Source organism: Leishmania major, chromosome 33 (genome assembly GCF_000002725.2).
Source record: "Leishmania major strain Friedlin complete genome, chromosome 33".
Classification (NCBI taxonomy): Eukaryota; Euglenozoa; class Kinetoplastea; order Trypanosomatida; family Trypanosomatidae; genus Leishmania; species Leishmania major.
This window is the reverse complement of record NC_007285.2, coordinates 959032-1073714: the sequence shown is the minus strand read 5'-3', so window position 1 is coordinate 1073714 and position 114683 is coordinate 959032. Positions and strand designations below refer to the sequence as shown.

Below are 114683 nucleotides of genomic sequence, written 5' to 3'. Positions count from 1 at the left end.
AGGTGAAAAAGGCGTACGACAAACGACTCGCGCCCTCGCCTGCACCGCCAGGTGGAAGTGAAGTCGCCGGGTTGACGTCGCTCATGGGTACGTCAACGCAAAGCTGCAGGAGTGACGGAAGCGCGGGATGCAGGCGGCGATGGAGCGGTTTTGCTGCGGGTTCACAGCGCTCGCGCACGTCGATGACAGCGAGAGACACGACTGTGTGGAGAGCAGCGAGAGAGAGAGAGAGAGAGCAGGTTCAAACACGTAGACGGAGCAAAGTGGATCATTGGGATGGCCCGCAGGATGCAGAAGAGGAGTGGCCTGAAATGAGGGGGGCCCAGTAAAGGAAAGCGAGGCGGAGCCACGCCTGACAGCACAGCCACAGCTTTTCGTTTGCCCGGCAATGCAGGGCATGGGAGCTGCAAGGACGGGAAGGGGCGCAACGCAGGAAACAAGCGCGCCCCCGTCGCGACGTGAGCCGCACACATCGTCGGTGGGTGGCGAAGAAAAAAAGAGAGACTAGAAGAGATGTCGTTACCCGTCAGTGGACCATCATTCTACTCTCTCGACCAACTCCACAGGTAGGGGAGGGTACGGTGAAGCATGTGTGGTGCCGCCGCTACCGCAGCAGCAGCAGCAGCACGCTCGCACCTGCGGTACACATCGGCCCTGGTCCTGCAGCTGGTCAGAGATATGCTTAGTCACGAACACCCAACGTCCTACACGCGCGCACATGCGCACACGCACACACATACATAGGTGCGTTTAACTCTCTTCCGCAGCCTTGGGCGTCCTTTATCGACAAGACCCGGCGTGGCTAGATCGGCTTCCCAGTGAAAGGATTGATGTTCACGTGCGCAGGAGGCACGCACACGTCCACCGACTCGCCCATCTCGGAGATGCCGCTGATTTTGCCGAAGGGCCGGAATTTTTGTACGTCGTTCTTGGCGTAGAACTTGAGGAGGCGGAAGCCGCTCTTCTCCGCCAACTTGCGCTCTTTGATCTGGCTCATGATGGCATTGATGCGCTCCAGCTCCTTGTTCGCCGCTGTGTCGCGTACGGCGACAATGCGCTGCAGCTCCGCTGCAATCTTGGCGTAGTACTGGTCGTGGAGGCTTTGAAACAGGTCTGACTTGCTCGCGAGCTCGTTCAGCTGTCGCTCACGGAACCCCTGCAGCGCCGACGTCAGCGCCTCGTCAAAAACGGGGCAGTCGTTGATCCACGTGTCGATCGCCTTGACGTCGGCGTTTTGCTTGGCGAAGAGTCGATTGAGCAGCAGCCGGCGCGCGGTAGTTGCGACATCGTCCTTGCGGTCGTTCTGCATAACCAGCTTGATCTTCCTGGTGCCATCCAGCGGGAAGTCCTCGCGCACGATGCGGCTGCCAGAGCGGATCTCCTTGGTCAGGTCTGTCAGCCGCCTACGCGTCCACAGAGCGAAAAGGACCTCTGATGTCTTGAGGGGCTGCACCTTGACTTCTCCAGACTCCTCCGCGACTGGTGCCACGGTCGAGAAGCCCGGTAGTGGAGGCTTGGTAGCGGCGCCGGCGGGAGTCTGCGTCGCAGGTGAGAATCCGAAGTCAACGCTGCCTGGGGAGGGTGGCTGCGCCGCCTGCTTTCCGAAGCTAAAGCTGAAAGAGATGCCGTTGGAGGAACCAGACGCGACGCTTGCAGGAGTCTCTCCCACCGACTGCGGCGCAGCGCCAAAGCCAAACCCGAACCCCGGCGTCGCCGGGGTAGTGGTGGTGGCCGCGGTCAATTGCGCAGAGCCTGCTGCGGAGAGCGTGTTTCCAAAGCCGAAGCCAGGAATACTTGTGGTTGTGGGGGCACCTGCTGCTACCGCAGCCGTGCTGCTGGATGAGGCGCCGAAGGCGAAGACGGGTGAGGCAAGCGCGGCGGCAGCGGCAGTCCCACTTCCGTCCGCGCTGGCGGTCTTTCCGCGCTTCTGCAAAAGAAACACGTTCATGTCGCTGCCGTCAGCCGCCACGACGCGCCGCCAACACATGTCCTGACCCTCCAGCGGTAGAATACGCTCTGGGGCGTTGTCCTCGGCGTCGCTGTAGGGCCAGTGGACCTTTACAATGTACTCTCCCGGCGCTACCGTCGGCTGCATGGCCTCCGCAATGATGTAGCAGTCCACCGTGACACCCTCCATACCATCGTCGCCAGCGAGCAGGTCCTCTTCGCGCAGCTGCATGAACCAGCGCGGGCTGCTGGCGGTGCGGCTCTCGAGCACCTTGCGGAACTCGCTCCAGTCGTACGGCTGCTCCCCGGTGCCAGGATGAAAAAAAGTGCGGTGCACCAGCTTTGTTGAAAAGAGCTCCTCCATCCGAATTGGGTTCTCAGCGGTCTTATCGAGCAACGGGTCGTTGGAGTCGATCCACTGCGCAAGCGCTTCCTGTTCTGCCTTCTCCTTCAACGCCCGCTTCTGCTGCGCATCCTGCCCACGCTTGGCAGTGCTGGTCGCCGTCGAGGCCTTTTTCACCGCCACCGAAGACTTCTTCGATGCCATTGGAATGTGGCTGCGTTAATGGATATGCTGCCGACTGCCGTCTCTGGTGAATACCTCTTCGCTACAGAGACGCGAGGTTGTGTTGGTGAGTACACCAGCAGTAGAACCGCAAAGAAAAAGGTCGATCCACGAAAGAGAGGAGAAGGGTGTAGAAGGCGGCGAGGGAGACAAAACACATGCACCACCACGTTCTTGCCATTGCGGTTGTCTGTCTTTGGATAGTGTGGTTGGTATTGTTGCAGCGCACCCCCTCCCCCCACCCCCACCCTCTATTTCTGCGGCGGGGACGGCCACTTCCATGAGCGCAGGGGGCGCGCGATCTAGTACAGGGTCAGCGTGGCAAGGAAAGAGCCGACGGGCAGAAGAAGAGGGGGGCGACGACAGCAAAAAATCGATTAACTCAACCAGAAAAGGAGCGCCTCACTGTGCGTGCTTGGCCGACATGGCACAAGAGGGGATGACAGGCGAGGAGAGAGCAGCGAAAGAAGAAAAAGGCGCGGCCCACCTCCCCCAGCGTGGGTGCTCCTCTCTCGCCCCCCCCCTCCTCATTGGTGAGCTTACCCATCCGCCAGATCCGTTGTGCCCCCGCAGCCCTCCGACAAGAGAGCAGAAAAAAAAATAATAATAGAAGAGGGTTGGTTCGTTGGTTTCTCGATAGCGAGAAATAAAGAGGACAGACTCACCTCGCTTCGACTTCCCTGCACAGTATACACACACTCCATCACGATACAGGGGTCACTTCAGCGCAGCTCACCCTCAAAACAGAACGCAACAGCCGACAAGACTAGACAGAAAACGGGAGCTCTTTCCACCCACTCAACCGACCCTCAGCGACATACACCGGCGCATGTGAGGCGCTCAGAAAAAGTACGTGTGGGTGGCCCGCATGCGCGTCAGGGTCGCCAGTCGCTGACGTCGTGTGCTCTGCACGCTCTCCAAGTCGTTGAAGTCCTCCATCAGCTCGTGAAAGAAGGCATACGAGCGGAGGTATTCCGCTGCGATGGAGCGCATCACATGCGACAAGAGCAGCACCATGCCTTGTTCGTAGTTGTTGAGTTCGCGGGCCGTCACAGCACTGCCAGAGGCGCTTCGCGACTCGTCGGACGAGCTCTCCGAATCTCTACCTGACTCGCTAAAGGCAGCTGTGTCAATAGCGTCCATGTCTCCACTGCCACCCCGCTCCGTGTTACGCGACGGCAGCGAAGAGCCCAGTGTGGCGCCTACCGCAGCTCTATGTGAATGCACATGGCGCCGAGCTTTCGTGCTACGCCGCCGACCCGCCACCCTGGCGAGATTTGTCTGCACGCGTGGGAAGTCGACGACGAGTGCAGTGGCCTCGGCATGGGGACGGATGCCCTGCTGCTGCGCGCTGATGCGCAAAAATGGCAGGACAAGCCCCTGACCGTTGCCAGCGAAGCTGATAACGCGGAACAGAGAGCGCCAGAGGAGCTTCATGCGGAGACGCACAGGCTTGTACTTGAAGCGGTAGCGAAAGAGGCCCCACGTAGCCAGCAGCCCACCGGCCAGGAAGACCGGCATCATCGCCATGATCTTGAAGTTGATGTCATTGCCCTCCAGCACCTCGTCAATGCCGTTGGCCACGCGGCTCACCTCCAGCGCCTGGTACGAGAGCTGGATGAGCATGATTCGCGGCAGGTGGCCAAACAGGACACTGCGAATCGGGTGTCGCACAGAGTGGCGGTACTGCTCGTCGATCAGGCCCAGGCCCTCCGGGTCCGCGACGCCAGCTCGCAACCGCTTGAACGTGCGATCGCGCAGCTCTTCCAGCCGTTTCTGCGACATGTCCGGGTACATGTCTTCATGAAAGTCGCGAATGATATTAGCAAGCGACACGGCATCCCGCTCGACTGCACCGCGACGGTCCTCGACACCGGGGCGAACGTAAAAGAGGGACTCGCGCAGTTGCATGACGGGGTCAACCACGTAAGACCAGAGCACCTGCCGCCCCACTGTCACCGTCTTCCGGGCAATCGCCGCCAGCTCCGTCGGCGACTTCGTGTATACCCACATGAACGGCGGCACGATCGTGACGGCCGCGACAAGGATGCGCCGCCAGTGCCGCGCCGTCGGTGGGCTGTGAGCACGCTGCACCAGCACCGTCAGGCGCCGCAGTAGCGCCTGGGAGCACTGCACGCACTGCAGCAGCACCCGCGCCCCTTCGCGAACGCTCGCCGGATGACCTCCATCCAGCCCGCTGCCGTCGTGAGCGGAAGGTGTGCCGGCCTCGGCAAAGTGAACCTGGTGACCGCTTGACTGAGCTGCTGGCGCCGCCTCGTCAAGTGCAGGCATGCCTAAGAGCGCGTTTTCGTCTGACGGGTGCAGTCCGGCTTCTGAATCAGGTCTCGCGATGGAGGCAGTAGCCGGCCCAGCAGCAGAAAGGCCGCCACCGCCACCACCCCAAGGAAAGCGAGCCTGCTGCTCATTCACCTCCAACGCATCTAGCGGCCGCCCGTCAGGGCAAAACATCGTCTTCAGCTCTTGCAGCGTCGACCACACGCCACGACGCAGCTCGTCCATGGCGTGCAACGAAGCCGCCTCCACCTCCTCTTCAAAGAAGCTGATGTCACTCTCGCGCTCGGCCTCATCGTGCAGTCCGCGGCGCGCGTGTGGCGTCGCCGGCGCTGCGTCGCTTGCAAAAGCGCTCTGGTCTCCTCTCTGCGGAGAGCCGGCGCGGTCGCGAGACCCCTGCGTGCGCGAGGAAGCTCTTCCGCGCCCCACGCCCGCCGCGATCGGGCTCCAGAACATGCTGTTCTGGTTTGCGTTGAAGTCACAGCCCCAAACGCCCCCGCCACGGTGAGTGTTGGCGTAGTTCGCTGGCAACGGCGACGCCGTGCAACTACTACCAGCCGTCGCCACAGGTGCTCGTGCGACCGCCACTGCTGCAGCCGCTGCCACGGGCGACATCATTACCTCGAAGCTGCGCTGCACCTGCATCAGGAGCGTGTTCAGCTGCTCCAGTGCCGTATAGACCGCCCCGATATAGCTAACAATGAGCTGAAAGACGCTCTGCAGCGTGAACATGTGCCTGCTGACCTCATACTGGACCTGGTTCAGCTGCGCGTGCAAGCCATGCAACCACACACCTCGCCAAAAAGACGCGGAGAGTGCTTGGTGAAAGGCGGCTTGGCGCGAATGCTCCTGAGCCCACGACCAGTACCACGCACTCCACGCCACAAAGCCCTGCACGCCTGAGAGGTCACGGAGGAAGTGAATCACCTGCCACCGCACCCACACCAGCAAGTGAAGCCACCCGACCAGCTCTGTTGCGTAGGCGCGCCTGTCCCAGCAGCTCGCCGCACTTGTCCTTCTTCGCGGTATACACGTCGTCGCTGGGGAGGTCAGCGGTGCCTGTGCGTCGCCAGTGTGCCATGTATGGCTGAAGGATAATGATGGCCCCGCACTGCGGAGGTCTGTGGAGGCGCCGGCCGCCATTCCACTAGCGCCGCCGCTGCCGCCGTGTCGAGAGCGCGACAGGAGTCGATCTTCACTAAGCTGCTCCCCGCTGACACCGGTGCCATTTTGCCGTGTGTGGTGGTTACCAGCTAGTTGTGTAGTTGTAGGTGAGGAAGCAGCAGGAACGTTGATCCCGTCCCCCGCTGTCTCGCTCGCTGCTGTGGCAGCCATGGACACCACCTTGCTCGGTGAAACCACCGCATGTGTCCGTCTCGCATCCGCCGTCGATGCACCCCTTTTCTCGTGAGCGTTTGTGTGGGATGCGGTGGATGTGAACGGCCCCGAGGTCACCTGGATACTCAACGACATACTCGTCGGATCCTGTTCCGCGGGGGAGGGGCCATGCGTATACCGGCGCGGCGTCTGCGTGAGATGTGAAGAAGTGTCACCGTCATCCCTTTGGCGAGCGCGGCCACCCCCAACATCATTGTCGTCGTACATGTCTGCGGTATTCCGCGGCTGAGAGGACTGGGTGATAACGACCTCGCCGGACGAGGTCGTGTGGTGAGTCTCGGCTCTCTGCGAGGCAGCGGCTGACTCGCTCGGAGAGACGGAGAGGACGGGTACCGGAGAACGCAGCCAGCCCATCACCGGCGCGGCACTGACGCTTGTCGACACAGGGGCAGCAGAGAGTGCCGGCGTGGGTGCGAAGGGGGTACGCACCCACTGCGGGACGCGAGTTCGCCGCGCCCTCGCAGCATTCGAGTTAGCCGCAGCAGCACTAAGGGAGATATTCGAGGTGGAGCGAGGGAGAGGAGCAGCGGCGATGGTGTCAGTGCGCCGTGCCCACCCACGCAACCGCTCCCAGAGGTGCGAGGCGGCTCCATGGACAGAAGCCCCGGCCGCCACTGAGGCCTTTTGCTTATCGGAATTCGCTTCTTCGAATGAGGGCGCCACCAAGGGAGGGTCCGCAGGGAGAGAGACTGGCAACGGCAGCCTGCTCGGTGAAGTGCACGCCTCCTGCTCGACAGCGAACTCGCCACATCCACGTGGATGCGCTGGCTGAACTCGTCGCGCATCAGCATCTACGCCACGTGGTCTGGAACCAGCTTTAGCGGCTTCCTCTCCACCCGTGCCATCCTCCGCTCGTGCAGCGCTTCCTTGCAGCAGGACGCTTGACGGAGAGAGGATGGTAGCGTTGAGTTCGTCACTCCCGCCTTCGCGCACCGAGGTGGGAGGGTGGTGTAGACTGGCGTGAGCGCCGAAAGTATCGTCCAGTACGGCGCACAGAAGTTTCTCCAAGTCGACGAGGGTGTGAAGGTGGGTGGCAGCATACTGTTCAATGAGCGCGCCACTCACCGCCCCATGCCGCAGGTGCTCGGCGATAAGAGGGGTGTGGGTAAAGCGAGCGTAGACCTTGCCTGACTGCGCCTCTAGCACGTTGGCAAAGCTGTGACGGTAGAAGATGGGCGTGCGCACGTCGACACCGTGCGTGGTCATGGTGCTCTACAAAGACGTGGGCGTTGGCGGTTCACCAAGACTCCCCTCTTCCGCTGGCACTCTTTCTTTTTCGGCTAAAGCACCCCTTCACGCACATGGTGGGCCCAACACTGCACCGCGTCTCCGTCCTCGTGCACGCGGCAGACGCGCACCTCGTCGAAGGCACTGAGGCGGGAGAGAGGCAAGGCAGAGGGCGAAGAGCGAGAGAGAAAGAGAGCCAACAAGCATGCAAAAACACGGGGCGCCAAGTTAAACGAGGGCAGCTACCTCTGTGGACGCGCTTCAGTGTGCTCGTGCGTGTGTGTGTGTGTGTGTGTGTGTGTGTGTGTGTGTGTTCGTGCAGAGCGAGGAAGACAGAAGCACATGTGAAATATATATATATATAGATATATGGCATTAGCGGTGCGTACGGATATGTTGGCTAAGCACGCGCTCAGTCTCACCACGGCTGATGGAGGATGATCACTGGAGAGGGAGGTGAAGTGAGAGGTGGACCGCAACGAGCTTTGGGTGGCCCGTAGGAGGGGGGTAGACGGATTAGAGAGAACAGTGTGTCTGTATAAGATTTTGCGAGCGAGACGCTCCCCTCAGATTCTTGCAGCGCAGTGACTTAAAGATGGGGGCGACGGGTGGACAGCTTGTTGCCCCCCCCCTCTGTGTATACGCGGAGAGAGAGAGAGACAAAGAGCGCTGGAATAGCAGGAAACAACACAATAGGCTGCGTCGCAATGCCTTGCATGTGTGTGTGTGTGTGTATGTGTGTGTGTGTCTGTGTGTGGACGTGTGCGTGGTGATACAGATAAAAATGAGAACTGGGTGCCGCACACACGCTGACTTGCCCACAAAAATGAGAACAAAAAAGTGCAAGCAGAAACGTATGTGGGCAGACAGAGAGAGAGCGAGCGGCGCACGCGCAGCCAAAACACGAACAGGAAGCGTGGTGCCTGCCGTAGTGCTTTCCGGGTGCAAGCCCGACCCGCCTTGCCAGCGGGAAACCAGAAACGTGTCAACGATAGAAGAAGCGAGAAGGGGGGGGGGCGGAAGTGCTGACAGAGAACGAGGAGGGAAAAAAAAAGCAGCGTTACGGTTTCGTTTTGAAGTGGCAGGGAGAGCGAAACATGCCGATGGGGCGCACAACGAGAGAGAGGGCAACACTAATGCAGTGAAACCCCCATCAAGGGCATCCAGACGACTGAATGCCCTGAATGCCGCCCGAGCACGCACAAAAAAAAAACGCAGCGGCGTACGAGGAGGTACCTCCGGTGTGCCGCTGCTCCCCTCTTCTGTTAACGGTAGCTCAACAAAGCAGGGAAACAAAGGAGTGGCTTCCCCACCCTGCGTGTGTGTTGGGGTGCGGGGGTGATGCGCGACAGAGACGTCAGAGGGGGTATCCTCGATGAGCTACGCTACTCCTGGTTTCCACATTACGGCGTGAATGTCTGCTCGTAACATCAACTTCGCTGCGGATGCTGCTCACTGACCAACCGACACCCACATCCGTTGACTCACCACTGTGGGACAAGTACAACGCATTTCGCCTTTGGCGCCTACCCTCTTCAACGCATCAGCGTGTGCGCATAAAAGTTTCCAGTGCTGTTTTCGATTTCTCTTCTTCTCCACAGCACATGCACAGCGAGGTTTCATCGACTGCTTGCCACTGGATCGGTGAATCTACGTGAGCTCTCCGCCACTCCCCTATCTGGTTTACAACTCCAGCTGTCCAATCACGTCAACCATTGCTGCAGTGCTTCCTCCACTCCCACCCCGCCCCTCCCCGAGACACACACCAACTAGCACGCCACCACACAGAGAGTGGGAGCAAGAGATGGAGCAAGCCGTTGAAGGGCGTGGGCGCAAAGAGCGTCATAATGGCTCGACAAGACAATCACAGCCATGAAAAAAAAAGAACAACACAGTCAACGGAGCGAGCGCCTGTGTCGATTTGCTAACCGTGTATACGCACTCTCACACATGCATGTGTATACAGAAAGAGGGCAAGCAGAGAGCACGTCAGGTTGGTCGAAAGGTCGCTGCACCATCCACGTAAAGCCTGACAGCGCAAAGTCTATAGCATTTCTTGGGAACGTTGAGGGTAGTGCACGGGAGCGAGGTGAGCCGGAGGCGCTCGAAAACAGGAAAGAGGAGGCGCTCGGGCGGGTTTCTAGGGTATACGTGCGCGTGCGTGCGCCAATACCTGCGCATGCGCTCTCGTGAGGATCCACTTCAAAGGCCGAAACGAAGAAAACACAGTATGCTGCAACATTTTCTGGTCCCCAGCCTCAACTGCAATAACGGCGCACGCTTCTGCGGGGTACTCTCTCGCAAGCGGGGCAAAAGACACGAGCCTGCTGGAACGCCCACCTACCAAGACAACATGCCCACGACACTCACAGACGCTCGCCCACTGGCCGGACCCTACACGGGGAGGGCGATGGAAAACAAACCTTTCACAGCATTCGCACGAAGATTACAAAGAAGGCAGCCCCGACAACGAAGAGAGCGCCTTGTTGTCACCACGTGCATTCCACCGCACAACCTTCGTGAAAATACACTCTATACAGCTCGTGGCAGGCCGTATAGAGTGGTGCTTTACGCCCTGACGCATGGCAGAGAATGGGCTCGCTGAAGCGAACACAACAGAATCCCCGATACACGTGCGCACCCCACAAACATACATCAGCAACAAGGCAGCCAAGCCACACCACTGATGCAGCGCATCAAGGATCACCGAGGGCATGCTGGTCAAGGGAAGCCGTCGGCTTCGGCGGCGGAGAGGCCCGCCACACGCGATGCTGCCGCAGGCGTCACGGTCAAATCACCGAAGAGCTCATCGAACTCGGCGTCGAGGTCCGCAGCGATTTGCGGTGCAGATGCTCCGCGCGCCGCCGTGGCTGCCGCTGGAGCAGCCGAGGACGTCGGGGGTGACACTGGCTCCAGTGACACCGCCGCCGCCGCCACGGCGGGTGACGATGCCGGTGCAGTCAAGTGCCGCCGTTCGGAAGCGGAGACAACGGCTGCCGAGGACGGCGCTGCAGGGGCTGAAGGCGCCACCTCGGCTGCCACGGGTGGCGACTCCAGCACCACCGTGCCGCGCAGCGGCCTAGCCGGGATGGACGTGATGAGGTCCAGATCCTCTTCGGCGCAGTCCTCGCCAAGCGAGAAAACCTGCTGCGGCTGCCGCGATGGTCGCACGGCGGTAGGATGAGCTATGGCGGTGGGAATGGCCGCTTGGCCACCCGTGGAACTTTTCGACGCAGCGGAGGGAGCGGTGGCAGAGGAGGGGGCTGAACCGCTGATGGCGGTCGTCGTCATCTGAGCTGCCGCGAGCTTGCCACTCACGGAGGACAGCGCTGTCAGGGCCTGCTCGCTGGTCTCACTGAGGCTCTCGCGGACACGCTTCATCATCCCCCAGCCCCACGAGCCGGCCGCCGCCACGCCCTCCTTCGCCTTCGTGCCCAGCTCCTGGGCCTTCTGCCGCACCTCAGCCCCTTCCACCTGCGCGAGGTAGCCTGACACCTCGTTGAGAGCGGCAGAGATTTTGTGCGCCGTTTTCGACGCCTGCTGGCCCCAGTCGATGCTGGAGACACCCCGCTTGCCCGTCGCGTTTTCGAGCGCCGCGGCAGCAGCGGGGCTCATGATAGCGTCAATGATGTGATTGCGGATCAGCGGAATCGTCGTCTTGAAGCCGCCTGGCACGATGCACACGAACGGGAACGCCTGTCGGTTGACGAGGTAAAGCGCCAAGACCTTGAGCAGGTTCACCTCCTCCACGATCGGCCGCCCGGTGCCAAAGAGGGCAAGGGGGTGCCCGCGGCAGGACTCGAGCCGCCGCAGCGCCTCCGCGAGGTCCTCGTGGTGGTAGCTCAGCACATCCCCTACGTGGACGGCCGTGGGCAGCCGCGCGTACTCGAAGCTCTCCCGTGAACGGCAGTCGGCAATTACGTACTCGTGTGAGGGGAGCGCGTCTCCGCCGCCCTGTGCCGCTGCGCCGCGCTTCGCAAACGCAGAGGCGATGTCGGACCGCTCCAGCGGTAGGCTTGGTGTCTTGGCGTAGTACTCCTGCAGCTCCTTCGACGTCTTGTTCAGCGCACCGGCATCCGGGTAGAGGCAGAAGGCCAGCATGCGCTGTGTTGACAGCGGTGTGACACGGTAGAGCAGATCGGCATTCTGCAGCAGGGACTTGCCGCCCCACACAGGTGTCGGGGCGGTTGCGCGGCCGTCCACCAGCTCAGGGTTGATCGCGTCTGCCTTGCACGCTGGTAGCGTGAACTTCATCTTGTCGAGGTGCTGCGTCAGCGCCTGCTTTGTGCTCAATAGCATGAGCGACCGACGGTGGGTGATGAGGTAGGCGTGTGCCACGTAGGGGACCATGGCGGGGTCGCCCAGGATGAACACCCAGTCCAGCACCTTCAGCGCTGTGTCGTAGTCCGACTGTAGAACCAGCAGACGCCGCGACCAGTCGAACAAGTACGTGCCTATATTCACCTGCTGCTGGTCCATGTGGGTGACGAGTTGAGGGTCGTAGAACTGCAGCATCAGGCGCAGCAAAGACGTCGTCGCAGGCTCGTAGAGGTGAGAGGCCGCTGCCACAATGAAATCCTTCTGCAGCACACAAAGCATTCGATAGAGAGTGCGCAGCAGCATATTCTTGTCCGTAGAGCGGCTACCGGCCACCACGTACGTTACGCACAGGATGACCTCCATCATTGCCGGATTGAAGTAAAAGGTCGCATCGGCGCCCAGGCGGTAGAAGAGGCCGGCGAGTTCGTCGGTGGTGATGTGGAGGGTGGTGGGGAAGAGGGCGGCGGCCTGCTTGGCCATGTGCACGTGTGTCTCCAGTGCCTGTTTTGTGTACGTCGTCCAGTCCTCCTGCCCAGCTGCCCCGCCCGGCACCGCCGGGTCATCACCGTCCTCGAGAAGAAGCAGGCAGTACAGCTGGAACCGCTGCGGGCGAGTAAGCTCGGTGGAGAGCTGCGGAACGCGCATGCACATCTTCTGCAGGGAGCGCAGAGAGGTGCCGCCGCGCCTCGCAGCCTCATCGTTGTCGAGCACGCTCATCAGTGCCGCCAGAGCATTCTGCGTTTTGGCCTCTCCTGTTGAGTGAGGAGAGGGCGGCGACTCCGTCGCTGTCGCCTCGCTGGGTTCGGCAGCGGCCATCTTCGGATGCGATGCGCCCTCCGTGACAACTGCGCCTTCCGCCAGACCGGTCAGTGGCGGTGTGGCTGCAGCGATGGGGGCGGCCTCCACCCCTGGCGCGTGTGACGGCAGGTCCGTCGTGTGGTTGTTGCTCTCCATCGTCGCCCGCGCTGCGCCGGCGACACGGAAAACGAGAGAAAGAGAGAGACACGGTAAAATACAAAATCCCGAGAAGGGGGGCCAAAGGGAGCGGTCCTGGGCTACAGCGGCGGTCTTGCTGTGCGCGTGTGCTTGTGCTGGCACCTGCCAAAAGAGCAGCGTGCACGACAGGGGGAGGGGAGGGGAGGGGCAGAGAGGAGAGGAGAGGAGAGGAGAGGAGAGGACGGTGGAAAGGCGCGCAGCAGCGCATCGAGTGCGAACTGCAGGGAAGGTGAGAGCCGTCGGCGAGAAGTGGGGGGAGGTGGGGCAGCGGGAGGGAGGCCGGCAACGCGCCACGTGTCCCTCTTGCCCGCCTCCTGCAGCAGCATTCGCCTGGCCTTCTGTGAGCGGCGACGCACAGCAGAGAGGAAAACGCTTGCCTGCAATACGCGTCCGGCCCATGGAGCGGTGCTGCGCGCCAGCACACAACCACCAGCAGTCCCTCTCGCAGGCGAGTCGGCACCCAGCAGCCCCACACCGCAACCAACACACACCACTTCCCTTCCTGGTTTCGAGTTCTGCTTTTTCCACCGTCGGTGGTGTTGATGAACGCCCTGCGCTTCAACACAGCCAAACGCGAAACTAAAAGACTGAGAGAAACACGGAGAGGGAAAGAGGCTTGAGAAAGGGAGGGGGGAAGAGACTTTCCGAGGTCTTCACACCACCCTTTAAGCATTAGTTACACATCGCTCTGCACACGCGTGGTCATGCCACAGGCCGCCCCCCCCATCGCGTGGTGCCAAGCAGCCGCACGCACGCACGGTACAGCAATGCGCCGACGCAGTCATCGGAGCACGCCCCCTGCCTCACACACTACACCCACACACACGCGCTCTGCAGGTCGCCTCACAGCCGCGCCCCCTATGCCGCTCGCCATTCGGTGCATCCCCCTCGGGATGGCACTCGGGCTCCCCCCTCTCTCCACCTCTGTAGGCAGCGTGAGGGCCGGGTGGCATGAGCTCGAGTCACGCTGGCACGCTGCCATGCTATATGCGCAATACAGACGTGTTCGCTGCCGCAGGTCGCTCCAACGCAACGCCGATCCGCGACCTGACCGCCGGCATGCCCGTAGCGGTGCACTGCTCTGACCTCCTCACACCGTAGGCGCTTGACCGCGTCACCACCGGCAGCGGGGTGCTCGGCAGTTGGCAGGGATAGTGGGGGCAGGGGCTGCATGGCTTCCCCACCGAAAGTGAGGGTGCACTGGCGCTTGTGGTGCCACGCACTGAGGGGTGTCTTCCCCGTCATCCAGGGAGGAGAAAGCGACGAAAAAAAAGAAGGAACAAAATGCAGATAGGGGTGCTGCGAGCAATGTGCTCATCTGCGACGAAGCGTCGAAGGAAAAGTGCGAACGTTGGCGCAGACTACAACAAGCGAAGGGAGGCTACAACGTTCGCGAGCGTATACATATATATATATATATATATATAGATATACATATATATATTTATCTTTAGGGCACAAAAAAATTGAAAAGGGGGGCCGTGCTCTTCTGCAGCTCTCACAGTGAAGAATTGTGTATATATATGCGCCCACCAGCCAGCATATACCGGTCACCAGCGCCTTCACCAGACCTTCGCAACGCTCGCAGAAGAGGCTTCAAGGTATGCTCCGTGGCGTCGGAGAATATATAGAATGCTTGAATAGGCATCGATAGCAGTCAGAGGCGCCTCGCAGCTTCGAGTGAAAGGGACCTCCTGCTCTAGGGTCATCGATGACGCGATCGGCACTCTCAGACTGCGAGATACACATGACCCACTCGTTCAGCCGGATATGGGGGCTGCGTACGCTATCGGTTTTACCTTGTCCACTTCAAAGTGAGCAGCAGTGCACTTCTTGATGTCGTCTACTGTCAGGCCCTCTGCGACCTCCTTCAGAACGAGATGTTTGTCGATCACATCAAATACGGCTTTTTCCGTGATGATGCGGGTCACGCAATGCAGGCCCGTCACAGGCAGCGAGCACCTCTCCACAAGCTTCGAGTCGCCTCTCTTGTTGCAGTGCGACATCGTCACCACCACGCGAGAGCCGCTCGCGACGAGGTCCATCGCACCACCAGGGCCGTTGACGAGCTTGCCGGGGATACCCCAGTTCGCGAGGTCGCCGTTCGACGAAACCTCAAGCGCACCCAGCATCGTCAGGTTCATGTGGCCGCCGCGAATCATCGCGAACGACGTCGCGCTGTCGAAGCACGCTGCTCCCGGCAGGAACGAGATCGTCTGCTTTCCGGCGTTGATCCAGTCAGCGCTCACCTTGTCCGCTGTCGGGAACGGGCCCATGCCCAGCAGCCCGTTCTCAGAATGCAGTGTCACCGTCACGCCGGCGGGCATATAGTTCGCCGCCTCCGTGGGGATGCCGATGCCGAGGTTCGCGTACACGCCGTCTGTAAACTCCAGCGCCGCTCGCCGCGCGATCTTCTGGCGGTCGTCGTTTGGGTTCACGCTGCTCGGCTCTGCGCCGCTACCGGACACCGTTCGCTTCTCGATGGGCACCTCGTACGACGCTTGCACAACGCGGTGCACGTACACGCCAGGCAAGTGCACGTCGTCCGGGTGGATTTCGCCGTTCTCTACCACCTGCTCCACTTCTGCAATCACGCGCCGCCCACACTGCGCAGCGGGGATGTTAAAGTTGCGGGCAGTCCCGCGGAACACAAGGTTGCCGCTCTTGTCCGCCTTCAGCGCCTTCACAATCGCGTAATCCGGTCGGATCGTCTCCTCCAGAACGTACCACCGATTCCCGAACTGCCGCGTCTCCTTCGGCGCCGAGATGACACACGGCACGCCGTTCTTGTCGTACCGGATAATTTGCCCTCCTGTCTGACGCTGCGTGCCATACGCCGTCGCCGTGTAGAAGGCAGGGATGCCCGCGCCGCCAGCACGCATGCGTTCCGCCAGTGTTCCTTGCGGCACAAACTCGAGCTCAACGTCGCCCTCGAGGTAGCGCCTCTTGAAGATCTTGTTCATACCCACAAAAGAACAGCATATGCGGCGCACCTGCTTCGTCTCGATGAGACGAGCGAGACCGAAGCCGTCGATACCCGCCGAGTCCGTGTAGAGAATCATGTCCTTTGGACCCTTTTTGCACATGGCGCTGATGACAGCGTCCGGCACACCACTGCAGCCAAATCCGCCGACCGCCACAGAGATTCCATCCGTCATGTCCGCGACGGCCTCCTCCAAGGACTGTACCTTGTCGAGGCCGACAAGGCGCCAGAAGTTACGGCGAAGCATAATGGCGATGCGAGATGGTAGTCTGACACGTTGTCGTTCTGAGCGATGATGGTTTTTTGTTGTTGGTTGGTGCTTTCGGTTGTGTTCACTTTCCACGTGGATATGTCGGCGGAGGCGCGCACAACGGATGACAGCAACGTGAAAAAAAAAGAGAAGAAATCAAAAATAACGGAGGAAATTAAAAGAAAAGGCACGAGAAGGGCGACAAGTAACAGCAGGCGAAGCTGTTAGACGTACACTTTTGATGGAGGACACACCAGCACGCTTATCTCGGAGGAGAATAGCACGTGAGGGGGTGGGGGGGGAAAGGGGGGAAGGGTGAAGCGACGGAAGACGAGGGTTCGCCTGCGTTAGGCGTAGGGCAAAGCAAAGGGAAGGAGGCTGCGGTAAAAAGCACCGCGACCAGGAAGGTCGTGTCATCGTAGGTAGCGACCACACAAGGAGGACGGGAAGCGCGGCAGGTGTAAGGGTGCCCAAGTGATGGTGGTGGGGGGGGGGGGAGTGGTGCGTGAGAAAAACGGAGCCACACCCATGCGTGCGCGTGGGTTCGGGAAGGGGAAGGGATGGGAAGAGGGAAGGCGTGAGTGCCCCGGTGCGCGTCCGTGTTTCGTGTGTGTGGGCGTGTGGGTGTGGGGAAGGGTGGTGGTTGTTTTGTGGGAGAAAGAGATGAACCAAATGGAAGAAGGCGAGTGAGCGAGGATGTGCGGTGGCGCGCGAAGGATTTGTGCGAGCGAAGGGGTCCGGTCGGCTCGCGTCTGCATCGACCGGGCCACGATGCTAAAGGGGAAGCGAAGTCAGACGGCCTTCATGCCCCCTCGTGCATCGACGGGGGGGGGGCACCGGAGAGGTGCAAACGGTGTTGTTGGTCTTCTCGGAGAAAGGAGAAGGCGCAAAGAGATGGGCTGCGCACAACACGCGAAGGGGCCCGAGAACAGAGAGACGGGAGCCGTTCACTGACACGCTGCAACGGGCGAAGCCGAAAAGAGGGGCGGGCGAAGGCGGGAGTATGCCCGCTCAGCGAAAAAAAAAAACGCGGCGAAGATTGCACTTGGAGAGCTGCGCGTGCACGACAAGGATGGGAGAACGCCGTGAGCGGAGCGCTGATGCGGGAGGAGGAAGGGGGCTCTCGCTGAGCAGAGGTGGCGCACAAGCAAAGATGCAAAAGACAGCTGCCGTTGCGGCTGCTCCTCGTTTTTTTTTTCTTTGAACTTCGCCACTCGAGAAAAGTGCGCGTCTGGCCTCACAGGCACACGCGCGCAAACATGCTCAAGCGGAGAGAAGAGTGTCGCCGTCCGCCTTTAAGCGCATCGTTCCGGACAGCACCTCGGAGAGACGCGATGGCCCGCGGTGTGGCACGACTGGGTTCATCCCATGACTGACTGATAGCTGCGCGTTTTGTCCCTGCCGTGCTCGCTCTGGTTCGTCGCCTGCGGGATCAGCGCAGATATCCGCAGACGCGGCCTTCAGTGTGGACGCAACGTGGGTTTCTTTCGCACGCCTCATCGCATCGCACGGAAGAACCTCCGCTCCCGCCCCGGGACACCGCAGAAGTGTCAAGGCGTCTTCGATTCGCTCCTTCACGCCGTCCACCGCCTCCACGATGGCGTCCTGCCAACCCTGCAGACACTGCTGCCGCCTTGCCTCGCGCGTCTCCTCTGCGTCTCGGATATTGTCCAGCACCCGCTCCACATTGCGCAGTTCCTGCGTCGCGTCTGCCAAGTGTGCAAAGCCTAGCCGCGCATCCGAAGAGAGGGTCACCGACTTTGCTGCGGAGTCGAGTGGCATGCAAGATGAAGCTGCTCGGCGGAGCTCGGCGGGCTCGGTGACATAGGCAGCGACGTAGGGAGACAGCTGAGAAGTAGGAGAGGCGTTCATGCCTGATGGGCGAGCCTGCGGTGGTCGAGCCCCCGACAGCCAATGAGACCCATCAGGTGAGTGATGCGAGGGTGACACTGTGGACACTGTCATGCCGTCGTGGGAAGGCGCTGATCGCTGGAGAAGATCACACATCTCCGCGTACACTCTCTGCTGTTGTGCGGTTCGTTTTCTGGTGGCCCCGGAAAAAGCAATCGATGACGACGGTGAGGGCGAATCACCGCCAAAAGAAGTGCCGCCTCTCTCAGCATGCCGCTGCGACGGTGCCTCCCGGCAAGCCCCATGAGCTCTGCTCAATGAGTTGTGCACAGCGTCCCTCGCGGAGCATGACATCTGTTGGGAACGAGGAGAGGCGCTGGTCTTGTAGGCTGTATCTTCGTCCTGTTTGTGGGTGCCCAACAAGGCGTGTGTGTTGGAGAAAACTCGCTGGTAGTCTCTCAGGAGTGTGGCGCTGACCTGCTGAACGTGAGCCTCCGCGCGCAAGATGGACTTGTGAACAGCGCGCACAAAAGCAAAATCGAGCAGAGGGGAGGAAAAAGGCAGTGCAGTCGCCGCGCAGTGCACATTGTCCGTCTCGCGAGCAGGCAAACTGTTGTTCAGGTGATGCCTACAATCCTCATGCATGGCACGCCATCGTCCGCGAAGGGCCTGCCCTGCGTCATCTCGCCATACCATCTCGCTCGCGCAGCCACGAATGTTGGTCGCTGGTGCCTGGAGCCGCTGCGGCTCCTGCTCGATGATCCGCTGCACGTCGGCGACGGCATCCCGTACCAGCCGGCACACAGCCACACGCATGTTCTGCACTGTATTTGTGAGGCCCTCGAGTACGGTCGTCGTGTAGCTGGAGCTGCGCAAGGACTGAACCTCCTTTTGTAGCCGGCAAATATAGCTGCGCTCGTGGCGGAGTTGCCGTTGTGCCTCAGCGAGAGCCTCGTCGTACGCGGCCTTCTCCACTGCTCCCCGATGCTGCAATGCCGCAGCGGCGGCAGCTTTGGGTGCCTTGACGCTGAACGCGTCTACCGCATCCGTGACTACGCCGACAGAAGAGCGGCGCTGCAGGATGGATTGTGTCGTCTGGCATCCTGCAACGGCCCTTCCATGAGTGTGTGAGTCTTCGTCTTGTCGGCCGCGCTCGTGCGACAGCAGCAGCTGCTGAGATTGCTCGAGTCTTGCGCGCAGCTCCTTGACTTCATTGGAAAGAGCGTGCTCCGCCTTGGCTGCACGCGCAGCTGCGGTGGCTTCTCGTGCGACTCGCTGGTACCCATCCGACACGCGTGCCAGCACGACCTGCAGCAGCTGTCGATGCTGCTGGCAGCGCAAGAGCCCGGCATTCGATAGACCAGCCCGTATGGGAGCGCCGCACGCGTCAGCAGATGGCGGCAAAACCGGTGCAGTGAGCTGTTGCTGTGAAACGAAAGTTTCGATCTTCATCGAAGTGCCATTGGAGCCTGAGCGCGACAGCTCAGCCACGCCTTCTCCACCCGTCGGCGAGGACGCCCGCTGCGAGGAGGAGAAAGCAGCGCTCACACCGTTGTCCTGCATTGCTGAGAGCACTGCAGTCAGCACCGCAGCCTCGTCGAAAAGGACCGGTGCCGCCGTCGCCTGGGTGTCGTTGCTGAACAATTCTGAAGTAGGCGAGCAGTGCACCAGCTTTGCGTCTGCAGTCACATCTCTGTCAAGCGTGTGTCCTACCTGTACGTCAGCGCCTGCAACCGCTAGCGTAGTCTCCGCGGCGGCAGTTAGCTGAGAGCAGAGTGCTTGGAGCGCAAGCTCGGCGGCGGCGGCACGCTCCTCGGTGATCCACAGCTTCCTTTGCAGCTCCGCTACCTGAGCAGTCACTTCGGCTGCACGCTCAGGTTTCACGTCAGCTGCTGCTGCTCGCAAAGTCGCGCACTCTGCCTGCATTCTTGCCTGCGCGGCCATCGCCTCATCGGACTGGCGCCGGCACCCCAGCTGCTGCTCCAATGATTTCCGCCGCTCGTCTTGGACCTCCGACAGTTCCCTCCGCAGAGTGACCACCTCCGCAGCCAAGGTATCAGCATTCGACTGTGCCAATACCTCGGCATTCCGCAGCATCTGCAGCTGTTCTTCGTACGCTCGGCTGAGCTGCGCGAGAGCCTGCTCCTTCTCCAGTGCAAGTACCTTTTTCTCCGATGCATGGCGCTGCTCAACACGTGCAACCGCTGCCTCACGCTGCTGGTAGCGGCGCTCCAGCTCCTCTTGGATTCGCAGAAGCACACCCAGCTGGCGCCGCAGCTCCTCGTTTTCCACCCAAACCTCCTCGCGTAGGGCAAGGTGTGAAGCGGTCGCCTCCTCTGCCTGCTGCGGCTGCAGCTGCGCGAGCTCCACCGGGACATTCAGTGTCGCTGTTGACCGGATCGCCTGATCGACGTTGCTGGTGGATTTCGTCGCCGGTGATGCGCTACCCGAGGACGGGCTCGACGCAGCCTTTGCCGTGTAAGGCGGTGCCTTGGCCACGGATCTCGGCAGCAAATCAGACGGCTGCGGCCCGGCCTCTCTCGAAGGGGGCACCGCACACGCCGGAAACGACTGCGACAGCTGCGATGATACTGCCTTTTCTCTCTCACGCGTCATGGGCGCAGCTGCGGGAGTGTGCAACAAGGCATCGTGGGCAGCCTCACTGGTAGTCAGTGGTGCACCCGGGCTGCCCTTCCTGCCATCGGAGGCGGCCAGTGTAGAGGACAATGCAGCATCGATAGAATCATCCGCTAGAGCTGGCGAGGCTAGCACTGCAGCTTGACGATGTCGAGAGTGGCCTTGGACATCCCAAGAGCCAAGCGGCGGTCGCCCTTCAGCTTCGAGCATCCTCGGATCGCTAGCGTGCTCCCCCCACTCAGCCTCGCTCGTGTTCTCCGACAGCATCCACCGCTGAGACAGTGGTGTTACGGATCGCGCGGAACGGAAGAGCGCTTGTGCTTCATGGGAACAGAAGGGTGGCGGTGGCGGAGATGGCAGCGTGTCGTCCGTCGAGTGATACGGCCGCTTAACCGACGAAAATACACCGCTGGTGGTGGTGAGCGCGGGTATCAGAGGTGTCGAGGGAGCCTCCTCCATGCCCCTCTGCAGCGGCGCGGCGGCGTGCGTTGGAAGCGATGCTGACGCCCGTAGCGCGCACTCGACAAGAATGAAAATGGTGATGGTGAGTGCGGAACGTGTACGACACCAGCGCCACACCGCTGCCGGATAGATATGCAACCGCAGTGAGAAAGAAAGGGAAGCGAGTTCGTCGGTGTGCAGAAGCCTGACGTCGTAGCAGGCACAAAATGAAGCGGCAGATGCCGGAAAGACTACGACGTAGGAAAGTGTGCGCACACACGCGCAAGCGCTGCTTTCGAAACAAGCGGGCGCTCAGTGATGGGGAAGCTTTGAGGAAAAAAAAGCAAGAAATGTATCAGTTCTATGTTCTCGTCTATGCATAAAGATGTGCTTATATCTCTTCTCTGGCGTGTGGATGTGGGCGAGCGTGTAAGTGAGAGACGCATCACCGATGCGCTGAGGCGAGCGGTCTGCCTGATGTCTATTGCGGGTGTACGACCAAGCAACAGAGGAGGTGGTTCAGCGACAAGCAGAGGGGCAACCGAAACAAATTTGTTCAGCGCACAGAGGCGAGAGTGCCACGCGCACCTATACACGCACAACAGTCCCCCGACACCGCACAGTGCGACAGAGGAGCCGACGTCAAAAGCGAGTTGCGCTGGCGTCCATAAGACAAGTGAGGTGATGGCAGCCTTGTTTCACATGCGCGTATTTTCTGCTTCGGTAGACACACACGCGATGTCAAAAAAGAGGAAGAGAGGGATCTCACGTCACCTTTATCTCTGTGTGTGTGTGTGTGTGTGTGCGTATTTTGCTTTCCCGTAGGGAGACGCATGCAATGCGGTGGGGATGAACAGAGAGAAAGAGGCCGAATGGTGAGATATGCAGCCGGCGACGGCACCCTGAGACAAGAGAAGCACGACCAGTGGAGTGGGCCTGTGGCACACGACACGATTCACGCACGTGCACCACACACAGCATCCGTCAATGGTAAGAAAAAAACGCGTCTCTCTTTGCAAACTTCCCACCCACCCCACTTGTAGATGACGGGGATCTCAGTAATCCCGACAACGGACCTCCTTCGACGCATCGTTTGGAGGCGAGGACGACGACGACGACGACGACAACAAAAAAAAAAAACGAAGCGGAAGACGAGTCCGCAGTTCGCCTCCCGCAGTTAGCGCTTTCCGTGCCCACTGTTTCACTGCCACCCTTCCCCCGTACTGGCGGGGTCGCCCAGATGCACTCGCCTGCGCCTGCACACCGAAACTGCGTCGCGAGGAAGGGGGAAGAGGGGCTCTATGGCATTATCGACTGCTCAAGATGGAGAGAACAAGAGACAGACACCGCACGTCACAGCAGCATAGCAGCGAGGTAACAGAAGACGGTGCAGAAACGCAGGCACAAAAAGAAAAAAGGGGATACCACCATCCACCAAAGAAATCGTGGCGGGGCGAGACCCTGCTGCGGTTGCCCTTCTTCGCTTTCCTCGCTGTCGCTGCTATCGCCGTTTATTGGTTTGCTTGCGTTTGTACAGCGCTGCTTCGTGATGCAGCGTGTTTGGACCATTCACGTGCATACGGGTGCACACAAACACCCGTCGGCTGATGATCACCCACACACATGCGCGCGCACACACATGCGTAGAAGCGTGGAAAAGCCAGCGATGCAACGCTGCGCCAGAACAACAAAGCAAATCACTGTGAAGGAAGGGATAAAGAGAGGGGAGCATCTATGCGATGAAATGAAAACGAGCACCGCCTATACATCGAACACACGCCAAGTGAAAGGAAAAACACGCACGACCGCCGGTGAATAGAATCATCTACACGAAATCGCGCTGTGCACACTCGAGTTCGTCGATGCGGGGGGTGTGAGGAGGAGGGCAGGGGGGCGGGAGGCGAACCAGCAGCACGGCTTATTTTTTTCGCTGGCTTGATCAAAGCCTTTTTCAGCGGCAAGGAAAGCAAACACACGAAACCGCGCCCAGTCCGGTGTCGCGCATGCTCCTCTTCGACTAGTCCACCACCTCCACGACTTCCGTCCCTCCATCATCGTCATCGTACTCATCCACCGCGGGCGCGCGTCTCTTGCGGAACTCGTGCCGCGGTACTGTAGTCTTCACCGACAGGAGCAGCATGCGCTCTGCAAGGTAGGTCGTGTTCTCACGACCGCGCACCTGCACCGCATTCCGCTCCACAAAGAGCCGACGCGGCGGCGTGTGGAAGTGCTCGTCTTGCATGCATTGCGCAAAGCGGTACACGGGAAGCAGCGGCATCATGCCAGCCCCCGTGTTACCGGCGTGGGTAAGCACGACGACGTACTCAGCCGTGTCCTCCACCTGTGCACCACCGCCCATAAAAACGCCACCAGCGGCAGTGGCGGCAGACGCTGAAGGCACACCCCCACTGGCCCTACTCCAGTGCACCGCAGGCACCAACGCATCTGTGCCGGGTCCACATGGTAAACCGCTTCCGCTGCCGCTGCTCGCCGTGGGCGGGGCCGCTAGGCGTGCTTGCGGCAAGACGCAGGAGAGAATGAGAGGCCGCAGCGCTGTCAACGCGCGCCGATCACGCCGGCGGCTCATGGAAAGCGTGAAGAAGAGTCGCTCCGCGAGAACGGAGAGTCGCCGCATAGTGCAGAAGCTCTCCAGCGTCGGTGAGGTCTTGGACGGGTCCGATGGCAGCGCGTAGTGAATCCCCGTGCTGCTCTGCACGTTGCCGGGCTGCATCATGGAGCCCGTCGCGTCAGCCACAGCCTGCTGCAGCGACAGCGCCCCCGCCAGCGCTTCGTGAAACAGCTTCTCGTTCGGGTCTATGTCCAGCACAGCGCTTGCGCGCCAGAACTGGCCCCGCTGAAACTCGACAAGCTTGCGCTGCGCCAACGCCGCCACCTCCTCGGGTGACAGGCTAGCGTTCGCTGGGGACCGCTCGATGACGTACACCGACGCTGGCGGCACCGCTGCCATCTCAGCGGTGAAGAGCTTGCACACGTCGAACGTGGACACCTCGGTGCTGTAGCCCACCTTGCGAGAGATGCACCGTATGCGGTTCCTGTACGCAATAAAGTTGCCCTGAGCATTCACCCAGTTCTGTAGTTCTACTTGCACGCGGCGTAGCGCTTCGCTGCCCACATCGGTTGGCACCTCGCACCAGGGTCGCTGTGCCATTGCGATAGACACACCACAGCGACTCGCCAGCAGCTGGCTCAGTCGTGGGCGGCCGTCCTCTACGTGATGCAGGTCGAGCGCGCTCGCTACTTGCGAATCGTACCAGATGGCGTCCCAGAGAGTGGAGTGCCGCAGCAGGTAGAGCTGCTCCTCCTCGCGATTGCTCAGCTGCATGCTATTTGTGGAAGCTCGGTGATAGCTGTTGACGGCCTCGTCGGTGCGGTCGCGCAGAATGCCGCGTCGCACACTCTGCTGAAGCGAGACAGCCTCCTCCAGTGGTCCCATCTCCACCAGGTACGTGGCGTAGTCCACGAGACGACGCAGATACAAATCGCAGACGCCGACGGCGGCGTGCCAGAGAATCGTGTCGTTAAAGCGGTGCAAAATGACCGACAGGTCGTACACCTCCACCGCACTGCTGCGACCGGCGCAAGAGCATGCGTAGTAGAGCGCCTCCAAGTACGCCGGTACCTCGCCAGGTGCGCTGCGCCAGTCCACGCGATCCTGGCTCTGCGACGGGGTCGCGTCATCGTCTTCGCCATCAAAGAGATCGGCAGCCTCGTCACCGTCAGAGTCCGCGCTCTCTTCCTCCTCGCTGCTGGTGCTGATGCTGCTCTCATCGCTGTAGACGTCGTCGTCCTGCGCCCCACCGCCCTCGGTGCGCTGGCGTCGCGCGTGGCCCTCATGGCGCTTCATGTCCAGGCGGCGGCGATGCCGCCGCCGCCGCTGCGCCTCCTCGGCGCGCTGCTTTCGAAAGAAGTCATCCACCTCAACCTGTATGCGGTCGCTGCCCCAGATGATGCAGCGGTCGCCGTCCTCGCGGCAAAGATTGCCAAGGTGAAAAGGGCGGTAGGCGTCCAAGACGATGACGATGTGCCGCGTGAAGTCGAAGTAGTCCTCTAGCAGAACAGGTGCACCGAGGCCCACGAGGATGAAGAGGTCGTCGATGCGCAGGCTGATGTCATCCTCGCGCTCGCTGTCCTGTGCAAAGTTGGCTTGCTCAATAAACCACTTCAGCTCGTCATACGAGCTAGTGGGGTGCAACTGGAAGGGGAACAAAAACACCTTCATGAGGTAAGTCAGGCTGAGGGAGGCGGCAGCCGCGTCGGCCGTAGGAGCAACAAGGACGTTGATGCTCTTGCGCGTAGACGCGTAATAGGTGGAGATGCGCTCCCAAGGCTCCAGCGCCCCGGAAGCTGTCGCCATGCTTTCTTTGGTGTTTTTCTGTCCCTCTGCGAAGGCTCCTATGAGTGGCCTCTTTTGCTGGGCTGGGCTGCCAAGGTTGACCAGGGCAAGGAAGCAACGGTGTGCACAGCCGACCACCCGTGTCGCGGCAGGGGGTGGGTTGGCGTGGGTAGATGTGTCGCCGTGAAGTGGCCCCTCGCGCAGTCACTGAACGGCAGCCCCCTCACTCGTTGTCTGATCTATCAGTCTCTATTGTGCCCCCAAAACGTGTGTGGATAACGTGGGATGCGAATCTCAGATAGCGTTTCAGCCTGTGAGCACGCAAGCGTCATAGTCAAGTTGGCCCGGAAAGTGCTTGCCTCTGCAAGCCACTCCCACGGACGGAGAAAGTAGGGAGGGCGGCAGAGAACAGTGTATTGGTGTGTACGGGGGTGTGCGGGGTATGCCTACGCGGCAGCGGCGGTGATCGAGAGGTTGACCGGCACACAAGAGTCATGCACGTGTGTCATGATCGCAGACACAAGGGAAGATGAGCAGTCGGGATGTGGGCATTCAAAGCAGCGGATGTGCAGAGCACAACATACAGCAACAGCACGCATGTCACCCCAGCCCCTCCCAGGGACGCCATCTCCCGCGAGGACGAGGCAGCGTATCGCACCGAAAGGTGCACCAAACGAGGAAGGAGCAGTGCTCCGGTGTAGTATGGCTCGCATCGCTGGTACAGGATCGGCCTTTTCTCTCCGCCCTCCTCCCCTTCAAGCAGAGAGAAGCAGGGACAGAGCAGAGCCACCATACACGCACAAAGTGAAGCACGCACACATGCAGCCTGCCCGGTACTCTCGCGAGCCCCGGAGTAGCACAGCGCGCGGCTTTACGTCCTCGCTCCCACCGAGCGCTGGACGAGGCGTAGCAAACGAGAGACAATATCCTGTTTTTTTTTGCTGTTCGTTGGTGTTGTTATTATATGTAACGCCTTCCGTTGCGTTCCTCATGCAGCAGACATACCAAACACATGCGGCGCGCAGCCAAAAGACACCCAGACACCCACCTGCTATAGCAGCGCCGACACTCCGCCGCCCCGTCCCTACTCCGACGGTGGTGCAAACCACGTATGCGTACAACAGCTACATCCAAAAAGAGATGAACGCCCGCTTTAAAGCGAAGCCTTGACACCTGCGGCAACCAGAACGATGCTGAGTGCGTCGAGCCGCACAGAGGTGAACCGGGCTTCGAACGATAGCCGCAGCAGGGCACCACATAGCCCCTCAGTGACCGTATGGAAAACAGAGAAGAATGGTTTCGTGAATGAGGTTGCGGTCCAGCTGCTGTACCGCCTCTGCCAGCCGCTCGCGGTTCTGCTCCACGGTCATCTGTACTCCATCAGCTGGAAGACGGCTATCCGCCTCCGTCGCGAGCGCTCCCTCGGCCTGCACTCGCAGCTTCCAAGCTTTACTCAGCACATCGTGTCGGCGAATGTGCCACTGGCGCATGAGCCGAAACAAACGAGGCGGCCGTACCACGTTCAGCAGTGTCTCACCCGTCACGCAAGCCATGCGAAATGTGTCGCACATCGTGTCGTCCATTGCCGACCATGCCGATGACGCCGGCCAGTCGCCGGCGTCAACAGAGATGGGCGGCTGCTCCATAAGTGTCAGAAAACGTATGATATCCTCCGTGCCCCAATGCAGGGGATCGGTGAGGGGAAGGCGGGAGTCACCATGCGGGTTACCGAGAGCCCCCAGCACCTGCCGCACAACGGAGGCAGGGATGCCACCTGCAACTGCGGACGTAGAAGGCGAAGCCGATTTTGAGGGAGAGCCGCTCGTCGAGCACGGTTTCACTGCAGACATGTTTGTCGCCGTCTTTGACCTCCTGATCTCCGTTGCCGTCGACGCTGAGCTGGTGGTCGGGGTCAGGTTCGACGATGAGAGTGCCGGTGCCGCAGCCACGTCACGGGTGTCCGGCTCGAACATGAAAGGTGGCAGCGGCACCCGTTCTGCTACCTCGGCTGCCTCTAGTGTCTCTCGTGCCTCTCGCTCTACGTTGCGCTGAGCCATACGGTCGAGCCCGTCAAGACCTTCCACAGACGAGAACGCACTCTCCATCGATGCGGCCGAGTACAGCTCCACCTGGGCATCTCCTCGGTGCCCCCCTGCCTCTGACGCGAAGGCGAGGCCCTCCTCCGCCTCTGCAAATTCTTCACCGCGACCGACCTCGTGCTCCAGAAAGGTCTCGTAGCTGCTGTAGTTGCGCTCCAGCAGCCGACGCCGCTGCCTCAAGTCTGCCTCGTGCAGCTCCTCTGCTGTGGGGTAGCGCTGTGTCAAAGAACCGGACGCCGCCGCCGCTACCCCAGCGTCCTGTGACTCACTGTCAGCCGCTCCTGACGGTGGTGCGTGCTGCAGTGTCTGCTCTTCTCGCATCTTCTTGACGGACATGCGGCCCACCGTGCTGAAGCGGGCCCACTCCGGACCGAAGTGTGCTTGGCGCACCTCCTGGCTCTCCGTGGCATTCACAAAGGCCTCCTGGTCGACGTCCTTCCAGGCAGCGTAGATGCCGTCGCTCGGGTCCTCCCAGGTGCTGCGCTCACCGAAGGGATCATCTGGAGACAATGAGCGAGACTTGATGAAGGCGCGGCTACATCGAAGCGCCTGAAAACGTGAGCCTGCACCCTCACCGCAGCTGTGCAGACCGAGCGCACGATGATGCCGTTGAAGAAACAATGAGTAATGCGTCCCCCGCGGCACAGGTGGAATAGCAACGGCGTTTAACGTAGCCTGCGCCCATGCACGCGTTGCTTCCGCCGCTCCCCCTGGCGCTACCCGCATCGAAACAGTCTTGCGCATGGTTGTCTCTAGCGTGATGCGCGGCGAGAGAGGGAAGCAAAGACCGCCTACACACCTACGCAAACACGCGCACTTCGACCATGCGTAGCTCTATGCGGGGCGTGTGGTTGAGGATGTTGCAGTGCTTTCACTCACTTGTGGCAACGATATCGGAGTACAATCCCCCCCAAAAAAAAAACGGAAAGAGAAGCGTGATTGCGTGAAGGAGCCCGTGCGCATCGCACGCGTTCGCGTTGTTCCCCAAAACTGCAGATGTGGTTTTCTGCCCTCCGCGCGCTGGAGAAATGCACGGAGACGGAGAGGCCAGCGTGCAGGCTGGCAATCTCGGAACGGGCACCATCGGCGGTATGCAACGTTGTGTCACCTCCTCCTGCTTGCTTCTGTGCCTGAAGACGCAAACAAAACACAGAGTGTGAATGGCGCCAGACAGCGGTGTGTGAGAGAAAAGAGTGGGGCGCAGTGCCGACGCGCGATCAGACTCGGAGAACCGGATAGATGAAATCCAAAGACGCAAACAGCAAAGCAAAGAAACGGAAGGGGTCTCACGTGAGCGACCAAAGACGGCGTCTTCGAAACTCACCGTCGCGATGCGCGCAAACTCGGCTCCATCAGCACAAGCGCGACTCGCGCCGTCTTCCCCTCCCCATACTCTTGCGTTTGCCCCGTTTCTTTTCCACCAGCCCTCCCCCTCCGCAGCAACACGCGGGCCCATCTTCGTCGTCTCCTCTTACCCATACGCACGAAACAAAACACTTTGCACAAGAAACGGTGCCAGTCGTACGCCTGAAAGGACGCACAAAAATTTTAATGCCTTCTCCTTCTTGTAGTACGTGCTCGTGCATGTGCGTGTGTGCGTGTGTGTGTGTGTGTAAGAAAAGGGGGAAGAAGATGGGCACAGAATGAGGCAAGGAAGAGGGAGGATGATAGGCGTCACCACCACCACCACCACCCCACTCCCGCTCCTTTCCAGAGTGCCCCCTCCCACGCAAGCCGAGGAAGAGGGCCAAGAGCGCATTAGCAACAAATACGAAACCGCACGACGAAGAAAAACGGACGCACAACGCACGACGTGTGTCATTACCCATAGCCCAGGAGTAGAAAGAAAGGAGAACCAGAGAGAAGCCGAGAGCACTCCGCACATGTGTGCCCAACACCCACGAGACAGACAAGCATATTCGCGCAGGTACACGGAAACTCTCAACAAGGAAAAAAACAGCGCACGGCGAACAGTAAAAGACGAGTCTATGCAACATCTGCCAGGGCTTTACACGGAGGCGGCATGGAACATGGGGAAGAGAAAGACAAGAGTAAACAGAAAATCAAGGACAACGTCGTGAGAGAGAGAGAGGTGCGTACAGATGGTTATGTACGATGGGTCAAGCTTGCGCGGCGTGCCGTGGAAGTACACGGCCACACCATTTCGCCAAGCAATCCTCCTTATCCGTCCCTTTGCCTCTTCCACAACCTCCTCTGACAGTATCAATGAGAAGTAAAAAAAAAAGAGCACATCACGAAAACACCGGCGCACCGCCGTCTGGCTTCGATTCGCTGAGTTGCGTGCGCGACACGCGTGTGGGGCCGAGCAGCTTCGTGTCCTCTTTCAGCTCCATTACCCTGGTTTTCTCCTCCCTGGATGACGGGGAAGACACCCCTCAGTGCGTGGCACCACAAGCGCCAGTGCACCCTCACTCTCGGTGGGGAAGCCATGCAGCCCCTGCCCCCACTATCCCTGCCAACTGCCGAGCACCCCGCTGCCGGTGGTGACGCGGTCAAGCGCCTACGGTGTGAGGAGGTCAGAGCAGTGCACCGCTACGGGCATGCCGGCGGTCAGGTCGCGGATCGGCGTTGCGTTGGAGCGACCTGCGGCAGCGAACACGTCTGTATTGCGCATATAGCATGGCAGCGTGCCAGCGTGACTCGAGCTCATGCCACCCGGCCCTCACGCTGCCTACAGAGGTGGAGAGAGGGGGGAGCCCGAGTGCCATCCCGAGGGAGATGCACCGAATGGCGAGCGGCATAGGGGGCGCGGCTGTGAGGCGACCTGCAGAGCGCGTGTGTGTGGGTGTAGTGTGTGAGGCAGGGGGCGTGCTCCGATGACTGCGTCGGCGCATTGCTGTACCGTGCGTGCGTGCGGCTGCTTGGTACCACGCGATGGGGGGCGACCTGTGGCATGGCCGGATAGAGTGGAGTTTAACGGATGTTCTACGGTAGCGCGGACACTTTGAAAGAAAAAACAATTCTACTATCGACACCTCTGCAAACTGAACAGCGGATGCGCATTCATGGACACGCAACGCCGATGCGTGCACATGCGGGGAAGAGCAAATGCGAAGAGACAGCTCATGAGAGGGCACCCATCGAGGCAGAATACAGACACACATCCGAGAGAGGGAAAGACACTTCCCCAAAATATTCAGGGTAACGTATCTTCGAAAGGGTGGGCCAAGACAGCATCAACTCCGACGAGGCGGAGCGAAGCCGTGGGTTGGTGCGCGTGAACGTTGGTACACACGTGGTAGCCATCCCTGTTGCATTAGCATGGCTTTGGAGCCCAGCAGGCGTGTGCGCAGCGTTTCCTGCAACTTAGTGGAGCTCGTAGCCGACAGGGTGCTTACTGTGAAACTTCCACGCGGATTCGATAATCTTGTCGATCGATTCGTACTCCAGAGTCCACCCAAGTGCTGCCGCCGCCTCCTCACCGGACGCCACGAGCACCGGGGGGTCGCCGTCGCGGCGCTTCTCCTCCCTTTCTGGAATCGGGTGTCCCGTTACGCGCCGCGCCGCCTCGATGACCTCGCGCACTGAGTAACCCTTCGACGTGCCAAGGTTGAACGTGGAAAAGAACCTGTCCTTGTCGTCGGGGGTCAGCTTAGCCAGGTAGTCCAGCGCCCGAACGTGAGCCGAGGACAGATCCTTCACGTGCACGTAATCCCGAATGCACGTGCCGTCCGGAGTTGGGTAGTCGGTGCCGAAGATGGAAACGTAGCCGTTCACCTTTTGGCGCTCCGGATGGTGCACAGCGTTGTAAGCGTTTATCTTGTCCGCCAGCGGCACGCGCAGGATGAGCGGGATAAGATGCGACTCGGGCTCGTGGGTCTCGCCAATGTCGCCCTCGGCGTCGGCGCCGCATGCATTGAAGTAGCGCAGACACACGCTTTTGATGCCGTAGGCGGCAGCGCAGTCCTTCAGCATGTACTCGCCCACCAGCTTGGTCGTGCCATACGGACTCTCCGGCATGCACTTGGCGTTGGACCGGATAGGCTTCATCGGGTCCGGCTCATCGGTCGAGCCAGCCCTCATGCGAGCGTAAGGGTTACCGAAGAGAGCGGCCGTACTGGAGAGAATGAGCTTGTCGCACTTGTACTTGAGCATGATCTGCAAAATGCGCAGCATACCAACGACGTTGTTGTCGTAGTACCGAAGCGGGTCGCGCACACTCTCCGGCACCACAATGTGCGCACACATGTGCACCACGGCATCGATCGGGGCGTGCGTGGTGAAAACGTGCTCGAGAAAGTCGACATCACGCACGTCGCCCACCTCCAGCTTTGCGAAACGGTAGCCGCTCCTCTTCACCTCTTCTAAGTTTGCGCCAGGGTTGCGTGCAGCATAGTTTTTCTCCGTGTCCACGTGCACATCAGAACCGTGAGTGGCCTCGAGGCTGTCGGCAATGATCACATCATGGGGGCTGTAACGCAGTAGCTCGCGCACAAAGTGCGTGCCAATATACCCCACACCACCACAGACAAGTACCCTCATTGGCTGCTGCTGTGCGTGTGTGTGTGTGTGTGTGTGTGTGTGTGTGTGTGTGTAATCCTTGAAATTCCGTGATGCCTTTCGTTTTCAATACCTTGCTTGATTGCACTCTCTTCTCTCCAATCTCTGGGAAGAAGCCAAAGAGAGTCGGGCGGCACATACGCGCACACCAACAAGTACAAACCCCGCGAAGAACAGCAAGAAACAGAGTACAAGGACGACAGTTTTCTCTTTTCCTTCGCCTCATTCGTCCTGACACGAATACTCCAACAGGTGCAGCAGAGTCTGCTCAGAGACCGCCGAGCACACACACCCGATACTTGACCACCACAGCGGTTGCACGCATCGGCATTGTTTTCTTTATGTTTTTGCCTTCAAAGTGTCCGCGCTACCGTAGAACATCCGTTAAACTCCACTCTATCCGGCCATGCCACAGGTCGCCCCCCATCGCGTGGTACCAAGCAGCCGCACGCACGCACGGTACAGCAATGCGCCGACGCAGTCATCGGAGCACGCCCCCTGCCTCACACACTACACCCACACACACGCGCTCTGCAGGTCGCCTCACAGCCGCGCCCCCTATGCCGCTCGCCATTCGGTGCATCTCCCTCGGGATGGCACTCGGGCTCCCCCCTCTCTCCACCTCTGTAGGCAGCGTGAGGGCCGGGTGGCATGAGCTCGAGTCACGCTGGCACGCTGCCATGCTATATGCGCAATACAGACGTGTTCGCTGCCGCAGGTCGCTCCAACGCAACGCCGATCCGCGACCTGACCGCCGGCATGCCCGTAGCGGTGCACTGCTCTGACCTCCTCACACCGTAGGCGCTTGACCGCGTCACCACCGGCAGCGGGGTGCTCGGCAGTTGGCAGGGATAGTGGGGGCAGGGGCTGCATGGCTTCCCCACCGAGAGTGAGGGTGCACTGGCGCTTGTGGTGCCACGCACTGAGGGGTGTCTTCCCCGTCATCAGTAGACAGCACCGCTTGAGCGCATTTTGGTGCCTTTAGCATATCCATTCTACAGCGAACAAGCCAACAAAACGTACGCATTACACAGCTACAGCGCACCTGCGCCTGCTGCCCTGCGGGCTGCATCCCTCGTTGTCTGGGACGAGCCGTCCGCCGTCGAATCGAAGCCGTGCGCCTAGCGGGGCCTCCCTCTCCTTCCTCGTCCCCTCCCTGCATACGTGCGGCGCGATCAGCACCACACGGAAACTCGTGTGGGCTGCATGCTCCGATCCAAAGCGAGCGACGTCCAGGGTCGTCATCTAGAGCCGAGGCGGTGGCGTCTGCCGTGCGGGCAACGGGGGGTGGCCCAGGTGTATGCCGGATGAGCGCAGAGACCAAGTCCACCAGCCTCAGGGTCAGGGCTCCCGCCCCCCCACGAGGCCCTGCGCCCCCCTGCCTGTGTGCCATGCTTCGCCCTCTCAGTCGCTTCAAGCGGCGGTATCCCATAATATGGTGTGGAGGCTCTGCACGTGGGAGTCGGGAGGACCCGGTGGTGGAACTCGAGGGTGCTTTCGCCATGCCTCGGCCATCTACGCCCCATCAGCCCGCACCGGCCAGATGCAGGAGATGCTGCATGCTTCGCGCGCATGCACTATGGAGCTGACTCGTGTGCATCGACACACGCCTTGTCCGTGGAGCAATCCTGCTCTGCGCCCCTCTTGATGTCTTGGCCGGATGCGATGCACCATGCCAGCTCTGCCTGACAGCGCGTGCGCACAGTGCTCGCATTTTTGCATGACGGGATCTGCTTGAGCACGGTGTCGCTGTCGGGGAGTCTTGCCCGCACGTGCAGCGACAGGTGGAGCGATGCCATGAGTCTGTGGCGGCAGGGGCACTCCGCCCTCTCCTCAGCCCGCACGCCCCTGGGCAGGAGTGGGTGTGTCAAGCGGAAGGGGCCGCGCGGAGAAGCATGTGCCGGCGCACAAAGAGCCCACAGCTTGTCCTCGTGAGGCGGCACGAGGGGCAGGGATGAGCAGCCGACGGGGAAAGGCCATGTCGCGCAAGGGAGACGTGTGTAATCAGGTAGCTGCGTGCTCAATCACAGAGGTAGACGGGATGTAATGCGAGTATCGAGCGATCCGCACATCGCGCGTAGCATACCACGCATAACGCCGGGTCGGACACCCTTACAGCACAAGCGAGCAGGAGTGGAGGCTCTTGCAGGGGCGGGTTACCGCAACGCTCGCGGAGAAGTTGGCATTAAACCATCTGCACCCCATGGTATCGCTGCCAGTCACCCGCCGTTGCAGGAATCCCAAGTGCGGACAGGAGCCCGTGTGGAACCGGGTGAGGAGAGTCCCCCTGTCGTCTTGTCAGCTCAGCATCCTTGCTCTTCTGGTGTCGGACTGCCGCTGTCATGCACCTCTTGTCTCAGCGTGTCACATCGCGTATCGCGGTTTCGGGGGATTTCGCCCTGGCGTCCGAGAGCAGTACCCGGGACCGTGACCTATGCAGTTGGCGTCGGCGCCCCTGGCATTGCCTGTTGCTTGGCAAGCTTGCCAGCCGTGCTGCTGTGTTCTGAGATACAAGGACGAAAAAGCTGTGTACAACGAAAACGAAACTAAGAAATACGAAAGCTCAAAAAAAAAGTGATGGATATACGAAGGGGAACTGGACAACGAGAGAACTGTTTGGAGCACCTGAGCCTGTCTTGAGCGGCACAGGTAAGTGGGAAGGGAAAGGGGGGCGCCACCTTCACCACACACACACACACACACACTCACATGTACACATCTATATATGTATATATATATATATATATGTATGTATATATATATATATATAAGTGGATGCACAAACCCATGTAACGTATCGATCGGAGAAGGAAACGAAGTTCAAAAAAAAAAAATAATACAAAAAAGGAAACGCGTCCTTTGCTGTGAGCGGGGCATCCAATGAAGTCACCCAGTAACGGAAGACGCCGCCAGCGAAAAGATCGCTCGTCAGGGAAACGAAACAGCAGAAAAAGGAAAAACGAGGGAACGCGCGCATGCAGGCATGCAGGCATGTGCGGGAGGATGTCGACATGGCCTCCAGGCGGTTAGCCAAGCGCTCCTTGGAGGGTGAGTGGTGCAAAAGGGGGAGAGAGAGATCACGGCAAAGCGACGTTGCCACAAAATGCAGGCGAGTCGTGCCGGCACACACCGCCTGCGTACATCTTGCCTCCCCAGCTTGCCCTAGCCTCAACCCTCCTGTCCTCCCTCGTGCTCTTTACATCAACCATGGGTGAAGCATCAGCTCCGACATGGAGGCACGCTCTGCCGGGTCAGGTTTCAGACACAGCTCCAGGAAGTTTATCACGTCCTCATCCAGCGTATCGGGGATCCGCGGCACGACCAGCCCACGTCCAATGTACACAACAAGCTCGGTGGAACTTCGAAGCACCTGTTCGATGGGTCGGCGGTGTAGCGACACGGCGAAACGCGGGTTCTGGTAAAACGAAGAGAAGATCGCACTGGAAGGGCGCCGCGAGGTAGAGGAAGGGATGTAAGCGATACTGTGATGTTGCTGCCTACTCTGATTGATCTCCAGGGAAGGCTTTAGGGAACCACCGAGAGGCATGCCGGTGCCGTCCTCATCGCATGCTTCGGCTGCCGCGTTCTTCCCTGCGGCGACCTTCACGAGAGACGCGGTGGTGGCTCTCAGGGAAGCAACAGTCGCAGAGGCCCTCTCTTCCAGTGTGCTTGCCAGTGCGTGTTGACACAGGCCAGCGTTCCCTTCGGCGATCTCTGCGCCGCTGCCGCTAAACTCCAACCGTCTGAAGCTGTGCTCCGCCTCACCGCTCTGATTTTTCGAAGAGAGCAGGCCGCTGCCAAAGCCGCACACGGTCTCGCCCATAGACGTGGCCGGGCCTGCGTAGCTTGAGTTCGACAGCATCGTCGCGGCATCGAGGCGGCTATCTGTCATGGGCCCGCCCGAGGGCCCCCGGGTGGCAGCGATCCCCGCGTTCCACGTCTTTTTCGACAGATCCGCGCCCACCTGTGCAACAGAGCCGTCCGCTACCCTTGTGCCTCGCGCTCCTGCCGCGGGGCACGTTTGCAGCTGCGACGCGCGCTGCTCGGAGGCGCTCTTGGGTTGCGTCAGCTTCCCTGACAGCTTCGGGGCGAACGCATCAGCGTAGTCCCAAGGCAGCCTCCCAGTGAGAAGCTCTAAAATGGTGATTCCCAGCGAGTACACGTCGCTCTTCATGGTCGGCACTTCACCGCGCGCCACCTCAGGCGCCATATAGCCCGGCGTGCCGCGCATCTCAAGGACGCTGTCAATGCTGCATATGGACGAGGTCGCCCGGGCGATGGCGGAGCCGAAGTCGCTCAGCTTGCACTGTCCATCCATGGCGAGGAGGACGTTGTGTGGCTTGATGTCGCAGTGCACTATGTTTGCCGTGTGCAGATAGCTCAAACCACGCGCGATATCTCGCATGTAGCGCCGCACGGACTCTGGCCGAAGGGAGCCAAAGCTCTTCAGCAGTGTATCGAGGGAGCCACCCGGCACAAACTCCATAATCTCGATCACGTGCGACCCCGAAACGTACAAGCTGAGGTACTGCACAACGTTTTCGTGGTGCAGGTTTGCAAACAGCCGCACTTCATCGACGATTGCGTGCACTTCGATGTTTCGCGCGCCGAGTTGGAAGCACTTGAGCGCGACAAGGTTGCCAGACATGGACAGGCCGCGGTACACGGTAGAGAAGGCGCCAGTCCCCAGTATGTCGTAGGAGCGGCGCCACGTGTTGCCCTCGTAGTCGTTGAAGACGAAGGGCAACTCACTTTTGCGAGGATGCCGCACCGCCTCGCGTGTGCTCATAGCTGCTGCAGTGCAATGCTCCACCGGCCTCTCTCCGCCACCGCCACCGCCGCCGCCGCCGAAGCCGGCGCTGTTTGCTGCTTGGTTGCGAGCGCTGTAATACGGGCTGCTGCCAGCCCTGCTGCCCCTCCCGCGCGCCTCGGCTTCTCCGTCATCCACATCGTCATCGTCGTCGGGCTGATTCTCCACGAACATCTCGAAGAGCGCTGTCTCGCCCTCATCCGCCACGGCACGTCTCGCAGCCGCTCTTTCCAGTTCATCCTGTTCAGCCTCCTCCCCAGCGGCGCCGGTGCTCCTGCGCATGGTCAGAGAGCCGTCGTTGGCGCGGGTGGCGACCGACGAAGCGCTCGCCGTCACGCTGGCCTCACTTATCTGCTTGGGGCCTTCCTTTCTAGATAAGGGAGGGTTCAAGGAAGCCCCGACAACCAAACACAGCGTCGCCGGGTCGAGCTCAGTGCTGAAGGGCGAAAACGCGAAGGAGGAGGCGCTGCCGCCGATGCCACCGCCGGCGGCTAGCGGATTCGCGGTCTCCACGGAGCCTTCAGAAACACTCTTGTGCCCGTGAGCGCCGAAAGAGGTGCCGCTCTCGTGCGACTCGCCCCACTCCGTGGAGCAGCCCTCGTTGTAGCCTGTGAAGTGTGCCTCAGAAAAGGTAAGGCGTGTGACGGACCGCACAAAAGGGCGGTTAATGTTGCGTGAGATAAAGACCCTGCACATGAAACCGAGGCGGGCCGCCTGCAACTCCATTGTCTCGTACGGCTCCAGTATCTCCAGTGCCCTGCCATAGTCGCCCCTGAGCATGTGAGTGAAACCCATGCGCACGGCACGGATGACCTGGCGCACCATCACCACAGACACCTGCGATGGCAGCATGCGGATGTGGCCCCGCAGCTCATACAGGATGATCTCCTTCAAGCCGATCGGGTTCAGTATCATGCAATCCACCGGCATGACGAGCATCGAGCTTTCCAGGGTGGAGGCGAGTCGCTGCGTGAGAACAATCTGCGTCTGCACAGACTTGAGCACGCGAATGAGGTCAACCTTTGGGACTAGACTGCTGCTGAAGGTGACGAGCGCGTTACGGTCCGCCGCGCCGCAGGTGCCGACATAGTACTCGCTTGCGTCGATCATGCACCCCACGCGTGGGCCGATAGGGGTGGTGGTGTTCAGCACCTTCATCACTTCCAGCGCGCACATGGCGGCGCGGTTCTGGTGCAGCGCGACCTTGTTGTGTGCGCCGAAGCTGACGACGATGTAGTCCGGCCGCTGCAACTCGATCACGCCACCGTAACGCAGCACGCACGGCAGCACACCCTCGGTGAAGTAGACGCAGTTCTTGTTCAATAACTTTACGCTGATCTCAGACTCCATCAAGTGCATGCAGAAAACGATGGTGCTGCAGTAGCGCCGACGAAAGCGGTTCACCTCCTCGAGGAGCACGCGATCATTCAGACGGAGGTGTGCCATCTCCACCACTGGCTGGCGGCAGCCCCGACGCTGCTGCTGACCCGTCTCACTCACGTCGAGTATACTTCCCAGATCAGCGCCGCTGTCTTTGCCGCCGCGTTGGGCTGCGCAGACGTCGCCGCTGCCGTCGCCGCCAAGCATGTCACCCGGTCCACCGTACCCATCGTCGCCGTAAGCATTCTCCCACACGCCGCCTCCTCCCCGCCCATGTAACGCCGAGCTGGGGAAGACAGTCAAGTCGGCATCGCTGGCGCCTTGAATGTCGGAGTACATGGTGTGGGCCCCGAGCATACCCTGCGGGAGAAACGTCCTCATCTGCATCAGCTTTGTATTCATAATATGGAAGTCACGCTGCATCTCCGCCACCTCCTTGATTACGGACGTTGCGTAGTCGACGCACTCTTTGCCGTCGCGCAGCTCCGCCGCTGCGCGCAGACCGGCTGCCACCCCGCGCACCGGCTGCACAAGCAGGTACAGAAGGGAGATCTCGATCAGCACAATAATCACCAGAACCAGCACGACCGCGATAAGGGCAATGATTTGTACATGATTGATGAAGGCGGTGAAGTCGTTCTTGCACATGGCGTAGATGACGACGAGGTTCATGTCGGAGTAGTCAGAGGAGATAGGAATGCGGCTGATGACCATCAGGTTTTCGGTGTCGTTAAAAGCGAATTGACCGATCCACCGATCCACCTCTAACGGCGTGTCGGCGATGCCTTCCCGGCCACCAACGTTCTGCACGGCAGCGATCATGAGTGGGTCTGTGATGTCTTCCAGGTATACGGCTCGCTGGTTGTTTCCGCCAGGAGCGCAGTTGCACGACGTGTTCCAGTTGTCCAACCGCACTGTCGTATCCTGTCCCCAGGAGGTGATGAAGACAAGACCGCTTGACGTGTCGACAACCATGGCACGGGCACTGCTGGCGGCGGCAATGAGGGTGTCGGAGTGCAGGGCGTTGAAACCGTCCGCACGCAGGGCACCCATGATAGAGGCTGGGTTGCCGGCGTAGTCGACGAACGGGAACGTGTACGTGATGACGCTGACGTTGGTGCTGAAGATGCGCCAGTACCCGTTCAGGTAGTTCAAAGGTTTAGCGACCGAGTGCTCGGGCCCCGTGGAGGAGCGCCTATCACGGTCAGGAGCAGCCTCGTGAGCCGAGACGGCGCCTGCAGCCGCCCTTGAGAGCCGGCCCTGTTGGTATTGTGCGTACCACGGCATGACAACACTATTCCACGGGTTCTTTGGCCCTCCAAAATCAACCGTGTACTCCCACGGCGTCATTGCTTGCACAGCTGGGTAGATGATGGGGGGCTCAGCGTAGTTGTAGGTCGTTCCGTTCACGACGTAGCGGGGCTGAGACGAGTTGTCCGTGATGTAGTTGCCGATCAGGTAGTCATCGCTGTCCTGCTGTGAGCAGTACGCGCTGTACCCCGTGTACGGGCTGCTCAAGGACATGTAGAGCAAAAAGGAGGTGGGGTTACGATTGGTGCCGGCGACTGTGTGACACATCTGCCGCAGCGCTTGCGGCATGTCAGCAGCATTCCAGTTCCATGCCTGCGTGTCCGATGAGTTCATGTAAGCAAACGCGTAGGCGTTGATCGCGTTCGGCAAAAACAGCATCCTTGCCTCCACCGACCGCGTGTAGGAAGAGGCAAGCCAGAGACTGAGCGTCGACATCACATAGTCGGTCGACTGGGTTGAGACAGCGTTGAGAGGCACAATGGTGAGGGCGGCAACAAGGATGACAGTGATGACTGTATTCATCACGACCGCCATAGAGACGGACACCCGGCAAGCGCGCCGCTCGGACCGCGTCGCGGTAGCACCTAGTCTGTACGACGACGCCCACGTGCTCGCTAATGACGGATCGGTGGTGTAGTGATGCTGGTCCAGAGAGCGGGTGCCAGAGCGCATCTTGGACGACAGGCAGGTCAGCAGCCGTGCCGCGCCGCTGCTAAACTTCGGTGACGACGAGCTGTTAGCGTGTTCAGCACTCCGCGCAGTGGAAAAAGGGGTCTGCTCGCCGCCGAGGGCACTGGCCACCGTCTCTGTGCCGTCAAAACGATTCTCCTTGTTCGCGCTGCTGCTCGCGTGGTAGCTTGAGCAAGCAGACGCCTGGCTGGTCAGCCCACCTCTCGTTCCCTCGGCAGGGAGTAAGCTGCCGCCGGCACCCGAGAAGAACGCCATAGATCCCGCACCGTTCACCTTCCCAAAGCGAGAGCTTGGGGTGCGCAGGTGGCCCCCACCACTCGAAACGCTGTGGTTCGAACCAGGTGTGACAACAGGAAGGGCAGCTCCAGCTCCCGGCGCCTTCAGCGTTGCTTGCGCGAACGATACCTCCGACTTGCCTAGCTTGCGCCTTGAACGGCCAGCTTCGAAGCTGTGCTCACCAACACTCACGGATGGCAACGGTGGGATCGCCGCGGCGGCATCGCCGCTGTTGCTGATGATTGAAACTTGAGTTGGGGTTGTGTCAGTGACCGGCTTGAGGATCTGCATCTCTTCCTCTGCATCTGGTTGATCAGAGACTTCCGGATAAGCAGCTGTCTTCGCCTCGGCGTCGCGTGGCGGTAGCACAGAGTCGAACAAGGGCGGCGTGGCGATGAAGACGGAGGGTAATGACTGCTGCTGATCGGCTGGCACGCCTGTTGCGTTCACCGTCACGGGATGCGCCATGATCGGTGTCGTTCCTCGTGTAGAAGATGCCGCCTTCGTTGTTGGTCTGACATTCTGACCGCCGTTCCCTGTTCTCGCCCCAAGGGGCGTGGGTTCGACGGTGAGGGGGACTTCATCGCTATCAAACGAGGACCACAAATGAAGGCGAGCGTTGCTGCTGCTTGGGGAGTCACCGCGCGCATCCGGCGGCGTAGCAAGGCGCTTGTCTTCATCCATGGCGGTCGTTCTCATCTCGACTTCTATCACAACGAGACGAGCTCGTCAAGAGAATGAATGTCGCCCCACCACCCCCTTCGCCGACTGCGTGGAGGGCGACGCGATGGATAAAGAGCGTAAGCGGAGCCGACACCAAGAAGGAGTCACACGCCAGGCGACAAGAGTCCGGAAAGCACGACAAATACGCTGGCCTGCTGAGCCCTCTTGTGATGGCGCCTGGACGATGTGACGGGCGAGAGGCAGAGAAGCGGAAAGGTCAAGCAGCACGTAGACGAGTGCCAACGGCGGCAGCGGAGAAAGACGCATCGACATACACGATCCCAGCGTACCCGTGCAGCACAGAAGTGAAAAGAGCGAGGAAAACCAAAGAAACAAGATACAATCATACCAAACCAACGAAAACAGAGGCAGTACTGGACAACGCACAGCAAGAAGGCGATGTGGGGAGAGGAGGGGCGACAAAGATAAGAAAAAGAGACGCTGTGCACCACACGCCACAAAGAACGCGAAACCCGTACACACACACACACACACACAAACACAAACACACAAACACAAAAATTGTACTAGATATAACTATGTAGAGAAAGAGAGAGAGATGTCTGCGTATGCGTGTGCGTATGTGTATCAATACATATATGCGTGTGTATCCGTGTATAAAGTGTGTGCGTGTGTATACAAAAACAAAAACCGCAGCAAGAATTAAGAAACAGCTACGTTCCCGTAGAGCGAGGGAAGGGCTCGGGAGAGGGGGGGAGGCGATGCGAGTATAACGGAACAGCGGAAGTCAAGGTGACAAGAGCGCCACGAAAACTCAGAAAGGGCAAAAATATATATATATACAAAAAAGGTACGGACTACAACACGATAGACACAAATGGGCGAACGAAGAAGAATGTGTACGCTACTGAAATAGCCTACAGTGGCAACTCGGGTGGGTGCCCTCCGTGGTGACGGCGGTGTGCCAAAGTGAGAAGGTGGCCAGTGAAAACAGAAGAGCACAGAGAGAGAGAGAGAGAGGGTAGACGCGTGGAAAAAGGGGATAAGTGCAGGTGGAAGGTGGCCGGAAGAGCGATCATGTGTACTTTCATTTCACGCGGTCGGTCAGCAGGCGTACAACACGCGGAAGACTGCGTGTGCGTCTGTGCACCATAGATGCCTCATTTTTTTTTTTGGGGGGGGGGGGGGGGGCATTTTTCCTTGGAGGCTATTCATCATCTCCTTTCGTTCGCCATCGCAGTCCACTGGCACACTTGCCGGACGCTGAAATAGGCGCCTGCCACCTCAAGGCTACACAATTTCGATGTGTTCGAAGGGGGGGGGGCAGCACCTCGATTTCACCACGTCATCGATGCAGTCCCGCTCGCTCACATAATCTTCTTGTTTCGTGTTATTTGGGTTGCTCCTTGACAGAAACGTGACGAGGATCAAAATGGTCTCATCAGGTGCGCCATCCACGTCTGCCCACGGAACACGTGAAGAGCCGAAGCATGAACAGGGAGCCGCGAAAGGCGTGCCACAACCTCGAGTGCAGAAAACACAAGAGAGGCACCGGTGTGCAGTGAATACGCTCTTTCCTTCGCCAGCGTGAGAGAGAAGAGGGTAGAAAAGCAGGGAATAGGCTTTGCCACCAGTAATGTACATGCAGTCCTATAATCCGAGACGGAGGGTGTGTGCGATCGTGCCATCTACACCGGAACCTCTCCCCCGAGGTTGTATGCAAGTGCTGTGCTTATACTACTTGTTGTGTACTCGAGAGCGTGCCGAGCCAGCCGTCCTGCTGGCTTCCCCGTCCCACCTGGTGACCATGCAAAGGCGGGGTTGAATGGGGTGGGGCCGACTCTCAAGCACCAGTACCCATGGAACGAAGGCCCTGGCAGGAATTCCAGTGACCAGATAAAGAAAGCCGCCGCCGATAACCATCGAGAGCAAAGGGCGTGGCGAAGTGTGCGGCAACGACAAAAACAAGCACGTACGCGCGACACCAGTGCCTCAGGTTAGTTCTCAGCGTCTGGGAAAACCGAGGCAACGGAAGATGAACGCCAATGAAACCCTTGAAGACGGCGAGGAGGACAGATGCGTCTCTCTGTTGAGGCGGCAACACAGAGGCAGACAGACTGGCTGTGGAGGAGGAAAGAGATCGTCGGGGCAGGGCACGATTGGTGGAGATGTGCATACGGTGTCCAAGGCTCGCCATCACCAAATTACAGGATTCCACCGCCCTCGCCCGCGTCGGCAAGCCACGACACAGATGCGCGCGTCCGCGGGCTTCGGCACACAGGCGCGATCTCCGCTGCCATCACAACGCACAAAACCAAAAGCGAACAAATACTCGGGAAAGCCGAGATGAATGGCCAGTCCACACGCCATGGCACTCAGCCGCAGTCGGAGGGGAACACATCCCACAGGAAGCAGTTTAGATACGGCGTCACGACGGAAGCCGAGGCCGGGTCTGCAGTCGTGGACCCTGCAGTGGTGCGCGAATCCTCGGCAGCGGCCAGGGCCGCTGCACCCTTCTTGTTGAAGTGTATAAAGAATGCCCCGCGTGTGGGATTCGGCGAGCCATCAGCGTCGCTCGAAGCTTCGGCCAACTCTGCCTGCTTGGCCTTGGCCACGAGCGCTGCGACGCGGCTCTTGGTGGCTGTGGGGCACGCGTTACTGCTAGCAACACGTGCAGCCACTGCGTCTCGTGTACGGGCAGCGCCGACGTACGAGCTGTCCACCAGTCGCAGCGGCACAAAGCCGACATCGTGGTCGGCAAACACCTCAAGGGCACCGGTGAGGTAAGTGCACCCCTCACCACTTGCGGGCCCAAAGGATAGCACAGCCCGCGGGCACCCCTCCCTGCTTGCGTTGTGGTGCCTCTCTATGGTGTGGTATTTGATGCCGGACAGTCGAATCAGGGCCATCGCAGATGTCGGTTGCATCGCTGCTGCATTACACCCCTCGCAGTGCCACGCGTCGCCCAGGACACCTGTAGCAGGCGTCAGCCACAGCGAGTCGGTCGCGGCACGACGAATGGCCCACACGGCGTTGCGCTGGGCATCTGTGAAGGTATCGGAACAGATCAGCACGCGGTACTGCCGCACACCGCTGGTAGCACTGAAGCTGAGGGACGTCAACGCCTCCCGCAATTCAATGTCACCTGCCAGGGCTCGCACAAATTCACCCACGCACCCGGTGTCCAGCCCCACAGCGTGGATATACTGCACTTTGTTGTCCGGCAATGGCGACTTCAGCTGAGCGTTTCGAGCAGACACATCGATGTCGCTCAAAAACTGGATCAATGTGGCAGCGCAAGACCAGCCCCGACTCTTCGTAAAGAAGCCCGGTTGCCCGTCAGCTGTCACGGCCCTCCACATTGGCGAGGACTCTTTCATCCACGGTGCGACAACGCGCTCCTGCAGCTCGCGAGCGCGACGCCACAGCTTACACTCCAGCCTGTGGGACCCCTCCTTCCAGTCTAGTGCCTGATGCCGCTTGCAGCAGTACGAGACAGCCTTACACCCGCCACAGCGCAGTAGAACTTCGCGCCGGCGGCCACACCAGCCGCACTTCTTGTGGGAAATAGCGCTGAAACACACAGACGGCACGTGCAGCGTGTACCCCGGTGCTGGCGCGCTCGTCGCGGCGCCGGTGTTAGCAGACAAATCGGTCATTGGTTCCGATACCTCAACCAGCTGCGAGGATACGTAGAGAAGGGCTGCGGCAGCAGCTTTCACCATCGCCGGCGTCGGCGACGTCACCTCCAACTCGGTAAGCGCGTGTGCGATGGGGTTGGCCTTCTGTATCCTGCCGGTTGGCCGGCGATACACGACGCGCGGTACTACCGCAGGGCAGCACGAGCCCGAGTGCTGAGCTACAGCCCCCGAATTCAGCGCCGTCGACGTAGCGGGAACGGTTCTGAAGTACCCCTCGAGGTCGCAAAATGGCACCCCTTCGACCGGCGTTAGCTGTACCAGCACCTCACCATCGTCGTGCACCGTATCCTCAAAAGCAAAGTGCAGGTTGGCGCGGTTTTCCAGCTGCTCCAGGGCGTAGCTGATATCCCCGCGATCGCGCACGAGGTGCAGCTCGGCGCCGATCGGCTGTGGCGAGAGGGGTCCAGCATCGCGGTTGTCGACACCGATCGGCTTCTTGGTGACAATAGGCCGCTGCAGAAGTAGAACGTGCCGATATTGACTCTCCGCTGACGCCGCGGTGCTGGCGGCCAAGGGTGGTACTGCAGGAAGTGCCAAGTCGGCCGTGGCGTGGGTACCTTCAGCGACAGGGGCGGCAGCTGCAACGTCAGCGGCGATGGCGTTATAATCCTTCTCCGGAACTGTGAAACTCGTGTAACTGCCGATCTGCTTCTTCCACTGCGCGATGCCGGCGTCTCGCTGAGCACGGAGCCTTGCCAAGCCCGTCAGCGATTCGACATCCGCATCGGACAATGTATCCTGCGATCCGCCGACGTTGGCGGCCTCTTCGAAGAGAGAGGTGTACATGCACGGCCGCAGCGACGCCATGAGGGGATAGAGAGTACGCCAGCCGGCCTCGGTGATAGACGGCGCGGAGGCATCCGCCACCAGATTTGCCATCTTACTCTCCGCGCACATGTGCTGAACGGCCTCGTGAACTGTTGCCGCGACAAACTGCAGATTGGGGTTCGGAGAAGGAAACGGCGGAGAGAAGGAGACACCGTCGCTCACAGGCGCGGCATCGTCCTTGTTCCGCCTGCGTGCAGCAAACGCCGAGGACAACCCGTCGCCGATGGTGATGAAGTCAACCACCTCCACAGCCTTTCCATCCAATATGTAATACCCCGCACTGGGCCGTGGTGCAGGCAGTGCACCAGGTGTGTTACTCAAGCCTGTCTCTTTGCCGTCGCGCGCCATCGGCTTCCAGTGCTTGCTGAGCACCTCACTGACGGCAGGCGCCAGTTTCGCGAGAAACACGGACGCCGTCAAGAGGCCCATCCGCTCGTACGCAATGCCATGTGCTACGCTGTACCACTCCAGCGACCCACTAGGCATCAGGGTTGCGGGGACAGTAAGGAGGAGGACGAGCAAGGCGCCGACGCCGCCTCCACCGCTTCTGGAAAGAGCCGCTGCCGAGCTCGCATCTGGGCCGCCACTGCCTCTATCCGCCTCCAACGCTGCCTTGCGGTCGCCAGCAAGCGTCTCCACAGGAACCGCGCCTTCAGTCAGAACAGTGTAGTAGAGAAGATGCCATGTCTCCTCGGGCGCCGTCACAGCCTCGCCCCTCGGTGCCGTCGCACTATCAGTGCCGCCATTTTCGCGCCACTCCTGGCGGCCAAACAGCAGAAAGAAAACTGGGGCAGTGATTCTGTTGTCCACGGCATCGTGGTGCCAGCGTCGTGGGTAGTAGGCAACACACCTCCAATGTGCGTAGGGTGGGTTTGCGCTGCTCAGCACCTCGGTCAGCATTGACGGTGACGTGCAGGGAGTACCGCCGCGGAGAAACGTCTTTACAAGCGACATGACAAGCAAGCCTACGGAAACGCACGATACAATGGTGGTGAAACTCGTGTGAAGCCCCGCTTCACGTTAGCCTTGCCGCTAAGGTCTAGTGAACTCTTTCCTGATGAAGCTCGTCAGTTGGCAGTATGTTGTAGGGAGGAGGCGTGTGTGTGTGTGTGTGTGTGTGTACCCGGGGAAGCCAAGCAACGATATCGCTGAAAACAGAGTCTACAACGAAGCAGAAAGAGCTGCGATGAACAAGAGAGTTGGAAAACGGCACAAGCACCATGCACCCGTCTGTAAAAAGGCAGTAGGGGTATACGAACCGCCGTGGCAGCGCAGATCGATGCGATTCCTCGTTAAGCCTAAACAAGCATCGCTCCACATGCATCGTTTACGCACGCTGTTCATCGCCGTCGCCCACGGCCGCCGTCCCAGAGTGTCTCCCTCTCTGTTCTCATGATAAGGTTTGCTTTCACACACAAAAAAAAATAGTAGAGAAGAGTCCGCCCATGAAGATGTCACGCCATTGCGGCACGTGAGCCTGCGAGCACCGCGCCTGAGGCGGCGAGGCGCGACGCTTCCTGTTCACGTCTGCTCAGCTTGCCTCTTCGTTGTTATTTTCATTGTTCTTTTTCTGATCAACTCTTTTTCGATGTGACAGCTGTAAGGGCATCTATCTGCTGCGCCCATCCGCACATACGAGCACACGACAACGAGAGCACAAGAAGCAAGTTGTCGTACACCACGTGATTGAAGGAGGTGAGAATCAGACACTCACACCCAGGGAGGAAAATATCCACACACAACCGCGCACGCCTCCTCTTACAGGCTCGGCATCGCGTGACAGAGAAGGCAAACCCCAACTGTGCGCATTCCTCTCAGCGCAGCTCTCCAGAATAGCAAGCGCCCTGATGAGCCGAAAACACAGATATGTATATATATATATATATGTATATATGTATATATGTATATATGTATATATGTATATATGTATATATGTATAGTGGCACATATCCTAGTGCCCAAACCCACACGCACACAACTTCTGTGTTGCACAGCCCTCGCCGCGACCGTAGCGCGTCCTCAGGCACACAAAAAAAAAAGAGCGCGCCGAGGAACAAAACAAGCCGCATCAGCGAGCTCCCCTACGTCGACGCACGGCTCTCCTCCGTGCTCATTCTTTATCCAACTCAACACGCCTGCATTCAGACCCCGATGGGCGAGCGTGCACACACACACACACACACACACACAAATAGATAAATAAATGCAACGATAAATCTAAACGCGAAAAAAAAAAAGCGGCGAGCAGCGAAACGCCGGAGTCTGTGCAGTACTCTGTGACATGAAACATAAACCACCAAACCAAAAAGGTTTTGTCGGTCCTCTGCATGTGCTTGAAAACAACAACGAAAAACGGCAGCCGACACACCTCATGCTCACCCGCCGGCGCACCGCACCATGCGGAGCGGGCGTCCGGAAGGGGAAGAGGGGCGAGGGCCAAGGTCTAAGCTACAAACAAGCAAAAAAAAACTTCAGCAGGGCCTGAACGAAACCACATCATCACATCACTGCACATGCTGGGCACCAGCTACGGGAGTGCTTCGTCCTGTTGCCGAGGCCGTTCTCCTGACCGGACAACAACCCACTCAACTCAGTTGCCTCAGCGGGTCGACACACCTCTCGCTCGACCACTTCTCCCTTTCGCGCCATCACCACCTTTTCCGCTTCTGCAGCCGCCGACTTGGTCTTCAACGCCCTCACCTCGTCCACCAGTCGACTTATCGCCGCCTCACTTTCTTTCAACTGCTGCCTGAGACCTACCTGCAGCTCTCGCGCAATCACCACCAGATCCACCCCTTTTCCCACAACCTTGTTTTCCACCATACAATTTGCGATACCACTACTAGGCTCCTTCACCAACATCTCTGCAAGGCCAGCGATCGCAGCCTCCAGCTCCTGCACCCTCGCGTCCGCTGCAGCCTTCGCGGCCTCCAGCCCGGCGACGTGCTCAGCGTGCTCGGCGGCCAGCCTGCTCGCCACCTCGGCGCTCGACGCGGCAGCCGCCTCCAGCTCCTGCACCCTCGCGTCCGCTGCAGCCTTCGCGGCCTCCAGCCCGGCGACGTGCTCAGCGTGCTCGGCGGCCAGCCTGCTCGCCACCTCGGCGCTCGACGCGGCAGCCGCCTCCAGCTCCTGCACCCTCGCGTCCGCTGCAGCCTTCGCGGCCTCCAGCCCGGCGACGTGCTCAGCGTGCTCGGCGGCCAGCCTGCTTGCCACCTCGGCGCTCGACGCGGCAGCCGCCTCCAGCTCCTGCACCCTCGCGTCCGCTGCAGCCTTCGCGGCCTCCAGCCCGGCGACGTGCTCAGCGTGCTCGGCGGCCAGCCTGCTTGCCACCTCGGCGCTCGACGCGGCAGCCGCCTCCAGCTCCTGCACCCTCGCGTCCGCCACAGCCTTCGCGGCCTCCAGCCCGGCGACGTGCTCAGCGTGCTCGGCAGCCAGCCTGCTCGCCACCTCGGCGCTCGACGCGGCAGCCGCCTCCAGCTCCTGCACCCTCGCGTCCGCTGCAGCCTTCGCGGCCTCCAGCCCGGCGACGTGCTCAGCGTGCTCGGCGGCCAGCCTGCTCGCCACCTCGGCGCTCGACGCGGCAGCCGCCTCCAGCTCCTGCACCCTCGCGTCCGCTGCAGCCTTCGCGGCCTCCAGCCCGGCGACGTGCTCAGCGTGCTCGGCGGCCAGCCTGCTTGCCACCTCGGCGCTCGACGCGGCAGCCGCCTCCAGCTCCTGCACCCTCGCGTCCGCCACAGCCTTCGCGGCCTCCAGCCCGGCGACGTGCTCAGCGTGCTCGGCGGCCAGCCTGCTTGCCACCTCGGCGCTCGACGCGGCAGCCGCCTCCAGCTCCTGCACCCTCGCGTCCGCCACAGCCTTCGCGGCCTCCAGCCCGGCGACGTGCTCAGCGTGCTGATCTGATGTTGCGGGTTTGTCTTTCAGGCGCTGAAGCTGCAAGCGTAGGAGATCAATCTCATTCTCAAGTTGTCCTTTCGCATATTTCGAGGTTCGCTCGAGATCCTGGTACTTCTGATGAAGCTCTACTATGTTTTCTTGAGCCACGGCCAGCTCGAGCTTGAGGTTCTTGTACGCCTCATTGTCAGTGGCCGAGGTGGATGTGCTAAAGACGCTGCCGGTAGAACTGCACGAGCGGCTCATGGTGTAGGAAGATTGGGAGGCGGAGTCGTTGTAGGAGATGTCATCCTCGATCGGCACCTCCACTGCTGGAGACTCCTCGCGGAAACCACGAAGTCCACTCATAGCTGGTGTTTTATGCAATGCCGCGTTGCTGATGTTGCCTCTTCAGAGGCGGAAACACAGAAATCTTGGAGGATGTTGGCGGGGCCAGAGGGGGGGGGGGGACTGGAGCAGTGATGGGTGGGTTTTTCGATGTTCTGCTTGGTCGTCGCTTTACTACTGTTGGTATCTGCAAAAGAAGGCAGTGCTGAACGACAGACCAGTACACGCGCACCGGAGGTGTGTCGCGCGCACACACATACATGCACGCACACACACACGTACGATATCTCGTGTACTCTGTCGTGCCTTTCAGCCCTCCCTCGCTGTCGTCGCCGCTGTCCGATGCCGAGATGACTCTATGATCGCTTCAGCGTTCGCCGAGCAAAAGGAGGAAAGGGAAAAATGAAGGAAAACACGCTACTGTGTGCTACGCGGACGTCCAGTCGGCGTGTGCGACGGGGAGCGCACTGTGCGGAGGCAAAGGAAATGAGGGGGAAAGAAAGGTGGAGGGAGGAGACCAGACACCTTGCAGCGATCGAAGTGAGCTGATGGGCATGCAGAAATATGCAGATCGGTAACTGGAGAAAGAGGGAGAGGCGAGGAGAGAGGGGAGGCATCAAGAGTGTTGGACACAATACGGAATGGAGAAGGAGCGGGGGAGAAGGAACGGCAATGGCTGCGGAAGTGGCGCTGATGAGCGGCGAAGCGAAAGCGGAAAGGGGTGAGGAGAGGGTGCGCGAAAAAAAAGGACAGCGAGAGAGGGTGCGCTGCGTTTGCATTTGTTTGTCTGTTTCCTTTTTCGGCTTCCCTCCCGCCCTGACGCAGGCCCGGGGTGCCAAAGACGTCGGGCATGCGCAGCTGTTGGTTCGTTTTCTTTCTCTTGCTCGTGTCCTTCGCATCCCCGCTTGTTTGCGTGTCGCTCGTTTGGCTGTTGGCAGCGTTCCCTATAGGGGCTCGTGGTCACCAAGTAAGGGTGTGCTGGTGTGCGTGCTGCGGGCATGTCAGCGAGGATGCTTGAGCTCGGCTGCTGTCGTAGCGCAGCGACACATGCGTCGAATCATTAACGGTTGGACATCGTGCGGGCAGTGGTATATATGCACAGAAGAAAAACGTCCACATAACGAAGAAGGCGGATGATCATCAGCAACGATGGCAAGCGTCCAAGTCGAGAAACAAGTGTACGAAAACATAAAAGCGGCTCAGAGCGAGAACGGGAGGAGAGGATATATCAAAGTGAAACCATCACTATCGTCAGTGGCGCGCCTACCACGCCTCGCAAGGAGGGGAGAGGCGGAGAACTGAGGAGAGTGAGAAGCGTCTCTCATTGATGTTAGGTCCACCACTCCACCTACCTCTTCTATTTTTTTTTCGCGTTGTGTGTGTGTGTGTGTGTGTGTGTGTGTGTGTTTCGTGTGCTGCGGTAGCTGTTCCGCTTTCCCTTATCATTTGTGTTTTATCGTCGCCTCGGCCACGACACAGACACATACATACACACAAGCACAGACACAGCAGCCAAGAAAGCACGACGTGTTCGCATCACCTGTACTTCGTGGTTGCTGTTGTTGTCCTTTTGGCATTGTTTCGTTTCTTCCCACCACCGCACCATATAAGAAGGGCTGACGCAGGCCCGAGAGGCAGGGCGGGAGAGGGAGGGGGCGTCACCGCCGAATGACGGCAGGAAAACCTAGAGAGAGAAGCAAGGTTCACAACGGTACAGAACTGCAGCAGTAAAATGTAGATGTAAGCATAGCCAACAAATAAACAAGCAATAACGGAAAAGAGAACAAGATTGCACGTGAGAAGGCGCGTTGTTCGTGTTGAGAGTGGGAAGTCGAGATGCACGACTGCACACACGCACGAAATATAGAGATGCGCGCGTGGGGAAGCGCGTCGCGCACGCCGTACGTTACGAGAGAGCCGCCCCCGCGAGCAGCAGTAGCAGCGCTAAGACGCGGCTCGGGCACGCATGTAGTCGTCGTAATAAGAAGTGGCAGTGTACAGGGGGGCTTCGCGATCCCTTAACCACAACACCTTGTGCATCACGGCCGATTTCAGCACTCATTTTGCACGGTGTAGTACTCCACCTCTTCGACAGTGACGCCGGATGGTAGTGACACTGAAATGAGCAGGGAGCCCTCGTAGGTGGCGGCAGCATAAGGATGGATAGAGTACTTCCCCACGTACATTGTATGGCACACCTCGCGGCGTCGTCTGTCTGGCGACACCGCAGCCACAGCATGCTCATCTTCTGCCTCTGCGCTCGTAGAGCCGCTCACTCCGAGCCCCGCCGTCGCGCCGGAGACGCCAGCAAACACAACGATAGACGCATTAAGCCCGTGCTTGTCGCGAAGACGCGCAAATACGTCGTCCGCGCCCTCGAGAGCAAGCACTTGCTCGGAGGCCTTTCGCGTGCGGAAGGTGTGGTGGGGCCTCCAGGGATGCGGCCCATGAGCGCACAAGATGGAGTGTCGCCTTGGCGAGGCTGCCTGCGCGGCTGCGCTAGCAGCCATGGTAGGCGTCCCCGCACGCCAGTGAGAGATGGCGATGCCACCCACACCGCAGTCTAGCGTTCGGCGGGGGTCTCCGTTAGCAACGGAGATAGACGTCAAGTGAAGCGGCTCCGTTGAGGTGTTGCGCAGCTGATAGTGCACCCGCTCCCACCCCGACGTGACCCGTGTCGATTTGCCCTCTCCCTCACTCCCACCCTCTCTCGTTAGCGACGCACGAGCGACGAGGCCGCTGACGCCCTCCACCTCCACCGCAGCCGCCACCGCAGTTGTCTCCCACATGCATATCTCGAAGGCGCCACGCGTGAAGGAAAACAGACCCAGCTGCAGTCCACGTTGCATTCCCGCCCGTTCCTCGGTTTCGGCCGTCCGGTCGAACACAATTTCAATGTGAAGTTCGGTCAAGGAGGTCGCCGGCAGCGCGTCGCGCACGTACCACCGTACCACCTCGGCTGCCTCCATTGGCGGCACGAAACAAGCGAGATGGCAATCTCCAAACCAAGCCTTGTCGTAGCGCCACTCCGCACGAACGACAGGGTCCTGCAAGTTGCCCTTGACCGGTGCCGCCGGCAGCCGAATCGGAACTGCGGCAAAGGGGCCGCGGTGGCCCGATGCCGTCCCTTGCGCGGCAGGCGGTAGCGCCCCACTGGGCGGGGCCGACGGAGGCGCTTCGAAGAAAAATGGAGGGAGGTCGTGCGCCCCAGAAACCTCGCACCAGCCGCTGGTGCCCACCACGGAAGCGGCAGCGTCGCCTCCGGTCACACGGTGGCCGTTGACGTAGAAGTCGTAGCCCACACCGGACTGAAATGAAGTCCACAGGCACAGCGCCTGCTTGTGGCGTGCATCCCGCGCGTCAGCCGCGGTGGACTGTTGCGGGGCACCTGCGGTGGCACCTGTGGACCAGATGACCCGGGCGTGATAGGAAAACTTCTTCTGCATAGGGAACCACATCCGGCCTTCCGCCCTCTGAAACCCGTCGCGCCTGCCGTGGCTCTCGCACTCCATCGTCCAGCCAGGGGCAAAAAGCGCCACCGACAGGCGCGCGTGCACGGCCTCGGCGACAGCGACGTGTGTGTGGTAGCCGCCCCCGCCATACATACTCCTGCCAAAGACGTCCACGCCGACGTAGACGTCGGTGCCCCGGTTGCCGGCGACCGTCGTGCTCTGCGCCAGCTGCATTGGCTCCCAGAAGTAATTGGTGAAGATGCCATCACTAACGTCAAAGAACGGCTTGTTGTAGGAGTTGAGTGCGTTCTGGTACTCCAGCTTCCCCTCAATGGTGACCGCATCGTACCAAATAACGAGGCGGTCGGTGGTGGCGGCGGCGGCAGCAGCTGATGCGCCACGCGCTGCCGAATACGGGCGGTTTAGCTGTTTGCGGAGCAACGTGCAGAAGACGACGAGGCGCTTCGCCAGGCTCGGTGGGAGTGCGTTTTCGATGTTTAAGAGATAGCCGTCGAAGCCGTAGGTATTACACACGTCCACCAGGCGAGCAATGATGGCAGCCATGCGCCTCGCATCTGTTAAGAGCAGCTTCAGGTCCGCAACACCGCCGTCCCCCTCGGTGATCAGAGTACCAAGCACTGGCACACCGTGACTGTGGCCATTTTCAATCCACTCACGTGGCGGCACGCTAATCCGCCTATGCGAGAAGTACACAAAGTAGTCAGCGAGATTCCAGTAGCTCACCGTGTACGCGCCCTCCACTGTCTCCAGGCGCACGTACGGAGTAGTCCTACCATCCTTGCCCACCCCCTCCGCAGATGCGGTGGCAGATGCTGGCGCGCCTTCGCAAAGAAAGACGCGGCGGTCGGCGCGTGTGTAGCCTCCGCACATGTCGTGGCAGACAAGCAAGCGCGGCGCCAGCGGCAACGCGCTGTATGCCGCTGACTCATTGATAGCCGAGGAAGGCTCTTGGCCTGCCATGTCGACCGCACTCCTCTTGGCGGCGTCTCCTGTTCCACCCCACGCTACCGACGTCGGTCCGAGAACAGTGTGCGGGCACAGTGAGCGCGGCTTCATGTAAAACGTCGGCGGCTGCCATGTGTGCAGGAGCTCGTCAAAGGAGTCGATCGGCTGGCCGCTAGCGGCACGCAACAGCTCGGCCAAATGCGTACCGCGCTCAAGTGCCTTCAACTCCCGCAGCACCGACGGTGGCAGCCTGGCCGTCTCGCAGAGTACCTCGGCGTCGTTGGTAACGACGACGGCGCGTCCGCCGTAGGGCACCACGCAGCGGCCAGACGGCTCCATGACGCCGGGGTGCACACCGCCTCCATACTCGGCCCGAGCAACACCAAAGTGACCGTAGGCCGAGAAAATGAACCGTGTGCTGTGCTGAGCTTGTGCCGCGAACGCCAACAACGCGGGCACCCACGTCAGCGCCTGGTCCTCCCCACGCCACACGCAGAGAACCTTGTACCTGTCGTATATCTCAACCTCTCTGCCGTCGCTGCTGCAGTAGTACGCCTTCAGGTGCTCCAGATTTTCGGTGAGGCGGCACTTGCCGAAGCAGTACGGGCACTCTGAAGTACTCGCGACGCGGCAGCGGATAGAGAAGAGTGGCGCCCCTGATTCCCTGCCAACGGGGAGCGGGATCCAGTCCTCCGGAAACGGAGGCAGGCAGAACTTGGCAATTTTTCTCTTGTGCGCATCGCAGCCGTCCTTCACCGTCCTTGGCGAAGGCTCCTTGAGCGGTGCCTCAGCATGAGCCGCTGCCGGCGCAGCACCGGATGCCAGAGCAGGCGGAGAAGGGGGGCATGGCGAATGAGCCGGGGAACCACTCCCCGTCTCTTTGTTTGCGACACCTGCACTCTTATGTCTGCCTCGCCTCTCGGCCGCTTCGTCGGAAGCGGCCTGGATGTTCACGATGGCTGCCTCGAGAACCTCCGCCACACGACGCAGCACAGCTCCGCTGCCATCGCTGTCCGACAGGAACCACTGCTCACCGCCGGTGCCGCTGCTGTGCGGACGGCGGCGAAAGCCTGCAATGCGCAGCAGCTCCGTCACCCCATACGTCTCGAGCGGCTTCAGCTTCGTCTGGTAAGCCGTGCTCTCGGTAGACAGTGCCCGGTACTTGGCATCGCTGGGGTGCTCGCAGATATTCAGTATCACCATGCGCAGTAGCGTGACGCCGCTGATGGTGTTCTCAAACGCCTCCGCAGGGCTAAGATGCCCGTCCGCTATGGTCTCATTGCTCTCCAGCATTGCCTGCGCCACCATCAAGTCCTCCTCGTCCGCCTCTGTCACCGTCTGACGAGTGCTCAGCAGCCCAGCACACGCATCCCCACCGCCACCGATGACCGGAGGCGGTGGGGACGCGAGGGAAGAGCTGAAAGGAGCGACCATGCCAGTGGCGGCGACGCCTGCACCGCCGAACGTGGCTTGCTCCAGCATCGGTCGCAGCATCTGCCCTACGGGAGTGGAGAGCAACGTCGGGATCATTTCAAGCACGTCTTGTGCGATGTGACGCCCCAGGAGGTACATGCTCGCCGCGTCCGAGAAGCTGTTGCAGTTGTTGTCGAAAATGTGGTAGTCGTTGGGGCCGAAGCCGGCGCGGTGCTGCTGCCGTGTCCACGCACAGAACTCTTCCTCTCGCTTCGTCGTCTGTCCAAGCACCTCAGTGCGATACGGCTGACCAAAGCGTGTGTGGCCAGGATTCGGGTCGCTGACGACGCCGACGCCTCCGTCGAAGTAGTACTCCTTTCCGTACACAACGATGGAAGTGTGCCAGATGCCCTCGAGCTCGCGCCCGATCAGCATCGGGCCGAGGCTGCGTGCCATGCCCTGTGTCAAGTCATAGCGGTAGAGCGACACCGTGTAGCGATGCGACGACGACGAAGACATTTGGCGGGCACGTCACACTCCACGCAGAGGCCACTGCGACGAGCTGCTCCTTCAGCGCGACCGCCCAGAGGGCCCTGCACGATGACACACGCGGCCTCGCCCACGCTGCCAGGGAAGCAAGGAGAGGAAAGGCGGAAGGAGACGATCACGGAAGGAGAGGTGGGGGCAAGCCAAGAGCACAAGCCAGTTGACCGAAAGCAGTGAGAGGGAGGGTGTGGACCTGCGCGCGCGTGTCGAGCGGTTGTCTGTGGGTACGCGCCCACGCACCAGGTGCCAACGACAGAATGTAGGGAAGTGCCTGCAGAATGCGGTGCACGACGAGTGCGACCACGAATAAAGCAAAGCAGAACGCAATGAAAGTGTTGCGCTTTCGTCTTGCCTACTTCTCCGCGAGTAGAGTGCTGCGGTGGTGCCACCCGTGCAGTGGATCGCGTGCGAGGGAGGAAGGACGGGCATCACGGAATTGAGAGAGAGAAAGAGGGGGGGGGGGGTACGGCGTGATGGTGACGAAAGAGGTGCTGGAGAAGGTCGGTAGCGCACACCAGATGCGCACAGACGAACGACACACACAGGGCACAAAGTTCGGATTGCTGCGGGCGCTGAAAGAGAGGACGGATGGAAGTAAAGGGAACCCCACTCTGAGCCGCGTGCGGCAGGCAGCACCCTCACCAGTTGAAACCAATCACAAGTCCCTCGATAGCGGGGGGAGGGGGTTGCGAGATGGGCGCGTTCCGCGGTGGGCATTGCACGGCAACGCGCAGGGGCTTCTGCTCTTTTCGCGTCTTTACTTGCGGCAGCCTTGCTCATCGCGTGAACTGTCAGTGGCATCCCCGCATCCACACCGACACGCAACTACACATGGAGGGATACCGCACTACCTCACCACTCCCCTTGCATGCTCGTCAACAGAGCCCAGGTGGCCGATCGGCGCACCACGGTCTCTCGATCCAGCGGGTCGTTCGGGGCACATGCTACCCCGGTGCCCTTGACGTTGGTACCGCCATCCTATGTCGTCGTCGACACACGCACTCGCACGCACAATTGTGAAAGTTGGACACCGCATGACGTGTGCGACAGCAAATCCTTTCACTCACATAAGGCGGCCAGTTCGGCACCGATGATGCGCTTCGCCTTCGCTGCCGCTGAGAGCGGGTCAGGAGCATCCAGCATGGATAGCGCCTGATCCAGGTCGCTGCGAAGGCGCTCCTCCGTCTGCAACACGTCCTTTGAGAACGGCGTAACAGCAACCGCATCGCCAGCGTCCCCGCCGCTGCCGCTGCGTGGCCCAGCCACGTCTGGCACCGTCGCGCAACTAGACCCAGAAGCCTTCGTAGACCAAGGAGCACTGGCAGCTGCGTCGCGAGGCCCTGCCAAGTCATCGGTTGCGGCCCGACCATCGCCGTGAAGGCTGCCGCTGTTCCTGGCCGCGGCACCTTGCACGCTCGTCGCTCGCGGCAGCGGCACATTTGGCTCACCCTCCTCGCGCTTCCACAGGCGTCGGTCCTCGGACTTGGCAGCCCGCTCGCGCTTCCTGTACGCGGTGACGTCGCCACCGGCGTTCGCGAGGGTGCCACTGTGGAGATCCGTCGCGGCAGCCGTTCCAGCCCGCGACGCAGAAGACGCTATGATGCCGCACACAGGGCACTGGTCCTCATTCATCACCATCTCTGACGCGGACGCGTAGCAGCTGCGGCACACGCAAAAACGGCAGCACGCCGTCAGCATCTCCTCGAACGCCGAAAGCCGACAAAGGACGCATTGGTGAGTATTGTCGGCATCGTGAAGCCCCTTCAACGTGCTGCACTGACCCTTCATGATAGGGAACAGCTGACTCGCCAGAGCTGCCGCGCGCTGAAGGCGCAGGTTGTCCACCGCCGGCGCAGCTGGCGATGAGGGCGGCAGCGCACCAGCGGCCGAGCGGGAGGGCCGGGGAGGTGGTGAGACTGCGGAGTGGGCGCCGGCGCCGCCATCGATGAAGTGCCCGATCCCTGAAGTCCCCGAGAGCAGCTGCTCCTCCATTTCCTTCAACTGTCTCTGGCGCTCAAGCCGCTCCTTCTCCTTCCGTGACGCCTCGTCGTCGGCAAGGTCACGCTTGGAAACCGTAATGGTCAGTCGATCATACGTGCAAAGTGCGTCGGGGCCGTGGATGACGACAGGCACGAGCGCATTTGGCGCCCCCGCCGCCGCGCCTGACCATGAGAAGGCGCTACCGCTGCTCTCTGGAGGAGGCAGCGCCGGAACCGGCGCGGATGCCGGGGCATCACGACTGGGTACAAGTCGGCACACCTCCAGCTTGTAGCGACTGGTGTTGATGCGGTGCTCTTGAATGACCTGGTCCAGTATCTTGTCCGTGGTGGTGGTCTCGCCAGGAAAGCCGACGGTGAGATAGCGGCCCGAGGCGGCTGGGTGGTTGCCCAGCAGCCTGTACTGGATGATGCCCTCCATCGCTTAGGTAGGCTAGAAGCAGGAAAGAGAAGCACGCTCCAACAAGGAGGGGAGCCCAGCGGTCTTGCGCCTGTCCCTGGCCCCGCGACAGAGAAAATAACGCCGTTCTCTGAGAAGATCAGGCGCGACGTCGAGTGAGAGGATGTTGCGGTGGTATATGGGCCGCAGGGATAACCGAGAGGAAGGCACCACCCGTGAGTGCTACAGTGGGAGCGAGAGAGAGCGTGAGCAACGGGGTCACGGCGACGTGGAGGAGAGCGCGCCCGAGCAGGGCCCGGCGTCGAAGCGGTCTGGTGCTGTGAGGAGTTGTACGGTTGCATGCGCGATGTGCGAGGAGGCAAGGCAAAGGCCGTTGGGAGGAGGGACATGAGAAGCAGCGTTAAGTGCAGCCGTGGGGTAGCACAAGCACCGGTGAGGCCAGGGCAGCAACAACGGCAAGGGAAAGCCTCCGCCTCACCGTAATGGAGAGTCTGGTGGTCCTTGCTTCTGCGTTTCAGTAGATACGCATCCGACTTCACGTGGTGTCAGGTATGCCAGTGCTGGAGAGCAGCGGTGGCCGTCGCACCAGCATGAGATGCGTTATCCGCCCGCCTTCATCGTCCAGTGACTATTCGGGTGTACATGGCAAAGACAGGGGCGTGATGATCGTTGGGGCAGCTACAAGATACACGCGCCGCGCGAGTGGGCGGCTCAGGTGCCCGCCTCCAAACGCCAAAGAATGTCGCACACCTCTAACAGCGCGAAGAAAATGCAAGAGAGGACACAACAGGGCTGATGAGAACAAGGGGCATCCGTAATACATTACATCGCACGGCAGCGCACCCAAAGCACAGGGCGCACGCACACACAAGCGCGCACAGTCAATCAGGCGATCAGCAGCAGCAGCACATATCTGCCTAAAAGCACGTCTTGTTCACCCACCGCGTCATCGGCTCTGAGGTGACGGAGGCAAGAATACCGCCCTCACCCCTCTCAGGCCTGCTAGCAATGGCGGCAGCAGCCGGGCCCTTGTTGGAGCGTGCCTTGTAGACGGTGCTGCCATCCTTGTCCACGTAGTACCACTCAGCCTCCCGGTGAGCGTTCTGCTTCGCCTTTAGCTGCGCCACCGCCTCCTCCGCAGGCACCCCGTCAAAGCCCAGAGACGACAAGACGTTTACCCCGTCAAACTGGTTCTTCGGTTTTGTAGTGCGCTGCATTGACTTGCCGTCGCCGTTCATGCGGCACTGCTCGCCGGCGATAGTGGTGGAAAGCTTGTCCAGCTGACTTCTCATGACCCCCCCGTTCGCACGGCGCTGCGCCTCTAGCTTCAGCATCGCCTCCCGCGTCTTCAGACTAGTCCAGTCAACGGACCGCACGAAATGCGTGCGATCGTCCGGGTAGCTGGCGGGATCTGGGGCTACGTAGTCCGTATGCATGACGCTGTGTCGCTCGTAGGTGGTCTGGCAGCCAGTGAAGACGGAGCGAAACTCGTTTCGGTCGCGGGCCGACTTGCCGCAGTGCAGTAGCCACACACGCGTCTTTGGCTTGCCAACATTCTCAGAAAGTACGACCCCGTAGTTCTTCAGGAGAAGGCTCACCTGTTCCAGCTCGACGGTCTCAGTGAAGGCGACGTTGAAGGTCGGGTCTGGGGTGGCGGGATCTTGCCGATAAATGGCGTTGCAGATACGGCGAAAGATGTCACGTTGCACACCCGTGGCGGCCATGTTGTACCAGTACTCCACATGCTGCCGCTTGTCTGCCTCGAAGAGGGGATAGAAGTCCTCGCTCATCAGATGCCAGTGCGTCGACGGGACATCAGGCTTCGCCTGAATCATCTTACGGCGAGTGTTCATGATGATGACGATGCGAACACGAGCACAAAGCCCTACGCGCACCCTCTTCTTGGCTATATATATATATATATATATATGTGTGTGTGTGTGTGTGTCTGTGTGCTGCAGGCACCAGAAAAGGGGCAGGCTGGTAACGGAGAGCAGAATAAGAGGAAGAAGACGTGTAGGTGGCCGTGCCACTACACACCGGCAAGAAGCACAGGTAGACGGGGTGTAACGAGCGTCGGATGATAGGCAAGCGAAAAGAGACAAGTGCGCACGCAAGTAGCCCTTGTGAGTAGCTGGTCATGGACAGGCATGCTTCCTTCCCGTGCGCGCGTGTCTGAGCCTCGGCGCAGACACGCACAGAGTACGTGAGAGGCTGGTAAGCCACACGAGTGCACACGGAGAGACAGAGACATCGCCGCCCTCCTTCTTGTTTTCATTTTGTTTTGTTCGTTGCAAAGCGGTGAAGCGAGGCCGGCGCACAAGGGGATCCGTGTCTATGCCCACCACGTGCACGCTGGCGCCGCGCGGCCATCGGCAAGCAAATAATAAACAAAAAAGGTGCAGTCGGACGGGAGAGGGAGGGGCAACACCTGCAGGGACAATGAGAGACACACACTTCTCTCCACCCCTCTGCTCGTTGCATCCCTTGTGTTGCGCTCCCTCGCACCAACACCACCTCGCCGCGGCCGCCTTCTACGAAGAGGACAACCTCCCAAGCTGCTCGCCGTGCTCCACCTCCCCTTGCTGTTGAGCCGCCCGCGTCAGCTCCGCCAACTCCACGGACTCCCCTTGCGGCGTCAATGCCACCTGCACAATAGAGGAACTGTTCACACTCACCAGTCCTCGGAAGGTCTTTGTCCAGATGTCGAACACCTTTGCATCGCACGTCAAGATGTCCACGCTGCGAGGCTTGTGCTGCGCCACGTCGTAGAACCAGAGGCTGAAGGCGCCGTCCGCGGGCAAGCGGGCGCGGTGGCCGCGGCCCTCACGGCAGCCGATGATCGTCTTGGGCGACTCGAGAAATGGCAGGAAGCACGCGGTGTGCGGCGTGGCCGTGACGCCGACGAGTTTGTTGAGCGGAATGGCGTCGAGAATGTCCACGCCACTTTCGTGGAGGGTGATGACGAGGTGCGGCGCCGGCTCCGTTTCCGCCTCCAGACGATTGACCGGCAGCATGCGAATGCGGAAAAAGCGTTCTTTGGGCCACTTGCCGGCGGAGTAGTGGATGAAGAACGCCCCTTCGCGGCAAAGATCGAGGTAGTGCAGGAACAGCTCCGCCATGTGGTAATCCACCAGCTCGCGATAACGTGGGAGGTAGATGCCGCGATGCTGCAGGAGGCACAGGACGATGCCGTGACTGGGGTGTCGATTCCATATGAACGGTGGCTCCTGCAAGTTTCGGAGAAGCGCCGGCGGGACAACTGGCTGCGCATCCATCGCGCTAACGATAGCCTCCGCAAACGACAGAGAATCGTTTTCAGCGCCGTCCCGCATGCCGTCGGAGTCGTCATCGTCGTCATCGTGCGCTCCCTCATGGCGGCTGCCGTTGCTGTTCACTCCGCCACCGCCGCCGCTACGCCCACGACGAGACCCGCGTTGGTGGCTTCGGTGGCGTCGATGCCGCTGTGATCGCGGTCGCTCCTCGGGCGAGATCGAAGACGAGTCGGTCGCCATCGTCGGCGCATCATTCCGGATCGACATCTCCTTGCTCCTCGCGGCTCTGCACGACTCCTCGTCGGTCCAGCGGTCGACACGCGCTCGGGAGCGACTATTCACCAGGCCAGCTGCGCCTCCACCTCGAGCATCAGCGCCCCAGTCGAAGGCACCGCCTGCCGTCGTCCTTGCTCCTCGCCAATCGGCATCCGAGAAGCCAACGCCGCCGCCGGCGTAGCCCTGCCTGCTGGATGACATAGCGGCAGACGAGGTGCCAACGAACGTGCTGGTGAAGGCGGGGCGCGCCGCCGACGACGACGCAGGGTCACTCGAGCGCTGCCCCCAGCGACTAGGGTCGCATGTGCTGCTGGTGCCAGCGGACCGCGGCCGATAGCTGGAGCAACATGCTGCTGTCTCCTTGCCTCCTGTCACGCCTGCACTGCCTGTCCACGTGACGCGGCCGCTGTTACCTGCTATGACATTCCTGTCTTGTGGGAGCGAGGCGCTGGAGGAAGTGAAGAGTGGGTGAGTAGCAGACGGCGCAGGAATACCTCTGCCTCCGCTGCAACTGCCCTCGCGGTGGCCAACGTAGTCATCGCTTGCGCCGCGCTGCGCAGCTGCGTAGCGCTGGCGCTCGCCACCCCACCCGCCACCAAGGCCAGTAGCCGCCTCGCTCACGCGTGGGGTCGGCGAGAGCGGTTCGGCGGCAGTGCCAGCGTCTCGGCTGCCGGCGTAGCTATCCCTCAGCCAGTCACTGCCAGGCGTGTTGTTCGTCAAGAATGTGTTGTTGCTGCTACTGAGTGCGCTGAAGAGGGGGTACCGGCGGCTGCTATCATCATATGCACCGGCGCCTTTGTTCGCGCTGTGCCGCGCAGAGGCCGCGTAGGGGGCGGCAGTGCGGTCGAGCCGCGAAGCGAACCCATCGCCACTGCGGGCGGAGCTGCGCGACGTGTTCAGCTGGAACCGAGGTACAAAGGAATCTGCCATTTTCACGGTTGATGAACGAGAGACGACGGGAAGGGCAGAGAGAGAGAGAGGGGGGGGAGGAAGGGGGTGCACACATGTGCCACGCTGGACAAATATGCGTGGTGCCGGCTTGTGTGTCCGTGCTCACCTGTAAAGGCTCAGCTGCGCTCTACCGTGCAGGTCCGACACACTCGCCTGCAAGGGCGCGAACCGAGGGACGCGGTTGCTGCTGGTGTAGCGATGGCGTGATGGTGGTAAAGTGCGAAGATGCGAGGGCGGGGGGGGGGGGGGGGGGCGAGGAAGAGGCATGTGAGCCGAGACCGAAGAAGCATGAAGAAAAAAGGGCACGGGTTGCTCAGTGTCCCGTGATGGAGAAAGAACAAGAGCGAAGAGAGAAGGTGTGGGCTAGCACATGCCGTGTTGCCTAAAAAAAGTGAAAGGCAGTCGTCGTGCCTGCGGTCATCCGCAGCAGTAGCCGCTATACTCAGCCACTCGCACCCTCAGCAGCATGCTACGGCGCGCGCTTCCGAAAGGGGGCCTCACACAGCAGGTGAGGAGTTCGACCGCGATGAAGACTTCCTGCACTATGGGCACTCAACTGCGGCTGTGAAAAGCCGTCACCACACACATGAGATGTGCTGTGCTTGATTCGTCATGTAATGTTCTGCGCAGCTGGTGGACGCGGTCGGGCGGGATGGAGAGATGTCACAGTCAAATGCACACATACCAAGACGGAGAACCGATGGGAAAAAGACCGAGGAGGGCGAAGCATAACATCGAGCAAAGGCGAAAACAAAACTGAAAAGAAGAAAAGGCCACAGCATCGAGGCACTCAAGTGGAGAAGGAGAGGGAAGTTGGGCAAGAGCATCGCACTCGCAGCGATACAGTGAAGCACACACACACACGCACGCACAAACACACACGCACGCCCACGCTTAGGGGTTCCATTGAACGACAGTCACAACACCAATAGGCGAGTGCGCAGGATGAGTGCAACCGATCCGTAAAGAGTCTGATCGCTCCCCACCACACGTACTCGCCGAGAGAGGCGCGCGCGCTCTCCCTGTCTCTTCGCCCTTTAACGCCGAGTCCCCAAACAACACCAAATATGCGACGAATGCCTTCCAACGCATGCGCGCATGCACAACCAGAGATGAAGAGAGAGAACAAGGGCAAGGCAACGAGATGTTCCCACACACACACACACACACACACACACACACGCATCTCAGCAAGACGGAAGACGAAACAAAAAGAGGGACCAATAGTTTCACATATGTACATCCTTCTAAGACAAGCGCGGGGAACCGAGATATGCACTCATGCGAAAATGCTAGCGTACATCGCAAGTCGGTGGCGTGCCGACTCGCACACGCACACGCGAACGGACGCAGGGTCGCAAAGCTAGCGCGGGTGGGGGAGGAGGTGGAGTCCACTCCAGCACCGACGTGAACCCGCGCACACGGACACTGGGGATGACGTGAGGGAGGCAGCAGCGAATAAGATGCAGAAGCAGACGAACAGAACAAAGTCGCTTGTGTGCAAGTGGGAGGCCGGCAGCCGCTGCAGCAGACGTCATGTCAAGTCGGTGGTCTGCCGCATGCCTTACTCAACGTGTGGGCAGCATCCAGCGCTGCGCCTGCTACCGCCTTCTTCTCCAGCTCGCGTCCCTGTAATCCAATGGCATCCACAATCGCTGGAATGACGAACCCGTCCAGCATGTCGCACACAACGTCCTCTGCCTCCTCGGTCGCAGGATACCGTGGTGAGGCATGGGCCGCTTGGCAGGCCCGTTCTGCCTCCACCGCCACAACCATCGCCGTCTCCTCCACCGCAGACCGCGTAACGTCGTCAAGGAAGCACTGCAGCGTCGTGTCGGTGGCACGCATGTACGCCGCGTAGGCGACCTCGTTGCGGTCGCGCTGCTGGCGCACCTCCGCACGACGGGCTCGCTCGGCCGCCTCGCGAGTCGCACGCACCACCTCGGCCTCTTCCTGCAGCCGTCGCAGTGCCGCCATGTCCTGCTGGCGACCCAGCTCGTGAGACAGGAACCCGAGTGTGTCGTGCACAATGGCGCCGAGCGCGCTGCCAACGATGTGCTGCGCCTCCGCCTCCCGCTCCGCTGCCAGCAACTCCTCCTTTCGCTTTGCCGCCGCCAGCTGCTCCGCCGTCTGAGCTGTAGAAGCAGCCTGCAGCTCTTCGATGAGTCCGCGGCAACGTTCACGGCCGTCGAAGAAGTCGTTCTGCACCGCACGGCCGCGCAGCAGGCGTTGAAGGAGGATGCAGGCGTCTTGCTCCTCCTCTTGCTCATCACTGTCCAGCCTCAGCACCGGTGTCTCTGGCCGCTGCAGCTTCGGCGTGGCCCTGTACAGCTCCAGCACCCGCTGCGCCGTCATCTCACATGCCTTGCCATCCTCAGCATCCTCAGAGGGATGCAGCTTGTTGTAGGCGTACTCGAGCGAGTGCAGGACTCGCTCCTGCTCGCGGCGCTGATACAGTGTTGGCAGACGCTGCACCGCCTCGTTCTCCGGCACAACAAACGTCTTCGGTGAGACCCGATCCACTCGGGCGCCACGCTCGGCATCAACCACCTCTGTCCCCGCCGGGTCCGCCAGTAGCTGCGGCCGAATATCGTAGTTGAATGCTTGCCTGGCCGCGCGGAGGCGAGCGTCAATGCTAGAGCCGCCAGTGATGTCGCTCTGCTCGATCTGCGGAGGCGCACCATCTGTGCCGTAGCGCGAGTAGGTCGCAATGGATGGCTTGGCTCTGCCGCTCTTCGAGGTAGCAGTGGAACTCTTCATAGAAGCCGCTGCTGAAGGAATGCCAAGGGTCGCCCCTGCCTCTGCGATTTGGCCCGCTGCGCCACCGGTCCCCAATGCCTGCAGTTGCGCCATCTTATCGATGCCGCGCTTGCTTGCTGCCATACGACGCATCTCAAGCGACGTCAGTTTTCCGCCTAGGGATTCGAGGTACTGCGATTTGATCTGCTCCAGACGCCTCCGGTTGGCATCCTCGCGGGCCGCCTCGCGCGCCAACAACGACTCTCTCAGCCGGTCTAGTCGCCGCTGCTGTAGCTGCGCGACATGGTCCTCGCGCTCGGCCCACTCCTTTTCCTCCAGCTCGTGCAGAGCAGTGTACTTGGCCTCGATGGAGGCCGCATCCGTCCCGGTTGGCAATGACGCCTCGACGTCACGGCGGCGGCGCAGTCGCTGGATGAGTTCCACGCCTTCCTTCCCAGACGGAAGCCCGCCATTCTGGTATGTGAGGCTCTGAAGACCCAGAATCTCCGGCGTGGGGGCTCCCTCCGGAATGACGTAGTCGGGCGAGTACGGATCTGTCTGTGCTTCGTTGTCGCGATACATAGTCTGCACCGACGCCACAGAACGTCCATCCTGCTGGGCTTCGCCCCCGCTGCCGACGACGCCTGCCGCGTCGCCTCTCTCAAGACTCGGAAGGTGATGCGGCTTTGCCCCTCGCAGGCCAGCACCGCCTCTGCGAACAAGACCGTTGCCGCCCATCCGGCTGGAGGAGTTGGCGTGGCGTGAACGCCAGCCGAGGGCGGAGGAGGGCCGGTGGCTGGTGCGCCCGCCCGCCTCACCGTGGGGCACAGATGACGCAAACGCGGCTGCATTGGACGGTATCGAAAAGGAGGGGCAGCTGGCGGCAAACTGCGCCTGCATCGCGTCCGCACAGGTGGCGGTGCTTGCGTTGTTGTTGGCGTTCTCCAGAACGGTGTTTTCGGGCTCGACGGGGCGACGGAAGAACTTCACACGATCCCGCCCGGCCACCTCCGTCGGGTACCCGCGGCCGCCCCGCAACTGCTGCGCACGCTGCTGCCTATACATGCTTCCACCGTATGCCCGGAAAGGGGGGAAAGGAACAAAAAAAAAAGGAACGACGAGGCGCGCCTCGTGTGGATACTCGCGTGTGTGGGTGGGTCTAAGAACAGAGCGCAGACGCGCGCATGTGCTTATCGGCTCTCGCTCCGCGCGGCGTTGTCGCGGAAGCAACAGAAAGCTGTGAAAACGAAAAACAGCCGGAAATTCGCCGGTGGCGTGCCTCAGCCTTCGCCAGGCAAGGGAGACACTGAGGGATGGTGTGGTGGAGAAGGAGCAGAATGGGGTCTGCCACACCCGCGTCAGCGAACGCCTCTTCGTCAGTCTCGCTCTCGCTCTTCCCGAGAGTCCAGGTCCCTTACGAGGAAGGTTGAAGACTAATCGATAACTGAACAAATAAAAAAAAAAGAAGGGGCGTGATGCTATGTGTACCGTCCCTCACCAATTCAGTACAGTGGAGGAGGGAGAGGGGGAGGGGGGGGGGCACTTGGTGTGCGACGCGGTTGCGTGTGCGCACTTGTGCGCGCGCGTGTGGCATATAGACAACAAGAAACAGACGAGGTGTAGGTAGAATCGAGAGTGCAGCAGAGACGTTAAGCGTAAGAGATAGAAAGAGAGAGAGGTGATAGCGTCAAAAGCGTGCGGGCGCACGACGCGATTGCGCACGCGTGCGTGTGAGTGCCTTCCTTTTCTCGCCAGCGTGAGAGCGAGACAGGTGGGAGAGATGACAGAAGGGAATGGAAAGGGTGCGACTGCGCAGTGGCAGCGGGTGACACATACAAAACCACAAACAGCAACATATGTATGACAAGCGTCACCTGCGTGATGGCGCGGCATGTGCGCACACCCTTGTTCGTCTTCTGACGCCGAGTCCAATGTTGGATAGATAGGGTAAAGGGGAACGCCCTACATGCAACTGAGCGAGCGCGCACACGCGTCCTTTGAACACGTCTGCGTAGCCGATACAGACACACCCCGTAGAGGAAGGGGGGTACGCTCTCATGCGTAGGCACACGGATGCGCAGGCAAGCAGACACACTTACGCATTAGGCGGGAGAAGACACACGTCAAGAGAGAGAGAACGAAAAGGAGGCATGTAAAGTAAGCGCCACACCTAGGCATCCATCGAAAGCACAGCGAGCAAAACCGCAAAAAAAAAGTCGGCTGCGGCAGCAGCCGCGCAACGTCACGCCCGCGCGCACGCACCGAAAACACACACACACAGAAACCACATACCCCAACGCACAGACACGCGGGGATTGCTGGTGCACACACGCACAGAGCGTTAACGCGAAACGCCTCTCTACGACTCCGCCGCGTTGAAGCGGAAGATGGACGCCTTCACGCGCTGGTTCACCCCCGTCAGGAACGGGCGTGCCTGGTAGAAGAAGAACATCACCAACGGGAAGCGCATGAACTCAAGCGTCTCGTTCACGACAAACGCGAAGCCGAAGTTCGAGTACGTATCCCACGCCTCAACGCGCTCAAAAAACATGTCGCGATCCATGAAGGTCTGCAAGAAGAAGAAGAGAAACTCGAAGACGGCATCTTTCGGCAGCAGTCCGCTGGCGAAGCCGACGTAGAGAATCGCCAAGGGTGCGACGTACGCAACGATGTAGAGTAGTGTAAACGCCTTTCCTTGCCGCTTAAAGAAGTTGAAGCCCTTCTTCCACCGTCGATCCTTGTCATCCCGCATCCTCTCCAGCTCCAGCTCAAAAGTGCGGTCCGTCTCCTCTGCCACCTCGCGAAAGCGTTCCTTCCGCCTCTCCATGCCCTCGCGCCGACGCTCGCGCGCACCGAAGAGGAGGCTGTTCCCCTTGGAGACCTTCGAGTCGGCCTCGCTCATGTACTCCTTCGTGCTCTTCGCTACCCACCGGTTGTGCATCGCACGCTTGCTCTTGTTGATGCCGAGCAACGTCTCGCTCGTCTGCTCAAACTGAACGAACCGCTTCGAGCTGACCAGGAAGACAGAGGCTGCCGCAACGTCTTGGGCGAAACTGCTACGGCTGTCGCTGATACTATCGGCCAGGCTACCTGGAAGTCCACACGCGTTCAGCCTACCCAAGCGGATCGCTGGTGATGCTGCGCTGCATCGCGCGGAGGCGCATGCTGCCGCCGCGCCACCGCGCAAGTGCGCGCCGAGAATGCGAGAAAGCATCCCTGATAGGAAGAACACAAGAGGGATGCGTAAAAGCCGTTGGGTGGGGGGGGGGGGGGGGGGCAAAAAGAGGGCGTGTTCCGCCCCAGCAACACAGAAGGAAACTCTCTGCGTACAGCGCAGTAGCAATCACGAGGAAGAGGCGTGCGCAGTTGCGACGGGGTTTATCGATATCTCTGAGCGCTTGCGCGTTGGATGGCGAGAAATGCGGAGAGAGAGAAAGTGAGACACTCAGCCGCGGCGAGGAAAAGAAGCGCGAAACAACGCCACTGCGCATTGCAACAGCAGAGAAGGAAGGAGAGAAAAGAGAGAGGGTAGCAATCGGGAAGGGGAGGGTTGGCGATAGTGTGCAAAAATGATGTCGTCACGACCAGGTCAGCATGGTCGAGCGCCAGCATTACCACCGCCCAGTGCACGCAGTCCAAGCCATGTGAGCAAGGTTTGGCAAGGAGGAAAGCAACCCTTCGCATGGCAGCCCTGCACGCCACATGTGGGTAGCGAAAGGCGCCTGCTCTGTGCTTGCACGTGCGAGCTATCCTCTTAACGGATCCTATGCACAGAGAGCGACGCAGCAGCTGCCGCGCCTCCCGTCAGACCATCATTGCGCTCATTCCCTTTCGCTTGTATGAGTTTGCGCTGTTTTTCGTGCGGTGCATGTGACTGTCGGCACGTCGGAATAGCGATGCGCAGACTTAGTAGTGACGACGCACAGGTCAAGCCAGCCGCATGCAACTCGGCTTTCGTATCCCGCTCCGCTAGGCCTTCGCCGCGCCGTCAGTCCACTTACCACGCCGCAAGCGACGGGCGAGGCCAGCAAGCCAGCGCGCAAAGCGATTCGAGTGCGGCCTCATTGCATAATAGAGGACAAACACCACAGGGAGGCGTACAACCTCGACCAACTCGTTGATGGCGATGGCGAAGCCCAAGTTGGCCCAAGAATTCCACGCGGCGATGCGGGCGTGCAGCTTGGCGTGGTCGACCCTGTCGCCCATCCAGGAGAGCACGCCGTCGAGGATTGCCTCCTTGCGCATCAGCCCCGTCGCGAATGCAAAGTAGAAGAACACAAATGTGCCACCATAGAAGGGCAGGTAGAAGATGGAGAAGTCTGTGCCCTCGCTCTTGAAGGCTCGCCAGACACGCCGCCACATACTTACCTGGTCTGCTGGCATCGTCTCCATTGCGGTTGCTGCAGCGGTGGTGCTCCTCGAAGACTGTTGATCACCTGTTGCGCCAGTGTCCTGCGACTCAGCAGCAGCTGCTGCACCAATGGCAGCCGCCATCACGGTTTGTGCGGTCGCACTCTCGCTGGATTGCAAAGTAGTCGCAGGTGATGCGCTCACAGTCTCCACAACCGCAGCGCCGTCAGCTTCGTTCGCCGGCTTTGCGGCAGAGGCTGCAGCCGAGTGGACAGTGCGCCTGGACACCAGCGTCGGACCTCTGTTCGGTTCGAGAGCAGCGCTTTCGCAGTCGGTGGCCCAGCGCCGTCCTGCCGGCAGCACAACACATCGTGTGACCCGGGTACCTCTCAAGGCATTCCAGGATGACGAGGGGCTTCGCTTACTCAAATGGTGGGCTTGAGCTGGGCAGCGCCTGGCTGCCACGGGAAGCGCGGTGCTAGTGAAAGGAAACCCGCTAAACGCACCAAGCAGCCGCAAGGACCTTCCCTGTGCACTCAGAAGCATCTCCGAAAGGATTGGTAATGCGACAACACCGCGCTGTGCGTCACTCAGTGAAGCCGTCGAGAGAGAGAAGCCGCGCACAGCGACAGAGACGAAAGAACGGGGGGAACGGCAAAAACGGTTCACCGAGCAGGAAGTAGCAAGCGGAAAAAGTACGGCAAGCACAGAGAAAGGCAAACGGAGTAGGCGTGTGCATGCCGCAGGAAACTGCGTATCGATGGTGCTTGTGTCGACGCAGCAAGTTCGCTGAAGAAAAGGTCGCAGAAAAAGTGAAGCGAACACAGTAGAGGCGCCCGGCACGGCAACAAGAGTACCAGAGTGTAGATAGACACGAAGATGAGGGGGTATGCATGCAGCGAGAGCGGACAAGATCACCTGAACTCTTCCAGCAGAAAGTACAGGGCGTGGGGTGTGCGTGCTGGTGCCGCACAAAAAGAAACAACCAGCCCAGCCGCGCAGCCCGAGAACGAGAAACGACAACCAGCACAGGCAAAATAGATCTCGCAAGAGGCTGAGAAGAAAAGACTATAGCGTGCGAGAAGAGGGCAAGACGGCGGTATGGAGACGACAGTTCGTGGGTGTGAATCGTAGGCAACTTGTCTGCATGACGTACAGTGATGGCTGGTGATGGTGGACGCGAGACAGAAGAAGGCCGGAAAGGAAAAGGGGTGGTGAGTGGGGAAGGGCAAGACTCGCCACACAACGGAAGGCACGCAGGAAAAGGTGAAAGCAGCGCTCGACCGCAACGAGGTCTCTGCCTCGCTTCCGCCGCAGCGGGTAATGTGGCGGAGAGTACAGAAATACCGCACCTGCCTCTTGCGAGCACGATGGGGATTTTCCGGCGACGCGCCTCACAACGCATCCGTTCTTTTTCACATGGGCCCAGAGGCCAATACCCACACACGCGAGCATGCGCAAACCTGGATCGCTATAACAATGTGTAACGATCGGCAACTCTGTCGAGAAGAAATTCAAACAAGAACAGGTGTGAGAAACTAGACGAAAAAAGGAGAAAGTTCACAGGCAGACACATGGAGCGCAGTCAAACCATCCGCTGCTGGATGTAACGAGGGCAGATAACAGAACGGGCTGACTGATGGAAAGCATTTTGGGGGTGTGTTGCAGCGTGTCCATTCTACAGCGAACAAGCCAACAAAACGTACGCATTACACAGCTACAGCGCACCTGCGCCTGCTGCCCTGCGGGCTGCATCCCTCGTTGTCTGGGACGAGCCGTCCGCCGTCGAATCGAAGCCGTGCGCCTAGCGGGGCCTCCCTCTCCTTCCTCGTCCCCTCCCTGCATACGTGCGGCGCGATCAGCACCACACGGAAACTCGTGTGGGCTGCATGCTCCGATCCAAAGCGAGCGACGTCCAGGGTCGTCATCTAGAGCCGAGGCGGTGGCGTCTGCCGTGCGGGCAACGGGGGGTGGCCCAGGTGCATGCCGGATGAGCGCAGAGACCAAGTCCACCAGCCTCAGGGTCAGGGCTCCCGCCCCCCCCCACGAGGCCCTGCGCCCCCCTGCCTGTGTGCCATGCTTCGCCCTCTCAGTCGCTTCAAGCGGCGGTATCCCATAATATGGTGCGGAGGCTCTGCACGTGGGAGTCGGGAGGACCCGGTGGTGGAACTCGAGGGTGCTTTCGCCATGCCTCGGCCATCTACGCCCCATCAGCCCGCACCGGCCAGATGCAGGAGATGCTGCATGCTTCGCGCGCATGCACTATGGAGCTGACTCGTGTGCATCGACACACGCCTTGTCCGTGGAGCAATCCTGCTCTGCGCCCCTCTTGATGTCTTGGCCGGATGCGATGCACCATGCCAGCTCTGCCTGACAGCGCGTGCGCACAGTGCTCGCATTTTTGCATGACGGGATCTGCTTGAGCACGGTGTCGCTGTCGGGGAGTCTTGCCCGCACGTGCAGCGACAGGTGGAGCGATGCCATGAGTCTGTGGCGGCAGGGGCACTCCGCCCTCTCCTCAGCCCGCACGCCCCTGGGCAGGAGTGGGTGTGTCAAGCGGAAGGGGCCGCGCGGAGAAGCATGTGCCGGCGCACAGACGGCATTTCTCGCACGCCATCACCGTGCTCCTTTCCTCCTGCTACACGAAACACATGTAGCAAACAGTAGCCGAGGAGGCAGACCTACGAGCACCGTTTGGTGCCACGCAGTCAACCGTTCCTTCACCCCACACAACGAAAGGTAAAGGCCCTGGATCACGCCCGGCATCGCCCGCAGCGCGGCCAAACAGCAGAGCAACCTTTGACCGGTGTGCATGCTCGTTCAGCTCATGACAAGATCCGCCGTGAGCGAGTATGGTGGGGATCATGGCTGCCAGTCTCTCTGGCATAACGCCAGCCCCAACCTCTCCGCCGACACCGAGACGCCGCCAGCGGCACCCGAGAGCAGGCGGTGAAGGCCACTTGGCTTCTTCACAACGAATCGGAGAGGGGAGCTAAGCCCTGTGTGATACGGCGGTGAGGCGGCCGGCATCATCAGGGAGAAGAAAACAAGATGAAAAAAAAAAAACGAGAGCAGCACAAGGGCGCCGTCGATAAAGAGCTTAGCCGCCTCTGTATCTGAGACGCGGCGGTGGCACTGGGAGGCAGCAGCATTCTCGCCTCACCTCTCTGTTGCTTGGGTAGGTGCGAGCAGCCAAGTGGATAACAAAGGAGTGGCTGAGCAGACCGTCGCTGCTGGCCGATTCGCGAGCGGCTGACAGTGTGCGTCCCTGCCTCATCCCACTCTACGTGTATAAAGAGCTAGCAATTCGCTTCTACCTTGCGCCTTCTATCCTGCTAGAACGCCATCACCGCACGTCGCCTCCTGGCGATCTCTTTCGCGCCTTCGCAGCTGCAACGGCAGCAGTGCCCGAGGTCGCCATGACATCGCCCACAGAATCGATCTCTGCCCGCCGCGCCGCGTCATCGTCGAACTCCACGGCCGACGTCGAGGCACCATCGGCAATGCCGTCAGAGAAGGCAAACGCTGAAGTCGCACCGGCAGCGCTCGCGCTTTCACGCATCGACAGAGTCTCCGCCGCGGAGGCCACCGCCTCCTTCGCAAAGAACGTGTAGTCACCGAAAACTCCGTGCCTCGCCTCACCTTGGGCAGCGTTGTCCTGACCATACGCCATGTTTGTCAAGGCAGCACGATACATGCGCTCCGCCTCCTCTTCCAGCACAGACTCCATGGACTCTTCGTCATCCACAGCGTCCTCGATGGAGTCTACCTTGACGTCCGCCTCGTCGTCGGCGTCACCGCCTGCTGTCTCCGTATGTGCGGCCTGCCGCAGGTAAGGGGAACGGTACTGTCCCTGAGGGAGCGCACAGGATACGTTGATGATCGCGTGTGCGTCGGCTGCCCCTGGTACCACCTCGTCCAGCCCGTCCGAGTCCTCCTCGGTCGTGTCATCCACGCTGACGTTCAGGTCCTGAGAGAGTTGCTCTTCAAGCAGAGCCTCCAGAAGAGAAGCTTCTACCGTCGCACTCGCAGATGTGCGAGGTGAGCGAGCAGACTTATCGGTGTCGTCGAACCTGTTCACCTCCGGCGAGGCGGAAGCTACGAAAGTGGAAGAGTCTCTCCGCGGAAGCAGTGCGGCGCCATGTCGCCGGCTATCCTTCAGCCCCTCAGGCTCCTTCTCGTCGAGGAAGCCTGCAGCAGCAGCAGCGGTGGTGTCTGTGTCATCCTCGTCCGCTTCGGCAAACAGTTCCTCGAGAGACGGCGGCGCCGCAGACGCGTTGGAGACGGGCTGCAGCGAAGTGGTCCGCCCATCTGCCGCGCGGCGACCGGCATCCGTGGCACTAGGCGACACACCCGCAACGGCTTCGGTGGTGAAAGAGGAAGCCGGCTCGCCGCCGCTGCCGCTCGGCAGACGAGACGGCCATGTCAAAGATGCGCCGCTGCGCCGACTCCACTGGGAGATCAGTGCATCAGCGACAGCCATCGGCCTGCCCCGGCCGGCAACCCCGTCAAGACTTGCGCATGAAGCGTGCATGCAGCGACGCACGCTCACGCAAGGGCATGCGGCACACGGTGTCGTCGCGACCACCCCGACGGGGTTCGCACCTAAGCCAAAACCGAGCCGCCGAAGACCTGTTCCACACAGCGCGGGCCGCGAGCAATGATGAGGCATGGACTGTACGCCACGCAACGCCAAGAAACCGCGTGGCACGAGCATGGCCGTGACGGGACCACCACCACACGCCCCGCTCTTCCAGCACCCGTGAAGAAGTCCGAAGACAACACCGAATCACTATTACGCGCGCACACACACAGGGAAGCAAGCGCGGAGACAGTTGAAATAGCGGCAGGCAAAGCAAAGCCTTCGCAAAAATGTAAACGAAAAAAAAGATTGAGAAAGGCGAAACCTTGATTTCTGCAAGGCGACCGTGTCTGTGAAGAGCAGCTGTGAGCCAAGGAGGTGATGCGCGAGTGTGTGTGTGTGTGGGGGGGGGGGATGAAAGTCGGTCCGGGAGCACGCCTGTGGCTGTGTACGCCTGTGCCGGCCTGAGCACGCTTGCTGTTTCTATGTGGCACGTGCGAAGGAGGAGGCGCACAGAAGGGCTCCTAGTCAGAACGCGCTCGCTCGGGTCACAGTGTGCTCAGACGTATCTGTGAATCGGTGTTGGTGATGCGTGCGATGGTCACTGTGGCCGTGGGTGGTGGGTGCACGTCCCATGAGAGTGGAGGCGAAGGAAGAAGGCAAGCAGCGGCGTGCTGTCGTGTGCTGTATGTGAGAAGGCACCTGTGCATGTATATTCATGTATGTGGCGGAAGAGAGGGGCGCTGCTACCGATGTTTGCCCTCACAGCTGCGCAAGATCTCACACCTGCAATGGATGGTGACCGTAGAGGCAAAAAGAAGGACAAGGAAAAGGTGTGAGGAGGCGTTGCGGGCACATGGTGTCACGTCGGCGATAGAGAAACAAGTGAGCTCGAGCTTTCGCGGAATGTGATGGCGCCGACTCGACGCGAACGCGTTCGAGCCAAGTAAACAGCGGGCGCGGCAGTCTCCGTCCATCAGGCCTGCAAAGCACGCGCATACTCCCTCGTTCGCGTATCCGCTAGACACCGTGGCTGCGCATGGGCAGTTTGCCGGAGGAGGAGATCGAGAACAGCACGTGCTGCTCTCGTACAGCTCTTGCTCATTCACGGTGACAACGCCAACTGCCGTGGCTTTTCCTAATGAGAGAGTCAGCGGCGCTGGGAAAGGCAGGGCACCCAACAGCAGAAGGAGCGCTGAGTCATGAGCTTGATGGATCCCTGTGCGTCAACATGCCTTTCGGTGCTTCGGTCCAATCGATGGACCAGCCTCGTGTTGATTCGAAAGGTGGTGCTGCGACAAAGACAGAGGTGCGAAACAAGCAAGGCAGAGAGAAGCGCGTACACGTGCTCCGGTGCACCCGCACGTCCCGCATGGACGTGGCACGGCAGCAGTGAGAAGACAGGAGTGGGGAAGTCTAGTAACCCTGCGAAAAGGGGGAAGAAGAAAGAAAATGAGAGGAGGAGGAGGAGCAGGGCGCGTCTAAGATGAGCGCGTGTGCTACGCGACAGGCAACTAGAGCGCTGAAGGCGACAGCCGCACGCTTGGCGCGCCCCTCGCGGCCGCAGCGAGAATAGAATCGTGAGCCTGCCCACAACAGAGACACTGAGAAAGGGAGGAGAAATGGTTATTCAAGCGCCATGATCTGCAGGAGACCGTCAATGAACGCGTCCATCAGCGCCTGCCATGCTTCCCTCTCGCTCCCCATCGGCGCCAAATATGTCTTCTCCGTCGGGCACGCCATCTTGCGGAGCAGCGAAGAGTCGGCTGTCACCGACTTTGGGGGCTGCTGCGAGAAGTCAATCTTCGCACGCGGTGCAGCGCTTTCGATGCGAGTCGTCTGCGGCACCGAAGAGGATGGTGCGGCGTGCGACGGCGGTGAAAAGGCACTCGGAGGAGCTGCGCTCGGTCCCGCGCCGAAGATTCGCGGATCGGGTGCGCACCGACCACTAGCATTGAACTCGCTTTCCTCGCGTGAAGACGGAAGCGGTGATCGTGCCGACCCTGCGCTCCACCCATCATGATAGTTCGCGTAGGCAACATCGGTGCCGAAGAAGTTCTCCATCGCCCACGCACGACGGTGCTCACTACACAATCGGTGCCACGAGGCGGAAGCGCCCTCACGCCTGAGGAATTCCTCGTCTGCCTGCTCGGCCGTCGCCGAAAGGAGCGGGCTTCTTGATCGATCATGCAAAGCTGCGGCGGGAACGCGGGCAAGCGCGCTGTCGCTGGGTGCAAGCGCAATGAATGCAGCGCCATCGTGAGTAGGTGGCGCAATCGCGGGCGAGTCAGACCGCGAACAGCACCGCTCAGCCGCCTCTGGGCTGAGTGCGGCCCTCAGCGCTGAAGGCTGCCCAGCACCTGACGCCGCTGAAGAGAAACATACTCGCTTGTCTTCACAGTAGCGGGCCGTCCAGCGTTGGAACACGTCCGGCGGAGGGCAGTCACCTGTGAGCAGGAAGCGCTGATCCTCTTCCTCGTTGTGGAGGTCGCGTATACGGGCAAGCAGCTCGCCTCCGAGTCCTTCGCTGGACGGCAAAGGTGGCAGAGCCCGTGGAGGTGAGGTGGTCCACTGATTTACCTCGGAGGACCGCATAGAAGATCTAGGTTCCCCTTGCGCTTCCTCGGCCGCGTCGCCGAGGGCCTCGTCCTTTTCCTCAGAGTTAGACTTCTCCGCGGTGTGCTGGTGCACTTCCTCGAAACTGGCGGGTGCGTCTTGGTCGTGAGGCACACTGTCCTCATTGCGATGGTCCACAAGGCGAGGCAGCGAGGTGGACAGTGAAAAGCCCCCCAGCCGGTTCTCTCCGTCGTCCCCGTCAGGGGCGCTCGCTGGCACAGATGCGCCCGGGCATAACAGAGAACGCAAACTCGCGGAGAGCATTCGCCGCCGCCGCTGCCCGGATGGTGGCGTAGCCGCGAGGTGGAGCGCCTCTTCGGGGAATGGAGAGGGAGAGCGCTCCGCTGAGCGCGCGCGCGTGAGATCGTTGCCAAACGCGTCCGCACCAACAACGCTGTACGCAGAGGCATCTGGGAGGCGGCGATGGTCCTGTTGCGATTTGACCAGCCTATAAGCAGCGCGCTCCTCGCGCACAATGCGGTGCTGCTGCACACTCGCATCTAGCGCGCGCCACTCGCGAGCAGCAGCCTCCTCCTGCTGAATGAGGTGGCAGCGCTGCGCGACGAGAAACAGCCGCTGCTGTTGCGCTTCCTCGGCGCAGAAGCAAGATAAGAGGCGATCAAAGCGCCCGTCACCCTGCGTACTCGCGTCCGTCAGCCGCGCACGCACCGCTGACGGGGAAGTCTGACGCGAGGACGGCGATGGCACAGCACCAGCGAGGGCCAGCGGGCTCGTCTGTGAAAGGTATTGTGATGGAGATGATACGACTGAGGCGGTCGGCTGGCCCTCACCATGGGCGATTTCAGCACCGTGGACACGCTCCGCTACGGCCCCAGCTACGCCACCGTGGACAGGTGCATGGGCAGCGTGTGGAGAAGAGCCCGTGGAAACGCAGCCGAGGACGTCATCGGGGGTCAGCGGCAGCGCCTCGATGAGGCGGTGCGCCGACTCCTCTTGCGGCAAACCGCCGCGTGGCAACCCAGGAGTTAGTACACTTGCATTTCTTGTGGAAGGCGGCACGTCACACGGCGACTTCCGCTGCCGGACTCGCGACGATGTAACCGATGCGTGTCTGAGAAGCGAGGTCCCCTGTCGTGCTGCGGCGGAGATGCAATGGAAAGGCTCGACGAGAAGTGCAGCGTTGACGTGCGTCTTGGTTGACGGCACTGCGAATGCCGGATCTCCCCTCTTCAAGGCAGTCGAGGCGGGCGCTGCATCTTCCCTTGTGGCAGTGTAAAAGTTGTTCTCGCTGTCCACATGCTGTGAACTCTGCGATCGTGAACAGCGGCGGGTGCGCATAGCGATCACCTCGCTTTCATCGGTACTACGAAGCACAGACTGTCGCCCTCGCTGCCCTGATGGCTGTAGCTGCTGCTGCTGCTCGCGTGCAGTCGCTGAGGGGCAGCCAGATCTTTGACAGCTGCAGGACTGCGCATTGCCTACATCGGCACAGGAGGACGGTGCAGGAGAAGACGCTGCAGCAGAGATACAATCTGGTCGGGCATCACGCACCTGATCATGCGCATCACCGCCTTTCGGGCGAAAAGAGCCCGATACCACCAGAGCGTCTCTGCCGATGACGTTAATGGGTCGTGTTCGCATCCTTGCCGTTGCCACAGCGTCAGAGACGCCACTGTGCTGATGCGCCTCCCAAGGCGCCCCAGCGACTGAACGGCATGGCGACGAGGACGACGGCAGGTTTGCCACGCAAGCGCCACAAGCACCCGTGTCGGTTACTGGCGCATGCTTGTACGCTTCAGCCCGGATTGAGCCGCTTGAGCAGGAGACGGATGCTTCTGCTGGTCGTCCGTCGTGAGTACGAGGACGATGGCTGCGTGTTCCGTGGCAAGTGTGTGGTCGCGTGTTATCGTGGCGGGCACCCTCGCAGGGCCGGCGGCCGGGGTATGGTGGCTGCCACGCCGCTGTGGTGGCTTCTGAATCGTGCCCAGTCCTTGCTGAAGTCCGAATTGAAAAAGGCTCGGCCAGGTGCGAGGAGGGATGGCGTGCTGATGGAGCAGCCCGAGGTGACAATGGTGGCGGCGTCGATGGCGAAAGAGCTGCGGCAGCACGGCCTACGAAACAGTCAGATGGCACGACCCGAGGAGGTGAGCACTGGTCAGCCGACACAGGTCGCCGCGGCGGCAACAGCGAAGACGGCGAAGTCGCTACTGTCGGTGCAAAAAGAAACGCGGTGGTGCGGGTGTATGCCACTACACGCGGAAAGCCTCTTCCGCATCCATTGTTGTCGCCATCAAAGTGGCTGTGATATCTTGAGGCAGCGGCAACACCAACGATGGCGGCAGTAGATGGAGTGGCCATGATTACCGGCTGCGGAGGTATCAAGCCACGAGTATTCGCATTCGATCTCCGTTACGAGGTCGTGTTGAGTAGTGTTAGCAAGCCTGCGAACGTCTGCGTGTGGCGGTTAATGATAAAAAGGTCAGCGAGGCAGCACTTTGGTCCCACGGTGATTCCCAACTCGAAATGTGCAGAAGGCGTGCACGATGAGGTCGGTGCGTGGGTGAGAGGAGAGAGGGATATCACCTGCGAATAAAAGGTCGGAAAGATCAAAGAGAGCGCGTGAAGCGCGAGATAGAGGCAACGCAGGCGTGGTAAGGTAAGTAATGATCACCACGTAGGCAATCCTTGACTAGAGCCACGTATCCCCCAGCATAAAGGTTGGAAGGCCATGCGCAGCTGCAGACGCCCGTCCGCTCCCCGCTGTCGCCGTTTTCTTCGAGATGATGGACAACGAAGTTGCGAAGAGCCGGCAGCAGAAGGAGATAAACGAGCGCGCCTAGCCCGCCATTTCCCCTCTCCACGTGCGCGTGCCTGGTGACAAGCATCTCTCACCAGCTCGGCACAGCACCACCCGCCTTCACCTGGGGCCTTGCTACCTTGCCAGCATCGCCCCTTGCTCTTCTTGCGAAGGCTCTTGAGCGACAGGAACGGTACGCCCCCGCCCGCTTGGGCCCGTGATCGGGGGCGATACGACGCCCTTCCTTTTTCTGTGCCTCTGGGAGCGCGTTGTGTTGTCAATGTACTGGTCCTGCTCCTTCTCGGAGGCGGCAGAGAGGAAGAGAGAGAGATATTGACGAAAATAAAGGCGGCCATAGCCCGATGAAATACAGTGAGCATAGATGTCGTTAGAGAGGGACGGAGAGGGGAAAAAGAGAGGATGGGAGGGGAGAGGGGGACTCGTGAGACAGCAGAGGCCTCCTGGCGGCCATTACGTGCCCGTAAGCAGAGAGACACAAAATGCATGTCGATGGGCGAAAACACGGACGGAGGGAAGAAGAGAGGCGGCTGTTAGTGCGTGTGTAGGTGGTTGTTGCCTCTCACGCCCTCTCTTCCCCTCCTCCTCCCCCTCCCCCAGACCACCCCTCTCCTCTCACTCTCTGAGGTCTGCGCACCAAGAGAAGGAGGCATGCGTGAAGGCAATGAAAAGAAGAGAGTAAATCGAAGGTGAAAGAACGGAAAAGGCAAAAAGTTAAGGCGCACCGCACAGAACACGACCAAAAAAAAGAAGAGCGTTGCCGAAGAGAATACCTCCGCCAGAGAAGATGATGATCATCATCACAACACCGACGTCTAAAAACACCACGCAGTGAGAGATGCACACACGAGCATGAAGACGGGGCGCAAGAAACCGATAGCACTCGTCATGTGAACAACACCAGAGACAGAGAGGCCAGAGGAGTAGAGCAATGCTATCGCACCTCTCTGGGTGTAGGTGTGTCTGTGCCTGTGCGTGTGTGTGTATGTGTGTGTGTATGTGTGTGCCACTCTCCTCTTAGTTGCTTCTTTCGTGCGCTGCACAAGTGACGCACTGCACCATCGCGGTTGTTTGCGCTGCGCTGATGGCCTTCAAGGGCGGATAGGGCGACAGGAAAACGAAAGAAAACGCAGAAGAGTCCGCGTCGAACACCGAGAGATCATCACGACAACGGATGGCAAGACAGCCGGAAGTGGATGCAGCACAAACACATACAAAAAGAGGGAGAGGAAGGATGATTGTTGTTTTTCCCTTTCTCTGAGCTTCGTTTTCGATGTTTGGCGGATGCTTCTACGAGAGGCAGAGGCCATAGCGGTGGCGACACACTTGAAATATGATAGACGAGAGACGCCTTCACGCATTTAAACAGAGAAAGAGGGATGGTCATGGACGCAGACGGAGGAGGAGAAGAGGGACAAGAGGTGCATGCATCGTTAGGGGCTGTAGGAGAAGTACAAGTACAGACATGGGTGAGTGTATCCGAGTGTATAAGAGTGCCCACGAAACACGGAGAGAGAGAGCTTGTTTTTTGTTCTTATCGTCGTGCAACGCTGCATTCCGCACAGTGCCAGTCCAAACTTGTCCTCCGACACCAAGAGTGGAGTACGAGACCCAGATAACTCGGTGAGGTGGCCGGCACCATCAAGATCGATGGCACAGAGGAGACGATACACATACGCAAGCGAAAAAAAAAACAAGGAAACGCATCGGTGCTCGTAAGCGAAGAAGAGAGAGAGAATCGCCGTAGAACTGTCACAAGGACAGAACAAATAAGGACAGCAGAGCAACACAAAAAAAAAACAGGCGGAGTGTGAGTGGGGGAGGGGGGAGGGAAGGCAACGCACGAGAGCCTACATAAAACAACGCAACAACGCATAGAGATGTATATGCCACATGTGCGACTGGTAAAAGCACGGGCGAGCAGACGCCACATCCCAAAACGATGAACATGGACGCTTAAAACAAAACAAAACAAAACAAAAAACAGAAACAAAACAGAAAAGGAAGCGGCCAGCGATGTCGGTTAGACAGCGCAGAAAAGAGAGAAAACCCCACAAACGACAACGAAAAGAACGCACGTGAGACGTGTGCATCCATGTCGAGGTTTGCATGGCGGATGCACACGCACACCCACACACACACACACACAGAGAGAGAGAGACATACAATCGGCGACGGCGAGATACTGGAAAGAAGAGCGCCCCCGGGGCTTCGTGCGGCATCGAGCTTGCTGTGCTTTTCCTTGATCTCTGCTTGTATCATCCATCACCTCGTGCATCGCACACAGCATGCCTCCACACACGCACAGGCGCACCCGTGCACGTGTACAACAGAGACCCCACCATCGAAAACGGAAACATAAAAACTGCGCTTCTACCCCATTTCATCGCCGTTGGCGTGTGTTCTTCCTCATCCGTTGAGCGGGAAATCGAAGGCAGAGGGGGGACGGTGATGGAGAGCGTGAGCGTACCGGCCGTCTCCCCCTTTCCAAGGAAGTGTTGCCACCAGCCGCAAAGCATACACCTGCGCACGCATGCATACACGCCTGTCTCGCTCGCATGGTTGGTAGATATGAGGGTGTCACGGAAAGAGGAAGGAAGGGTGGAAGGGGAAGGGGGGAGGGGGGGGGGGCTGGAGTGACGCGCACAAAACTAAGAAAAAGGGAGCCTTTGTTGTGGTTGCTGTTATTTTCTGCTGTTGCGCTGCCGCTCGCCACTCCGCAAGAACCGAACAAAGAAGGTGGACAAAGAATAATCCGCGGTGTATAATCGCGTGAAGACGGGGGAAGGCGACGCAGAGACAGAGAGAGAGAGAGAGGGGTAGAGAGAGGGGAAAAAACGATCACTTCAACGCGTTCGCGCCTGATCCCCCTCTCGCTTCTCTGTTCGGGTGTTGTTATTTCGTTATTGCCGGCTTTGCGCGCATCGATATGAATGGCGCGGCACGGTTAATAAATTTCTACAGCGCACGCGCCACTGAACGCGAATAAGAGAAGACGGTGGGTGCATGAAAGAGGGAGAGGGCCGTGTGGCAAGATAAAGCACATGAAGACAGAGAACACGAGGCAAGATAGGCGTGGACGGATGTTGCGTTCGCTCTCGTTTCATTTTCTGTATTGATTTGCACGCAACACGCAAGAGAAAAACTCAGATGGCACATCAACCAACAAAAAGGAGGAGGGATCGGAATGGACGACAGAAGCGAAGAGCCGTGGCATTTGAGCGCGGCGGTGCCCCTGCTAGCGGAGCATTGTAGGGCACATGTTCGGTTCTCTCCTCATCTGGTCGTTCCTCGGCCCCGGCGTGCACTGACTGCGCCCCACTTCCTGCTTCAACAGTAACGATGGGAAGGCGAGGGCGGCTCCGGGAGAGGCAAAGATGACGCTACCGCAAACACAGACAAACACGTTTATCAACTTCGCCGAAGGCCATACTGAGCGTAAGGACCACGCATTGCACGAAGCAAACGAAAAAAGACAAGAAAGACACTGGCACTGTAGCTAAGCGATCGCAGTGCGGGCGCACGTAAACCGACGACGCTCCTTTTCGGTGGCGCGCCCACGGAGGCGATTCGATCTGACTGGCCAGAGCGTGTCAAACTTCTTCTCCCAGCGCTAGAAGAGCATAAAGCGCGCCAGCTGGTTGCGATGCTGCGGAAGACAGGAAAAACTGTGGACGTGAGCACAGAGAGACGGTGAGATGCGCAGAGGCACCAGTAGTGCCAAGCCCACGCATGCAGACAGGAGTGAAGTGCTCAGTAAAATGTTGAGGCGCATGTGTATTGACGCAAGCAAATCACGCAAGCATCATAATAAAGGTCGAGACACCACCACCAACTCTCTTCAGTCACTCAATGACCTCTACACAAAGAAGAGCGACACAAACGAGATACGCCCGCGCACGCAAGGACACGATCAGGGTCAGGAAAAAAAAGGAGTTCAATGCGAAACACAAGAGGGAGACGCGCAGACACCAGTTTCTATGACGACCACACACACACACACACACAGCACTGACAGGACGCACGTACGAGCCCGGCCTGAGCCCGATGAGCAAACAAAGACTAAGAAAAACCGAAGCAGCAGCGCGAGAGCCACACAAGAGTGCTGTGTCGTGCGGTCACGCATACACGTCTTCCTTTCCCTTTACCTTTTATTTTCGCTTTGAACTGCAGTGTGCGCTACGCACGCGCGCGCGAGAGACGACGGCATCGGCGGCGGTGTACACGTAGTATGCGCTTCGACGACGAACAACAGCAAGCAGCAAAAGGGGAGGATAAGCAACGAAACAAGGAGCAACGGGCGGGAAGGCGAGCGAGTACACGACGGCGTCGACAAAGGAGCGCGCGCACCTTCAGACGAGAAGGCAGGAAGCATGCAAGCACATATATCTACATGAAAGCAAAACAAAAAAGGGCATATGCTTGGATCCGTGTGCGAAAATGAAGCAGGCCCAAGGCAACAGAGAAAGAGGGGAGGGAAGGGAGGGGGGGGGGGCTTTTTGTGCGGACAACGAAATTCGTGCGGCGGCGGAAGGGGAACAAAGTCCAACCAGCAAACAGAGATGAAGAAACTAAAACTAAAATAATAAACATAAAACTGAAGCAGACAAGAAACGGCGAGAGAGAGAGAGAGACTGCGCAACGAAGCGAGCGCACACATGAGGGGACGGAAGGCGGAAAAAGAGTGGACAGCAGCCTTGGCTGCATGCCATCTTCCAAATCCATTTTGTTTTTCCCCTACGCTTCTATCATCATTTTTTTTTCGTGAAAGAAAGAACAACGAACACGAAAAGGAAAACGTCGATCTCTCCACGAGAGCACGCGTTCATCACGCACACGTACACGCTCACGCGCCCACACACAGACACACATACACACGTATATATATATACTCTGTACATGTCATGGAAATGAGTGGAAGCCGGAGAGCGAAAAAAAAAAAAACATAAACGGCCAACGAGCAGGTAGACACAGGCACACACGGCCGTAACGTATACTCTATGGAGCTCAAAACATTCCGAGAGAGAACCGAAATATTGCAGCGCACTTCTATGGCAATGGTGGCATAGGAGACAGAGAGAGTCATCCCAATCCCTGCGCGAAAACCCTCCCTCCTGCTTCACCAGTGACAGCGCGTCGACATCGACGCCTCAGAACACACCGAAAAAGACACATCAACACATTTGGTGGGAGCTCGGGTGCCTGGTCACCTTTCAACGGAGGCACTCCATCTGCTGCTGCGACTCAGACGGAAACAGCAGCCCACCTGGGGTCGATATGATGCAAGCCGACTGCACATCTGTGGATATCCTCCACACCTTCACCTTCGCCCGTGATCCGTCGCGCGGCGGCGACGCGACAACGCGCGGGTCACTCTCTGTAGGGTGTATGAGGACAGAGACGTGATCCTGGAGCGGGTTCATGGCCCCGCAAACAGCGCTCTCGCCTTCGCCGACGCCCACCTCGCCTCGCACACGCAGGCACACACGGCAGTCGTAACCTGCCCCGCTCCCTACTGCAAGGCTGTCGGCAGGGCACACCTCGAGAAGAAACAAATAGCCGTTCGTCTCACTCGTGTGTGCGCGATGTTGCTGCTGCTGCTGATGCACGGCGCCTGCGCCGGTCGGGTGGACGCTGCGGGCAGTGTGGCGAACGGTATACGGACGGTTCCAGAGAGCCTCCGCCGCTGCGACTGCCAGCGAAGGGCGACGCCCCACGATGGCCGGGGGGCGAAACCCGCCGAGTGGAGAAACAGACGTAGCCGTCGCCGTCGTCACAGAGGTGAAGCGCAGCACCGGGGACGTAAAGGGGCTGCTCAACTGCAGCCCTGTGAGGAGATCCGCTGGAACTTGCGGAGAAGCCGGGAGAGGATGGCCAGCGGGCGAAGATGCACCGGGCGAGGCCGGGCGTTCTAGCTCCACAGCACCCCCAGTGCCGACAATGATCTGCGTGGTGCCAGGCAGCACCGCCAACACGTGCACAGGGTAGCCGAGGGTGCAGGAGGTCACGGTTGTCTGCGTCACGACACGGAACACGCGAATGTCTGTCTTGACCCGTGGCACCGGCAATCGGGGGCTCTGACCCTCTGCCACCTCCGTCGACTCCTGCCACACCGTGGCAAACACGAGGCTTGGAGTTGGCGTGTGGCGGCGACAGGCGCTGCCCAGGGCTACGAACTTCGATGAAGCATTCCCAATGCCGATCTCGTCATCGCTGGTAAGAGGAACAGGAGAAAAAGCCTCCGAGTCGTCGTCGTCGGTGTCCGAGAAGAAGACTTGCTTCTCTACCGGCGACCGAGCATGCAGCGACTGCATCAGCGATTCGTAGTCACAGAACATCCACGCAAAGCAGCGCACGGGCTGTGCTGCGTCACTCACGACAACCAGAGGGGTAGCGCCGTCGCCGCGTTCATGCACGATGTTGACGTTACCACTGCTGCCCTCGCGAGACGGGGTGCCTGCCGATGTGCCAATGAAGGGGGCGTGGAACGGCAGCGGTGGCGACGGCGACGCCGATGACGACGTGTCCGATATGCGAGGTAGTTGTGCGGTGCGGTAGACCAGCAGCCGCGTCTGCGTTCCCACGGCGAGGTAGCTTTGGCTGCTCGTCACTTCGAGATGATATACAGGCTCCCCAACGTTCACCGCGTAGTGGAACTTCGGTGCCGGCGTGGAGGCCGCAGGGGCTGACTGAGACGGCGTCGACGACCTCGCTGTTGGAGAAGCACCGGCAAGTAGAAGAGGTCGTCCAAAGTGATGCACAGGCATGCAAGGGTTCAGTCTAGCTGGAAGAGGTGCCATGGTAGGGTCTGAGCGTGCGCTTGACTCACGACAGGGCTTTGCCTCCCTGGTGCCCTGTGGCTCCGCCGCGGTGGCCGTAAGTGCCGAGGAAGACGCGGTGTCGGTGGAGACAGCACATAGAAAGTTTGTATGGCGCAGGTCGTAGCGGGATACGTAGCCGGACTGATCTCCAACATACAACCAGTGATCTATCACACGGACGACGGAGACTGTACTGTCGTGCATAGAAGGCGATCCGTGCGCCGTAGCAGCACGTGTCTTTGCCTCTGAGACCCCATCGCTGCCACCGAGGCGATCCGCACGTTGCAGGACACCTTGCTGTGTTAGTCGCACTGTATGCGTGCTGTGCGCATGCACTTGCGCCGTATCGAGAGTCACAGGCGTGGCATCAGGGGCTGTCGGTGGGCACTTGCTGTAGCCGTACACGAAGACATCACCTGCGCTCGAGCCGATGGCGGCGTAGACGACGACAGGCGGCGACGCCTCGGGGGTACCGGCTGCGATCGAGGCCGCCTCCCACTGTGCGAGCGACAGCCGCTCCGTCGTGGCCACCGTCGTCACCTCCAGTTCTCCGTTGCGCGGCATCCACACTGACGGCGCGTGCTCAGGCGGAAACAGTCGGAACGGGTGCGTCTGACCCACGCACCACACCTCGGTCGGCTGCGCCACCAGTATGCCGAAGCAGCCCCAGTACAGTGGACGATGTCGCATATCCGTCGACACCTCTCCAGCGGTCAGCGCACGAATGAAGTGGAATGTGTTGCGACTGTGACGCTGAGGCTGCTGCGGCTGACTGTGCGTGCGTGAGTTCTGAACTCCTGTGCCGTCGCGATGACGCGCTGTCGAAAGCGTCGTGGATAGCATCGTCTCCGCGGGCGAGACGGCGCGTCCACGGATAGATGAGGAAGTCATGAGGGCATCACTCGACGCAGCCGCAGACGGGCCGGTGGCGGACGCGCCGCGGATCGAGTTATCCGTGTGGTGCACGGGTGTGAACAGGCGCTGCGGCGTCGTAAGCTGACGCGACGTGGCCAGGGAGGAAAGAACCGAACGAGCAGGGCTGCGGCGGTGGACGGCGTGAGACCGCACGGAGGCAGCACCGTTAGCCACTCGCGTCCGCCCGAGCCCCGACGACAATGGCCACGCTAGAGTCGGAGAGCCCGCTGCTGACGACGCCACCGGGGTGGCGCAACTCGCCTCAATGACGCAGTCGACGGGTGTGCTGAGAAGCGGTGCCGCGGTCTTTTCCCCCTCCTCGTCGTCGGTGTCGTCCTCGCTGATGTAGCGAAGGATGGGAAGCGTCAGCGAGCGACGCGCCGAGACGAATGGCAGAGGCGTGTCAGAGATCACGTGCTGCGCGGTGCTGCTGGGCAGCCGTAGCGGCGTGGTGACGCCGTCGGGGCGGTCCAGCTCCCCTGCTGCCGATAAAACGCCTGGGGAGTGGCGCGGGGTAAAGAATGATGCAGCGGCAGCACCCACGGTCACAGCAGGGTCGCCGTGCGGCGAGAACGGCGTGTTCGGGCAAACCGAGGCTACCGCGACATCGACGCCGGCGCCTGTGCACTGTGCTCGCTGCACTGCGCGCAGGGAACCCAACTCGTCGCCTTCTTGGGCAGCCGCGAAGCCAAGAATGGCGGTGCCGCACGCCTCGTCGGCCTCGCGCGTCGAGTTGTCCTCATCGCGCGTCGACGGAAGGCGCAGTGACGTCTGTGCTGGCCGCGACCACACCGGGGGTGCCCGCTGAAAGTACGCAAATGGCGCACCGGCGCTTGGGAGGTGTGCCGCGCTATACAATGTGCTCTCGGGCTCCGCAGCATCATCCACGCGTGAAACATTGCGTGGTGCCTTCTTCGTTGGCTGCCAGAGATACGCATCGACTGGAATGCCATCTCTCCGGTGGCCCTTCTCCTCAGACTGCACGACTGCAGATCGCGCCCCCTCACTCATCAGCTCGGTGGCCCATCCTCCTGAAACTACGGAGCTGTGCAAAATGGAAGCCGTAGATTGTGGTTCTTCATGGACAGTATTGTGCGGCACAGCGGCGTGGTCCAAGGAGCCGGTGCGGCACTGCGCTGCTGCCGCCATGACGCATGCATCCGGCGTTTCTCGCCGACTTGCCCGATTCACCCGTGTTGGCGTGCGCATGGGAAATGACAGCACGCTCGACGGACGTCCCGCCTCTGATTCGCTCAGCAGCGCATTTGTGAGGAAGCGCTGGTAGCGGTCGTGGTCGTAGGACGTACTGTGATGGTGCGGCGTGTGCTGCTGGGGCGATCGACCGAGAGACGGGCGGTGAACCGGCGTGAGCTGCTGCGAGAGGGTCGCCGTTGTTGTTGTCGAGGATGCTGCAGCAATCGACCGCGACGCGGGTGTGGCCAGCGTGTCGCGCGGGCACAAGGATGGCGAAAGCATCTGGCCACCGTGCTGAGAGGGTGAGCGCGTGACAGGGAAAGCGACGTGGAGGGCCGAGAAAGCCCGCTTGTTGGCTACTCCAACGTAGCGCGTGTCGGCGCCATCGTGAGACTCGAAAATGTCCTCGATGCTAATAGCAGCTCCTCCATGCTCTTCACCCTCGTCGACCACGGGGGCTGCAGCGCTGCACGGCGTCAGGTCCCGATCCTCGGCAACGTTAGTGACCCGAAACATCCGTGAGCCTTTTCACGTTTGCTGTATTCTGCAAGCGGCAGAGAGGAAGAACACGCAAAGTCGGCTCAAAACAAAGGCATAGAAAGAAAAAGGAAGGGGGTGGCAGCGATGGCTGCACGTTCAGGCGAGGACCTCAGCAGGACACGACACCCACACGCTCGCAGATGAAGGAAGAAGAGGGACGCAAGCAAGGGTGCACAGAGAGAGAGAGAGACAGAGACAGACAGACAGTCAGAGAAAAGAGAACAACAGGAAGGCGAGTCCCGCGCTGAGAACTTCAGTGGCCGATCGATTCCACCAAAAGGCAGGAGAAACAAAAGTAGCGACAACGAAAAGTTCTATGAGAAGGGATGGAGGCCCGGTGCAGTGTGGTACCCGTAGCGCTTGCTCTGCTGTGAGTGTTGCCCTTATATATAGGTAGATAGATAGAGGGACAACAGAGAGCGCGGTAGCAGTAACGCTGTTTGCCCGTGTGCCGATGCCTGTGTCTGTGTGTGTGTGTGTGTGTGTGTACGGAGAGAAGCGACGCGACGTGGGCGAAAAAAAAAAAGAAAGAAGGGAGGCACAATGCGGGGGTGGAAAAGCAAACAGTTTAGTGTTGATGGAAGGAAAGAGAAGGCTTCTCCGATGCGTGATAGAGGGAGTAGCTTAGGTTGTAGAAGTCACCCACTAGACGAAGTCAAGCGCCGCAGCGTCCGAGGGGGGAGAGGTGAAGGAGAGAAGCAGGGCATGAGAGATGATATTGACTTTCTACCCCAGGTGCCACAAGCGCGCGGTGCAATGGTATGCGTCGAAGCCACGCTAGAAAAGTCCTTTACCACCTCTGTCCTGAGAACCCGGAATCACCGCGGGTGAATGCGAGGGTGGAAGCGTCACGCGAAGGACATGTTCATTTCTGTCCACGGATCAGAAGCGGCATGTCCACACATGATATATGTACCTGCTTGGCCCGTGCATGGGGCCACGTACGACGTGTGCGTGTATGCGTGTGTGTAAGAAGTCATCCCTCACACCTCCTTCAGCCTGCTCGGTTTCGCCTGGTCCGACCCCTTTTCCCTCCAGCCCCTCCTAGTCGCTAGTGGGTTATTGGCCAAACCGCAAGCCGTGTCGCCAGTTTCAGGCCATTGGAGGAGGCTCACCCGGGGTGAGGCGGAGAAGAGTTCGCTCGATCAGGGGAAAAAAAGGCGTTGAGAAAAGGGGACCTAAACCAGGCAAAGGAGCGAACGACGAGAGAGAGACAAAAACAAAGAAAGGAAGGATCGTGTCCGCATTGGCTGGGAGCATTGCCTACCGTACCCCCAATATCCATGTACCCATAGACACGTACATGTCTGCATGTATGGAACACCCGGTGGCAAGGAATAGAGAATGCCAAAGCCCTGTGCTCGCGCGTGTGTGTGCATGTGTGTATGTATGTGTGTGTGTGCAAGTTCTGTTCGTTCGCATCCACGCGTGGAGTGCCGGCGAAGAAAAGGATGAGAAACTATGAGTTCGATAAAACAACTCGTACGCCCGCCACAACGTCGGACTCAGAGCATCTGCTAGGCTGTATCGCGAGGGGGGGAGGGGGGCATGTCGGAAGCTCACACTCTGAAGGAGGCCATCGATTTCAGCGCGATGGCGCCGCTCGTGGTCGATGGCGAAGTTGCGTTCGTGTCCCCGTACGCCACCCGGAAAGCGCGGACGTGTTGGCCACGAAAGGGGGGGGGGCGTACGCGAGATCTGAGGGGGATCGCGTCTCAAAGGGAGCCAACCCCTTGCGTGGCTGCCCGTGCTTCAGCCGCGTCTGCCATCAACCACCCACCACTACGGGCCAGCTTCTACCCCGCTGGATGGACGAGTCACCCCATCCAACGGAGGACGAATCGGTGTGAGCGTTGAATGCCTGCCTTGCCGGCTGCGTAACCGCAACCTGGCGTGGGCAGCTGGCGATCGCGCGCGAGAACCAGTCGCTTTCGTCCAGTGGATGCAACACCGATGGACTGCAGCTGTACGTTATGCTTGAGGGCGATGCGACCTCGGTTCAGCCTTGCCGTGACCCCTCGGGCCGCTTTCGACAGCCACCGACGCCCGATAAGCTGGAATCGCCAGAGCGTGCGCAGCGAACCGCAGCCTTCCCGAAGAACGCCTCTCGCTGTGCCGCAGAGACTAGGCGGAGCTTCATCGAGTTCGTCGCTCAAGGGTGCCCCCACAGAAGTATGCTTGCCAGCACACTGTCTCCTCCTGTCGGCAGCGTGGCCGACGGTCGCACCACTCGCCGCAACACCAGCTGGAGGTGGTCGCGCACCGCTGCCTCCCCCTTCCCTGCGATGGGCAGGTTGCCGATCTGTGCGACTACTGTTGTCTGTGAAGAGGCCGCCTCTACACCCACGTGTAGGCGGGGACCGCCTCCAAGGGTGGCGACGAGTACGTGTGTGTGTGTGTGTGTGTGTGCGTGTCTGTGGTGCGAGAAATGTGCAGGCGGGCAGAGCAAGAAAGGGAGGAGCGCTACTAAAGTGCGCAAGAGCGACGAGGTGCGCCTTGCCCCGTCAGTGCCACCAGAACTGGAGCTCAAGTCTAACAGAGACGGTCCTCCTGCTTCTCTGAAGCGTTGTGTTCCGGTGCCAGGCGGAGATGCACTCGCTCGCTCTCTCACCAGTGTGTGTCCGAGGGCAAAGTACTCGCGAGGCGAACACATGAGTCGCGCACGATGAGGGGAGCGAAAGAGAGAGCGCGCTAGACCGTTCGCACGAGCAGAGACACAGAGACGCACGTCAGGGGCGCACACCTTCCTCACGCCTTGGCGATAAAGCTCTGGTGCTGTCCTCTTTATCCACGTCGTGCCGTTTGGCGATGGCGCACAATTTTTTTTTTTCGTTCCCATGCGTGTTCTTTCTTTTTTGTTGTTGTCGCTGTTGTCTGCCTGCTTGCTTGCTTGTTCTACTTCGTCAATGCGCTCCACACGCGCGCGCCCGGTCTATCCCTCTCCTGACGTGGTTTCCTTCGTTCTTCCTGGGCTCATCTTCTTCGGTGCGTTCTCCACGCATGCGCGGTTATCGGGGCGGAGGAGTGCGAGCCTGCACCACGCACCATAACGCGCACCAAGGAGAAGGGAAAAGAAGAAAACGAACAAGACAAACAGAAGTGTAACGCGCACACGTGCCCAACGAGCAGAAGCATGGGCAGAGAACAGAAATGGAAGCCAGAGGTAAAAGAGAGAGGCGGAGAAGGGGGGATGGGGCGGGGGCGGGCAAAGTGATGCACCGCGTCTTTCCAATGAACACTAAAAAGAGGAAGCATAATACATCTGGCTGATTTTCTATTCTTCTTCGGTGCTGTTGTTGTTGTCCGTGGCAACCGTGAAAGAGCGACGGAGGCACCAACGGCAAGACGTGTGCAAGTGTCGCCTGAGGCATCCTTTTTTTCCCCCTCTCACCGTCGAGGCAATTCTGTACATCATCGCGAACACCGAAGAATGCGAAACCGAGACAGACAGAGATAGAGAGATGGAAAATCAGCTAAAGACAGAGAAAAAGAGAGCAAAGGTGGATGTGCGCGCACAGGAAAGCCCGCCAACGGAAAAAGCTGTTCACTGCCCTCGCTCACACGAGGCAGTGCATGTGAAGTAGCACGGAGGAGGGGAGCACATGGAAGCCGTATGACTACGCCGCGTCGCCGTCGTCGCTGCTGAGGTTCCAGGCATTCAGTCCGCCACCGTTCACCTCCCGCCACCGCAGCGACGGCGGAGGCGGCGTCAGCGCGAGCTTCGCCGGACGCATCTGACTCTGCAGCCTTGCAGAGTCAGCGGGGAGGGGTAGCATGGACGACACCTCGTCACCTGGGTGCTTGCCGCTGAGGGGGGCGAGACGATGCGGCGGAACGCGTGGAACGTCACTCTCCTTGTTCGGTGCCGTGCGCGTCAGAGTTCGGTTTCGTAGCGAATCCTGCCGAAGCTTCTTTGCCTGTGCGGCGCGTTCTGCCTCCTCGGCAAGCCTCGCGTAACGCCGCTCCTTCGCCAGCACCAGTGCTGCAGCAAGGGGAGGGGAGAAGCTCGTGGCGGAAGATGCTGGCGCCGCCGCCGCCGCTGCAGCAGCAGAGGTGTGAGGCACGGGCTTGGTGAGTGGTTGCACGCCGTTGTGCCCCGTTTTGGCCAGCGTGGTGCCAGGCTCTGGGGAGGGAGGCAGCGCTAACGGTACCGCAGGGGGGCTGCTGGAGCTGCCAGGAAGCGGCGCGGCTGCGACTGGGCCTCCACTCCCTTGCCAGTCAGCGGCAAGCAACGGCACCGCACCGAGGAGATGCGCTTCGGGGGAAGAGAGGGCATAGCCGGAGAGAGGGCCCACGGAGGACGGCAACGTGGATGTTGGGGTCACGGCCGAGCTCGCTGTGCCGTCTGGCGATAGGAGGCCGGAATGTGCGCAAGCGGCGCTGCTGTCCACCGCCGCGGTATCGGGAAAGGATTTATTAGCACCGCGGCGCTGCTGGAGCTGCAAGGAGCGCACGCGCATCATTGCAGCGGCCTCGTCAGCCGGCTGGAACACGCAAGGTGGGTTGCGAAGGTAACGGTTCACAGGTGCATTGCTGTCATCATTGTACGAAACGGCGGCCACGTCAGCTGCCGCCTCCGCAAGAGCGACGGCGTCGGCGTTTCCTGGCTGCGGCACAACGTGATGATACGATTTCGAGAGCGGAAGGGGTGTCATCGTCGTGTAGTAGATGGGGTCGCGACGTGTGTGTCCGTGTCGGTGGCATGCCTGCCAGCCCTCCCGCATCACTGCCTCTTCGTCCGAGAGAGGAATCGCCATGGGCACAAGGTAGATGGGGTGCAGTGCCGTGCTCGCTGCAGCAGATGCCGCCACAGAAGACGCGACGGAAGAAGCGTCGACCGCGGTAAACTGCATCGGCGCTGGGAACAAAATGCGCGTCATGGGCAGCAGTGGCCGTTGCGTGCCCGCCTCTGCTCGCATGCCAACCGCATCCCCAGCGGTGTCGTCGTCCGCCTTCAGCACGTTGCGGCCAGCCTGATCGCCGACGTAGTAGTCACCGCTTTCATGGTCCTGGAAGAGATACACGGGCCCGGCGCGCCGACCGAGCGGGCGGCCCATCTGCACGCCCCGGCAGTACTCCATAACAGCCACAAACGGAGTGATGCGACCCGGCATCGCAGGCCGCTCCGATTCCTCGTTGCTGCCCTGGCCACCCTTGCTTGCCGCCGTCGAGAATGGGGCAAACGGCGCGGCGGAGATGACAGACCCGTCAAGCATGAAATAGGCTCCAGCCCCACCGATGCTGTTGCCGTCTGCGTCTCGCGCCATCGCCAGCCCTATCGGAAGATACATCAGCTGTCCACGAGAGTAGCCGGCCCAGGTGCCCCTCTGCTGCTGCTGCTGATCGTTCGCATCCAGGACGGTGTCATTCAAGTAGGGCGAGCGCCACAAATGACCCGCCAAGTTCAATGTGCCATTGGCGCCGAGCAGTCCCTGCGACCCCTCAGCCGTCAACCTCCGCGCCGTCTCCCACGAGAGCGAGTCCTCGGAGTCCTTCAGCTGGCAATGACCCAAGTGCAAGTCCAGCAGTCGCTGAAGCTCGGCAATGCGCTGCGACGCCTGCATCAGCCGCTGCTCCGTTCGCCTGCCGAGCCGCTGCAGCGCACAAGCCCTCAGCAGCGCTTCTGCAGACACGAACTGCAGGTGCGGCGACTCCGGCTCCGGGTCGGTGGCGCGGGCGCGGGCGCCGGCTCCCTTCTTCATCTCCTTTGCCACAGCGGCCTCCTCCGCCATGGCAGAAGCAGCGGCGTCTTTCATGAAATGCTGCGGCAGCGAAGCCTGCACCACCTTTAGTCGCTTCCGGTCACATGCGCGGCGCATGCGCAGAGCTGCCAGCTCACGCAGCAAGTCCGCGGCCGTTTGCCCGTCCGCCCCACTGACGGACGCCGTGAGCCACTCTTCCCGCTGCCGGCGATGCGCTACCAAGTGCCGCAGCGTACTGTCGTCGTCCGCGTCGCAGTCGCGGAAATAGTAGAAGGACGAGCTGTCGCGGCCCTTTAACAGCGGAGGCGGGGAGTTGCAGCCACGGTGGTCGCCGTCATCGTGTCGGCTGGAGTCTGCGGTGCCTCGGACCTTCCACCGCACCCGACGCCCGCCACCGGCAGCGCTCTCCTTGGATGCAAGGAAATGCATCGCCCGCGTTGCGCGAATCGAAGCGGCGATCTCTTGCACCTCGCCAAACATTTTTCGTGCGTGTACGGTGACCGGGTGCGAGCACCAGTAGGGAAGACCGAGGTCGGCGCGGTAGTAGTTCACCTCCTCGGCAGCATTCGTAGGGGCATGCGGCATGCTGCGCGTCACCTCCACCGAGCTGGCCTTTCCAAGCCGGTGATTCATGGCGGTCATCATTGACGCCTGCTCCTGCGCCTCAAGCACCACGCCTGGCTTCAGGCGCCACTCCTTGTTGCGAAGCAAGTGCGACGCCGATGGCACCTGAGCCGACTCTGGGTGGGGTAGCGGCGAGGCGGTCGCCGAGGATAGAGACGGCCGCACATGTGGCGTCGCCGCTGATGCGGCGGGAGTGAAAAAGGACGCGACCGTCTCAGCCGCTGCAACCGGCAGCGCACCACTGGACAGGAGCTCCACCATGTTCCGCGCCTGCACGTCACGAGCCACCACCAACAGCGTTTGCCGAGCCTGCTGCGCAAACGTGTTGATGAAGTCGAGTAATGCATCGTTGCGGCTCTGCACGGTCAAGAGTGCGCACTCAATCCGCTGCACCTGGTCTGCGTGCTCCTGCTGCATTGCTTGAACCGCCTCCCGCAGCTGGTCCAGCTCCATGTGAAACTTGTGCTTGATCGGCTCCAGGGCGAGGTGCAGCAACCAGCGGAACCCGTTGGCGTTCACCCTCTCGTTCGAAAGCGTCGCAGACGACAAGGGGTCGTCGGGGTTCGAGGCTAGGCTGCCGGAGAGGAAGCTCACCTTTGATTTGGTGCAAGCGCGCAAACTCAGCGAGTGGCGACGATGCCGCGGACTCCCGCGCTCCCAGCCATCCATCGCATCCGTGAAGCGCTGCATCCAGGTGGCATCCGCGCCGTTGAGGATGCGGAGGTACTCTTCGTAATCAAAGATCGCGTCAACGCTATCGGGCTCCGTGCTCCACACCTCAAACGTTGTCGTCTTCTGTGCGGTAGCGCTGCGCGCTGACCCCGGCGTCCGCGCGCGAGCAGCAGTGCTTATCGGGACGTTGATGCGAACACTGTAGCCTTTGTACTTCGGGTGAGGCGTCGCGGACCACCCCTTTGCATCGGGTGGTGCTGCCGGTGCAGCGCCGACTGTAGCCGCCCCCAGCGCGTGCGGTCTTGCTTGCGCTTGCACGTCAGCGCAACGCCCTTCTCCATGATAGCTGATGTGATTTGAGAGCAGCCGACGCACGGGGCCATCATCCGCTTCTGATTCCTCGTCCGATGACATGCTCGGCGGCAGCGGTGTCCCGAGTGGTGACGTCGACGACCGGCTCGTCGGCTCGCCCTGCCCAGTGGCTACGCTTGTGTTGACGAGGAAGTGCTGCAAGGGTGACTCTGTTGTGGGGATAAACTGTGAAACACTGCCACTGACAAGAGGCGCGAGATTCGTGGTGTGCAGTCGGCGAGTGCGAAGCTGTCGCTGAAGATCGTCGATGCGGGAGCGCAGCATTAGGACCTCCCTAAAGTAGCTATGAAGCATGTATTCGTGTGCCTTCTTGAGATCCGACAGCACTGCCCGCAACTCCATGACGCTTTCGTCCGCTTCCTCGACAGCAGCCTTCAACTCGGCATTGTCCTGCTGTAGCTCGACACAACGGTGCTCCAGGGCACGCATATCAGACGCCGGCAGCGCTGTCTTGAAGGCGTTCTCCACAATGTCATTTACCAGCTCCCGGCACACCTGCTCCGGGGGATCGATCAGGTCCATCGGTACGGGCGCCGTCATGTTCTCATAGTTTTTTCGGAGAAGGCTCCCAAGAATGCGCTGAATGTCGCTGTGCACCTGCGGATGCACGCGATGCAGCGTGAGCAGCGATCGAATGTCGCGTGCCGCGCTCTCCACACACAAAGCAAAGGCGCCCATAATGACAGGGGGAGGGCGCGGGGGCAGGGGGCAGAGGAGCGGCCTTCGAGGCGAGAAAGCAGCCAAAAACTATGGCAGCGTGAGCTTGCACCGCAGATGCGCTATCGAGTGGGTGGTGGGGGGCAGCGAGAGAAGGGAGCGAGCGTTAGGCTCGTCTAGAACCCGTCAAGAGCACACGAGCAACAAGGATTTGTTTGCATATAGATATATAAAGGCAAACGAAACAGCGTTCAGCACAAGCGGGGTGCCAGTGTCGCAGCTGTCCGCTGCCGCGCCTCAAGTAAGCCGCTGAGGAGACCGATGCTGAACCTTCTCTTCTCTCTGTGCGTGTGGGTTCTGCGGATAGACTTACTGCAAGACGTCGTACGAGAACGGAAGCGGCAGAAAGAGTCGGACGGGCCCCCACGTGGTGAGGGCGGTCGTCTTCCTGGCGATCGGGTGCTCTTCGTTTGCGCCCAGTCGATGCACCGACAGACGCACGCTTTCAGCCATGGAAGACAAGCGCGACAGAGACGGAGGTGCAAGCGACGCGCGCGTGCGGATGCACACAATCAAAAAAAAAAACGAGATGAGAAGAAGGGCGATACGTCAGCCGAGAGTAAGTGAGAGTTAAGAAGGTAGCGCCGGCGAACGCGCTCCGTCACGACGAGCGAGATAGGGAGCGAGTGCCTGCCGTGTGAGCCGGTTTAAGGAAATGATAGATGGGCATCAGGACGACGCAACACCTGCGAAACCGTCGCGCCTGCCTTATCCTGAGCATGAAAGAATGAAAGCAGCGAGAAGGCTGCACACGTTCACCCATCACAGTGGATGTGGGAATGCAAGCGCCACGCGCTGTGCTCCCGTCGCCCCGTCAAAACTCGCAGTGCGCCCAGACTTCTCGCATGTCATGCGCGAGGGGCGTGGGCGCCTGCGCGTCGTCCTTCTCAAGCATACTCGCGCCGTGGGTGAACGCGAAAAGGGCCAAGATGGCTAGTGCGTCCCATCGTGTCATGACAACGACGAGCGTGTGCAGCTGGTTATTTTGTTTCTCCATCCTTTCCGGTGTTGCTCTCTCGGCCAGTGAGACGTGAAACGTACAACAAACACCTTCCACGCGCGTCAAGCAGACAGCAGCTAAGGTGCTACTCCTTGATGCGGACGCATATGCATACAAGCACAGGCGACGCCTCATCCAAAGTTTCATCGGTCTGGTGCACTGGAGAGCAACGAGAAACTTCAGCACAAGAGAAGAAGATCAGCAGGCACTGACCTCTCCACACACACACACACACACACACACCTCCCTTCGGCCTCTCATGCCCGACACTCGACTACACGATCGTACCTCACATCTTCGACAGCTGCGCGCGACGCCACATTTCCAGACCTTTCTCGAACGTCCCCTTCGTCATTCCACTGGGGCAGTAGCAGGACGTCACACCAATGCCAGACACATGGCGCACATTGTCAGTTTGATTGTCGAAGAAGAGCATCTGCGCGTACTCGGACACACTCGGGTCGACCTTGTTCACTTTTTGAAGGATCATCTCGTGCTGCTTCGCCTTGTTTGCCTTGTAGATCTCGATGCGGTCACTGAATAGGCTGTGCATGGGCACCGTCTTTCCCGCATAGTCGGTGAATTCGAATGTGCCCAGTAGCTCCCTTGCCCAGCTGGGGACGTCGCAGGTGGAAGAGATGGCGAGGTATGTGTTTGCCCACTTCGGGTTTGTTGCGAGGGTCTGCAAGACGTCGCGAGACTCGCCGATGAGGCGCACCTCCGTGCCCGACTTGTCGATCATGATGCTGGGGTTCTGCTTGTGCGGCTTGAAGGGAGAGCCGCCCCACAGCTGGTACATCTCGGGGGTCCAGAGAGTCCCATCGAGATCGAAGACGATCACTCGCGGCAGTAACGTGGCAGCGTCACCATCGGCCTCGGAAGTGACCCTACTCATTCTGTATCCCTACCGCAGACCCCGTCGTTCTAGAAGATCGATGAAGCCGGCGACTGTGATTCAGTGAAGGAATGCTACTGATCAGATAATAACAATTTTGTTGGTTGTTTGCTTGTCTGGTTGTTTTTGCATATGAACGTGGGTCTGATTCGGGTTGGGAGGAGGCAGTGTGGAAAAGATGCAATGATTCTCGGGTCAGCGAGTGCAGACGCGCACAGATCAGCATAGCCATCACACCCACACCATGAGGCGGTTCGGCATTGCGTACATTTGCCCTCGCTTTCTTGCGCCCGAGAAGGGGTTGCGATTCTGCATATGCGTCTCTCCTTCACTTGCGCAGCTTCCTTCTCGCTGATTGGGAGCAGAAACCCATTCGCCACCGCGTGCACGGTGGGATAGCGGAGGAAGTGATGCTTCGCCTGTGTCGCTTGTTCGGCCCCTCCCTCCGGATGCTCGTAAAGCAGTGCGCCAGGCCCTGCGGTGCCTTTTCCCTGAGCTGCTGCGCATGTTTCTTTCGTATGGCGGCTCCAAGTCCTTGGGCACCCCCTGCACGCGCCGGTGCGATAATCGAAACGCCAGTGCGGAAGCAACGATGGACGGTCCTCAGTTGAAGGAAAAGCAGCTGTACGTGTCTCGCTCCAGCTCCAACGCCGCAAGCAGCTCCTCTGCGGGTCCAGTAAACCGGCTCGCCGCCTCCGCGACAGCCGCGGGAACACACAAGGGCCACAAATGGCGTAGAGCCGGAGTAGACCATCTCGCAGCACAGCCGCGCGTGTGTTGACGACACACGCGCGGCGTCGCCCCTGCACGGGCCTCGCAACGGGATTCGACGTCCTGGCAAATGGCATATGCGAGGGCTCCCCTTGCGTTCGATCTGGCCGCGCAAGGGGGGAGGGGTCAAGCTGTGGACATGCATCGATGTGCACGACTCAGCCGCCAGCGAGATATAGTTCCCTCAAAGCCCCGAAGCGCTCAGCAAGTCCAAGAGAGAGAGAGAATCAGCCTCTGCACTGAAGCGCCACAAACGCCTCCGTGCTGCGTACTCGTCCACAGACTCCAAAGCCAAGAAAAATAAAAAATAAGGAGTAGTTTCTCCATGCGCGCCGTCGCGTGGCGAATGGGCAACAGGTCCAGGTGCACACGCACCACGAATTGTCCGCCGTGCGAAGTGAGGCGGCGCTGGCCATCACGTACCCAAAACGATAACAATCAGCAACGCGCAGACGGAGATGGGGCGATACACAGGACATGTCTCCGTTGCAATCCTGTTCTCCGAGGAACACAGCAGCGGTAGGGGTAGTCGCAGTGGCCCCAAGTCTCACAGAGCTCGCAGCGTGCGCAAAGGGAAGGAAAAGCCCATGGTACTCTACGCGTGTGTGTATCCGCTGAGGCGTCGATTGCTGTGCTCGCCCACGTGCATCTGTCTGCCGCCGCTGAGGAGAGCGAGGAAACGCAGGCGGCGTTAAGAGGGAGGGGGGGGGAAGAAAGTAGCGCGCAGGCGACTAAAGTACCCGCGTGTTCGTTTGTGTTTCTACCTCGAGCAGATTTGCGCACGGTCCTACACGTGTACGTGTATGTGTACGAGGGTACGTGTGGCAGAGAAAAGTCGGGAGAGACCCCACACCACTGAAAAAAAAAATTTGTAGCAGCCAAGAAGTTGGTGAATGGCCAGAGGAGGCGGAGAGCGATAACCAAATCGCGTCATGGAGACACACGCTCAAACCAGCACGTATGCGGTGCGAAGCGGGAGTAGGCAAGTGCAGTAGGCGTGATATGGCCTACACCTCACGCAGTGATAGACCCGACGCGTTCGGGGAGACGATGCGGTGCTGAAGCAATAAACGCCACACGCAGACGCCGAATCCGCGCGCGCCCAGGCGCGGGGTGAAGACGGCGCAAGCCAGGGTACCTGGAATACAGCAATGGCGCCACCGTTTTCCCCCTTTCCTTGGCTCTAAATGCAGTGTATCTTTGTAGGATCATAGCCCATGCACCCTCAACGCCGCGAAGTGCCTCCTCCACTACTTTTTCTGTCCTCCGAGGGTTCTTGTGTTCTTTTTATTCCGCCTTTCCCTTCTCTTGACCGTTGTTGCTGCTCTACAGGAGACGTGCGTACGTGTGCGGCTGCGTGCGTACAGGTCATTCTGCGCCCTTCTTAGCAACAAAAACCCCAAACAGATATTCCTGAAACTCTCTGTTTTTGCGCACCATTATCGAAACAATTTAAAGCGCATGCACACTCACAGAAGGACTGTAACATACATCAATTTCTGCTCCTACATACGTGCGCCTTCATTTTCCTCTGTCGTGCCCGCATCATCGTCAGCATCGAGCACACGTGCGCCCGCAACTTCCACTTTCTTACTATCCTTGCCTACACAGCACCACACATCTGTGACGTGAGAACGGGCGCAGCCTGCTCACCCAACCGGCGGAAACGAAAAAAAAAAAACACAAGCTTCGCAGAAAGCGAAGATAAGCGGAGGAACAAAACGAGGAAACGAACGAAAGAGGAACGACCTCAAGAAAAGGAGAACAGGCACATAGATGTACACTTGTACACATACACACAGACACATGCAAAATATTCACGCGCTCAGCGAAGAATAGATGGCAAAGAAAGGGGGAGGGAGACGACAAAAAGGGGGAAAATTGATGTGCGTTCAACGCATATGTGAGCGTGTGTGCGTTTCTGTGTCTTCCATGTGGACGAGTTTCACATCGACGCGTACCCACAGACATGTGCATACATACAGATGCCTTCGCAGCGCTGCTCTTTATTTTTTTTCTGCTTGTTTCTTTTCCTGTTGATTTGTTGTAGCCCACTTCTTCTGCCACTTCACACCTGCCTCACTTTGGACACCCACCTGTTCGTCTTTCGAGGTGCTTACATTGCGGTAGATGCAGGCGTCTGTGCGTGGCAGAGCATCCACGTCGCCTATTACTTGACCTACTTCCCCCACCCACCCACTCACCTACCAATGGGGCACAGCAGTGCTGTTCAGCGAACCAGTCATCGCCGTCATTGCCACCACTGGTGCAACCTTCTCGTCTTGCCTCTTGGGGCTTTGGTGGCGCTGTTTATGTCTTTTCGCGTGCGCGTGCGCTCTGAAAGGGGTAGTGTCGTGTTTCTTTTCTCGCACCCTTTCCATGATACAGCAAACGAAAACTGAAGTGAAACTCCCCCCCCCCCCGACACACACACACACACACATCGCCCAACGAGCAAGTGAGGCCGAGAAATGGCACGCTATGTATATATATATATATATGTGTGTGTGTGTGCGAGAGCATGCGGAGTTGATGTGTACTCAGCATAGACGACCGAAAAAAAGAGGAGGGTAGCGGCGTTGACCAAGAAAAGCAAGAGGAGGGGAGTAGGTAGGTCGGTCGGTCGGTGAGTGCTCAGCGAGTCGTGGGAAGAACAAGTTCGGAGGCAAGCACACGAAAAGAAAATATAAACAATAATCACAAAAGGTAGAAACTGCAACGGTCATCATGGTGTCACAGAATAGTAAACAAATAAACCCTCGGTTTCGCTTTCGCATCGGTGCGCGTGCGCACGTGCACGAGTGCGTGCTAGTGCGAGTGCCACGCCGACGCGCAAGAGGGAGACGGCAAGCGAAGAAGTAAAACTAAAAGGAGGGGAGGAGGCAAGGAAGGGAGGGAAGAAGAGAAAATACCGTACAGTACATACGCACATGGATCCAAAGAACAACCATGCAGCTACAAACCACAACAACACACAGACAGAACGAAAAAAGGGATAGGAGGGGCAAGTGGCAGCAGGGCTGCATCGAGAACCATTCAGCAGACAATGAGCGAAAAAGTTATCCACAACGCTCTTGCTCAAGCATTGGCGCTGCACGTTGGGCAAGAGGTGACGAAACCACTGTGAAGGAGGATTGATACGCGAAAGACACACATGTTAGCGCTGGCAAAAAGTCCAAGACTCTCCTCCACAGGCTCAGCCTCTATTTTTTTTTCGTTTCTCACTATCGCTATTGATACATGAGCGCTCGATCGTCGTCATATCTCCCCTCTCACCACCCTTTTCTTCGCCTCGCGCACCGCACACTGGCATCGCACGCCGACATCATACACGAGTGCGAAAAGCACCGCCAGCGATCCGTGGAGGACAGGAAAAATGGACGTCATCAACCATCCTTGCCTTTTCGCTTCGTCGCTCTCCCTCCCTCGCTCACCATGGCCCCCCTCCATCGCCGAGAGATCCGCTTGCGTTACCATTTATTTGCAACACAAGCTTCGCACGGCTGGCCCCCTACGCGCACACGCCACGTCACGCGCCCTGGAAAGAGCTGAGGGCACAAGACAAAAGAAAAGCGAGCGAGACGTGAAGCATGCCGGTAACGCACCACTGCTGTCCACCGCCACCAAAAGACGACGGCGCACGCAGTCAACCAACAGCAACCGCGGCGTACCGCCAGTCGCTGTCCTTCTCGTACCCCCGAGGCGTTCGGCTGCGACGCGTCGCGTCCACACGCCTGGCAAGCGTTGCTTCACTTGCACTTGCCTTCGCTCGCTGCAGCCCGACGCGGCGACCTTGTCGTACGTGCGGTGGGCACGCCCCCGTCGGCCCTAGACAAAGCTCCAGAAGCGCACAAACCCGTCCGGCGACGCGGTCACCACCCGATGCGACATGCTCTGCACCTTGACGCCGCGCGAGAGACCCTTCCAGCCTTGTGGGTAGCCGCCCAGCACCGTGTGCAGCTTTCGGACGTCCCACAGGTACAGGTTCTCGCCGACGCTGGCCGCAAGGTGCACGTCGTCAACGTCCAGCCCGGTAACGTAGTTTTTTAGCTTCAAGGTGTGCATCGTGTGCGCCGCCAGCTCCGTCGCCGCTGCGCCGCCCTGCACAGACGACGTTAGGCCGCCCGGTACTCGCAAATCCCATGAGAGGATACTACTATCGAAGGAGCCGGTGAAGAACTGATTATCATCGAGGACGGCGAGGGCGGGCAGCTTGCGAGTGTGGTCTACCAGGGTGCCGAGTGGCCTAGCCGTCATCACGTCCACTACACAGACGGAGCCATCGCCCCCGCCTACCAGGGCCGTGGCCGAGTTTGGCAAGCATCCCACCACCTGCGCGTTTGATGGGATGGACACGAGATGCACTGCATCGCTCTCCGCCTCACGGATGACTAGGCTGTTGTGCAAGCCACCGATGAGCAGTGGGGAGGGATTGATGTTCTTGAGGTAGCAGACGCAGTACACGTCAGAGCCGAGCGATGTCGCCGCCGTTGGCACAAGCACCGCGTCATCAGTCAAGGCGCCGCCGAGCGATGCGCCTAGCCTCCAGGCGGCAGACGTGCCGTCCTCGCAGCCAGTGGCGAAATGGAACTTGTCTTTGAAGCTGACATCCCAGATAGAGGCGTTGTGCGCGTGTGCCTGGAGGAGCGAGTTACCCAGCGAGTCGAGGAAGTAAACGTTACCGCACGAGGAGCCGACAGCGAAGCGGCCCTCCTCACCGGCTGACTGCACGCAGAGGAACTTATCGCCGCTCACACCGCTGAAGGTCTTGAAGAGCGCGACGCTGCCGCTGACGTCGATTGGGCAGTCACGCTTTGGCACCTTGACTACCTCGCGGGGTGCGATGTCGACGATCTCCACCGCGGCACTGATGCGCACGTGTTTCTTGGCGGGCTTCTGCACCGTGGCCCTCGGCGTCACAGAAGCCTGCAGGCTGCGCGGCGACGGGCCCCCGATCTGTGACTGAGTGAGTGCGTCCGCCGTGACGAGACGCGCACGCGAGATCGATGCGGCCATGGAGTCGGACAGGAAGGACGAACCCTGAAAGTTGGAGACGACCTTGATGACGACGGCATGATGCATGAGCGCCTTGGGAAAGTGCGGATGTGACTCCAAGGCTATGATGATCCGCGCCGAGGGGTCAAAGCCCTCCAGGTTGTGCATGTGGGCATCCTCCAGCAGCTCCTCGAAGATGAGGCAGGTGCTGATAGACTTGTGCGCGTTGACCATTATAAACCACGCACCGCTACGCATGGCCTCTGCAAACTGAGCCGCGAGCACTTCCGGCTTCGGCCGGAGGCGTAGCTTCACGCTCAAGTCGAAGGCGACAACGCGCTTCTTCGCAGTCAACGCAAGCAGCTCGATTTCCGCAATCGGGTTCACATCCTGCGTGACGCAAATGACGCAATACCCCATCTCCACACAATCCAGCGCGCGCTTGATACGGCCCTTCACCGTCATCTCCGCTACGTCAGTGGGAGTGTGTCCGTAGGTACCGGCGCCGGACCCCACGTGGCGCAGCACTTCGTCCCCGCGCATCGAGAGCTTCATCTTCTCAAACTCCAGCAGCCCCGGTGTCGAAAACTCGGACCCTGCCTGTGCCGCAGCGGCCGCGGCAGCAGCGGCAGTGATGCACCCGTCAGACGGAGATGTGCCCTTCAGCTGGCAAATGCGCACCGTGTCGAAGTCGCTTGAGGAAGCCTCCGAGGCGGCCTCACTGTCGTCCAGGTCCGATGAGGAGCTGCTGCTCTTGCTGTGGCTGGGCCGTAGCACCGGCGGCGCTGGCGGGGAGGATGCTCGTCGCGTTGCCGGCTGCGGGGTGCCACGAGTCGCTGGTGTACATGTAGAGCGGCGACTCGCTGCCACGGTCGCGTTGGGTGAAGCAGCGCTGACAGACTCCTTGAGCAGCGCCGCCGCTGTTCCTGGGTGGCCGATCATGCTACGCCGGAAAGACCCGCGCAAATCTGCATCGATCGCCGGCAGCGCCGGAGGCGGCTCCTCGATGGACGGGGGCGCTATTTCGCTGATCAGCTCCTGTACGGCAGCGGAGCTCGGAGACTTCACCTTGCTCACCGCACCGTCGCTGAGAACACTCCCTTCAATCGACACCTTGGATGCATGCTCATCGGTGCGCTCAAAGGTGACGGTGATTAGGGTCTTTGGAAAGAGCGCCACAGAGTTCGGCACCGTCTTCTCCTCTCCTGTAACCGATGGTGGGTTGCGGTGCCGCATGACCAAACTCAGAAGCGCTGCCTTCAGCTCAGGGCTGTCCGCGACAGGACTGCCGTTCACTGCCGATACGCGCGACGTCGCCCACAACACCTGTTTCACCAGCTCCCGTGAGGCATCTGGCAAGACGCGCTCAATGCGGCAGCTGGGGTCGAACGAGAAGCTCGCGTTGAGTGCCTCAACTGTGGTCGCCACATCGTAGGTGTGTCCCTTGAGTGGCATTTTCGTCTGCTTTCGACAAGGACAGGGGACGGGCCAGAGAGAAAGAGGGAAGGCCAGCACGGCGAGTAGTGCAGCGAGGACGGAGGTTCGTTAGGCTACGCCAGTTCACCCAGAAATGGCGATGGTGCACTGCTTCTCTCTCTCTCTTCCGTTTTTATCTTTGCCGCCTCTCGCTCACAACGTGTCGCACGTGATGGAGATGGCGTCTATTCCGGCATCAAAAAAAAAGTTGAGCCGAAAACGGTGGCTCGGCGCGCGCTTTGACTGGGCGGCGACCGCTGCGGCGTTTTCACTGCGGCAGCCGGAGCGTGTTGGCGATCGCGTGCGTAGGAGGAGTGGAGGAAGAGGAGGAGGAGGGAGGGAGAGAGGGAGGAAGAGGGGAGGGGGGAACTGCTGCTCTTCTGCCCACTGTACGTCTCTCTCTTACCGTCGAAGCACAGACCAGACGCGTCTTGGCAGAGAGGGAGGGGGAGTAGCAACAGCGCTCCGCTCGTATTCCCCACCCTTCAAGTGCTGCCAATCCAGTAAGTATACGTCGGCGAAGCACGAAAAGGGGGCTTGTCCGGCTGATCTGCTCTACTCTGAAGCAACTATATATATATATATATGCACAAAGAATAGAGAGAACGCCTACAGTTTGGAGAGGGGGACGACGAAGAGAAAAGAGGGTACACCTCACAGAGGTAAGATCTGGCACCCCGCATCAGCGGCCGCAGCAGAGCAAAGCCGGTGGGGAAGACACACGGGGCTGCGGCAGTGCGCGCTCGCTCGCGCAACGGCAGCACACGTTCGAAAGCACTCGGTTGAACGGATGCGGAGCACAAAGGCAGGAAAGTACTCCAAGGTTTACGAACCCAAAAGGAAATATAGGGAAAAGAGAGAGACTGTCGGTGAGTGCACACCGCGTTGGATCACTGTATAACTGTGATGTGTACTAGGTGATGAGGAGAAGTGAAGTCCAACGATGGGGTGGCGCGCCCGTTGTGTTGACTAAGGAAGAGATTAGCCAGGAAAAGGGACCTCGAAGCACGTTCCAGACGAGAGAGGTTGCAAGGGGCAAAGATGCTGATGAAGACAATTATCGGAGAGGAGTAAGCGACACAAGGCAACAACCGGAATAAAACATGGTCCACACCGCCGGTGAAATGTGTGCCGTTTTTTTTGGTGCTGTGTTCGGTGTCGCTCAGCGCTTGCTCCTTCGCTGCGTGTGGACGACTGTATGTGTGCTCAGCTTTACGTCTGTGTAGGATTGAGATGGGAGGGGAAGGGGGGGCGTGTACGGTGGTGGGGAGAGAGAATATGTGTACCTCTGATGTCAGAACGCGCAACCGTGCCAGCACGCACCCCCCACACACGTACGGTCATGCACAGAGAAAGAGAGAGAGCGGCACATACGCCGCGAGCGTGTGTGTGGTGTGTGTGTGTGTGTGTGTGCGACGAAGCCACAGCGAACAAACAAAAAAGAAAAGGAGGGACGGGTTATACGACGAAAACGACAACGAGAGCATATACATGTACGAAGAAAGAGGGAGAAGGTCGAGAAGAGCATCATGACGCTAGAGGTTGTGAGACCTTGGCATCGCCTGCAGAAGAGTTCTTCTGAAGGGCCACATCCCGGGACCTTGGAAGCGCGCGAAGCAAAAAAAAGTGAGGGACGCGCATGGAGGTTGATGAGCCTCCATGAGGTAGCTTTTTTTTTTGCCGGCCGCTGCATGCACGATGCATGCGCTGCGCAGCGCGTTCGAAGAAGCGCACAGCGTAGGAGGCGTAAGCAACCAGGTCACAGGCAGGAGGGGGAAGGGGGGAGGGGTATTGTGCCGCAACTCGGCACTTTCATGCGAGGGTATTCGTCGCCACCAGACGTATTGCCGATGACACTCGCATAAATTGTTTTCCTTTTTTTTTCATTTCTGCATCCCGTTCCATTGTACCTGGTGGGGCAAGAGGATCTAGGAGAAACAAGTGAGCGCACACGTGACCGAGCAACGATGCACAACAAGATACACAGACCTTCTCGCCTTTTCTTCGTTCCTTTCGCGTTCCTTCTCCCCGCGCCTGGGCAGCAGAGGAGACCAGCTAAGAACAAAAAAAAGGGTAAAGAAGAAGGGAGAGGGACGGCGCAGATGCGGCCACAGCGAATACAGCGGCCCACAACACCATCACAGGAAGCGCACAAGAGAACAAAACAATAAAAAAGAAACCGAGACATCGGGCACACGCTCTCGGAGAGAGAGGGAGACGGGCGAGGGAACAAGGAGGAAGAGCGCGCACTCAGAGCGACACACAGACGACGATCACACGAAGAAGGGAGAAAACAATTTGAAAAGGAGACAGTGTACACGATGATGTGACTACCGCCTGCCCTCACGAATGTGAGATCAGGGAGAAAGGGAAACAGAGGAAGGCAAGCTATCCCGTTGACGGGCCCCATCCGCATTTTCTTGCTTAACGTGGGCGATGTTGAGAAGGCGCTAGACATCGCCAGGAAGGGCCAGGGGGGGGGGGGGGAGGCTCCGCCCCGTACGCCACTCACGGCATTGCTGCTTTTCGTCTCCATGCCTTCCGCAAAGGCGCAGGGTCCGCCCTTCCCCACCCCTCATGTCTCACGCCGCGGAGGACACGATGGGGGCCGCGGGCCGGGGTGGGGGCGACTGGAGCTCACAGACAAGATAGCAAAACAAGTCGGCATCTTCCCCCACATAAGAGGGAGTAAAAGAGAGCTACTCCGCCCCACGCGCACACACACACGTATGTCGCGGCCGAAAGCTGCCCGACAGGAGCAGCTGAGAGCCCCCCCCCCTCCCCGTACAAGAGAGCAGCAGCACTCGTTTGAAATGCGATGCCGGGGGGGGGGAGCAAAGCCCTCAAGCGCCCGTGGCTGACGTGTGCGAAAAAGAAGAAGCCTGGGAAGAAGAGAAAGAGGTGGACGGATGCGCGACCCCACAAAATGGAAGAAGCACCACCATGCACTCGCCGGCCACCACCCTGACAAGACCAGTGCCTTGTTTGTTTCTTCTGTTCTCAGTTGGGGGGGGGGGGGGGGGCAGGAAAAGAGAGGCAAGACTTTGGCATCCCCCATCCTTCCTTGGTGTGCCGCGTATGCCGTGGTCAGGGTGACGAAGCAAACAAAAGCAAACAACAAAGAAGATGAGCATCGATGAATGCACAATGGCACACGGGCGCACAGTAACACACTAACGAAAAAAAAAAACGAAAAGAGATGGGGATCAAACATGTAGAGAACGAGAAGAAGAGGGTCGGGAGACGCCAGTAAAGGCAGATGAGAAACGGTATCCAGAAGAGCGCGCACGCACATGGAAAGCTGCATCCATGAACACCCCATTCTGCTCGCCGTTTGTGTTGCTCTCCTTACCCCTGCTGGGTGCGCCTCGCAGCGATTCGCCACATGTGCGCGACCACCACCACCATCGCAGCTGGCTCGTGTTCCCCAGCGCAGCGGGTCCGATAAAAAGGCAAGATCGTAAGCGAAGGCACACGTCAAGGGAGATGGTGAGAATGGCAGCGACAGAGAGAGTGTCTACGCACAAGCTTACATGCGGGTAATGCAAGAGTAGCGCACACAGCTCCCCTGAAGACACGCACGGTAACGAGCCGTAAGAGAGGCAAGAAAAGGCGCAGCTTCCGCTCGGCCGGCGCCACCCCAAGCGCGGGCTACACGAGCGTCACCCGTGTCGCTAACAGCGACGAGGCTTTCATGAAGGAGACGTTGAGTGAGAGTTGGAGTTCAACGCGTAAAGGGCCCGCTCCACCGCCGGGCGGGAGTTCTGCCGCTTCACTTTGCGTCGTGCCGCAATCCCGATCGGTGGGGAGGAGGTGAGCTGATGCGATACCGGCCGCCCGTCCTCCTTTTCCTCCTGTGTCTCCTCATCCGCGTCGAATGCCGCATCGTCCTCCGCGACCGCGGTGTACTTGTGCGCCGCGCGAGAAGACACGGCGGCAGCAGCAGAGGGCTTGGGCCGACTCCAATTCTCCTTCCCCATAGATGCCTGATACAGTTCTGCCAATGAAATGTTGTCCGTGTCGTCGGCGCTGTCGGGCACAGTGGCGTGGTGGCGCCGGTGCGCAGCAGCCTCTGCGGCAGAGCGGGGAGCGGCGCACTGATGCTCCTCTCCTACATCGCCCTCTTCGGGGTCGTGGTACACCGCCGTCTCCTCAACGCCTTTGCGGCCCTGCCGTCGGCGCGTCTCGCTACTGCTGCTTACGCTACGATGGTTACGCACGCGGGCAGACCCCTGCTGCCGCTGCGACTGAGTCTGCTGATTGCGGCTTGTAGATGCTACCGTGGGTGACGCATGGCTGCTGCCGCCCCTGCGCTGAAGCTGCGCTTTGAGACTGTCTAAGATGGAAAGCGCGTTCTTCACGCCGTCCGCGTAGCTGGCCGAGCTTCGCCGGCCCCGCGCCTCCACCTGCGCGGTCGCCTCCGCCTGGCGAAAGCCAGCGCGCACCTCTTCATCAGCTACACTGCGTCCGCCATGCTGTGACGCGTTCGAGCCGGGTCCTGCGCCGGCGGTTTCGGCCAGGCGAGTGATAGTGACGCCGCCACCGCCACTCTGCGGAGAGCGGCTACTGCCTCCACGGCTGCCACGCGATACACGAAGGCTCTCGCGCACGCGCCGCAGACTCTCGCGGCGAACGCCACGCCGTGCCTGCGCCATCAGCGCCTTTTCCTCACGCTCCAGACGGTGAATGCGTTCCTCCACCTCGCTGTCAGCAACGCCGCGGTAGTAATCGACAAGATCCTCCTCTGAGAGGTCAGACACGTTCGGGAGCGGTTGCGGTGATACGGAAGCGGAGCCGCGTTCGCTGTCTTGCTGCTGCTGCCTCCTCGCCTCCTCGATGTCGTCCTTCACCATTTCGTGTGCTGTCTTCAGGTCCTCCAATTCATCGCGAGCCTTCATCAGGGCCGTCCGCAGTTCCTTCATATGCAGCGTGCGGCTCCCGGCATCGCCATCCTGCAACGACAGGATGGTATGGAGGTGATGGCGGTACTGCTGATGCTCTGCAGCACCGCTGGCGTTTTCGACTAGCTTCGCCTGCAGCGCCGAGAGCCCGGCTTGAATGATGGGAATATTGCGCGACGCAATTCGCTCCCAGCACACAACCCACTCGTACTGGATGCGTGCACGACGCGCCAGCTCTAGCTGAAGCAGCACGTCCATCTCACTCCGCTGCTTCTGCCGCGCCTCGTAGAGCTGATACTCCCACCCTGCCAAATTCGTGTCGAGTGATGAGACCTTGGTCCTGAGCTCCTCCTCCAGTTTCGCTATCTTGTCCTTTCGGGACTCGATCTCGGACGCCACGTCGCGCTGCCGCTTCCTCTCGTTCTCAGCCAGCTCCTGGTTGCCGATCCGCTGCCGCACCAGGTCGTTCTGCTGGTTATACAGTCGTCCAATATGGTCGATGGCCATGGCGTGGTCGTGCGCCACGAGCAGGCGCTGCGCGTTCGCCAGCGAGTGCAAGCAGTCGGACACCTGCGCCTGGTAGTTGCTGACGACCAAGGCAACCGTGGTGCCGCAGTAGTGAAAGCTGTCGCGCAGCCCACGCTGGTACTCCGCCTCAGCCGACTCCTGCAGGCCCTCAATGAGCTGCCGTGCACCGTCACTATACTGATGCGTGAAAAGTGGCGGCATATTCAGAACGACGACAGGGTCGTTCTTGATCTTCATCGCGCGCTGCGTGAAGCGGAGTGTCGCGACGGTTTGGTCAAAGTTCTCGCGGGAGGGGTTCACGCAGCAGAGTATTAGCGTGATACCGGAGCCGCCCAGGCATGTGCGAAGGAGGCGCGTCAGCTTGGCGTCTCTGTATGGAACATAGGGTCGCCTCTCGACGATGGCGTCCACCACGTTGCCCAGAGTTAGAAGGCTGCGGTTGATGTAGCCGCCCTCTCGAAGGGAAATGCCATCCGTGTTCGCGCGCGACGCCGACTCGGAGCCGGCTAGGTCGACCAAGTTGATGACGCTCTTGCCAACCCGATTGCGCCGATGTATTTCGAAGGTGAGGATGACGTGCGAGCGACTACTGTGCTCGTTCAGGTTGGTGACGCCGTACTTGCGGTTCCGTTCCGCTGCCGCCTGCAGCTGTATAAAGTCGTCAAACGTTTCCACGTCGATCATCTTCTTATCAAAGAAAACGCCACCGTCAGGGGCATCGTGCAGCACAAGTTCGCCTCGCTGAGGCTCTAGAAGGTCCTTGACGGACTCGTTGTAGATCTCCGTGTAGAATGCCTGTATCTTTGTACCCGGAGTGGTTCGCTTCAACTCTAACAGTAATTTTGCTGCCCGCGGCACCATGCCAGAATCGTGATCTACGCCGATCATGCTATGCGTCTTGCCGCTGCCGGTCTGACCGTACGCCATAATGGTGACGTTCTTGCCATCGAACGCCGCGTGCACAACCGCCTCCATGCCGTGGAAGATGGACTCATTCGTGCTGTTGCTCGGGTACACCTTGTTGTAAACGTACCGGGTGTTGGGGTTGGCCGTGCTGTAAAGCACGGTTTCGGCACTGGACCATACAACGTTCGCCACGGACGGGCGAACGCGCACGTGCACCTCAATGCTCATCTCCGTTACTCCGTCTTGAGGGTTGCGTGCGCGTGCAATGTATTGTTTTCGCGTCTCCCTGGCTACCAGTGATGTGCGGACGTGACCGTCTTTTGCTTGCTTGTATTACTTTTTCGCCTCTTCCGTACTTACGGGAGCTCCACTCGCGTCGAAGAGGAGCGCCGCCCTCTGCGCGAAGATGGTTGCATTCGTGGGGGGAGGAGGGGACAGATTAGCGAGCGTGTGCGGGTGTGCGCGTCCCCCACGACATCGAGCAGCAGCAGCGAAAAAAAAAAAAACGGGCAAGAGGACGGTGTGGGGAAGTCAAAGTTGAGACGCCAGCAAGGACGAGGTGCGGCACTGCGGCACCAGCGTCGACGGCTGCGGCTTGGAGAGGGCAAGCGATCCTTTAATTTGCGCTCGCGCGTTTTAGGCGAGCACATGCGCATACTCGCAGATGCAGACACATCTGCGCGCACAACTGCAAGCACACACACAACCATTGAGAGAGCGCAGGTTTTCGACAGACTTGCCAATCTGGAAGTGCAACCTAGCGATGTGTGCAGTTTGGACATGTCAGTCCCTGTGTTGCTACCTTCCTCGTCACGAGAGCTGCAACAAGGGTGTATGTTGGAGTGTGGCTGTGCCCCCATCGGAGCGGGTCGCCTCTATCCTCTCTCGTGCACTCACCTTTTCCGCTCCTCAGTCTCCAATGGCTGGCAGCGGTTCATGATGCCCCTTTCCCTCGCAGACACGTGACGTTCGCCCATGTTGTGGTCGTCTGTTCTCGTACACAGCGAAGCAAAGAAGGAGAGCGAGATGGAAGGAACGCGCGCGAGCGAAAAGAAAAACGAAAGAGAGAGAAATCAGAGGAATCAGCAATCACACTCGCAGAGACTCCGCAGCAACACACACGCACACCCGCACATGCAGCACGGCTTAACAAATAAGGAAGCGAGGAGTCGGTGTCCTGCAGCAGACACACACGACATAGTGTATCGGCGTGGTAGGTAGAGAGGCGGGTGGCAGTGACACGGCGCTGACCGTGGCCCCACTCAACCTCAGCTCCCAGCCATCGTGGCTCACCTCACCACCAATCAGCACCACCCACAAGCGTTCATCGACGCTTTCGTCGGTCTTTCTCAGACTTTGGACACCTTTGTCTGCCATGTAGTGGGCGAGGAGAAGGCCTCGAGAGCAACAGGCACGGCACCTCCTGCCCATCACAGCCCATAAAATCAGTATAAGCAACTAGCATAGCAGCGATATCATCCTTATGGCCGCTTTCTTGAAAACGCGAAGGGCGATATACATATACACCTATGCATT

The 114683-nt window shown here is 59.9% G+C and overlaps 25 protein-coding genes across 25 annotated transcripts; all 25 read right to left on the bottom strand.

Moving 5' to 3' along the window:
• Positions 1 to 802: 802 nt before the first annotated feature.
• On the bottom strand, positions 803 to 2494 carry LMJF_33_2370 (conserved hypothetical protein; the record flags this gene model as incomplete). Its single annotated transcript, XM_001685946.1, has 1 exon — positions 803 to 2494. One exon carries the CDS (start codon positions 2492 to 2494, stop codon positions 803 to 805), a length of 1692 nt encoding a protein of 563 aa, XP_001685998.1.
• An 858-nt stretch (positions 2495 to 3352) lies between these two features.
• Positions 3353 to 6139, bottom strand: LMJF_33_2360 (conserved hypothetical protein; the record flags this gene model as incomplete). The annotated part of the gene is made up of 1 exon (XM_001685945.1): positions 3353 to 6139. One exon carries the CDS (start codon positions 6137 to 6139, stop codon positions 3353 to 3355), a length of 2787 nt encoding a protein of 928 aa, XP_001685997.1.
• A 4011-nt stretch (positions 6140 to 10150) lies between these two features.
• On the bottom strand, positions 10151 to 12703 carry LMJF_33_2350 (conserved hypothetical protein; the record flags this gene model as incomplete). The annotated part of the gene is made up of 1 exon (XM_001685944.1): positions 10151 to 12703. One exon carries the CDS (start codon positions 12701 to 12703, stop codon positions 10151 to 10153), a length of 2553 nt encoding a protein of 850 aa, XP_001685996.1.
• Positions 12704 to 14505: 1802 nt separating this feature from the next.
• Positions 14506 to 15975, bottom strand: LMJF_33_2340 (putative succinyl-coA:3-ketoacid-coenzyme A transferase, mitochondrial precursor; the record flags this gene model as incomplete). The annotated part of the gene is made up of 1 exon (XM_001685943.1): positions 14506 to 15975. One exon carries the CDS (start codon positions 15973 to 15975, stop codon positions 14506 to 14508), a length of 1470 nt encoding a protein of 489 aa, XP_001685995.1.
• Positions 15976 to 17241: 1266 nt separating this feature from the next.
• On the bottom strand, positions 17242 to 20445 carry LMJF_33_2330 (hypothetical protein; the record flags this gene model as incomplete). The annotated part of the gene is made up of 1 exon (XM_001685942.1): positions 17242 to 20445. The coding sequence occupies one exon, from the start codon at positions 20443 to 20445 to the stop codon at positions 17242 to 17244; it is 3204 nt and encodes a 1067-aa protein (XP_001685994.1).
• Positions 20446 to 22924: 2479 nt separating this feature from the next.
• On the bottom strand, positions 22925 to 25282 carry LMJF_33_2320 (putative cell division cycle 45 (CDC45); the record flags this gene model as incomplete). Its single annotated transcript, XM_001685941.1, has 1 exon — positions 22925 to 25282. One exon carries the CDS (start codon positions 25280 to 25282, stop codon positions 22925 to 22927), a length of 2358 nt encoding a protein of 785 aa, XP_001685993.1.
• Positions 25283 to 26526: 1244 nt separating this feature from the next.
• LMJF_33_2310 (conserved hypothetical protein) lies at positions 26527 to 28104 on the bottom strand (the record flags this gene model as incomplete). Its single annotated transcript, XM_001685940.1, has 1 exon — positions 26527 to 28104. The coding sequence occupies one exon, from the start codon at positions 28102 to 28104 to the stop codon at positions 26527 to 26529; it is 1578 nt and encodes a 525-aa protein (XP_001685992.1).
• A 2583-nt stretch (positions 28105 to 30687) lies between these two features.
• On the bottom strand, positions 30688 to 31863 carry LMJF_33_2300 (putative udp-glc 4'-epimerase; the record flags this gene model as incomplete). Its single annotated transcript, XM_001685939.1, has 1 exon — positions 30688 to 31863. The coding sequence occupies one exon, from the start codon at positions 31861 to 31863 to the stop codon at positions 30688 to 30690; it is 1176 nt and encodes a 391-aa protein (XP_001685991.1).
• Positions 31864 to 35077: 3214 nt separating this feature from the next.
• LMJF_33_2290 (putative protein kinase) lies at positions 35078 to 41032 on the bottom strand (the record flags this gene model as incomplete). The annotated part of the gene is made up of 1 exon (XM_001685938.1): positions 35078 to 41032. The coding sequence occupies one exon, from the start codon at positions 41030 to 41032 to the stop codon at positions 35078 to 35080; it is 5955 nt and encodes a 1984-aa protein (XP_001685990.1).
• A 2375-nt stretch (positions 41033 to 43407) lies between these two features.
• On the bottom strand, positions 43408 to 46515 carry LMJF_33_2280 (conserved hypothetical protein; the record flags this gene model as incomplete). Its single annotated transcript, XM_001685937.1, has 1 exon — positions 43408 to 46515. The coding sequence occupies one exon, from the start codon at positions 46513 to 46515 to the stop codon at positions 43408 to 43410; it is 3108 nt and encodes a 1035-aa protein (XP_001685989.1).
• A 1545-nt stretch (positions 46516 to 48060) lies between these two features.
• On the bottom strand, positions 48061 to 49800 carry LMJF_33_2270 (conserved hypothetical protein; the record flags this gene model as incomplete). Its single annotated transcript, XM_001685936.1, has 1 exon — positions 48061 to 49800. One exon carries the CDS (start codon positions 49798 to 49800, stop codon positions 48061 to 48063), a length of 1740 nt encoding a protein of 579 aa, XP_001685988.1.
• A 2030-nt stretch (positions 49801 to 51830) lies between these two features.
• LMJF_33_2260 (glycosyl hydrolase-like protein) lies at positions 51831 to 56129 on the bottom strand (the record flags this gene model as incomplete). Its single annotated transcript, XM_001685935.1, has 1 exon — positions 51831 to 56129. The coding sequence occupies one exon, from the start codon at positions 56127 to 56129 to the stop codon at positions 51831 to 51833; it is 4299 nt and encodes a 1432-aa protein (XP_001685987.1).
• A 1086-nt stretch (positions 56130 to 57215) lies between these two features.
• Positions 57216 to 58574, bottom strand: LMJF_33_2250 (conserved hypothetical protein; the record flags this gene model as incomplete). The annotated part of the gene is made up of 1 exon (XM_001685934.1): positions 57216 to 58574. The coding sequence occupies one exon, from the start codon at positions 58572 to 58574 to the stop codon at positions 57216 to 57218; it is 1359 nt and encodes a 452-aa protein (XP_001685986.1).
• An 896-nt stretch (positions 58575 to 59470) lies between these two features.
• On the bottom strand, positions 59471 to 60406 carry LMJF_33_2240 (conserved hypothetical protein; the record flags this gene model as incomplete). The annotated part of the gene is made up of 1 exon (XM_001685933.1): positions 59471 to 60406. One exon carries the CDS (start codon positions 60404 to 60406, stop codon positions 59471 to 59473), a length of 936 nt encoding a protein of 311 aa, XP_001685985.1.
• A 681-nt stretch (positions 60407 to 61087) lies between these two features.
• Positions 61088 to 61888, bottom strand: LMJF_33_2230 (conserved hypothetical protein; the record flags this gene model as incomplete). Its single annotated transcript, XM_001685932.1, has 1 exon — positions 61088 to 61888. One exon carries the CDS (start codon positions 61886 to 61888, stop codon positions 61088 to 61090), a length of 801 nt encoding a protein of 266 aa, XP_001685984.1.
• A 2706-nt stretch (positions 61889 to 64594) lies between these two features.
• Positions 64595 to 66859, bottom strand: LMJF_33_2220 (conserved hypothetical protein; the record flags this gene model as incomplete). Its single annotated transcript, XM_001685931.1, has 1 exon — positions 64595 to 66859. One exon carries the CDS (start codon positions 66857 to 66859, stop codon positions 64595 to 64597), a length of 2265 nt encoding a protein of 754 aa, XP_001685983.1.
• A 1294-nt stretch (positions 66860 to 68153) lies between these two features.
• LMJF_33_2210 (conserved hypothetical protein) lies at positions 68154 to 68735 on the bottom strand (the record flags this gene model as incomplete). The annotated part of the gene is made up of 1 exon (XM_001685930.1): positions 68154 to 68735. The coding sequence occupies one exon, from the start codon at positions 68733 to 68735 to the stop codon at positions 68154 to 68156; it is 582 nt and encodes a 193-aa protein (XP_001685982.1).
• Positions 68736 to 69763: 1028 nt separating this feature from the next.
• Positions 69764 to 70690, bottom strand: LMJF_33_2205 (hypothetical protein; the record flags this gene model as incomplete). Its single annotated transcript, XM_003722345.1, has 1 exon — positions 69764 to 70690. The coding sequence occupies one exon, from the start codon at positions 70688 to 70690 to the stop codon at positions 69764 to 69766; it is 927 nt and encodes a 308-aa protein (XP_003722393.1).
• Positions 70691 to 73490: 2800 nt separating this feature from the next.
• Positions 73491 to 74678, bottom strand: LMJF_33_2200 (hypothetical protein; the record flags this gene model as incomplete). Its single annotated transcript, XM_001685929.1, has 1 exon — positions 73491 to 74678. One exon carries the CDS (start codon positions 74676 to 74678, stop codon positions 73491 to 73493), a length of 1188 nt encoding a protein of 395 aa, XP_001685981.1.
• Positions 74679 to 76352: 1674 nt separating this feature from the next.
• LMJF_33_2190 (hypothetical protein) lies at positions 76353 to 78641 on the bottom strand (the record flags this gene model as incomplete). The annotated part of the gene is made up of 1 exon (XM_001685928.1): positions 76353 to 78641. One exon carries the CDS (start codon positions 78639 to 78641, stop codon positions 76353 to 76355), a length of 2289 nt encoding a protein of 762 aa, XP_001685980.1.
• Positions 78642 to 85331: 6690 nt separating this feature from the next.
• Positions 85332 to 89564, bottom strand: LMJF_33_2180 (conserved hypothetical protein; the record flags this gene model as incomplete). The annotated part of the gene is made up of 1 exon (XM_001685927.1): positions 85332 to 89564. One exon carries the CDS (start codon positions 89562 to 89564, stop codon positions 85332 to 85334), a length of 4233 nt encoding a protein of 1410 aa, XP_001685979.1.
• Positions 89565 to 93205: 3641 nt separating this feature from the next.
• Positions 93206 to 97636, bottom strand: LMJF_33_2170 (conserved hypothetical protein; the record flags this gene model as incomplete). Its single annotated transcript, XM_001685926.1, has 1 exon — positions 93206 to 97636. The coding sequence occupies one exon, from the start codon at positions 97634 to 97636 to the stop codon at positions 93206 to 93208; it is 4431 nt and encodes a 1476-aa protein (XP_001685978.1).
• Positions 97637 to 98964: 1328 nt separating this feature from the next.
• On the bottom strand, positions 98965 to 99570 carry LMJF_33_2160 (conserved hypothetical protein; the record flags this gene model as incomplete). Its single annotated transcript, XM_001685925.1, has 1 exon — positions 98965 to 99570. One exon carries the CDS (start codon positions 99568 to 99570, stop codon positions 98965 to 98967), a length of 606 nt encoding a protein of 201 aa, XP_001685977.1.
• A 4599-nt stretch (positions 99571 to 104169) lies between these two features.
• LMJF_33_2150 (conserved hypothetical protein) lies at positions 104170 to 106791 on the bottom strand (the record flags this gene model as incomplete). The annotated part of the gene is made up of 1 exon (XM_001685924.1): positions 104170 to 106791. The coding sequence occupies one exon, from the start codon at positions 106789 to 106791 to the stop codon at positions 104170 to 104172; it is 2622 nt and encodes an 873-aa protein (XP_001685976.1).
• Positions 106792 to 110504: 3713 nt separating this feature from the next.
• LMJF_33_2140 (putative kinesin) lies at positions 110505 to 113375 on the bottom strand (the record flags this gene model as incomplete). Its single annotated transcript, XM_001685923.1, has 1 exon — positions 110505 to 113375. One exon carries the CDS (start codon positions 113373 to 113375, stop codon positions 110505 to 110507), a length of 2871 nt encoding a protein of 956 aa, XP_001685975.1.
• Positions 113376 to 114683: the final 1308 nt, after the last annotated feature.